The sequence below is a fragment of the Xyrauchen texanus genome, chromosome 35 (assembly GCF_025860055.1).
Source record: "Xyrauchen texanus isolate HMW12.3.18 chromosome 35, RBS_HiC_50CHRs, whole genome shotgun sequence".
In the NCBI taxonomy this organism is placed as follows: domain Eukaryota; kingdom Metazoa; phylum Chordata; class Actinopteri; order Cypriniformes; family Catostomidae; genus Xyrauchen; species Xyrauchen texanus.
This window is the reverse complement of record NC_068310.1, coordinates 17,148,768-17,292,946: the sequence shown is the minus strand read 5'-3', so window position 1 is coordinate 17,292,946 and position 144,179 is coordinate 17,148,768. Positions and strand designations below refer to the sequence as shown.

At 43.5% G+C, this 144,179-nt stretch overlaps 2 protein-coding genes and 1 long non-coding RNA gene across 3 annotated transcripts; 1 reads left to right on the top strand and 2 right to left on the bottom strand.

Annotated features, from left to right (window-relative positions):
* Positions 1 to 35,288: 35,288 nt before the first annotated feature.
* On the bottom strand, positions 35,289 to 38,261 carry LOC127628548 (uncharacterized). The gene is made up of 5 exons (XM_052105338.1): positions 38,010 to 38,261; positions 37,396 to 37,815; positions 37,128 to 37,282; positions 36,731 to 37,006; positions 35,289 to 35,436 (listed from the first exon to the last, which is right to left on the bottom strand). Exons 1-5 carry the CDS (start codon positions 38,118 to 38,120, stop codon positions 35,289 to 35,291), a joined length of 1,110 nt encoding a protein of 369 aa, XP_051961298.1. The 5' UTR covers positions 38,121 to 38,261.
* Positions 38,262 to 38,284: 23 nt separating this feature from the next.
* Positions 38,285 to 39,394, bottom strand: LOC127628372 (uncharacterized). The gene is made up of 4 exons (XR_007968652.1): positions 39,277 to 39,394; positions 38,885 to 38,958; positions 38,451 to 38,734; positions 38,285 to 38,344 (listed from the first exon to the last, which is right to left on the bottom strand). It is a non-coding gene; the product is annotated as an uncharacterized LOC127628372 (long non-coding RNA).
* Positions 39,395 to 40,914: 1,520 nt separating this feature from the next.
* Positions 40,915 to 126,234, top strand: LOC127629046 (chemokine-like protein TAFA-1). Its single transcript, XM_052106061.1, has 6 exons — positions 40,915 to 41,182; positions 41,986 to 42,115; positions 81,937 to 82,074; positions 115,416 to 115,540; positions 115,783 to 115,844; positions 125,347 to 126,234. Exons 1-5 carry the CDS (start codon positions 41,174 to 41,176, stop codon positions 115,807 to 115,809), a joined length of 429 nt encoding a protein of 142 aa, XP_051962021.1. The 5' UTR covers positions 40,915 to 41,173; the 3' UTR covers positions 115,810 to 115,844; positions 125,347 to 126,234.
* The last annotated feature ends 17,945 nt before the right edge of the window (positions 126,235 to 144,179 follow it).

Below are 144,179 nucleotides of genomic sequence, written 5' to 3'. Positions count from 1 at the left end.
ATAGCTGACTGGCTTTGGTAAAACTGCTCAGGCTCATATCAGAAACTCCTACACTAAAATTGGCCATTTAAATTCACTTGCCATCCACTCACTTCCCTAATGAATTTAAAGATGCTTTTCCATTCAGCAAATTCAGATGACTGACGCTGACATGTACAACAAAATACAAATGCACACAAAATTGCATTTTCCTGGCATACCATTAGAAAATATACACAGTAATTGAGTGCACAGCAAGGACATTTAGAGGGAAAAGAAAAGATGTTTTTTTCTCTTTGCTGTCATTAGTAATCTCTTCAGGGCAGGTAGGGAAAGTCAGTGACGGGTGGCTGGAGGTACAGGCTGAGAGACAGACTGTATTAAAAGTGAGATAGTTTCTGTATCTGGCAGGTACGCTGTGAAATGTAACTGTCAGACATTAGAAAGTATCAGAGGAGAGAGATATGTGCTCATTATCTCATAAGCACAATCTAATTTAATTCCACACTAAAATTCTATACAACTGACATTCAGTTCTCCCAAAAGCAGAAATCAGTGGCACAAGTATCGACGTCCGCATTTACTTTGATTATTTTTTGTATTAAAATCCACATAAATCTTTCATATAAAAGCTGTAGATATTTAAGTTTCACTACACTCACTATGAAAATCCTGCCATATCAGCACAACATAGCAGTCTAGGAATTTGTACTAAAGATTACAATGATATATTTTCAACTTGCCTCCTGAAAAGCTGAAGGGATATTCATACACACACACATGTATATACATGAAAATCTCTCTATAGAGGCTATACTCTATATGCTCTTATAGACAAGGTCTAGAATTCGGTCTGCTAGTTTTGCTGAAATGTTTCTATTCCAGTTGTACCCAAACAGTGGCGGTTCTACATTGAATTGCACCCTGGGCGAGACCACCTTGATTTTCAAAAAACACACACACACACACACACAAAATTATCCACAAACAGTCGTATTTTATTATAACAACATTTCTCTTAAAGAGAAATTTATATTTCTCAATTGCACAAATCCTTCCTAACATCCGACATTGTGCAGAATTGTGTTCATTGTCTTTTGGCAAACTATGAGTTATCAGAACTTAAATATACACTATATACATAAATGTGCCAAACATATATACAATCAGATATATAAAAAATGTAACAAGTGCAGAGAGCAACAATAATATAACACATTAAGAATAATATACAAATAAAATATAGAATAGAATATATATATATTATATATTACACACAAATGTGAAAACACACTAAAGAGAATCTTATTATTACACTATTGCACTAAGAACAGAAAACACAAACTAAAACTAAAACCTGACTTTTCTGGCTTTCCTTGATGCAAAATCATCAATGATGTCATCGTATGAAATCTGCTCCCCTATTGAGTGATTGATACTGATGACGGCAAGGCCAGTGAGCCGTTCCTGGGACATGGTTGATCTGTGACTTGATCAACTTTAGTTTTGAAAAGCTCCTCTCTGCTTGAGCCACAGTGACTGGCAGAGTAAGTGCAATCCTGATAGCAGTCCAAAAATTGGGGTAGATCTCCGATAGATCCTTATCATGCATAAAAGTGATAAGCTCAAGGAGGCTCATGGTCTTTAATGGCAGTTCAGGGAAGTTCTTAATTTCCTGCACAAGCTCTCTACTGTCCACATCAGAGTGCCCCTTAAAGTGCAGTGTGCTGTCTAGTGCCTCGCATTGCTCTGCCAGCTCCTCACCTGCAATACTTGGGAAATTTGTCAAAACCCCGAATTTCTTTCCCACATTTTCCAATGTGGAAAATCTCTCCATGATGGCTGACGTGGCTGCATCAACGACAACGCTGACACTTAATGTGACACTTAATGACAGTTGTCATAAACATGCATAAAAACCTCCTTCATATTCATGGCATGTGTCATGTAGCAAATAAGTAGTAAATAAATAGCAAATTTCGTCTCTTTGAAACTACCTATAGATTTAAAAAAATAATTATAATTTTTTTAAAGCTGCATTATGGAACTTTGTGCTCTCTAGCTCTCTATCTGTAGTTGTAATTTAAAATTGCAAGTAAGTTGCAGGAGAACACTTGTGTGTAGGTGTCTTTGAGCGGAGGAATCGCATGATTTGAGCTTATCTGGGGATGCGTCTCAATCAGCTCCCTAGTTCAGTAGTCAGGGCACTAATCAGGGAGCCAGTCATTTCTAGGGCTGTCTCATTCGCAAAATTGTTTTGTGCACTGAAATATTCGTGTACCTCTGAACTTGAATTTGCATGCCCCACCCCCGGACATATGGATATAAAGGAAGTGGGTGAGCGATTGCCAGACCTCTGCAAGAGAGCTTTCTGTTGGATCTGACGGCACATTCCAGCGGCTTTCTCCTCTCTGCACGCTGTGCAGACTCTGCCCCTGGGTGCTTCGACAGCACTTCTCTCCTAAAAGAATTTAACTTCTCTGAAAGAGTTTTATTTTCCTCTAAAAGAGTTTGTTTCTGGTAAAAGAGCAACGTTCAACGCTGAACGTCCTTTTCAAGACGCGTCTTTGTAAAGATGTCCTTCTGCCGCTGTGTAGTTCCTGGATGTGGCCGGTATCTCTCCAGATCTTAGATGCTGCCTCGTGTGCCTGGGTAGCGATCACACCGAGGCAGCATTTGTGGATGGTTCATGTTCTTACTGTGAGGACATGACCATGGCAACGTTGCGGTCGCGGCTTTCATTTCTCAAAACAAACGCCACTCCAGCTGCCCCCCGAGTTGCTCCTTCTTCCCACGGGATTGAGGATGACCCGGCTGGTGATGAAGGCGATTTGGGGATGGCAGCGGGCTCGGTTTCACCGGGCACAGCCCCATGAACCACGCTTGGGGCTTCCAGCTGGGTCTTCTTCAATCCTGTGGGAAGAAGAGACTGCTGGAGTGGCGTTCATTTTGAGAAATGAAAGCCGCGACCGCAACGTTGCCAATGTCATGTCCTTGCTGTAAGAACATGAACCATCAAAGCCCGGTTTCTCAACACCCCATCTCCCAGTTCGGTCCCTTTGGCGACACCGTTGATGACTTCGGCCAGCAGTTTTCGGCGGTGAGGAAACAGATGGAGGCCATCTCACACATCATGCCATGCCGTTGCAGCACAGGCCGCCCCTTGTCTGCTCGCTGCGGGCGTCCCCCTGTGAAGAAACCACCAGCAGCTCCGCCTCAACCTGGGCCCAGCTCTCAGGCCCCAGCGTCATGCGCCCCGCAGGTGGCATACGCCCCCCCGTCTCCAGGACCTCTTCTAGGGCCCATAAAGCCCCTAAACGCTCCTGAGATGGTGCACCCAGGATGCCAGACATTTGCTCCGGAGATGGTAGCAAGACCACTCCATCCCCCAGTGGAGGGCCGGGAGGAGAATCCTCAGTTTTCCCTTTTTCATTTGCCGCAACCACTTTGGGCTGCGGTACCCAAATTTTCAATAAAAGAACATTTTCCACACTTCCTGGGTCATCAGACCGGCGCGCACTGTTCTCACGGCACCCCAGCATCAAAACCTTGCAGTCCCGGCTCCCCGGACGCCACTAGGCCAGCACTAACGAGTCTCGAGGACATCCCTACAGGACCCCCTCCTCTGTTTACAACTCGCCCCCTGCCGGGTGCACGGGGCAAGGTAAGTGATTTGAGTTTTTTCTCAGCACCCAAGCCTCGGGACGCGTGTTTGCCTCCCAACGCACTATTTCCTGCTCCCCCCTGCCGCAAGGCCCCACCCAGTATGTCCAAAACGAACCCGTTAGTGCCCCGGAGCTTAAACGCATGGCTTGCGCTTCCCAGCCCGTCGCGTTGGCTGGCCAGGACCATCCGACTCGGCTACGGGATTCAATTCGCCATGCTCCCGCCTCGTTTCAGTGGTAAACGCCAGCACCTTACGAGCCGCACTAAATCAGTTTTTTTTTTAACTGCTCCACAGACTCGTTTATGCTCTATGGGTGACAGGGCATTCTCTTCTTATACTCCAAAACTATGTATCTCTCTACCCTCAGCACTTCTAGAAGTTCTGTCCTTTAGTGAATTTAAATCATATCTTAAAACTTTTTATTGATAGGCTACTATTGTATTCAATTAATACAATATAACTTTATTTTCTGTGTTTTATCATTAGTTGTTTTGAGATGCATTTTTTATCCATTTGAATTAAGCTCTATATTTTTTTATTTTATTTTTATTTTTCCTTTCTATGTAAAGCGCCTTGAGAGGCCTCTTTAAATGCGCTATATAGAATAAAGTTTATTATTATTACTTTACAATAATAGAATCCTTAAACTTTTGATCTTGAACATCAGGACACTCTCTTATTTTGACAAGGTAAAAAAATATCACAAACAGGTCAAAATAATAATAATAATAATAACAACAACAACAACAACAAAAATGCAACCTGTACAGTAGTCAGATGATTACAAATAAAATACATTATTTTGTTATTGTTATTTTATGACTTATGAAATTGTAAATTATTTGCAATGATTATTGCCCTGGCTAACACTTCAGATCCAAATTTGTATTCATTCAATATTTTGTTGCATTTGTGATTTATTTTAATTCTAAACAATACCTACAGTTTATTTATTGGCATTTTGTGGAATACTGCCTATATTCTGTCACAGTTTCATAGTCAATTTCCTGCATGCATACTGTCAATATCAATTTCTAGCACACCAAAAGCCATGCACTTTGTAAACCCAATTAACAGAACTATTTCCATGTCCACTCAGACTTTGGTGATTACAGAATGAAGAAAGGCCGGCCATACTTGGGCCAGCATGTCATGGCAACATATATACGCCACTACTGTTGTGTTTTCTGAACTAATCAGAATGTGGTGATTCACAATATCGGAATGAAAAGCTCTCAAAGCTAGAAAGACAGCCAGTAGCTCTAGGCGGTTGACATGTCACGGCCGTTTCGCACCTGTTTCCAGGTGTCGAAAGTCAGGCGTCCAATACAGACCATGCTCCAACCTGTGTTGGATGCATTTGCGGTCAGCATTTTCTTTCTGAAAACTTGACCCAGTATAACACCTTGCTGGTAGAAGGCTAGCGCTGTCCATGGTGCTAGAGCAGCCAGACAGTGGCGAGTTACCATGATGCAATAGAAAATGAAATGAATTCAGTGGTAATGTTTTTTCAATTTGAACCGAAACAGGCACTGAAGAATGGTCTGTATGCTCTCGTTCATGAGGTGTGCATGCATGAACTCCTAAAAAGGAGATTTACTGGCTGGGAGAAAGCTGCTTTTTTCCAATTAACATTAGACCAGATTATCCATATGGCAAAGCAGCAGTGTGGAGTGGAGTGGTGATGGTGGCGTAGTGGGCTAAATCACTGAACTGTTAAGCAGAAGGTTGTCAGTTCGATTCCCACGACCACCACCATTGTGTCCTTGAGCAAGTCACTTAACTCCAGGTTGAGGCGGGGGATCATCCCTGTAATAAGGGCTCTGTAAGTCACTTTGGATAAAAGCGTCTGCCAAATGCATAAATGAAATGAAAATGTATTAGAACTACAGGAAATAACACATTTTAGTCAATCTATCACACTAGTGATGCACTGACATGTAACATTTAAAATTGAGTGACAGTTGAATGTAACATGAGGAAGGTGCAATTTAAAAGTTTATATGATGCTCGCAGATTCTTAATTTAACTGATTTGGATTTTAGAAAAGTTCTGAAAAATGCACATCTTTAGTGTTTTTACTTTAGTAAATTGACTGTTATTACACACACACACACACACAAACACACACACAAACACACACAAACACACATATATATAAATCAAAACATATGCTCCTCCGTGGTGGGCAAATTACACATGTATGTTCGGGTCGTTTTTGAGCCACGAACATCATAAGTGTGACTCACAAATGGACAGTGCACAAGGGTTAGCCTCCTTGCTTGCGGGTCCACCTCCATCACTCAGAGCGGGCTAAGTAGGACTGGTGACACTGGTACTGTGACCCAGATGGGAGTGAGGTTTAGGGGGTAGGTGCAATGTTGGGCAAGCTACTCAAAAAATGTAGTAAGCTACCAGCTACTCAACAAAAAATGTGTTAAGCCAAGCTAAAAGCTACACTTTAGAGAAAGTAGCAAGTTACACTACATGACAAAATGAAATGACAAAAGTAGCTTGCTACATTTAAGCTACTTCATATTTTCCCCCCAAAGAGATACACAGAGCATACTGTCATAAACAAAACATCTAAAATACTTATTCACATAATGTTTATTAAAGCTATGGTACAGCATAGTACAGTATAGTGCAATACAGTACAGTATCATGTATACAGTATGGTGCAAATAATGTGCATGTAAAAAACATATAAATTCTTACTTATGTATGCCACCTCTACAAATCCATGTGTTCAATATGAAAAATCACTATTTTTACATTTTATTTTTAATATTTATACTACTACCTCTACAAACCCATACCCATTTAAACATAATTTCCTTTGCACATTCCTGTAGAAAAACCCTGTATACATATTGTATACTATTCATCTTCTCCTGTAATTCTGTGTCTAACTGTTATATTTCTGAAGCTTCTGATTAGAGGCCAAATTTCTTGTGTGTATAAGCACATCCGGGCAATAACAATGTGTTTTCTGATGGTATCAGATGATAATACCATGGTACTTTGAGATACAATTAACATATATATGTAGCCTACTATTCTGTGCTTCAAAGAATACCATGTTACTACCATGGTAATTGTATATATGGTTACCACATTAATATACAATTAAATGTACATTTTGCTTCTAGGTAAATCAAAGAATACCATGGTCCTACTATGGTACTTCAATAAATTACTACCTTATTTGTATACCACTGTATTAACATGGTGCTCCCAGGTAATGTACATGTCCAAAACACAAGGTAATGCCATGGTACTTTATTATGTGCTTTCGTGCAGGCTACAAAGTGTTTTGATACTCTTGGTGGTAAAAACTTTCCCTGCAGTGCTTTTCAAGCTGTACACACGTTGAATTTAATAAAGACTTTCTTCGTCACTGGCAAACGATAGGACACATTTTCAGGTTTGGTTTCCATTGATTGTACTGTAGATCCACTTTTAAAATATTCTGCAAGCATCTTGGCAAGTGAGAACGCGCTTAAATTATTCAGCAACACGCACGTGGGCTTTCTGAGTCATTCAGATAGAATTGCGAACCGATTCAGACAGCTTTGCTATAAAGTGTGACCAATTCATTGAGTGATTAATTTGTGAGTTGGACATCTTTAGTTCTGATCCAAAACTGGCTGTGGTAAACACCGGTGTGATGTATGATGTAGCGGTGTAGCTTGTGTCAAAGCTTAGCGCTATCTAATCATAAATATTGATTTGCTACTGAAAAGCTAATTGATTTAAAAACTAGCGAAGCTACCTGTAAGATAATCTATGTAGTGGAACTACATAATAATGGGTTACATGGTTTAGGCCCGGAGTACTGTGGTCTGCCCAGGAGTGGGCGCTGGGTGGTGTTCAATAAAGGCGAGGCTTGTGGAAGAGACGCACGAGTGAGTGTGTGTGTTTACTCACGCAATAAACAAGAGAATACGACATGGTGTCAGAGTAGGATACTCTAATAAGCTTGCGGAAGACGTTTTGTTTCTGGAGGCAAGTAAAGTTTATTAGTTTGAAGTCGCAAAGTCATGGAACAAGCGGCAGGAGAACAACGCGCTCTAGGTGATGCAGCTGCCCGGGGGAGAGAGCCGCCCGCGCCGAGCCCGTGTGCTACGTTCAGCATCCAGCCACCTGAGCCATTTAACTTCTCCAAACCTACCGAATGGGAAAGATGGATCCGGCGATTCGAACGTTTCCGTCAGGCCAGTAATCTCCATACTTCCACGCAAGCCAATCAAATAAATACACTCATGTTCTGCATGGGCGATGAAGCGGACGACATTTTGAAGGGGCTGAATCTGACGAACGAAAACAGTGAGCGATACGACGCAGTGAAGGAGGGTTTTCACGCATTTTTTGTTGTGAAGAAAAACTTAATATATGAAAGAGCACGTTTCAACATGAGAAAACAAGGAGAAAACGAACCAATCGACTGCTTTGTGACTGCACTGTACTCCTTGGCCGAGCACTGCAAATATGGGCCACTACACGAAGAATTAATCAGAGACAGGTTAGTCGTTGGTTTAAATGATTTACGTCTGTCAGAGCGAATGTAGTTAGATAAAGATCTAATGCTGGAAAAGCCCATTGACATGGCGAGACAGACTGAGGCAGTGAAGCAGCAGCAGAGTAACTTGCGTGGTGAATGCATTAATGCCAAAACGTCTGACTCTGTAGATAGAGTCATAAGTAAAAGCAAGACATTTCAAAGCAGGCCGAGAGTCAAAAGTGCTCATGGAGCAAAAGACAAATTTAAACAGTCACAATCAAGATGCCACAAGTGTGGAAAAAGCCCATCTTATCCAAAAGCACAATGCCCTGCAAATACTGTTCTCTGTCATGCCTGTGGGAAGAGGGGACATTACCAAAAGGTGTGTGCTTCATCGAGAAAGGTGAATGAGATTCAAGAACAGGACCCTGGCATATTTTTAGGCACTGTGGTTGACCCCTGGCTGATAGATATTAAAATAAAGGACTGTGAAGTACAGTTCAAAATCGACACAGGCGCTGATGTCACTGTTATGCCAGACCATGTCTTCCATAAGATATTTAAAGAGGGCAACAAACCAGCACTCCAGAGAGTGACCAAGCCTTTACTTGGACCTGGATGCTCACCACTTAGCCTGATTGGAGTTTCAAACATGCTGCTCCTGAAAGGAGACAAGCACATATTGGAGGATGTGTATGTTGTCAAGAGTCTTCATTCGCCACTGCTAGGTAGACCCGCCATCACCAAATTGGGTCTTGTCACACGTGTTGATGGTGTAAGCATTAACACACTACAGGAACGCTATCCAAAGCTGTGCAGTGGGCTAGGACTGTTACAGAGGCCTTACACCATTGAACTGAGCCCAGGAGCGGTTCCATTTTCCCTCAAAACGCATGGAGCAGATGGGGTCATAAGCAGGGTGGAAGAACCCACATAGTGGTGTGCAGGCATTGTCGTGGTGCCCAAAAAGTCGGGTGATCCACGCATTTGTGTTGACTTAACAAAGCTCAACGAATCAGTGCGAAGGGAGAAATTTATACTTCCTTCAGTTGATCAGACTCTTGGGTTGTTAGCGGGAGCTTGTGTTTTTAGCAAGCTAGATGCAAACATGGGATTTTGGCAAATACCTCTAGCTGAACAGTCCGCCAAGCTGACGACTTTTATCACACCATTTGGGCGATATTTCTTCAATCGTTTGCCCTTCGGTATTGCATTGGCACCTGAGCACTTCCAAAATCGTATGGTAACTGAAGTCATGGAGGGCCTGGACGGTGTGGTCTGTCACATGGACGACGTGCTGGTGTGGGGGCGTTCTCAAGAGGAGCATGATGTACGCCTTCACGCAGTGCTCCAAAAGATGGAAAATGCTGGCGTTACCCTTAACTTAGACAAATGTGCCTTGTCGCAGCATGTAGTCAAGTTTCTCGGCCACATTATCTCAGACAAAGGAGTGCAACCAGACCCAGCCAAGACCGCAGCAGTCCAGGAGATGCCAGAGCCAACAAATGTCAGTGAGCTAAGGAGTTTTCTTGGTATGGTCAACCAGCTGGGGAAATTCATTCCTCATCTGGCAGAAAAAGATAAACCCCTCAGAGATCTCCTGTCCAAGAAAAAGTGTTGGTTCTGGGGGGAAGAGCAAGTCAAAGCTTTTAAGAACTTGAAAGGAGACTTGTCTTCTGCTCCAGTGCTGGCCCTGTACGATGCAAACAAGCAACTCAAAGTATCTGCAGATGCATCATCGTATGGCTTGGGAGCAGTCCTGCTGCAAAAAGAGGGTGTTGATTGGAGACCTGTAGCCTACGCATCACAGTCTCTTACTCCTATTGAGCAAAGATATGCACAAGTTGAAAAGGAGGCCCTTGGGCTGACCTGGGCATGTGAGAGATTTCGTGACTTTTTGATCGGACAACAATTTGAGATGGAAACCGATCACAAACCACTGTTGAGTCTCCTTGGTGGCCAGGATTTGGATGCCCTACCTCCCCGCATCCAGCGGTTCCGTATGCGACTGATGCGCTATTCAAACAAGATTTCTCATATTCCTGGAAAGAGCTTATGGACTGCTGACACTCTGTCACGTGCTCCGCTACCTGCTCATAGAGAAAACATGGATGTGGAGTTCATGGAAAGCACTAACATTTACGTCGACAGCATTGTGGAGCATCTCCCAGCAAGTCAATCATACCTGGACAACCTGAGAGAGCACCTCAAGTCGGATAGTGTTTGCTCAAATGTCATGAAAATGTGCAAGGACGGATGGCCTGAGTCAGGTTGTTGTACAGGGACCGAGAAGCTCTTCTGGTCTGAGCGAGCTTACCTATCTGTCCACAATGGCCTCCTTCTGAAAGGTACAAGACTCGTCATTCCCTCGGCTTTGCGAAATTATGTCCTTGACAGGCTACACAAAGGGCATCAAGGGGTAGTTAAATGCAGAGCACGTGCACGGCAAAGTGTGTGGTGGCCGGGACTTAGCCCGCAGTTGAACGAGCTGGTTCTGAAATGCCATACTTGCATTAAAGAGCGCACTAATCACACTGAACCGTTGATCCCATCGGATCTTCCTGAGAGGCCCTGGCAAAAGCTAGGAACAGATCTGTTTGTCCTGAAAGGGAAAACCTATCTTTTAGTTGTGGATTATTATTCACGGTATGTTGAGGTGGTAAATCTTTCACTCACCAGCTCTGGAGATATTACTACACACCTAAAGTCTATCTTTGCACGCCACGGCATCCCAGAGATATTAGTGAGTGATAATGGGCCACAGTTCTCGTCCAGCACTTTCTCACATTTCGCAGGTTCTTATGGATTCAGACATGTCACCAGTAGCCCAAAGCATCCACGCAGCAATGGAGAAAGCGAGTGGGCTGTACAGACAGTAAAAAACCTTCTCAAAAAAGAGCAAGATCCTTATCTTGCCTTACTGTCATATAGGTCGACTCCACTTCAAAACGGGTACAGCCCAGCCCAGTTGCTCATGGGGCGCCGCCTTCGTACTACGGTGCCAACCCTCCCAAGACTATTGGACCCCTTTTTACCTGATGGCACCGCCATAAGTGTTTGAGAGAGAGAGAAAAGGAGTGCAGATATGAGATATTTCAACAAACGGCATAGGGTGCATGACCTGAACAAGCTCTTACCTGGCGATCAGGTGTGGGTCACAGATCAAAAGGTGACTGGGACTGTGGTAAAGAAACATCCAACACCCCGTTCTTAACAGGTGGACGTGCCTCATGGAACTGTTCGTAGGAACCGGCATTTCCTCTTTCCTATGGATGTACACGATGGTGATTGTGACACCCATGCTGGTTCCCAGTTGTCTGAGAACAGTACACAGACACAAAATGCACTGACACCCCAAACATATTCAGTCAGTCCAACGGGAGCAGTAACCAGAACTAGATCTGGGAGGCCAGTCGTAAAACCTAAAAGACTGGATTTATAGTCACCTTGCTGTAGCTTTAGGGGACCGTTTTACAGTAGTCAAGCAGTTGGTTAAGTTAACCTCCTCCTGAACTGTCTGAAACCTGAAACCTGAAATTAAGACAGAGAAGACTAGAGGTGAGACATGATCATTAATGAATATTAAAATTAATAAATGACAGATTTAGTGGTATTTTCATAAACTATTTATTTACCACATCAACAAACAGCATGGCAGCACAAAATATTTTTTTTTAACATGGCAGCCTTTAAAAAGTGAAAGGAGACAGAGAAAGAAAGGTGAGAAAGAATAACACTTAATTGACTTTTTGATGGCATTTTACACAGTACTGGTACAGTATTTAGAAAATGTTGGAAAATACTGACATCATATACAGTACTTCTTAAGAAATTATGATGGGACCCTGAAAAACAGGACACAAGTAAAAAGGACAGAGAAGGGTGAGAAAGAATGGCATTTGTTGGACTTGCTCATATGATCACACTACTTGTATCTTTATTCCACAAAAATAGCTGAATCATATACAGTAGTACTTACGTAGGAACTTAAAAGTTGCATGGTCTAGAGAACCTCTTAAAGTATGATTAGACCCTGAAAAACAGGACAGAGAGGAACAACGATTAGATAAATAATAAAATCTATTAAGGACAGATTGTGATTGAATTGTATCACCAAAGACTATTTACTCACTGCATCAATAAAAAGTCACCCACAACACTTCCACAGCAGCAACACTGAACATATCTTAACATATGGAATATGGAAACCTTTAAGAAGTGAAAGGACAGACAGCGAAGGGTGAGAAAGACTTGCACTTAATGGATTTTTTCAGACGATGACACTACTGGTATGTTTACTCTAGAGAAATGGTTGAATCATATTCTATATAGTACTTACTTAAAATGAACCCACTTCAGGCTTCCAAAATTGACTGACAGTCTGAAACGAAACAATGACAGATTAAGGCTGTAAGAAAACTCTCATATTTATATTATCTAATATTTATTCTATCTACTGTCTTATGCATTAAAACCTATTAAAATGGACACATTCTAAGCATTTTCTGAGCATGTGACTTGTTTGAAGTGAAGATAGATACAAAACCTATTCATTTGACTGTACTTTTAGGCAATAACAATAAAGTTGAATTTAATCTTAACTGAAACATAATTAGGAATGTTTTGATAATTTTATTTCACCCCACCAGGTTACAAAAGCAGCTTTCTCAGCAGGTCACTCTTCTCAGCTACCCTGTCAATGACCATGTCAGAGTCCAATGACATAAGAATGTCCTTTTCAGTGGCCATCAGCATAAACATCTCAAGCCTGTTTCCAGACAGGCTGCTTCGGAGTCTGCTTTTAATGAATTTGAGTGTAGAGAATGTTCTTTCACAGGCAACCTGAGTGAGAGAGAGGGTCAGCAGGTACTTGTATGCCAGCCCAAGGAGACAGTAGGCATCAGACAGCATGTTGAACCGCCTGAGAATTTGATAGCAGCACAGTGGGCAATTTTTGCAAGAATCACAGCTTTTGGTCACAATTTCACTTTCTTCGTCCCATTCTTCAGATCTATCCTTTGCTGTTCTGGTACTGTAGTCATCTACATGTGATGTCTTAAGCCTTTCCCACTGTCCAGCAAAACTTTTCAGTTCTGACTGAAGGTTATTTACTGTAGCCCTGCTGTCAAATTTCAGGAGACATGTGCTGAGGTTTTGAAGTGCATTACTAGGAAGAGAAACTGTTCTGACCTGGCTAAACTTCCTGGGGTCCAACCATGCCAAATCCGCAACAAGAGGGCCATTTGTGACAAATCGTCTGTGGATTGCTTCAATAACTGTGTCCAGGATGGTGTTGTGCACTTTCACCTCATATGTTTTCTCAGCACTGATTTGCAACTCATCTTCAGTCATCTCTCCGGCCATGCGTTTCTCTTCTTGGCTCTCTTTTCAGGTAGTGCAGCCTCCACTTCCATGTCTGTGTTGTCCTCCCTCTCCTCGAGTTTCTGATTTGTCTGTTTCACAAATGTGTCTGCAGCTGCCTTCACAGTTGGGAAGTCCCTGGCGATACTTTTGAGGCTATCTTGTGTGGCAGTCACCATATGATGGGCAGAGAGAATGTCCATCCCCGTTGACTGGAGGTACTTCGACAGAGGAGTTGTTTGCTCAAACACTCTAAGAAATATCTGTGCTGTTAAGACAGTTTTATGCTTCAAGAGACACTCTTTAAAGCCTTGTGCTTTGGCACGAACAGCTGGCTTTTCTTTTTCCCTCTTTTCAATGGCTTCCAGCGTGAACACTACATCAATGAAGAGGCCATCATCTGGTTTTCCAAAATGTCCAAAGATTTTTGGAGGACATCATGCTTGGCCCACCACCGTGTCTCACCTATTGGACTGAGGCGTCTGTGTCTTGTCTCTTCTTGGGTTTGTTTCTCCCACAGATTAACCCTGTGATAGGACTCCTTGATGAACACAGCTATGTCATTAAGTAAATTAAAGAGTGATCCACTTTCAATGACACTTTGTGTTGTGTCAGCAAGCACAAGATTAAGTATGTGTGCATAGCACCACACATGCACATGAGTTGGAGACTGGGCAGTCATAAGTGCTGAAAAGCCTTTGTACTGGCCCTGCATATTTGAAGCACCATCTGTTGCATTCCCAATGCACATGGCCTTGTCCAGATTCAGATGCTCTAAAACTCCAGAAAGCAAGTTTACAAAGTACTGCCCCGTGGATGCTTCAGCACCTCACTATGGAGACAAGCCTCTCCTGCACAGCCTCAGTAACATACCTGATAATTACTGAACACTGATCATAACCTGTGATGTCTTGGGTTGTGTCCAGCTGAACAGAGAACATCCCAGCTATCTGGACATCACTGGTGATGCTCTCTTGAATGAAATGGCCAATTGCATCAATCACTGAGTTGACAGTTGTTTTGGAGAGTAGGGTGACGAGAGACCCTCTACCTCTTGATCCACTGGACTGATGCAACTTCTTGCTTTTCTCAATGCAGTCATTCAAATGTTCTCTAAGGCACATATCATACTTGCCTAATAACACAATCAATTCCAGAAAGTTACCATGATCGATAGTGTTATCACCCAAAGTGTATGCAGCCTCATTCTCCACATGCCTATAGCTGAGTCCCTCTTCCCTAGTACTTTGACCACGTCCACTATACGCTCCAAAACTTGCCGTCTCTTTTTCACTTGTGCTCTGTGAGCTGACAACTGACTGCCAGCAAACAAGCTGCTGATGTTGCCTTTTGAGCACCTTAAGAAAAAAGCTTCAGCACAGGTCTGGTGTGTAGTGTTCTTTTCATGCTCCTCTGTGCGCAGATGTACATGTCGCCAGTCACTCATGCCTGTTATAAATGCGCTGGTGTCAGTCCGCCTTGTAAATGCCAGACACACAAAGCAGAACAATAAATGGCGTTCTTTGCAATAAGTAAGCCACTTCCTGCTGGTGCCATCTTTATGGATGAACACCCTCATCACAACTGCATTGCTGGTGTTCTGCTGTGGGTGGTAATCTAAGAATGCCTGTAATATGGCGGGTTCAGGGCGAGCAAAGTAATCTATGCCCTGACTCTCACTCTCCTGGTCTTCCAACTCTCTCTCTTGCTCAATCTCTTTCTCTTGCTCCATCTCTCTCTCCTGCTCTTGCATTTCTCTCTCCTGCTCTTGCATTTCTCTCTCCTGCTCTTGCATTTCTCTCTCCTGCTCTTGCATCTCTCTCTCCTGCACCATCTCTCTCTCCTGCTCTTGCATTTCTCTCTCCTGCTCTTGCATTTCTCTCTCCTGCTCCATCTCTCTCTCCTCCTCTTGCATCTCTCTCTCCTGCTCCATCTCTCTCTCCTGCCCTGCTTGTGATGATGGATCAACCTGGTGTAACATGTAAGGATTGGCACAATTTGTTGAGATTTTGGGGAGTTCCTCAATAACAAGGTGACCAAAGACTACAATAATCAGTGATAAAATTGCCTAATTACTGTTTAATAATATCAAACATAAATGAAATATAATTATTATTATCAATTTAACAATAATGTACCAAATGCAATATGTTTATTTTTAACCTTTAATTATTAAAGGTTACAAGTAGGGTGGCCCCATACCATACCATAGTTATAACATCAAGGTCCAAAAATATTTAAAATTGTTTGGAAAAACGCAGACACTAAATAATAACATGGCGGCACACAACAGTGCAGTAGTGGTCAGTTAACTATTTTTGTGAGCTCATCTAAAGTGAGGACCAGGGTGGGAAATTAACTTTTTGCCCACCAGCCACAGTGGCTGGTGGATGCCCAATTTACCAGCCACTTATATTTTTTACTAGCCACTTTTTTTTTATGCATGGTTATTTTACAGTTTATTTTTTAATATTAGTTAAGTCTGTATGACCATAAATGATGGAGTATTTAAGTGTATTTTGCTGCTATTTGAAAAAATCCAGCAAAAGCGTGCCAGCAGCGTTGCCGACGAGGGTTAACTCTATAATAAAGCTCGATAATAAAGCAAATACAGATAGGGTTGGAGATGAAAAGTTTAACTGACACGCTAATCGAGCTCCGAGCACCCACGGTAGGCTATCGGCTCCTATCCTCGTGGCTGCTAAAACTATCGCTAAACTAAAAAACGATAGCTATCTAGCCATCACAAAACACACAACTTCAAGTTAGTAATTTAACGTTACTTACTTGCACATCCAAACGTAGTCCGAAAAGGTCTGCCCTTTTGCCGATCGCATGGACGTTTCTGAATAGAATTCTCATTCGGTCCAACTGCGCGGATTGCATAGAGCAGATAGCCTTTATTGCCACACTTTGGTCCTGGGGTCCCGTCTTCGCCAGCTGTATGGCAGTGCACTTGATATGAGACTTGGATGACTCGTGCTCTTTTATTGACTCTATTTTAAGGTTAGTTGTTCCTCTAACGAACGAATTGTTTGCATTTTCGGACGACGCATAGGTTCGACAGTAAGTACAGTGCATGGACTGTTCGACGGGAAGGTAGGCTAACCATTCCCTCGTTTACCCTTCGTCATCAATGCGCCACTTGTTTGAAAAGTACCTTCTCTTTTTATTTACTTCGCCCTCAACAGTTTGTACAGCTACTGCTGACTCCGCGGCAGGCATCTTAACACCGGGTATATGTCGCCACATTTTTTTAATTTTCCTTTCGTCTGTACTGTATGTAGGCCTACCTCAGCTCAGCTATATGTGTCACGGTCCGTTCAGCGCCGTGTCCGTGCGCTATGTCCGTGACGCACAGCGCTGAAAACCAATCAAATTAGTTACTCGACAAAAGTGCATTATTGTTACTTAGCAACAGCATTCTTTGACAAAAGCTGTCCAATCAGTTACAAGGAATGTTTTAAGTAGTAACCAATAAAAATATGTTTTACAATCTACCCGCCACTGTGGCTGGTATACAAGGCAAAGTCACGCGCCACTTTGAAAAAGTACCTGCCATTGGCTGGTGGCGGTGCTAATTTTCCACCCTGGTGAGGACTATTTATGCCTTGTAAAGCATTTACAAAGGAGATTTAAATGCTGTTAATAATTTCTCTGTTCTGTATCACTGTGTTGTGTTTGTTTCATTTTTCTGTTTAGAAGATAACTGAGTCTTTAAATCTCCTTTATAAATGCTTTACAAGGCATGAGTAGTCCTCACTTTAGATGAGCTCACAAAAATAGTTAACTGACCACTACTAAATGCTTTATAACTACCTGAATTTACTCCATTTACTTACACTTTCTAAGTGATCTTATGAACCACTGACAACTCTTAAATAGGCCTAACTGGTTTGTAAATAATGCTATACTTCATTTAGAAATGATTAATTAATCATTAACAAAGTATGAAAATACAATTATTAAACACATTATAGATATGCTTATAAATCAAGAAAAAAGCATTTATAGCTGTATTTACAAACTGCTTATTAATGTCTATAAATGCTTTTATAAATGATGAATTAACTGTTTGCTTACTTAATGATTAATAGCGTGCAGTTATTATAAAGTGTTACCAAAATATCTACCACTAGACCATTTAAGAAGTCAGACAAAACTTTCGGATCATCGATGGATGCATTTATTTACGGGTTGAGAGAGGCTGCACAGTTTGACCAGAGGGCAGCGGGCGCACACCAGGCTGCCGGATGGTGTTGCTAAGACTTGCAATGTATAACTATTATCAGACCTGGCCTCGAGTCACGGCCCCGACTCTCCCGATTGCCACTCCGCCCTTGCTTAGTTATAATCATTTTCGTTCCGCCTCGTCCCTCGTCTCGTCATGTTTTAGTCACCTTAGAGCCAGCCAGCCATTTTTAGCTAGTCATCGTCACGTTATCGTCATTAAAAAAAGTGTGTCAACTTACCTCAAGTTCAGTTCTGCCACTTGGACCGGCGGCCGCCTCGGGTCTCTCCTCCTCCTGCCTCCCCTTTGGTTGTGGGGAAAAAAAGAAAAAAAGAACAGAAAAGGTGAAGATGTTGCTAATAATGTTATATATATATATATATATATATATATATATATATATATATATATATATATATATATATATACATGTGTATCTGTTGATAATGTGTTTTTCATAACAACAACAGATATTGGTTTGCTCAGTGTTGAGTTGTTCTTTACAATGTCTAGTAAAGAAAATATGTTATTGTTTTTGTTGTTGCTTTTGTTAAAAGGGGAGATTTAAGATAATCTATGTAGTGGAACTACATAATAATGGGTTACATGGTTTAGGCCCGGAGGCCTACTGGGCTGCCCAGGAGTGGGTGCTGGGTGGTGTTCAATACAGGCGAGGCTTGTGGAAGGGACGTACGAGTGAGTGTGTGTGTTTACTCACGCAATAAACAAGAGAATACGACACTACCGTCTCACTAATCAAAAATGTAGTTAAGATAATAGCGTCGCTATTTGTAGCTCATCAATGGGTGGGTGTAATAGCCAGCTGATACGTGAGAGCTGTGCAGAGTGTAAACCTAATGTAAGTTTAGGCAGGTGCACACTGTACGATTTTGGCCACGATTCTGCCATCTGAGACAAACTTTGGGAATCCCAAAGGATTTCTCTCGTTGCAGGGCAAAATCTGCAATCTTACAACGTTCAGTGTGACATGTTAACAGACGGCCGATTAATGGCCTTTTGCGATGATCTTCAGCCTTCGACGAAGTTCTGGCAGTGTCAGAAATGTAGCACCGTAGCCGTATAGTGTGAATCCCATTATGAAGGGATGAGATATTCCGCTCCTCTCTCACACCCCAATTCACTTGGAAAGAAACCTGCTCCGTGTTTGCCCCACAGTCGCAACATTTTTGCCCAGCTATCTCTCTACTCAAGGACTTTCAATGTTTTTTCTTCTTTTCATTTTATATAAAATGTTTTAATAAATAAATAAGCAGAAATTCTTGGAGAAAAGTGTAACACGTCAGCAATATGAAAGCATTATTCTCTGAATTAAATAAATAGCTTAGAAAACGAAAATAAGTAGATGATTGTATTTTCTCGTTATTTTTCTTTACATTTATCAAGCATTTTCTTTACAACGTTATTATAATTACTATTTTACTTTTAATAAATTGACTTCTGTATCATCTGTATATGTCTGTAAACGTCTGTATTTGTATTTAGTTAAGATTCACATAACTCCAGTTTTATTTATAAATGAATAAAATAAAATAAAATCTATACTGGTAAGTATTTATGGGACGTTTTAATCCAAATCAGCAAATGCAGTTGGATACAATTATAGAAATATCATGTTTGCGTGGCCATAGGTTACTAATCTAAATGAGGAGAAAGACGTAGACTGGGTACAGTTGAGACACAGGTACAGTTGAGACACCTTAAATAACTTGCGTGCGCAGCAAGCACAAATTGTGATTTTTGCTGTGCACATGCGTATTAGTGTCCTCTTTGATCGTGGGAAATTTGAACAATGGACGCATCTCCGATCCGAAGATATCGGCAAAAGTTTTTTTTTCTAAGGTAAGACGTTCACTTAACCATGCACACTCCACAATGAATAGCTTATTATCCTTATGTGACTGTTAAACGTAACTGGTATAATCACAAACGTTATTCTGTGCCCTAAAAACGGGCATATTTCATGGTATTGTGTCATGCATGGTCATTGCAAAATCTAGAGAAATGCGCGAGGTGGCCATCAAGGTACAGTTGAGACACACTCTCTCAACTGTACCCGCGATAGAGTTCTATTACGTCACACGCTGTTTAGTTGTTCAGTGTTATGATAACAGGTTAAATGTCATAATTAGCCAGCATAGGACACAAATGAAAATAAAATTGTATATTTGTGATATTTAAACTGTGTATTATTAATGAAAATATTTTCTAACATGAATGTTATAAGGATAACCTAGCATGTTGTCAAATAGGCAAGGTGGTAAAACGGGTACAGTTGATACACCATTTTTAAGATGTGTGCAGCCGTCACATAGTTAATTTAAAGAGAGAGAGTGTGTGTGTGTGGGGTTGTGTGTGCGTGTTTTTGTGATTTACGAGGACAATTTTGTAAATTACAAACTGGTAATTACAAGGTTATTATGCTATAAATGTGATTTATGAGGACATTTCTAGTGTCCCCATAATTCAAATCGCTTAAAAATCATACTAAACAATGTTTTATTGAAAATGTATAAATGCAGAAAGTTTTCTGTGATGATTAGGTTTAGGGGTTGTGTTAGGTTTAGAGGATAGAATCTATAGTTTATACAGTATAAAAGTCATTATGTCTATGGAAAGTCCTCATAATGATAGGTAGACCAACATGTGTGTGTGTGTGTGTGTGCTATGCTGTTTATGTTGTGTATACATAGCCTGTATGAGGACTTTTTGTTTATGTTTATGTTACACCTGTTGCAGGATGCCCCACAACAGAGCTAGGACAATGAATAGGGGAGTGCCAGGATACCTATTAGAGAGGGCCTCAAAAGAGGTAGAGGAGGGCAGATCAATTAGAAAGGTAGCTGAGAATTTACAGATTCCTATTGCTTCACTGGCCCGATATGTGAAGAAAAGGCGAGAGCTTGCTGATGAGGGCCCAGGCCTGCTGCCCTCAGTAGGGTACAAGAGCTGCAATGCAGTTCTAACTTATGACCAGGAGCTCAGCCTGGTGTCTTATATCAGGACAGCGGCAGCCTTATATTATGGGCTACCCCCTAAAGAGGTAGGAATGCACCAAAAACCAACAATAGGGAGAGACAGGCACAATGACAAATAAGCCAGTATTACAAATCCATAACAATTGTTTTGCTGCGCATACATTTTCTGTAGGCTGAATGTGTTTAACAGCCTTTAACTTTAAATAATTAAATGATACATGGGATATCTTATAAAAGTACAACTGCATTATCAGCTAATTTTGTTTTTCTTTATTATTAGATTCGCAAATTGGCTTTTGAATTGGCCGATTTTTACAGATTGCCTTTTCCACAGCAGTGGACTAAAAATGGCAAGGCAAGTGCAAGTTGGTTTACCAACTTTATGCGGAGGCACCCCATTCTCTCCATCAGAAGGCCTCAGGCTACAAGTTTGTACAGGTCAACAAACTTTAATGAAGTGAATGTGGGGTCTTTCTTCAAATGTTCATTATGTTCACCAGGTCCAGCATGTTCCAAAGTTTAGTCCTGAACTAATCAGGCCTCATCCAAAAGCTGGCCCCAGAAAGGCCAATGGTCAACGTCGGAGGAAAAGGACCACTGAAATTCTCACTGATACCCCTGTAAAGGAGACCCTTGAAGAGGAGAAAAGAAGATCCTCCATGAAGGTTAAGAGGAAGATCATTACAGAGAAAAAGGAAGGAGGAAAAAGAAGAAAGAAAAGCACAGAAGACACAAAATGCCTGGTGTGTGACGAATGGTTCTCAAGTTCACGGTCGGGAGAGAAATGGGTGTCCTGCTCTTGTAACCCGGACACACACACACACAAGATGAGACAGTCACAATGTAAGTCAAAAACTGCTTTTATTGTTAAATGATGAGGTTGGCTCATTCAGTCCACATTGAAAAATGTCTTTCAGAGCCACCTCATCAAAATTCACCTGGTACGCCAGGGCACAAAAATCCATAACAAAAACCTCCAAGGGTTGACTCCCCTGACGCAACCCCAAGAGTCGGGCCGCTGGCTCCTTAATGTCAAGGGCGGGGTTATGAGTTACACAAACCGCTGCCTCGCATAAAAACCCCTTGGTCAGCGTCCGAAGAGCCAAAAAACCTCTCCGGGGGTGGAGAGTTCACGGCGCTCAAATATGCATGGGAAGCATAAACGGGCTCAGGGGCAGACACAGGTGAAGCAGGGTGACAAAAATCAAAAATCGCACGTACCTGCTGGCCCTGGGCTGTGAGCGCGCGATCATGACTCCCACTGGTAGATCCTGTGGCAGAGTGCGCTGAAAACATCCGCTCTAGTGAGCTGCGCGAATTCTTCGCGTGACGCATTGTGACTGTCTTCGGTGAGGTTGGTTATTCTGTAACCCGGACACACACACACAAGATGAGACAGTCACAATGTAAGTCAAAAACTGCTTTTATTGTTAACAATAAAAGCAGGCAAAAGTACAAATGGGCAAATCCAGTGAAGAGTTGTCGAGGGAAGCGTAGGGTCAAAAGCCGGGGAATACAAAGAGAGTAAAGGGGGCAAATCCGGGAGAGTAGTCGAGGGGAGCGAGGGTCAAAGCCGGGGTAAACAGGATCGAGAGGCGGGTAAACTAACAAAGGGAGTAGACAGGGGTACTAGGGGAACGAGGAGCTGGCAAGCTAAGGGGGTAATCAAGAGGAGTTCAAGAGGAGATCAAAACTAGACGAGACTAGCGGGGGCAAAGACACAGGAAACTAAATACAATAACCAACACCCGTGAAATGGATGTGCTGTGGTATTTATAGGGGAAGGTGCAGGTGTAAACAATGAAAGGTGATGAGACGAGTGCAGGTGAAACGAATAAAGGGGTGATTGAGACGAGTGCAGGTGGTCATAATGTTCTGGCCATAGGAGCGTGCATGTGAGCCCGAGGGGGGAGATAACGTACGAGCAGGAAGCTCGAGGGGGCGGAGCGAGGGAGCGGGGTTCGTGACAGCTCTAGGTGTAGCATGTGGTCACACGTAGAGTGTACCCTTGGTGACAGCTACACATGCCATCATTGTGAAAGTGACACCTGAATCAATTTTTTTCCTTTGTTGGTTGTTTACTGTTACTTTTGACATTGTTATTGTTAGTGTTGTTATTGGAATGTTTCCATTTGTACTGTTGCAATATCTGTTCATGAAATATCTTGTTCCTGTTTTATACATTTTAACCAGTGCTAATTTAAATAAAATGAATTAATTTAAATGGATGAATAAACAAACATGTTGCCCAAATGTTATTTTCTTTATTTATTTTATTTGCAATGAACGGTTAGTTACCTTTACTTCATTAAAAATGGGTGTCTCAACTGTACCATGGTACTGTCTCAACTGTACCACATATGGGTACCGTTGAGACAAAGTTTAGACAAAAAGCACCTTATTTTTATGAGCTAATTGTGGAAAATATAAACTACTTATGGGTAATATTGATTGATAATATCTTAGTCTACAAGCTAATGAAATGTCATGTGGCATGTCATGTGGAAATTCACTTCTTTTCAGTATCTATTTTTGTGTGAAAAATCAAAACGCAAAAAGTGTCTCAACTGTACCCAGTCTACCCTACTATATCCCACCTTTTTTGTTTTCTCCAATGTGAACGGAGAAGTTTGCAATTTTCCGTGCCACAATATTATATTTGACAAAATCCATCTTTCATATAAATGTTAGCTTATGCTCACGGAGTGGTATTGGAGCAATGGAAATGCTGATGTCCAGACTTTCATATCGTGCAGTCTGACAAACAACAATCGTAAAGGACTGTTATAAATCGTAGAGTGTGCACCCGCCTTAAGTCCTCTGTGTGTGTCTGTCTTATTTGAACAAGTAGGGTGACAAGATTACAAGCACACACATCTGAAGCTGAACTAACACAGGTACTCCACTGTAACCAGGACACACACTCATAAGACGAGACAGTCACAATGGAAGTCAAAATACTGCTTTTTATTAGTTAAAAAGCAGGCGAAGGTACAGTAGGGAAAATCCAGAGGGAGAATGGTCGAGGAATGCGTAGGGTCAAAGCCGGGGAATCAAAGAGAGTAAAGGGGGGCAAATCCGGGAGAGTAGTCGAGGGGAGCGAGGGTCAAAGCCGGGGTAAACAGGATGTATACAAGAGGGGACTAGAGGGAGCAAAAGACAGGGGAACAAGAGGAAAAGGGGGCTGGCAAGCTAAGAGGGAATCAAAGAGGAGTACAAAACTAGGCGAGACTAGCGAGGGGCAAACCACGGAATCTAAATACAATAACCAACCCCCAACAAACGAAAGGATAGTGAGTTATATAGGGGCGAGTGCAGGTGTGAACAATGACAGGTGATGAGACGAGTGCAGGTGAAACTAATGTGTGGAGATAGGAAGCCGCGGAGTGCAAGTGGTCATAATGTTCAGGCTGATGAGCGGAAGCGAGCACGCCATGGAGTGCATGTGTGTCAGAGGGGAGATAGTTTACGAGCAGAGCTCGTAATAGAAAAACCGGGTGGAAGCCTGAGGGAGGAAAAAGAGCGTCACGAGCTCAAGGGGCGGAGCGAGGAGCTGGAAGCGAGCACGCCGCAGGAGTGTATGTGTGCGTGCTCGAGGAAGCGGAGATGGGGCAGAGGAAAGGGGTTCGTGACAGTACTCCCCTCTGAATAGGACGGCTCCTGACGGCCGCTCGGCCGCGAGGAGCACGAGGGAACAGAACGAGCGTGTGAGCTTGGGGGGACAGAACGAGCGTGTGAGCTCGCGGGGGGCAGAATGAGCGTGTGAGCTCGCGGGGGGCAGAATGAGCGTGTGAGCTCGCGGGGGGCAGAACGAGCGTGTAAGCTCGTGGGGGGCAGAACGAGCGTGTAAGCTCACGGGGGGCAGAAGGCACAAAAGGGAAATGAAACAGTCCATGGGGGTCAATGGGCAGTTAAAGGCAAGGTCAAGGGGAACATAGCGGACAGGCGGGTGGTCGGGAGATCTAGGGGGCAGCCTTAGGGCAGAGACTGGGTCAGGGGGTCTGGAAGGCGCCTGGAGAACAGGGACTGGGTCCGGGGGTCTGGAAGGTGACCACCGGACAGGAATAGGGTCCGGAGGCCAGGGAAGAGGCCACAGGACAGGGAGAGGGTCAGGAAGTCCGGGCTGAGCCGTGAAAGGCGGAGCCGTCAGAGGCGGCACCGTAGGCGGCTCTGGAGGTGGGGTTCTGGAAGGCTCCGGAGGTGGAGCCGAAGGAGGCTTTAGGGGCCAAGGCCTGGAAGGCTCTGGAGGTGGAGCCGAAGGAGGCTTTAGGGGCGAAGGCTTGGAAGGCTCTGGAGGTGGAGCCGAAGGAGGCTTTAGGGGCGAAGGCTTGGAAGGCTCTGGAGGTGGAGCCGAAGGAAGCTTTAGGGGCGAAGGCTTGGAAGGCTCTGGAGGTGGAGCCGAAGGAGGCTTTAGGGACGAAGGCTTGGAAGGCGCTGGAGGTGGAGCCGAAGGAGGCTTTAGGGGCGAAGGCCTGGAAGGCTCTGGAGGTGGAGCCGAAGGAGGCTTTAGGGGGGGAAGGCCTGGAAGGCTCTGGAGGCAGAGCCAGGGGAGGTGGCGCCGTAGGAGGCTTGGGAGGCGGAGCCACAGGAGGCTCGGGTGGCGAATCTCTAGAAGGCTCTGGAGTCTTAGGGAGCAGAGCCGTAGGAGGCTCAGGTGGTGGAGCCGTGGAAGGCTCGAGAGGCGGAGCCCTAGGAGGCTCTGGAGTCTTTGGGAGCAGAGCCATGAGAGGCTCGGGAGGTGGAGCCGTAGGAGGCTCGGGAGGTGGAGCCGTGGAAGGCTCAAGAGGCGGAGCCCTAGGAAGCTCTGGAGTCTTTGGGAGCAGAGCCATGAGAGGCTCGGGAGGTGGAGCCGTAGGAGGCTCTGGAGGGGGAGCCGTAGGAGGCTCGGGAGGTGGAGCCGTGGAAGGCTCTGGAGGGGGAGCCGTAGGAGGCTCGGGAGGCAGAGCCATAGGAGCCTCTAGTGGCCGAGCCCTGGAAGGCTCGAGAGGCTTGAGGGGGAGCCATGAAAGACTCGAGAGACGAAGCCCTGAGAGGCTTGAGAGGAGGAGGAGCCCTGAAAGACTCGAGAGGGGGAGCCCTGAGAGGCTTGAGAGGGGAGGAGCCCTGAGAGACTTGAGAGGCGAAGCCGTGAGAGGCTTGAGGGGTGGAGCCATGAAAGACTCGAGGGGCGGAGCCCTGAGAGGCGGAGGAGCCCTGAGAGACTCGAGAGGCGAAGCCGTGAGAGGCTGGAGGGGTGGAGCCATGAAAGACTCGAGAGGGGAAGCCCTGAGAGGCGGAGGAGCCCTGAGAGACTCGAGAGGCGAAGCCGCGAGAGACTTGAGGGGTGGATCCATGAAAGACTCGAGGGATGGAGCCCTGAAAGACTCGAGAGGCGAAGCCGTGGGAGGCTTGAGGGGTGGAGCCATGAAAGACTTGAGGGATGGAGCCCTGAGAGACTCGAGGGGCGAAGCCGTGAGAGGCTTGGAAGGAGGGGGGCCCTGAGGGACTTGAAGGGTAGAGCTCTGGGAGGCTCGTGAGGAGGAGCCCTGGGAGGCTCATGAGGAGGGGCCCTTGGAGGCTCGAGAGGAGGAGCCCTGGGAGGCTCGTGAGGCAGAGCCCGGGAGGGCTCTGAGGGGCGAGCAGAGGCTGACAGAGCCGTGGTGGACTCTGAGGGCGGAGTAGAGGTCTGTAGAGCCGTGGAAGACTCTGAGGGCGGAGCAGAGGTCTGCAGAGCCGTGGAAGACTCTGAGGGCGGAGCAGAGGTCTGCAGAGCCGTGGAAGACTCTGAGGGCGGAGCAGAACCCGGCAGAGCCGTGGAAGACTCTGGGGGTGGAGCAGAACCCGGCAGAGCCGTGGAAGACTCTGGGGGCGGAGCAGAACCTGGCAGAGCCGTGGAAGACTCTGGGGGCGGAGCAGAACCCGGCAGAGCCGTGGAAGACTCTGGGGGAACCTCTGCGGTCTTGAGCACAAGACGAGACTGGGGAGAAGGGGCCCTCTTCCTTCTCTGACGTCTTCGGCCAACAGGGGATGTGGCCGTGGGGACGGTCGAGGCTACAGTCACTGGCTCTGGGGCGGTCGAGGCTACAGGCGCTGGCTCGCTGACCGTGGCAGACATGGGCGCTGGCTCGTTGGCCGTGGCAGGCATGGGTGCTGGCTCGTTGGCTGTGGCGGGCATGGGCGCTGGCTCGTTGGCCGTGGCGGGCATGGGCGCTGGCTCGTTGGCCATGGCGGGCATGGGCGCTGGCTCGTTGGCCGTGGCGGGCATGGGCGCTGGCTCGTTGGCCGTGGCGGGCATGGGCGCTGGCTCGTTGGCCGTGGCGGGCATCGGCGCTGGCTCGTTGGCCGTGGCGGGCATGGGCGCTGGCTCTCTGGCCGTGGCAGGCATGGGCGTTGACTCGCTGGCCGTGCCAGGCTTCGAGACTGGGGCCGTTACAGGCTTCGGGGCTAGGGCCGTGTAAGGCTTAAAAACGGGGGCCGTGTAAGGCTTCAAGACGGGGGCCGTGTAAGGCTTCAAGACGGGGGCCGTGGTAGGCTTCAAGACGGGGGCCGTGGTATGGAACGCTGGTTCAGAGACGGGGGCTGTGGTATGGAACGCTGGTTCAGTTTCTGCCTCCCCCACGGTAAACGAGGAACCAGCGTACAATAGGGCGAGGTCAATAAACTGAGCCAGGTTGAGGACCACCTGGCATGAATGATGAGGTCGGCTCATTCAGTCCACATCGAAAAATGTCTTTCAGAGCCACCTCATCAAAATTCACCTGGTTAGCCAGGGCACAAAAGTCAGTCACAAAAACCTCCAAGGGTTGACTCCCTGGCGCTTAACACCAATAGTCGGGCCGCTGGCTCCACAATGTCAAGGGCGGGGTTATGCGCCACACATCCGCTGCCCTGCATAGAAAACCCTTGGTCAGCGTCCGAAGAGCCATAAAACCTCTCCGGGGATGAAGAGCATACGGCGCTCGCAGATGCATGGAGAGCATCGACGGGCTCAGGGGCAGACACAGGTGAGACAGGGTGAAATAAACCAGACATAGTACATACCTGCTGCCCCTGGGCATGCGAGCTTGGTCGAAGTTTCCAAATAGTAGCTCCTCGCGCTGAATGTGATGTGTATCTCCGCTCTAGTGAGCTGTGCGAATCCTTAGCGTGGGGCATTGTGACTGTCAACGGTATGAGGTTGGTTATTCTGTAACCAGGACACACACACATAAGACGAGACAGTCAAAATGGAAGTCAAAATACTGCTTTTTATTAGTTAAAAAGCAGGCGAAGGTACAGTAGGGAAAATCCAGAGGGAGAATGGTCGAGGAATGCGTAGGGTCAAAGCCGGGGAATCAAAGAGAGTAAAGGGGGGCAAATCCGGGAGAGTAGTCGAGGGGAGCGAGGGTCAAAGCCGGGGTAAACAGGATGTATACAAGAGGGGACTAGAGGGAGCAAAAGACAGGGGAACAAGAGGAAAAGGGGGCTGGCAAGCTAAGAGGGAAGCTTGCCCGAGGAAGCGGAGATGGGGCAGAGGAAAGGGGTTCATGACATCCACAAAAGAAACTATAATTTTGATCAAAATGTTACATTTGTGTTTAGATTAAATCTCATCCTATTTCTCGCTAAGCATCACGGGACATAGGATAAAGGTGGATATGATGCAGAGATGGGACAAAAGTGCCTCAGTTTGTTCCTTGGTGGTATTCAGCCTTACAAGCTCCTTATGGTTAGGATTAGGGTGGGGGTAGGGTTAAGGCATCTGCTGCCTCAGAGGAACAAACGGAAGCTTCTTTGTACAATGGGCATATGATGCTGTGTAAATGTAGCTGATTCTCTCTTAAGTTAACTGATATTTACAATGGAAACGTTCATTCCTTTACTTGGATTTTAGAAAAAAAAAAAAAGAAAAAGAAAAAAGAAATCAAATTAATTGTGCAAATGCAATACTGTGAATTATAAATGTCAATGGTTTGTTAACTGTCTCTAAAAAAAAAAAAATAACATTGTTTTTCTACAAATTTGTCTCATGCCAATTATTGCACAAACAATCCTGGGTGACCTTTTGTATGTGTCACGTACCCCCATGTCACGTCACACATAATATGTCCATGCTTTTTTTTTTATCAGTATACATTTTTATGTTAAAATTTATATGAATTTGTAATGAAAACATTTATATCTTAGGACCTGTAACTGGTCACTATTTCTTTTATTTATTTTTTTTTACTTTTCTTTCTCCTTTTTACTGTCTCTAGTTCATTTGAAATGGTCCTTCGGTGTGACAAATACATTTTTGAAATAAAAATTCATGAAAGGTCATGAGGTCATGAAAGCTGCATGCATAATAATTATTAAAGAACTAATAAAATAAAATAGTAATTGTTCAGATTTTGTTTTTATATCAACAACCCAGATACCTGTTTTCACCACCTCATGTGAGCAGAACTGTAGTGACTGATCTTTAGTGGGAGGGATGTCAGGTTTGCAGCTGGCCTCGAAGGGAATCAGCAGGCAGTCTGAGTAGGAGCGGTTCATTGTAGTGCAGTGATTCCGGTGATGTGCTAAGGTCTCGGTGAGTCCACCAGTTTGTTCTGTTGTATTGATGTTCTCTCCCTTGTGTGTCACACGGAATCAGCATTTCCATGGGAACCCTGATTGTTTCCATGGGAACGCTGATCATGCCAACTTTCATCTGACGACACCTGTCCCTTGATTGTTTCCTGGCTAATTTAACCCAACTCTGTTTCGTGATCATTGCTAGACTGTTGTCAATCCTGTTACATGTATTCTGTGTTGGATGCCAGTCTTCGACGCAGTGCCCGGATTACAGTTACTATCCTGGTTGCTTCTTTACTCGCTTTGACACTTCACCTGAGTATTCATCATTGGTTTTCCCTCTGCACTGCCATGACGCACTCACGCCTATGAACACACTTTTCCCCAGAGGATTCCTCGCGGATCTAATCTCCACATTTGCCATGATGCACACATGCCTACAAATACACTCTCAATCTCCACACTGCAGTTGGTATAATAACATAATAAATTATGTTAACTTTGCCTCCACTTGGATCTCTGTTCTTCTTTGACAATAACACCTAATAAGACAAAAAATACTGAGCAGCAGAGTCTACATGCAGGGTGAGGAACCTTTTTCCTATTAAGGGTCATTCAAATATTTACAAAACTACTGGCGGGCCATAACATTTCTTGCGATTGTTTGTGGGTTGAAATTAATGAATGTATTCCATTCTGTGCTCATGCACCAAGAAAAAGTCTTTCTATAATACAATATTTTCATCGTTATTTATTACAATTATTTTATTTATTGATTACAGCGAAGTATTGACTTGTTTTAGTGACATCACTTTTTCTTCGCAGCTGTCATTTTTGCGACCATCAGCGGGAGAAAACAATGAATGGAAAAACACCCGTGAAACGATATCAAGGAAAAACATCAAAAATTGCTTTTGATCCATGCCAAGTCCCAGGAAATGTTAATACAGGTCTGAAGGCAGCACAAATTGTAAATCATGCACCAAGGTGTTTTTGTGGACCAACAGAAGGGTGCTTGCTTGCTATTGCAGCTTCAAGTCATGTTACAATTAGTTTTCCTCATGCTAGTTTTTCCATTGAAAACAATAATCAATTCTTGTTATTAGATTGCAGTTACTGACATAATTTCAACTACATAACTTGGTTAACACCAACACTTTTGTGGAGCATTAAAGTATGAAGGGTGCGCGCCCCTTCGCACGGTTTTGATCCCATGTTGTTTTTTTGTGAGCTGTCGCACACTTGCATTGTAGACATGGTATTAAACTGCACTATAGCACAAGGGTGTAGGTTTGGTTTGAAAGATGGTAGGGACATATTACAAGGAGGACATTATTAAAAATGTTGATATCAAGAATGCAAGAAAGTATAGTCCCTATAGGTTTGCCACCACAGTTACCTTGTGCATGACCACGCACTTCTGATGTTGCTTCCATGCAGATGGAAAAAACATCCACGTAGATGGTGGACACAAGTGTGTGGAAAAACCTAGAGATTGAATCAGAGCTAAACGCATGCAGTGTTTCAACTGGAGTCCATATGACTGTTTTTTTTTCCCAGTGTGGAGCTGAAACTTTGAGTCAAACCTTGTGTGTAAACCAGGTGGAAATACACATTTCCACCTTGTTTCACGTGAACCAACATATATCACTCATTTATCACGGGGCACAAGTACAATTAGTGAATACGGAAATGCGGCTGCACTCCCGAACTGTTAAAGGGACAGTTAACCCAAAACTGAAAATTCTGTCATCAATCCACAAAGTCCTCACTGCCGTGAAAAGCTGAAATGAGCTGCTGCGTTATACAGAACGGGCCACAAAATGGTGCCACGATATGCTGAAGGGAACAGCGCTAATCAGAATAGGACAGCTAACCCCCCACCACCAACAACTTTTCAGCCAGTTGCTATGTAAATTTCTCTTCCCAGTCCTCCCCTGCTCGCTGTGGTCTGTAGCGCGATTATGTAGAGGATTTCATCTCCTACGTCATGAACATCCATTACGTAGTGGATTAAATATTTTGATGGGTTTAAAATGTTAGGAGCCATCATATACTGGCTGTTTTTAATGCAAACATTTTATTCCGCATGTATTGTATGTAGCGTTATGTGTAAATAAAAGGGTAGAGAGAGCAATAACGATTGCATTTCCTTAAACTTTATATATATATAGAAGCCTATAGTATAGTGTACTAATAACTTTTGAGCATCTGGAATTTTAGTCTTCTAAAGAGCATGAGAGGTATTACTGCTGAGTATTTGGAATTAATTTGTTTGGTATGGATGATTACTATTATACAATATGTATGTATATGTATGTTCCAGTACTGCACTGTCCTATATTTGAGGTATGTTTTGCGAGGCAATTTGTGTAACTTGCTTTTGCATATTTGACTTGAGACATGGATAATTGTTTTGTGTGATGTTGTGGTGGTTGTTTTTGTTTTTTCTTTATACCATAAGCAAAGCATCGGAGTTCGTTAGTGGGCTTGGAACATCTGTTTGGTCCCCCCGTCGTAATATTTACCCTTCAAAATTTGTGGTAAGATTCCTTTTTATACTTTGCAATAATGGAAGATGAATTGCAGGAATTGTTGATCAATTAAGGGCAGATAATGCAAAATTGTGATGAACAGGCTTTGATTGGTACACCTTGTCCTAGTAGTGACATTCTAGTATACCTGGTCCATCGTTTGTCACATCTCAACCGGTTGATGTTGTGGGAGCAGGAGGGCATGCCTGGAGGGTTGAGAACTCACAGTCATTCTGTTCCGTTTGTGCATGGCTTTCAATATGGCATACAGGGCTATGCATGTTCCGGGTAGGTAACTCTTCTCAGCAATCTGAGTTAGGTGAGTTGAGGGAGATGTTAAAATAGCAGTTCAATCAGCTCACTCAAAATGTAGCTCGATTACAGGATCTGCACCTTCATACTCGGCTACTTTGCAGTGGCTCTGTCATTTGTAGGAGGTGTCAAAAACCCAGCCATTTTGCTAGGGAGTGCAAAGGGGAGGGTGTTCCCTCTTGCTATCCCTTGCCGCACCGAGCAGACGCTAGGGCAATGGAAAGTAGGCAGCCTCGTTTAGGTCAGCCATCGGAAAACTCGGTTGGGGAGAATACCGGGAATGTGTGGCAGTTTTGGCTCTACGTCAAAATATATGTCATCTTGATCACATCTTGTTGTTATAAATATTTGCGGTGTATTTGTGCCCTATTTGATAGACACTGGTTCGATGGTATCTACTATTACTGAGAGTTGTTTTCATAAGTATTTTGAGCCATGGGGCTGGACCATCTTTGGACCTGTCAGTGTTTATAGTTTAGGGCTGCTAATGGACTGTCTATTCCTTATATGGGATATACTGGATTAGACATCATGCTTTGTGGAAAATTGGTTCTGAAATGTGGTGTGTTGGTGGTCAGAGACCCTCCTGGTGGTATGTGTTCTCAAGCCCCTGGTGTTTTGGTAATGAATGCATTGAGCTTGTGCTACCAGGAGCTCTTTGGAAAACAAGGTCTCTCTCTTTTTGATTCTCCATTGGTGTTGTGGGCTCCTAGGTTCGTTTTTCAAGCTTTGCAATATTGTGATCAGGAAAGTGCTCAGTCTCCTGCCGAGAGTATAGGTAAGGTTAAGGTGCGCGATCCTCAGATATGCCATATACCTGGTGGCATGATTAAATTTGTAGCAGCAACCTGCTCAGAATATTATTCTAGTGGGCTGTTGATCTCCCAAGCCCTAGTTCGAGTGATTAAGGGTACTGTTTATGTGCCAGTCTTCACTGATGTCCTGCTGTTCCCTCGCAGAGTAATAGGTACTTGGACAGGTGTATATGTTGTCAGTTTGCCCCCAGGGGACACTGAAGTCAGGTCTGTGTCAGGTACTGCTTGTTCAATTGTTTCTCAAGTAGGTGTTTCAACTGTCTGAGAACAAATTGAAGCAGTGGATTTGTCCCATCTGTCAGGGGAAGAGCAGAAGAAAGTGTCAGTCCATTTTTTCCACAAACAGACAAACAGAATTTCCCATGATATTCCTCTCCTCAATGACACTCACATTTGACAACGGTACCGTGCATACCTCCATCAGAATGCAAAATGTTGAGAGCACAAATTAATCAGTTGTTGGATGCACAGGTAATACGGTAGAGTTGTAGCCGTATGCCTCTCCGATTGTACTGGTTTAGAAGAATGTCGGTATTCTACGCATGTGCATGGACTATCATCAATTATATTTCAAAACTAGGAAGGATGCATTTCTATTGTCTCGAATCGAGGAGACGCTGGATGCACTGATGGGTGCCCATTGATTTCCACTATGGATTTTGCCAGTGGATATAACCAAGTTCCCATCTCTGAGGGGGATAAGCCGAAGACTGCTTTTTGCACCCCATTCGGTTTATTTGAGTGGACTCGAATGCTGTTTGGGCTTTGTAATGACCCTAGTACCTTCCAGTGACTAATGGAACAATTATTCAGTGACCAGCAGTGCCAATCACTACTTTTGTATTTGGTTGATATTATTGTGTTCTCTTCCTCGGGTGAGCATCATATGGAACGGTTGGAGGTTGTTCTGCGTCCAAGGCTAAGTTAGAAAAATGTGCATTCTTATAGCAAGAGATGAGGTAACTGGGCTGTGTGGTCTCATCTAAGGGTTTTGCAACAAACCCCAGTAAAAACAAGGCACTGGCCCAATGGTGCTGTCCTTCAGTGCTACTGAGCTGCGCTCCTTGGGAGCAGTCCTCTCTCAGAAGAAAGAAGGTAACGTGTGACCAATTGCATATGCAAGTTGCAGTCTGAGGCCCACTGATCATAACATGTCTAATTACAGCTCCATGAAGTTGGCGTTTTTGGTGCTCAAGTGGGCCATGTCTGAGAAGTTTAGAGAGTACCCGCTGGGCAACAAGTGTGTGGTTTTTACTGATAATAATTCTCTGAGCCGTCTGACTTCTGCCAAACTTGGCACCACAGAGCAGCATTGGCTGCTCAGCTTGCTGCATTTGATTTTGAGATCCATTACTGATTTGGGAAAAGCGATAAGAATGCTGATGCCCTCTCCCGGCAGAATCCGCCTGAACAGGGAGTGGTGAGTGGACTAGTTCCATGGACTACAGTGCCTACATCACTGCATCAGGCAGTGGAAGCAGAGTTAAGAGTTGAGGTAAGACAATGTGTGGTTGCCACCCCGCCCAGTTATTCACCCTCTGATGTTGGTCTACTGCAGGGAGTAGATCCTGTGATTTCAGAGGTTTTGCCATTTTGGAGGCGGAAGACACAGGGTCTTTTGTCCAAATGGTGGAGCAGAAGTCTTGCAATTTACTTTTGCCTGCTGCCCTGAAGTCTGAAGTTCAGTTTCAACTAGACCTTGCATTACTTACTGCGCACTCTGCCAGTTTCTAGGAAGAAGGACTGCGTGTCATGTCTTCCCCAGGTCCTCTTTTGTCATACAACATGCATATCCATTCCTTTGCCTAGGGAGAAGCCTACAATAGGTGAGTCTGCCCCACAACGAATGGGGAGCGCTACTGTTGGTCGCCATTAAAATCTTCACCATCTTCCTCGGGCAGTAGGGGCTGCAGCTCCCTTTAATCCTGCGTCTAGTTCTGTAACTGCTATTTTTAGGCCCTGGAGTTGAGCCCTGTGGTTGCCATTGGGCAGTTTACATTTACATTTATGGATTTGGAAGACACTTTTATCCAAAGCAACTTACAGTGCACTTATTACAGGGACAATCCCCCGGAGCAACCTGGAGTTAAGTGCCTTGCTCAAGGACACAATGGTGGTGGCTGTGGGGATCGAACCAACGAACTTCTGATTACCAGATTACCAGTAATGTGCTTTAGACCACTACACCATCACCACTCCAGGTGAAGTTTATCGTCAGGACAGCAATACAAAAGAGAGAGTGTAGATTGTGGTGGATTGGAGTTGTTGGGTTACATCAATGGGTCTGTTTGAATACCACACCCCTTATAATTCAGGTGCGCTTGGTGGAAGTCTCGGATCAGGGATGGATCCAGTATGTCCTTAGCAGCTACTCATGATCTCTCCTCTGGTCCATAACCTTCCCAGTCCACCAGGTACTGCATCTGGCCCCCTCGACGATGTGAGTCTATGATCTCTCTGACCATGTAAGCAGGTAATCCGTCGATGTCCAAGGTTCCATTACTCTGCGATCTCCTGGTCCTGTATCCATGGTTCCAGGACCAGAGGTTGGGTGAACAGGTTTCAATAATGACACATGAAAAGAAGGAGAGATGGGGTAGTTAGCAGGCAGCTCCAATCGGTAAGTCCTGTAGTGTAGCAGCAACTTGAGGTCACGTGTAGATAGCCAGACTCTCTGGCCAGGTTGATAGTCAGGGTGGGGAACCCTCTGTCAATCAGCTTGGATCTGTTGGGCCCGAACGGCCCGCTGCAAACTGATGTGCACTCTGTCCCACACCTGCTAGATCCGCCTGATCCAGTCATCCACCACTGGCACTGTAAAGGGTTCACATGACCAAGGGAACATAGGAGGTTGGTGTCCCAGCACACATTGGAAAGGAGTTAGTCCCGTAGATGAATGCGTGAGGGAATTCTGGGTATATTCTGCCCATGGGAGAAATCACTCCATTTCTGCTGCTTAAGAAGGCAAAGTAGTTGATACACAAGAAAGCAGTCCAACAAGTCAAACAGAGCAAAACAGTAATCTAGGAATCGGTAATTCAAAAAGACAGGCACAATAGTCATTACAAGAAGGCAATGAGTAAACAATGGCATAAACGCTTGGTAAGGCAGTGAATCTGGCAATAGTTTGCAATGTGACATTGGATCAGCATGGCTTTATATATGGTACAAACAGGAAGTCACCACAAAAGATATGGTTAGTGTCAATATTCGGGAGAGGGGTCACTCTGGTCGTCGACTGAAGGGATAGCAGCCTCATTCATTACACACACACACACACACACATATATATGTGACCGATCACGGAAAGTAGGGACACAAGTCGGTTTTGGGGCATTTTGAGTTATTCACAGATTCTGAAAGTGTAGTCTCCAAGCTTTCCAACGATTTGTAACACATGGAAATCTGACAATATTTGGAGAAGTTGTGGCCATTTGAAGGTAGGCACTCAAAAAAGCTAAAAGGGGAGAAAACGGCCTCAAAAGATTGTGCAGTTCTCACCTCTCTCTGCTGCTGGGAGTGACAATAGGGCTCATTTACATCTCATTTAGATAAGCCATACCCCTGTAAAGCTCCCCTGTAAAGCTGTAAAGCACAGGGGAGCAAAAGTCAGGAAAATGTGCCATCAAAGAAAAAAAAAGTTTGCAAACAGGTAATAAATAAATGTCTCTTAGCATCTACCGATAAAACTGTATAGGCAACTCTTATGTACACTGAGTGCTTTTCATACAAGAATGTAAAACTAAATTCAGGTGGTTGGTTGATAAAGTGACATTGCAGGTGTTGTAAACAAGAAAAAAGGTCTTTGTGACACAGTCCAATGAAATTACATTCAGCATCCTCTTCTGTGGACTCTTCTGTGTTGTGACCCTTGGCTGGGCATGTGATGTCTCTTGCCTCGTCAGCACAGAATGGCCTGATTTTTTCATATAGATAGGTCTGCCTGTCAATTTTCAGTCCAGGTGGGGCCAGGACAGGAAGACCGTCGACAGGGGGCAGATCTGCTCCGTCGGCGCAGTAGCTGATATTCGACAGGTTGTGCATCACGGTGACTTTTGCAAGCACCACACCTGGTCTCTTGGCTTCAAAGCTGTGACAGAAAAAGCACATAAGACATTTTAAACATGGCAAAGTATTTTCTTATAAAAACTGTCATGTGTATGTTGTTGCTATGTTATATTGTATGTACACAATGTGAAAGTTTCAATTACCTGAAGTGCTGATAACTCTTGATCTGTGGGAGTCTACGGAAGTGGCGAGTCAGATGCTGCTGCCAGTCGAAGGTCTGGACTAAAACTTTGCCCTCTGCCGTTCCAACAAGCTGTGGGATATTGAGGTGACTCACAGGAGAGCTGTTTTCCACAACCTGATGACAAAAAAGAGAAGAGAGGAAGAAAAAAAGATCTTCAGTTAAATGTTTCATTGAAGCAGAACAGAAAACAGCACTGAAGTCATTAAAGCAAAGTAAAGTTAAAGTACCTCAGCGATGTCTGCCAAAGTGTTGACTCTTGTCTTCATGTAGGCTTGCTTGATGAGTCCAAAGCCACAGTCAGGGGAAAACTTGGTGTGGCCAGCAATAAGGAAGTGGATTTCAATTTTATCGTGAAGCTTGTGTCCAACCCGCCAGGCAAGGTACCAGAGCATGAAGTTGTTCTTGTTCTGCCCACTGCTGTTGTCACAATGAAGATCCACCTCTGTTTCTCCAACTCCAAAGTTGCCGAAGAAATGATGCATGTAGCTGATGACTTCATTGCTTCCCTTAGTAGATGACATGCCTTCATCAATCAGGTAATTCACCTGTTTCTGCAGCCCTTCACATGAAACACCAAATAGGCCACATTTCCGTGGGGTCAGGAAGTACATTGGTCCTGGCTGGAGAGGGTTTGAGGGAAAGTGTAACTGTAGGAGACAGAGGGAGAGAGGGAACTTGGATTAGATTAAATTAAATTTGCATCTATTCATAATTGTCTAATAAAGATAAAACTTACTATATTGATGCTATTCTGCATTTGCACTATTTATTCTCATGCACCAAATCGCCCTTTAAGGGACATTAATAAAGTAAAGTGAAGTAAATGTGTGTGAAATATTACCTGCTGAGCAAAATCAAAACTGTAATGCATCCTAATCTTCTTGCTTGCTGGTAGGGATGGTCCAAAAGACAGGTTGGAGCCAGAGCAAATCTTTCTGCAGGCAGCAGTCATGTCGTTGTACACAGCCCTCTCTTTCTGCACAAGGGAAAGATGATCTTGTTGCTTCTTTACTGCTTCAGACTTTCTATCATCTGGGAGGTTTGCACTTCGTATCAGCTGCTCGTTATTGCTTTGGCACTGCCAGCAGAGATCTGTGCGTGGCCGGCAACTTTTAATGTGTGGGAGAAGTCGGTTCCACAGTGCTTTGAAGCTGGTTTTACAAACTGCACGCTCACCTGAAAAACAGATATTGCTTATGGTTAATTGTATTGTAATTGCTAATAGTGCTCCGCATTATTTCACTTTATAAGCACTCAATTTTAAATCAATGTTTACACATACCAAGCTCCTTAGCAGACTTCACGTAGAGACGCCACACTGAGGCCTTGGACACATGAGTTGGCAGCAACTTCACATGCCAATCCTTATGCCCAGGCTGTCGGCCAGGCAGCATGATGGCATTGTCTTCTGCATAGTGTTTTATGAAGTCCACAACTCTGTTGATATCCTCAGGGCTGATGAACCTGGCTGGTGGACGTGGCAATGAGTGCTTCTTCCTCAAACGTGGTCTTGCCCCATTCTCCTCATAGTGTTTGACTATATCAGCCAGGGTGTCTCTGCCAATGCTGAAAAAAGGGGAAATAAGAAAAGCGTTTAACATCATGGTCTTGCTAACAGGCATCTTGTCACCTATATCAAAATGTATTGTACAAATTATAGGTACTTTTACTTTACTGAAGTAAATTTTATGATGAATACTTTTTACTTTTACTTACTTTAGAGCTTGTATCTGTACTTCCTGGTTTAGTCTTGTTTTAGTCCTGGTTTAGACCTCAGTTAGTGGTTAGACCTGGTTCGAGTCAAAGGATTAAAAAATCCTAAATTAAGTCATTAACACCAGTCAATTCAAGCAATTGAAGCATTATTCAAATTAATAGCAGAAGCTCACATTACCATCTTAAAGCTCATTATAGTAATGGGGGTTTTGGCAAGTGATATGATGCTAACGATTAGCAGCTAACGTTACAATTAAAACGACAGTCCTGAGCTAGCTAAAAACAATAGGTAGGTATTGGAAGGTCTAAACATGGACTAAACATGAGATAGCGTGTACGTGTTCTTAGAATGAACAAAAAAGCGACAAACTTTGATGTTTATGGAAACTCACCCCATAAGAAACAGAAAAGTATTCTTGCAGATCTCGTTGCCTCCAATGAAATAAGTCGTTCGGGCACACTTTCTCTTTGTCGGGGTCTTCTTTGTGGATGTAACCATCTCCGAAGTTTGCACTGTGCGTCTGTTTGCCTCTAAATGTCCAATAATTCGCATGTCCTGCCACTCTTTTCCGCAGCTAAAGAATCCAGCCGTATGTTGTACATAATGTCTGGAGAAAGCTTCTGGCTACAAGACTGTCTCCCATGCAGAGAGTTCTCTTTTCTCCTCGTGTAACATTTACAGTCAAAGTTACGGATTTTCCCCATTTCTCTATCTATATCCCCATCAAATGTTACTATCGATATAGCCTCTGATATCTTACGGTCCAACTCGTCTGGCGCCAGTCCGATACATTCTTCCTCGTCTTCATCTTCGGCTCAGTTGTAGATTAGGGATATTATTCAGTCTTATCATGCCACTTTCATCGTCGCTCAGATCGTCTTCAGAATCAGTGAACGCTTGTTCATAAGCATCCGGCTTGTCGAAGAAGTACTTCAAAACATTTTCGTTGTAACGACCACGGTTCAGCTCGTCTGCGACATTCTTTGCGGCGTCCATCTTCATTGAATTTTGATATCAGATACAGCCGGCTAGAGCGCTGCATAATAAGTAGCCACGCTGTTGGGGGTGGGGCAAAAGCGCCGGCGGCTATTCAGTACGGAAATACACACAGACAATGACACGCCCTACTGCATGCTAGAATCTCCGAAAAACAAGCCGATTTCAACCTCAAAATGTACGCTTTTAAATATACCAATACTGTTATCTCAAACATGGAGAGGCTTCTTCATGATCTCAACTAACAGATTCTGCAAAAAAGCGGAAATCACCAATTTTGGAAAAAAACACTTGTTTCTCATTTTGCTCACAAGTTGTGCTGCCGACTTGTGTCACTGGTTTCCGTGACGGGTCACATATATACACAGTACAGTAGCCTATAAATATATATATCTTTCTTTTTTATCACACAATTAGTCTATTTTCTGTGGTCTTATTCAAATTAAAGGAAAAAAAGAGTGGTTGCTGTCTTAAAACCTATGTGACTACAGGTCTATCAAGGTCTGGGGCTCAGTTACATACTGAGCAGTGATAGAGGAATATAAAAATTGCAGTTACTGAGATCACAACTACAATCTATAATCATTGCACACTAAGCAAAAACAATGAATCCTAGGTTGCTCTAGGGGGAGATTCGTGTTGCTCTGGATTAAAAAAAAAAGTTTTTTATAAATGTCAGCTTGCCATCATCCATCTAAATGTTGCATTAAGATACAAATGCCCAGCATAATTTCCAGTTTCCAGTGACTGCTAGATCAAGGCATGTTTTAATGATTTCACATATAGCTGAAAGCTAAGAGCTCTCTTGTATTGCAAGAATTCTTACATGCGAATGAGAGAGAAAGATGGAATGAGGGACTAAGAGAGATAGACAGAGACAGGTGGAGAGAGATGAATTGGGAGAATGAAGAGAAATAGGGAGGAAGAAAGAGGGAGGGGGAGGGAGAGAGAGAGCGAGAGAGAGAGGACCGCCCTTCAGTTGTGTTTAAATGTGAAGCGGAAAATCATCTCCGTGGCTCAGGGGAGTGAAGAAGAGGCGATTCTAGTGTTAGATGAGAGGGTTTAAATCATAGTCAGAGCTCTCTTTCTCTATCTTTCGGTCTTTGTTTGTCCTGTAGTGTCCCTGACTTCAGCTTCAGGCTTCAAACTGAGAGCACAGAAGAAAGAAGCTGAGAGCACAGAAGCTTTGAGAGTTTCTTCAAGAAAACAATACCAGGGCACAGGGTTATCTGGAAACCTCACAATGGATGGATTGAAGACAAAGTGTTGAGTTCTCCCACAGTTGTCTCTGAATGATACAGGTACAGTAAAAAAAACTTTGTTTCAATAATATATTTAATTGGTCCTCTTTGTCAATTATCACATTATCAAGTATGAATGTAGTCAATGTAATAGTAACTGGAAATACAGTAAAAGGTTGAAGACCATGCATAAAATGTATTCACCTGGTTGGATATCACGGCATAAAGAAAAAGACCAGCATGAAATCTGGTTGTGCATTCAATGATTATTATACTTTAAGAAGCATACGTCATGAAACAAATTTTCTCAAAAGTTCATTTGAGCACACGCTGTGTGGATATTTGAAGAAAATGTGACTGCATAGTCAAACTCTAATTTATGAATATGAAAATGCAGTTTGGAGACACAAGGTTTGAGGCAGGCTGTCAGTGAGCCAAGAAAAATAACTGATTTGCTTTTTCATCTTTAAATGGGACCGAATAGACAGACTAAGAGGTTGAAAGCAAGTCAATCTATATAAATAATTAGAGCTGTGAGATAATTCCTGCGAGGAAGCTCTGTCAGAATCTTTCTCACTCACTTTCTCTCACATAAACTGTAGTATTTTGCTTATTTTCAGATTTAATTAGAAATTTCAGGTCTGAATACATCTCACACCCTACACAGTACAGCACTCAAACATCACAGAACTTATACAGAAGTGGTAAGTGGGTGCATAAAGAAGTAATAGGAATTACATACTGTTTAGATATGTTTTAGCTTACTGAGGGTGAGCTAGAAGAGACGAAAGTGAAAAAAGAGTGAAATAAGTGAACAAAACAGTTACTGACTGCTATCTCTTTCTCTGTCTCTCTATCTCTAGATGAGTGTTGGAATGTCGTGGCTGGTGTGGGTATGGGCCAGTGTGACAGTCCTGCTGATGTGCGAGGCCACGTTCTATGAGACCATACAGCAGCACCTGGCCCCGCCCGGAACCAACATACAGATCCTTGGTGAGTACCGTTCCGTTTGGCCATCTTCAACTTTGTCTTCCATTCTGACACCAGCTTGCTTTCTCAGAGCTCTTTGGAGTGTTTGGTTTACGTTCACCAGAAGGTATAATGAGGATACATTTTTATAAAATCAAGGTTTATCCACTAATTCAGTTGCATAACACTTTAAGCTTTATTTAAAATTAACCAGGATTATATTATGAAAGAGTTACTTTTATGCCATTATTTTATTCTAGGTTTAAGTTAATCCTTTAGTTTATTTTCACATTAAATCTGATGACATGTAAATATAGTTGCTCCATTTCTATGAACTCTTTAAGTACATTTTGCTAAAGGTTTTAATTAGGGATCAAATTTAAATTTCCAAAATGGAAACATATATTAGGACTGAGGAAAACAAAACATTACTGGTCACTGACAATTAAGTTTGGACAAGGTGATAAAAACATCTTTAAAATGTCTAGTTTAAAAAAGATGTGGCAAATTTGCAGAAATTTAGTCTTTGTGTACATGCTGGTTTTTACATTTGACAAAAAAATCAAAAATTACATTTATGCATTTGGCAGACACTTTTATCCAAAGCAACTTACAGTGCATTTTTTACAGGGACAATCCCCCTGGAGCAACGTGTCTTGCTCAAGGACAGAATGGTGGTGGCTGTGGGGATCAAACCAGGGACCTTCTGATTACCAGTTTAGTGCTTTAGCGCTTTAGCGCACTACACCACCACCACTTCTAAAATTACTTTAAAAATGCTGTGTTTAGTAACCATCAAGTAAAAGGTAATACATGTGAGTTTACCCAAGTTAATCATTTTTTTCAAATCTATTTTTCAATGTAAATGTTTTTTGAGTGACATATAAAAAAAAAAATGGGTCTATGGGTCATTTGACCTGAACAAAATTTTCATAAAAATATCTGAGTTTAAAAACTTCACACTAAGTAAAAAAGGGTCTAAAGTGGCCCTGTCTGTTTTATGTAAGACAACAGAATGGCTACCTGCTTGTTGGTTACACCACCACACATTAATTTGGCAGAGAGTTTTTTTTTTGGTCCAATGGTAATAATATGTTAAAACTAAAATGTTCACTTTTGTTTAAGAAAAAAATGATACAAAAGATTTTTTCGAACTTTTTTATTATTATTAGCTTTTAATTAAATAAGCTTTTAATTAGCTTTTACAATTTTCTTTTTTATTTCTTTCTGTCTCTGGACACTTCTTTTTCTGACTTATATTAATGATATGTTAATATTTAAACATTTAAATGATACATTTATTTTATATTACTATATACATTTTAATAGCTTATGAAAGTTTGAGCTGAATACACACATTTTCTCTACTTGAATGGTTGGCCTATTACTGTATGTTCATGATCTTGAACGTAACTAACAATAGTAGTACAGCATTTAAATGTTCAAATTCCTCCTTTACCTGCACAAGCTGCTTTTGGTTAATCCAGCACACAGACAATGAATATTAATTCTTGGTGAAGCTTTTAATCACTTATTTGTTAAGCATTGTATTTAAATGATACAACACAACAAAATTACACAACAAATGTTATTCTTAATAATGTAACATATAGTTTTAGGGGCTTGTTTGTAGATAGCCTGCTATAGACACACTCAGGTTGAATTGCTCAAAGGTTTAGCTGTATGGTCTGAACTCTCTCTTGTCGAGTGTAGAAACGTGGAGGTTTGTGAGGAGTTTACAGTGTTAGTTGTTACCGAATAGTTGCAAAAATAAAGTACATGCACTGTATCCCAAATAATATATTATTCATTTTACCAACCAGTTAACCAATACAAAATCTAGAGCAATAAGTAGGCTACAAATTAAGTTTGTACTTAACAAATATGTTTTGCCAGTCCACATACAGAGAAATGTAGGTATGTGAGAATGTGGGAGAAGTTGTGCTGCAGGATTTAGACTCTGCCCATCAAATTCCCAGACTGACTCTTGCAATTGAAAAATGTAGGAATTACTAAATTAAAAGGGTCCACCTCCCTTAAGCAGATCAGATAAAGAAGAGGTCAGAAACTTAATCTGGAAATAAATCTGTTATGAGAGATGCCGTCCTGTTTATCTTATTTGTGCAAAGTCTGTGATAGTTTTAAGGATCGCCTAATCTGAAGCAGAGCACAAATGCTTGTAACCTCACACCTTCAAATGAGAGAGCTAAAAGCAATTGGAGACCGTACCTACCACTAACCTTGCTAGAGGCACTTTACTGGGATTGGATCCTGAATTGGAATTGATTTTATTGTACAGACTATAGAACAATCATAGAAATACATGCAATTCCTGATACAAAGCTGTCTTTAATTTCTTCAAGGTCTGTGGAATTTTTGACAACTGTTATTTACAATAGCTCTATCTGATTCCACTTCAAAGTCACCTAAATGTATGAGCAATGTTTATAATGCTACTCATGATTAAACAATTGAGCTCTTGAACTAATTTCTTAACAATCACATGTTCTTCATAAATGAAATTCAATGAGTACTCAGTCCGGTAGATCGTAATACTTTAGCCGCCCTAAAGTATTACGATCATTGAATTACACTACTTCTAAATCTAAATATTAGAGCAGATACAATACAAACTGAACAGACTGAGCTTTAATGTGCTTTGTGATGTAGAAAATTTCCCATTTGGGTGCTGGATAAAACAAATGGACTGAGATTATGTTTGTGTCCATATGTTCTCTTAAACGATGAAATGTGATGTAAATGTTTTAACTGATTATGAAAAGCATTATTGAAGTATTTACAGGAATCACGTATAAAAAAACAACATTGCTGGTCACCAGCATATATGTTTTGTTTTAGAAAATTATCTAGTGTTCTCGTCTGGATTTTTAACTAGTTTAATGATTAAGTTTAATGTTCTCTGTAATACTTGTTTTACAGAGGAGCAAACATAATAAATACAATACCGTTAAAAATTTTGGGATCACTTGCCTGAAATGTTTCTCATGATCTAAAAACCTTTTGATCTGAAGGCGTATGCTTAACGGTTTGGAATTAGTTTAGTAGACAAAAATATAATTGTGCCAACATATTAATTTATTTAATTATAAAACTAAAATCGTATAAAAAATTTTTTTAAAAAGGTTTTTGAAATGGATGACTTGGACCGAATAATTTAGAAAAGCAGCCAATAAGTGCCCAGTATAGATGAAAACTCCTTCAATACTGTTTAAAAGCATCCCAGGGCGATCCCTTCAAGAAGTTGATTGGGAAAATGTCACGAGTACATGTCTGCAAATTCTAGGCAAAGTGTGACTACTTTGAAGATGCTGAAATATAACACAGTTTTGATTTATTTTGGATTTTGTTTATTCACAACATGATTCCCATATTTCCATTTCTATTATTCCATAGCTATGATGACTTTACTATTATTTTAAAATGTGAAGAAAAAATGAATAAAGAAAGAAAAAGTAAGTGACACTAAACTTTTGAATGGTAGTGTATCTTTTTTTATAGTCCAAAATGATATCTTCACAAGCGTTATCTTTTTAACACTTGTCTTCACATTCTCCTGTATGAAAAGATACAAACAGCCAGCATCAACAGCAATAGAATTCTCCTTCAGGGTGTATATGCATGTTGTGGAAACCTTGAGCTCAGCAAAACATTTTTTTGCAAACTGTCAATCATGTAAGAAATAACCCTCAAGTTTAAAGATCAGCCACACTGACAACATCTGCTCTACTGTCTAACTGTTTGTAATTATGTGGACATTTTTCAATGTTATGACAAGAACGTGCTGTCTCCTTAATGCTTTTAAAACCCTAAGTCAGGGTGATATTGCAGCTTTAGAGAGTGTGTATGTGTGTGTGTTGTGTTACAATGAGATGTTGTTTAAATATCGAGTGCTTAGAGGCTGGTGAATTGTCCCGAATATGAGGTTAGACAGGTCATGAATTGTAGGGGCACCAGTGCTTTCATGAAATCATCAATGTGACTATTGACCAAGATCACTTTAGGAAACAGAGATTACGAAAAGTAGAAAACAGTTTTTTCTAAAAGTACTGAAAGGAATTGCATCAATTAAAGAAACATGTCCAGTTTTTCCTCCCTCTTAGGAGTTACAGTTGATAATTTTGATCTTGGTTTAGAGATTTTGGAAAAACATTAAAACATGCTGTAGAATAACAGTATGTCAAGCCAACATAACAATTAGGCAATACAAATAATTATAGAATAACTTATTTTATATATATATATAGTTTTAGATGGAGTAAAGTATGTCCCTACATCGAACTGGTCAACTTATGGAAATGTCAACTACCCATATGTTTTTTTGTTGTTGTGTTGAATAGATATGAGTGTACATCTATCTTAAAAAGTATACAGATTTTTACATAATATACTTTAAAACACACACACACACACACACACACACACAAACTTAGAAATCTGTATTTTTAATGATGTAGCTACATGCATGGAAACATGGAAACATGACTCACAAATTCCCCCTCTCCCTGTAACAGCAAGAAATGCATATTTCTCTATAACGCGTTGCATCTTTTTTGGTTGTGTGTACACTGGCAGCACTGTGGGCTTAGAGTCCTGGTTAGCTAGCTGCTGAGACCTGAATCAATGATTTTACATATGTATGTATCTTATTTTAAAAGTAGAAGTGGGTGAAATGTGAGAAAGAGCAAAAGCGAAACACAGAAACAGACAGACAGACAGACAGTGAGACAGTCTGACAGGAATATGAAGCTCTTCTCTCACAGATGTGCTGCCGGCTGTTCTTGCTCTGTGGTTCAGACAGACAGATGAGGGTGGGTGATTCATGAGACCAGGTCTTTATTCAGTGCTGTCAGCTACAACAGCACGGAGCAAATTTTGTTTGTCATGCATGCATGGCTGCCATGTTGAACAGTTATGTGACTGAACTGACTAGATGTAGAAAATACCCCATGTTTACCAAACCATGACCTGGACAAACCCTTTACAAACTCATTCTTAAGGTGTCTTTACACAACCGCGTTAAAGGGATAGTACATCCGAAATGGAAGATTATCTCATTTACTTACCCTCATTCAAAACCTGTGTGGCTTTCTTTAAAAGGAGATGACAGAATCATCCAACATTCACTCTCATTGCATCTTATTCCCATACAATGAAAGTAATCTAACATTACATTTTGTGTTCCATGGAAGAAAGAAAGTCAAATGGGTTTCAAACACATGAGGGTGAGTAAATACAAATGATGTCATTATTTAGTCACTCTAATGTCATTTCAAACCTTAACTTGAAACAAAAGAGGTGATTTTTTATGAATTCTTCACAGGGTTTATTTGCCATAATGCAAGCGAAAGGGACTGTCAAGAACAAAAAAGGACAAAAGCGCCATAAAACCACAGTAAATGTAATCGATAGGACTCTTGCACTATATTCCAAATCTTCTGAAGCTACATAATGTGCAACGAAAAGAAAGAAAATTAAGAAGTCACTTTTAATTCTAATCAGTAATAAAATGCTTAAATCAGATATGCCGGATACTTTGATGACATTAAACCTCATCAGTTCACATCGCATCTTGACCAAAAGTTTTTTTTTTTTTTGTTGTCCTTTTTCATGCGACTAGATGGCAAATAAACCCTGCGAAGACATTTAAAAAATTCACCTTTTGTGTTCCAAGGAAGACCGAAAGTCTTATGGGTTTGGATCAATGTGAGCATATAATTGACAGTATTTACTTTTTTGGGTGAACTATCCTTTTAAGGCTCCAAAATGCACCTTTTGTGGTATTTAATCTACACAAACCGTACAAACAAACAAGCACACAGTCTCTCGGGCCCCTTATGAGACCTTCACTTAGTCCAAGGACAAGAAGGCTATTATGAAACTAACCACACAGGAATCGACCTGGGTTGGATCAAAGATTTAAAGTACAAGCATTTAAAGAGGTAATAGTAGCAGACTGGCAGCTAACTGTATTATGTTGAAAATAACTTTGGGCTAATCCAAGAACTGCAATTCTGCTGCCTCTACTCTAGCAGCATCCCTGACCATGACTTATGAGTCTCTCGCTGTGGTTTTAGAGGGCAGATATCAAATCAATCAGTTTGGGTTTCTGGGAAATACAGATGGTCTGTCAGGTTCACTTTTACTTGTTAGCTTCTTGATCAATGTGGCTCTTCCTGGACACGGAGCTGTGAAAATGTATGACATACAGCTGTATGTATCAAGATACACCCAGACATGGTCATATAAGGTGTTAGTCATACCTCACAACACACCTCCATTCATCAGTGTAAGCGGAGGCTTGAAGCAGCTGTGATGTAATATGTATTTTGTCATTTCAACAGGGTCCTTTATCAGGTCGGTGTCCTTGAAAGGTTTCCACTTATTTTTCACTAGCCTTACTTTCACACAGGGATAGTTGAATGACTGTTCTCATACAAGTCTTGCAGTCCATGTAGTTCATCCAGTCTTTGAATGTAACCTCTTGCATTCTTGAGAATGTATGTACTTTTTTCCACAGACTCTATTGTTAAAATCATATCCTATCAGTACATATGGCTTAGTTAAATAGCAATTAAAACCTCATTTAATTAATATTATATTGTTTTAATGCAACTAGATTGTGTTGGTTGAATGAGCAAATTATGAACACCTTTATTGACTATTGAGGCAGCAACTTTACAAAGGAATCCATGTAATCATTTTCCAAAAGCATTGGAAGCCTAATGGGCCTTTTCCACTGCACGGTACAATTCGACTCGACTCTGCTCGCTTTTTGGGGGTGTTACACTGTGGATAGTACCTGATACCTGGTACTTTTTTAGCACCACCTCGGTCGAGGTTCCAAGTGAGCCGAACCGATACTAAATGTGACATCAACACCCTGCAGATCACTGATTGGTCAGAGAGAATCATCACAACCAGCGTCACTGCATTTGCGACACGGGACATTAACCCACAAATTTTGAAGTTAGCCACAGCGATAGCAGTATCATTTGTTCACGCAACTCTCGAATTGTAAAAAGAAATGGCTGTGCGCAAAACCACAGCGTGGTGAATAAACAAGGTGCAGACGTTCCTCTCATTAGCGATGAACCAAACGACGTGAAACAAAAAAGTATTTCAGGAAGTGTCTCAGCTGTTGGCCGCACATGGCTACCACCGGACCTACCAACAGTGTAGGGAAAAATAAAAAAATAAAAAAAGGTAAAGTGACTACAGAACCATCAAGGAAAAGTGGAAGTGGTTCGACCAAATGGACGGTATCTAGACTGGCAAGCAATGGGAGGGAGAGTGCCCTGAACTCAGCCACAGCAGGAGTCCACGATAGAGGATGGTACGTTTTGTTACTTTAACTCTATACTCTGCTTGAAAGCTTCACTTTATATAGTTGACCAGCTTCTGGAAAGCTTGCTTTTAAAACAACCAGGCCAATTTAACTGTTACACTTGTGTAAAATCACCATGCAACAACTGCTTTATGCAGCACAATGAGCTAGTAGCTAACAGCTAGCGGTCGTGTTATTGTTTTATGGTCAGTAATGTTTGTGTCGCGTTTAAGATGATGTCACGGCATAAGTAGAGGCGGCGCAACTATGACAATCAGCCTATAATCCCACCCACATTGAGGCATCACTAAACAGCAGTGGAAAAGCAAGCTCAGAAAGTAAAGCGCGTACAGTCGAGTCGAACCGAACCATAACGTGCAGTGGAAAAGTGCCATAAGTAGATTGTAGAAGCAATCGTATGAATAATCTTAATATTACAGGCTGTTTCCCAAAAGCATCTTAATTTAAGTACTACTTGAAAATCGTCTCAGATCTATGAGTGCTCTAAAGCACTGAAAGGACATAAACTTATACAGACACTTGCAGGACAAACGCAAAATTACACTTCATAAAATTTAATACAGTTAATGTTGAGATTCTTAGACTTTGTATTTATTATTTAGAATAGATCTACTTCTTATATAAATTAGCCTATATTAGCCTATTTTAACTATTGTATAATAATATATAATTATGTAATTTTAAATAAATATATAACAGAGATCAATTAAATAAAATAAAAAATTATGTATTATCAAATAATTAGGCATAAATTGTAAATTACAGATTTGTTTGCATCAGATTTTTTTACAAAGTGGCTGCATGATTGTATTACATATTAAATTCAGAGGGAATAGAGATGCTATATTTAAAGGAATATTAATTACAGGTACAATACAAATATGACAGGGCGGAGGGTGGGGCTGGGTTGTGACAATACACACCTGGTCCCTTATCAGGCTAATTAAGCCTCCAAGAGGGAAAAAGGCCGATTGCGGACAGTGGTGCGAGGAGGCGAGAACCGGCCTGGCGATATAAACAATATTTGAATGATTTAACTTAAACAAAAGACAAACACACACACATGACGGACATGTCCGTAAACAATCTCTCTGTCCTCACACCACCATCCGCAATTGGCCTGATAAGGGACCGGGTGTGTATAATCATGACCTGGCCCCGCCCTCCGCACTGTCACAACAAGTTAAGGTCAATCGACAGCATTTGCGGTATAATGTTGATTACCACAAAATACATTTTGACCTGCCCCCTCTTTTCTTTAAAAAAGCAAAAATCAAGATTACACTGAGCTACTTATGGATATCAACATGGTTTTAGCGTGATAAAATCACATACTAACCCTTTCTTTATAAAGTTATAGCCAATTTTACAACTTTGTTGACATTAAACATTAAAACCCTAAAATAACTGTAAAAATTACAATTTAAACAACCTTTCCAGCCCCGCCTCTTCAGACTTGGGAGGGTGACAGGGGGAGGGAAAAACTACAACAACAACAACAACAAAAACGAGAGCGAAAGGCCAACACGGAGCGACAGAGGGAGAGACAGGGGAAAGAGAGACAAAAAACTATCCGATTCTCCTATACGCTATAGCCTGGTCCTCGGCCACTCCTCCACTCTCTAGTGGACGACTGCTGCACCTCCTTGATCGGATCGGAGACCCTATCACATTTTCAGTGGACGGTAGGAGTCTCCCCAACCCCTGGCAGTGATTCTCCCACTTCAGGCGGTCAGCCAGGAGCCCCTCTCCGCTCGTGGTCGGCAGTCCTCTCTTGACCCCGTTGTGTTTTGGCAGCCGGTAGGGGTCTCCTCTGCTCCTGGCAGTGACCCTGACCACTCCAGGCGGTCGGCTAGGAGGCCCTCCTTCCCTCATGGTCGGCAGCTGTTGAAAATGACTTTGTTCCAGTTTTCGGTTTGTTCGTTTTCAGTTTACACGTTTGTTCCTTGAACCATGTTTTGTCCCTAGAGATTCACTTGTGTATCCTGTGAAAATCAAAAGCCTTCATTTGTCAAAAGAAAGAAAAAGTGAGAAGGAAGGAAATTAAAATAGCTTATCTTTGCTCACATTGAAACATCTGGACATAGAGTATTTCAACTTAATTGTAAATTGAATACTGCAAATCAGTGCAACTAAGGTTTGTTTCAGTACAATGCATATATGTCAGAAATGAAGACTCATCAGCACATATTAAAAAAACGCTTATGGTTGCAGCTGTTTTGTTAACATCTTATTTCACTCATTGTGGGAGCCTGAGTTTAATTTCCTTGTGAGATTTGGCAACACTTGCCAATATTTCCCAGCGTCTGCAGGCTCTTGCAAGGACATGCTTGGATCTCTTTGAATTAAAGTGTCTTCTTGTTTTTGCGCTCCCATTAGAGGTCCTCTAGAGAAAACCACCAGGAAGGCTCAATAAAGCTCAATATCAGGGACGACACTGGATGCTGGTTCTCCATCTGCAGCTCCAGGCTGCTGAACAGCCCGAAGACTTCCGTGCAAAGTACCTTTGACAGAATCAGGGCTCGACTTCTGCATTGCATCCTGCTCGTCCTTCTTTGTAATAAATATATCTCGGCAGTGGCATAAGAGAGAAGAGAGTTGTCTAAGTATGTTTCTACATCTACACAAACATGGAATGGATTTTTCATCTGCTGCAAAACAAATGTTATCATCCCTCATGTATGCCAACACATGCTGACAGTTTAATAGCCTTATATAATGCAGCTCCTGAAGGCACATTATTTTAGCAGAGACGTTCCGTCCATCTCTCCCGCTCCTATCCAATCTTCCTGACAGTGCCAGCTCGCCTGTAGGTACAATGGGAGAGTCGTACAGACTTTACCCCTGGGCTGTTCTCCATCTGCTCTCTGTCACACTTTCTTTCAATCGCTCTCTCTCTCTCTCTCTCTCTCTCTCTCTCTGCTTCAGACAGTGTCTCTATGAATGCCAATCTGACCTCACAATACCTGAAGCCACTAGACACATACACAACCAACCAACCAACCAACCAACCAACCAACCAACCAACCAACCAGATAAAGCTCTGTATTCTCCCCTTAACGTTTTATCAACGTTATTTTATCAGTCTTATGAGATCTTCTGAGCTACCTGAAGCAAGCAATAGATCTCAGCTCCTTTTCTTTAATTTCTTTAAACACATAAACTGCATCATGCATTGTTGTCTCTCTTCATCCAAAATCAATCTCTAAAACTCATTTGAGACAACTTAAATGGTAAATTTATATAGCACTTTTTTCTAACCTCAGAGGTTACCAAAGCACTTTACACTGTGTTCCAATCACCCATTCATACACACATTCATACACCAATGGCAGCAGAGCTGCCATGCAAGGTGCTAGCCTACCATTGGGAGCAACTTGGGGTTCAGTGTCTTGCCCAAGGACACTTCAGCATGTGGAGTCATGTGGGCCAGGATTCAAACCACCAACACTGCGATTAGCAGCCAACATGCTCTACCACCTGAGCCACAGCCAACTTAAAGTAAGCCATTACCTGTAGCATTATTGCTGACTTCGCAACATTGTCTTAACCAATAACATGAGGTAGACTGTTAGGCTGCTCAATTGTGAATGAGGGGAGTATTTGGGAAACCTGTGTGCAAACAGCCATTATTTTGGTAAAGCACGATTTTAAGGTACAACTTTTAATATCCAGAATTTCAAATCGATAAAATACAGGGATAAAAGTTTTCCTAGCATCTAATCCAACACTTTATTTCAAGAAAGGAAACATCTGTGAACACGTTTGGCAACTCATTCACGTTTGCACAATGCGTGATAAGAATGATTTGGAAGTTCCATTGTTCCTCTAAGATTACATTTTTACTCTACTGATGTTTAGGTTTGTGGTTGGGGTTTGGGCTTGGTGGTAAAATGCATATTTAATCAATTATGTATTCATCTTCACTGTATTACATTCTTTACAGCTAAAAACAAGTTGCTCCATTTTAATGCCCCTCTGCAGGCATTTCACCAGAGAACTGTAGCTCAGATGTTCCCTTAGGTTTAAAAACACTTTCCGCTTCAGACACTGTGGCTAGTATCTTGAACTTAAGTTTGGTAAGCACAGACCGAGTTTTGCTCAAGAAAAAACATTTTGCCATCTCAAACTATTATTATGGCTTGTCGTGTATCCAGATTGGATGACACTAGTTGCACAGAAAGTGCACATTTCGCTTAAAAAAAGAAAGAAGATTAAAATGACACTTCATACAGTTCCCCCAGATCAACGTTTCATTAAATCTGTCCTGAAGCAACCAGAGAACCAACATAATTCAGGTAAAGTGTAAGCATTTCTACTTTACATGTGTATGTTTTCTCTTACCAGGCTTTATCAAGCATTATACCATGTATCTCTTTCATCCCGTTCTGGCTGACTGTGTGTAATGCTCTCCAGCTTTCGCATGTTGCAATAAGCGTGGAACTTAAGTTGACTTTGCCGAAGTTGCCGTGGCTACGGTATACTGATGATATGATGCTGCATTCTGTGTGTGATGATTTGTGTTTTTGTGGGGGATTTGTTGTGGTAATCAAAGCCCCCAGAGCCACAATAAAACACTGATCTCACCTGTCCATTAATCTCCTCTAATTGATTTCATTTCTCGAAAACGGCAGAAATTTAATAGGCTTGTTTGAGCCATCAGTTTGAAACAAACAATTTTCAGTGTGCAAGAGAGAAATCTATATTGCAAATGAGTTCAGGCCGATGCTTGGAAATTCAGCAGGGAGGAAAAGAAAATGAGCTTGTGATGCATAGCCAAACATTGCCTTTATTGTTTTTTATTGTAGTTTTCAATGTATTCTTTTTGTGATACAAATGGTGACAGTTCCAGGATTAGAACAAATGTAGACAGAGCAGCAGGCCGAGTGTGGAGAACAGTGTGTTACTGTCTCACAACTCTCTCTTGCAATGGAAATACATGGCATAATTTGTCTATAAGGAAAAACCTGTGAATCATATTTTAGGAATAGCTAATGAGAATCAATAAATGAGACCATCATGGTGAAAATATGTGGAGAGAATATTGGTGTTGCTGTTTATGTAAACTAGACGGATTTGTAAAATGCTGCGGCATGAATTAGAAACCTATACAAACAAAAAAGAAGGAAATGATAAAAAGGTAACATGTTACAATTAGGTGTATATGTTAACATTAGTTGATGCATTGACTATCGTGAACTAAGAATGAACAATATTTTACAGCATTGATTAATCTTGGCTAATGTAAATGTATAAGTATAGTGTTGTTCATGCTAATTGATATATATATATATATATATATATATATATATATATATATATATATATATATATATATATATATTTGTAGTATATGCTAATGTTAACTTTTAATGTTAAAAAATGTATATGTTTATGTAGAACTTAACATTAACATAAGATTAATTAATGCTGTAAAAAAAATTCTGTTTACAAAAATTTTGAAATGTGAAAAAAAAAAATGGCCAAAATAGGTAAGTATATCCATATCTTGTTAAGACTTTGGGTTTGTTGCTTTGAGTCAACATTTTTGGAGTTGATGAATAATTCAGAGGATGTATCATGAATGTGTTTGTGTGTAATTATTTAAACAGCAGGAGTAATTGAAAGTTTACAGGCGGTGGTTGAGAAAAATGTTTTTGGTCGCCTACAGCTTAATTAATTACACCACACTATGTCCTCTCATGTCGCTCACAGTCACAAAGACCCAACAAGTGATTCCCCATGCAGTGATAAACATGCCATCTCTCTGGGCCTCTCACTCTTTCACTTACTCTCTCTCAGTCCCTGTTCCTCTATCTACCTGAAGCAGTAGAAGTGGGAAGGCCAGTTAATTGTTATGCATGTGAAAGTTGCAGCCATCAGCCATGTAGAGAAGTAATCAATCAAAAGAATGTCATGCAGCCAGGAAAATGAATACCACATTCAGAGGAAGAAAAATCTCTCACAATGTATTTTAAGCTGTTATAACATATTTTGTAGCTCAACTTTCCATTAGTTTGGTTGGATCAGCAGGCTGGTAGCTAATGGGGTGAAAGCTGGGAATGATTGTATGGGCCCAGTGGTGCAGGGGGCCATTCAACAATTCCAGTACGATTGATATCCTGTAGGATGGTAAATGGTCTGCACTTATATAGCACCTTTTCAACCTTAGCGGTATTCAAAGCGTTTTACAGTACACTAATCTCATGAGTCTCATTCACCCATTCACACACCATGCAAGGTGTTAGCCTGCAATTGTGAGCAACTTGGGGTTCAGTGTCTTGCCTAAGGACACTTTGGCATGTGGAGTCATGTGGGCCAGGAATCTAACCACCAACCCTGCGATTAGTGGCCAACCTGCTCTATCACCTGAGCCACAGCCACCCCCAATCCAGTTTAATCAATTAAATGTGCTTTACGTCACAATCATGATCTATGTGATGCAAGTAGTTCCAAAAATGGTCTGATCCTTCACTCTGCTACACAACTTTACACACAAGAGAAGGTTATGTAGTGAGTGAGTTGTGCATGTTATCAGGAAAGAAATTTAAATCTGCACACTTTGTAAGAAAAGAATGACAGGAGGAGGCCAGAAGCAGAATCGGGCACAATGTATAGCCAAATTCAGTCATAATATCAGCAACACAGTTAGTTACTGCACAGGAAGAAGACAGATGGGTTTAAACTCCTCCACTTATTAATTTCTCACATTGTCACTGTGAAAATTACATAGAAGTATACCTGTTTATGATTGCCATTCCTTAAAAAGGCTGTTTTGCTTTAACGGACAAATACACTGTTAAAAATAAATGTATTTCACTATGGTGCTTAAAATTCGTCAAACTCATTATGTTAAAATGCATAGCCTGGCAAAATTAGCAAATAAAACAAGAACGATCCTTCCATTGAATTTTTCCACAATCATATGATCACAGTTGTCTAATGATAAAAGTAATCAACTGAAAACAAGTTAATCTAAGAACTCATACAAAAAATAAGAGATACTGTAAATGAATAGATATGAGAGAATTTTTTTTTTACATTTTGTTGTATTGAATTTTAACTCTGGTTGCCCACACAAAGCATCACCATGCATCATGTTGGAAATGGTAAACTGTTCACCAGTCCATGTTCCTGTCCAAAATATATTTTCTAAAAAAAGTGCAAGGGGCCCTTATTGTGGTTGTGGAATCTTTGAAAATGTTTAGTTTCCTAACGTGAGTAGTTGTTGGAACTTTCCTTGTTAGGTCGAAATATTTGTGTGTTAAGGTGTTGCATGAGTATGATTTGGAGGTTGTGGATGAATGGGAAAACGTTTAGGTTATGGAAGTAACCTCCATTCCCTTATGGAGGGAACGAGAAGTTGTGTCGGAGAAACGACACTAGGGGTCTCTCTTGAGTGCCGAATATGCCTCTGATCTTTGAAAAAAGGCCAATGAGAAGTTGGCAGACAGTATTTGCATACCACCCCCCCCGGACATACGGGTATAAAGGCGAGGAAATACTACGAGTTCATTCAGGATTTTTCTGAGGAGCCGGAAATGGTCCGGCCAATAAAGTGGCTTAGCTCAGCGACGTGGCTGGGAGGACACAACGTCTCGTTCCCTCCATCAGGGAATGGAGGTTACATCCGTAACCTAGATGTTCCCCATCTGTCGCTCTCTCGACGTTGTGTCGGAGAAGCGACACTAGGGGTCCAATTTAAATCACACCATGCGCTGAGCCATGTAGGTGTTCTGCTGACAAAGGAAGGGGCAGGTATTTTACGTGCACAGGAAAACAGCTGTTTCAGACTGCACGTACCCTTCCCCAATGCCCCAAAAAAAGTCGTCGGAATCCTTCTGTTTACCGTAGATAGGGAAACAAGGCGACGCTTGCCAGCCGAGGGAAAGGGCGCTGGGAGCAAGCAATCCACCCGGCTAGTTCGTCAGCGTGCCACCGAGTTCTACCGGCTCGGATCTGAGAAGACACGGGACGAAACTGACTCAACCCGGAGATTGTAAAATCTTGCAAAGGTATTAGGTGTTGCCCAATCTGCAGCTCTGCATATGTCAGCATAAAAAACAGCATAGCTAGTCACCAGCACATTGTGTTTTGATTGCTGGTCGACAACACAGGATGCTGATGTGCTTGTGTTCCAACAAGGCTTTTTGACAAGCTTTGAATTGGTCCACCAGCTAGACAAGCTCCAAATCAGCATAAATGACCTAGACTGGCATGGAAATTGAGATTGCTTTTCAGCAGGATCCTCTCCTTTTCAGCAGGATTTTCTCTTCATATTCTTCAAGTTGTGTGAGAGAAAAAAGTTGCAGAAGTGTTTAAAGCTGCAGACTGTTCCACTGTCCTTCTTCAGAGCTGTAGCATTGAGGACATCACTCTTAAGCACTCATCTGAACACAGTGAGGGCACTTCAGATGAGCAGAGAGTACCTGAGAGAGTGCTTTAGTACTTGCAGGTTTGGGGGCAATTCTACTGATGCTGAATCATTCAGAACTCATTTACACGCGCAATGACTCACTTCAGCAAGGACAGGACTTTTCGGCTGTGTGGACGCCACTCTCCAGAATTCAATGTGATGTAATTAATTTTTAAAAATACAGTGGGAGTGGGCAGAGCAGTGGAATGACAAAACAGTATAATTTGCAGTGGGTGCAGTTTATAAGGAACACCACCTGCAACTTAACCCATCCAAGACGAAGCTCCTTGTCTTTCCAGCCAACCCTGCTGTTGACCACAACATCACTATGCAGCTGGGTTCACCTACAGTATGCCTTCCAAAACAGTCATAAATGTAGGTGTAACCATCGATAACCAACTAAATTTCACAGACCACATCTCAAAGACAGCACAATCATGTAGATTTACACTACAAAATCTGGAAAATAAGACCCTTACTCTCTCAACATGCCACACAACTTCTTGTTCAGGCACTTGTCATACACTCACCTAAAGGATTATTAGGAACACCTGTTCAATTTCTCATTAATGCAATTATCTTATCAACCAATCACATGGCAGTTGCTTCAATGCATTTAGGGGTGTGGTCCTGGTCAAGACAATCTCCTGAACTCCAAACTGAATGTCAGAATGGGAAAGAAAGGTGATTTAAGCAATTTTGAGCGTGGCATGGTTGTTGGTGCCAGACGGGCCGGTCTGAGTATTTCACAATCTGCTCAGTTACTGGGATTTTCACGCACAACCATTTCTAGGGTTTACAAAGAATGGTGTGAAAAGGGAAAAACATCCAGTATGCGGCAGTCCTGTGGGCGAAAATGCCTTGTTGATGCTAGAGGTCAGAGGAGAATGGGCCGACTGATTCAAGCTGATAGAAGAGCAACTTTGCCTGAAATAACCACTCGTTACAACCGAGGTATGCAGCAAAGCATTTGTGAAGCCACAACACGGACAACCTTGAGGCAGATGGGCTACAACAGCAGAAGACCCCACCGGGTACCACTCATCTCCACTACAAATAGGAAAAAGAGGCCACAATTAGCAAGAGCTCACCAAAATTGGACAGTTGAAGACTGGAAAAATGTTGCCTGGTCTGATGAGTCTCGATTTCTGTTGAGACATTCAGATGGTAGAGTCAGAATTTGGTGTAAACAGAATGAAAACATGGATCCATCATGCCTTGTTACCACTGTGCAGGCTGGTGGTGGTGGTGTAATGGTGTGGGGGATGTTTTGCCAATTGGGCATCGTTTAAATGCCACGGCCTATCTGAGCATTGTTTCTGACCATGTCCATCCCTTTATGGCCACCATGTACCCATCCTCTGATGGCTACTTCCAGCAGGATAATGCACCATGTCACAAAGCTTGAATCATTTCAAATTGGTTTCTTGAACATGACAATGAGTTCACTGTACTAAAATGGCCCCCACAGTCACCAGATCTCAACCCAATAGAGCATCTTTGGGATGTGGTGGAACGGGAGCTTTGTGCCCTGGATGTGCATCCCTCAAATCTCCATCAACTGCAAGATGCTATCCTGTCAATATGGGCCAACATTTCTAAAGAATGCTTTCAGCACCTTGTTGAATCAATTCCACATAGAATTAAGGCAGTTCTGAATGCAAAATGGGGTCAAACACAGTATTAGTATGGTGTTCCTAATAATCCTTTAGGTGAGTGTATATACACTGGACTACTGTAATGCTCTAATTGCAGGCCTTCCTGTTTTCACAATTAGACCCCTGCAATTTATCCAGAATGCAGCAGTACATCTGGTCTTTAATGGACCTAAGATAATGCATGTTACACCACACCTCGTCTTTCTTCACTGGCTTTCTTCAAAGACGTTTGATGCACGTATCAAATTCAAGGCTCTGATGCTGACATACAGAACAGTCACTGGGTATGTGCCAGCATACTTAAAATAATTTCTGCAGAGCTTCGTTCCTACCAGAAGCCTGCTGTCACCTAAGGAACAGCACCTTGTTGTACCTACACAAAGAGGCACCAAAACACTTACCCAGACCTTTGGTTTCATTGTACTCCATCCGTGAAGCTGACTCAATTTCTGTCTTCAAAACTGCTAAAAACACATCTTTTCCATGAGCACTTAACCAGTCACTAAAAAAAAAACACAAAAATACTTGTTGGACTTTAATCTGTTCTGGATACTACTATACTGATGCTAGTGAAACTTTGTAATGCAGCACTTTTCGTACCACTGTCTCCTTAAGATGAATTGCTCATAATGAATTCCTCTTTTGTAAGTCACTTTGGATAAAAGTGTCTGCCAAATTAATAAATGTAAATGTTATATTTTAAGAGGTGAATTCACTAGAGTTGCACCAGTTTTGCTTGCAGTATTTAATGCAAAACATGCATCATCTATTCGCAATCCAGTTCAAGCGCTAACTGTTCTTAAATAACGCTATGTATTTCATTAGGTCTTTGTTATTTCTTTCAGCACAAACACAAACTTTCTATGCAAATTAGGCTCGTTATAGATTACGTTTTGTTCACAAATCTCAGTGCTACTTGGCTAGCTTTGTTAACATCATGTTATTATCGCCCATGTAAAGCAGGCAGTAAATGGAATTTTATTTTCAAACAGATGTGTACAATTTCTAGTGATCATGGCAGCAGCAATTCATCATATGATGCATAAGAGCCTTATAACTGGACAAATATCTACAATATCTATAGCACACTCTCAGCTAAAACATGTCCCAACAAAGTATGCAAGACCTTGTTATGTTTTGATGATCGGAATTTTGTCAAGCAAATTAGATTCAGCACTAATATTTTTAAGCATGTTTGCCTCGTTACCCTAGTTGTGTGATTCCTTAAGTGAATCGGGTGCTAAAACAATGCAGACAGTGCATGCAAATACTGTAAATGCAGCTATCAGAAAGGTTAATTTGTTATTAGTGAACTGCCTCCTTCAATAAAAAAGGTATTGCCACTGTGAGTGAGGAAGAAATGAGCAGAAAATGCAGGTCAGTTCCCCACAAAATGTGCATTATACCAAGAGAAAGACATAATAGGAATTAAGCAGTGTCATGAAATTCCTGCATTTGAATTAAAATGTCAATTTAGTCTTATTCCCCGCAGGCCATGTGAATACTTGTAATGAGAGTTTAAAAGGCCCATTGTAATTCAGCTCAATTTTGCATGCCCTGCAAGAGAAATTCACTTACTATTTTCTTAGTGTTTCTCTGATGCAAGATTATTAGCTTGTTAATAATACATGTCGATGGATTATGGTCAAAATGCATGCTATCTTTAATGGAACCATTAAACTCGACATTCTCACAAATATAATCTCTTAACCGCAGGCACATTGAAATTGTTGTATATGAAAATACTTTTCATGAGTTTTCCCCCCTTTTTCATACCCATTGTGGTAGGAGGACTCATTAAAGCTAAATGTCATGGGATTTTAAGACTAAATGTGTCATAAACTACACATAAATAGTAATTTCAGTTGAGATACCTTTTGTATTTTTTTGGATCTTTTTCTGTGGTCAGTTATTTTCCAAACCTAGTCTATTGGGAAACTCCAGATAAAATCCAAAACATAACAAAACCAAACAAAATAAACTATTCTGAAAAGTCTGCACTCTTTCAGGAGTGTCATGGTAAATCATTGTGAAATGATTTACCATTGTTTTATATATGATTAATTATCCTATTATTTACAAAAATGCAACTTGAGCTTGAAATTAAACCCAAAAGAGAGGACAACTTCATAAATTAGCAAAATAATGAAGAGCCCAATCTGGAGTTTTGTACATGATTAGCGGTGTAGTTATTTATGGAGTACCTTGTATGTATGTTAGAACCCACACGCCCTCACAAAAAACTCAGCTCACCTTCTTTGAGTTCTGAGGCTGTCGTTGCATCCTGAGATCATTTTTCTCATTATGATAGGTTGAAGGGATTAGACAGAGGTTGTTTTTGGAGTGAATGGCATAACGAGGAAATGGAGAGACAGTGTGTTAGATGTCGGTAACTTTGGACAATTCAAACCTGTCACATTTAAACGGCATGAGTGGGATGCTTTGATCAGTGTGGCAATACAGAAAACAGATTGCTGTGTCCATAAAGACAGGTATTCAACAGAGTTCAGTGGCTGTGTATTTTTAGAAGAAGAGTTGATAATACTTATGTGCTTGAATGCGCCCAGTACAACATAACCGAGAGAGACTTAATTTGGTTCTACCGGTTCAGCTCTCATCTCCTGGTTATTCATGCATGTGGGCAGACAATCTCGTTTTGTAATTGTGTTTATCTGAAACACTTCTTCACAACATTAACAGGAAAATTACCCAGGCCACAGAGCTCTATATCTAGGTCTATCATGTTGATGCTCAGGTTTTGGTGATTACAGCTGAGCTAAAGGTCCTATATGAACACGAGACAGGGCTGAATTCTCCAGCATATGCAGTAAATACACACCAGCCTCCTCTGGAGATAAAATTATCTCTGTTCAGCCTCTGCATGGAGACTGGAGGACTGTATAAAGGGACAGATTTGGGAGAGGAGAGGGAATCTCTCACTCACACACACATTTCTGAATGCTATACTCTACATGGCCAAAGGTATGTGGACTCGCCTTCAAATACAAGTTTAGCTATTTCAACTACTAGGTGCATAAAATCAAGCAAACAGCCATGTAAACATAATGGTCATGTCACTCATCTGTTAGAGCATGGCGATACGAACACAAAGGTTACAGGTTTGATTACCTGGGAACACATGCTGATAAAAAATTAACCTTGAATGCATTGTAAGCTACTTTAGATAAGTGTCTGCTAAATGCATATATGTAGACATTTACAGTAGAATCCAGTGTACCACAGAACTCTTGTGACTTTCAACATAGTAATTCAAAGAGAGGTCCATAAAGAAATGGTTTACTGTGTCTGGTCAGCCCAGACGTAAACCTCAATGAATATCTTGGTGTCAGGCTCAATCATGCAATATCAGTCACCAACTTCACTAATACTCTTGTGTCTGAATGAGAGAAAATCCCTGCATCCAAGTTCAAACATCTAGTGGAAAGCCTTCCTAGAATAGAGGAAGCTGTTGTAGGCAAAGGGAGAACACGTTCTTAAACCACAATCTCCACTCAGTCAGCGTCTAGCAGTGTTATAGGCACCCTGGACTTTTCCTCTGCTCTGACAAAGTGATTTGCTGCATCTCTGCATGATTTGTCACCAACGCTCTATTCAGAACTCAAGATAAGTGACTTTATGTTTACCAATTGTAACAGGTCTGCCTATGGAGGGGATCGAATCCGTGTCTGCAGTGCTCAGAGTGTATGGTGTTCTGCCACTGAGCTAATTCCTTTGCAGAAAAGCAAAGAGTCAGGATACTGGTGTTTGTTCCAAAAATATTTTCTTTTACTTGTAGAGAATTGCAAAGTACAAATAAACTGGGAAAGCCGAGCTTCCACAAAACTGATAAACAAAAGAGACACGAGGGTCAAAAAGGTACAAATAATTTGGGTAAGCCGAGATTCCACAAAACTGAGAAACTAAGAGAAACATAGATCAATAAAGCAACTAGAGACGAACTTAGCTGAGGGCTGGTCACAGGAGGAACAGTGGACAAAGGCTCAAGACTGAACACCTTGGTGAAAAACAAACAGGCTTATATAGGGCTAAGCACAGGTGAAGGGAATGAGGGTTAATGAGTGGATGGTTGAACTGGGTTAGGGGTGTTAGTGCCATCTGCAGGAGGGGAGAGGAACATGGCATGGAAGGTACAGGACGAGCGCCCTCTGCTGGTCTGGAGGAGAATAGCATCCCAAAAGGGAGATCCTTACAGGAGTCCCTCCACTAGGAACGGCTCCTGACGTTCTTTAATCAGTTCCCTTGGAACCGGTGAAACTCTGTGATGAGAGATGGATTGAGGATATCCCGAGCGGGGACCCAGGTCCGCTCCTCCGGGCCATAACCCTCCCAGTCCACCAGATATTGGGTCTTCCCCCAGACCTGGCGAGAATCCAGCAGTCTACGGATGGTGTACACTGGTTGGCCCTCAATGATACGAGGTGCAGGGGCAGGTTTCCTAATTGGAGACAGAGTGGAGCAAACAACAGGTTTTAACCTTGAAACGTGAAAAGTAGAGTGGGTGCAGCAGGCCTTGAGGGTGGGTCTTGGGTTCCTTGTTCTGGGCACAGGTGGGACAAGCAGCGACGAAGGCCTGGACATCGCCCTGCAGTTTGGGCCACCAGAACTTCCTCTGGATGAGCTTGCAAGTCCTGCTAGTTCCCGGGTGTCCAGAGGAGGGGGGAGAGAGTTAGGGACAAAGAGGTGCCCTGGAGGGCCATTACCTGGACCTGGTTGTTGCAACTGGGCCTTCTTGACAGCGGTCTCGATATCCCACTGGATGGGGGCCACCACCCTGGAGGTGGGGAGGATGGGTTCAGGACAGGACTCCCCCTCTGGTGACTCAAACTGTCTTGAGAGAGCATCAGGTTTAAGGTTCTTGGAACCTGGGCGATAGGAAAGGGTGAAGTTGAACCGGTTAAAGAAGAGGGACCAGCGGGCTTGTCGGGAGTTCAACCTCTTTGCATCTTGGATGTAGGTGAGGTTCCTATGGTCCATCCAAATGAGGAAAGGGTGTTTGGTCCCCCTCCAGCCAATGCCTCCACTCCTCCAGTGCCATCTTGATGGCCAATAGCTCCCTGTTCCCAATATTGTAGTTCCTCTGAGTTGGAGTTAGCCGATGAGAGAAGAACGCACATGGATGGAGCTTATTATCCCCCTTACCCCTCTGGGACAGGACGGCTCCCACTCCCACGTCTGAGGCATCCACCTCTAAAACAAAGGGCATCTCAGGATCAGGAAGGGCAAGTATGGGGTCAGAAGTGAAGAGTTGCTTAAGTTTGTTGAAAGCCTGGTCGGCTCTGCTGGTCCATGAAAACCGTCCTGTTGATTTCTTGGTAAGAGCGGAGAGAGGCTCTGCAACTGAACTGAAGTTCCTGATGAACCGTCTATAAAGTTGGAGAAGCCAAGAAATCGCTGTACCTACTTGACAGAGGTTGGACAGGGCCAATCCAAGACTGCCTGAATCTTGCCAGGATCCATCTGGAGGCAGCCTTTGGACAAGCAGAAGCCGAGGAAGACAGCTGGGGCATTCACCAGTCCGAACGGCATCACCTGATATTCATAGTGGCCTGTCGGGGTGTTGAAAGCTGTCTTCCACTCACCTCCCTCACGGATTCTAACCAGGTGGTATGCATTCCAGAGGTCCAGTTTGGTGAAGATGGTAGCACCCTGCAGGATCTCGAAAGCCGTGGACATGAGGGGAAGAGGGTACTGGTTCTTGATGGTAATATGGTTAAGGCCTCGGTAGTCAATGCAGGGCCGGAGACTGCCATCCTTCTTCTCAACAAAGAAAAACCCGGCCCCAGCAGGTGAGGTGGAAGGGCGGATGAACCCACTGTCCAGAGATTCCTTGAGGTACTTCTCCATGGCCAATCTCTCAGGACCAGAGAGGGAATAGAGTCTTCCAAGGGGCGGGCAGGTACTGGGATGCAGCAAGGATGGCGCAATAATAAGGTCTATGAGGGGGCAGTGAGGCAGCTCTGTCTTTACTAAAAACTTAATGGAGGTCTGCATACTCCAGGGGTACTTGGGCTAACTCGGGAAGGGAGGTTACAGACCTGGGTCTATCCGGCTCCATCTTGAGAGGAGCCAAGACTTCCGTGGACGGGGACTCGGGAGCAAAGGTACAATTCTGCCTGGAGAAATCTGGCGAGGGTCTAGGGAATGCTCCTAGTGGATCTGGGACACAGCAGAAGGCGGAGTCAGAGACGCGGCAGTTGGTTCCCCATATCCTAACAACCCCTATAGACCAGTCTATGTGAGGGTTGTGAGCAGTCAGCCATGGGAAGCCGAGAATCAGGGGAAGCTTCGGAGAATGTATCAAAAGGAACTGAATCTGTTCCTGGTGTTGCCCCACCTTTAGCTGGAGAAGCGGGGTGCATAGAGTAACCTGTCCAGAACCCAGAGGGCTGCTATCCACTGCCGTAATATTAAAAGTTGTAGGTAGGGTAACAGACTGAATAGAGAGGCTCCTGGACAACTCAAAATCCATAAAGCTCCCGGCAGCTCCAGAGTCTACAAAGGCACAAACCTGATGGTGCTGAGTGCCGTGGGTAAGGGTGGCGTGGAAGGACAGACCAGAGATCGCTGAGCAGGGGAAGGTTCCTACTCTCGTCCTGGCTCCCCTCCTCCTGGATGAGAGTTGGCTTTTCCTGACAACTCAGGGCATGTAGAACGAAAATGGCCTAACCTGCCACAATAGAGACAGCGTTTCTCCCTCATCCGTCGGTTGCGCTCACTTTGAGATATCCTGGTTCCACCCAGCTGCATTGGTTCCTCGGGATCACAAGGGGACAAAGGCAGTTTAACTGGGCTTGCAGACTCCAGCAATCTGAACTCCTGCCGGCGTTCTCTTATGCGATGGTCTACCCGGATGGCTAAGTCAATGAGGGATTCAAGATCAGGTGCAGGTTCTCGGAAAGCCAGCTCGTCCTTGAGCTCTGGAGACAAGGCATGGTGAAAGGTGGCTCTCAGGGCTCGTTGATCCCATCCACTCTCCGTGGCTAGGCTGCGAAACTCAATGGCAAACTCTGCTACACTCCGGATACCCTGAGAGAGGTGAAGCAGGCGATGGTCCACATCTCCCTTACTGGCAGGATGAAGGAAAACTCTCCTCATCTCAGAGATGAAGTCTTGACAATTAGTTGTAAGTGGAGATCTTTGGTCCCATAAGGCTGAGGCCCAGTCCAAGGCCTTGCTGGTGAGAAGGGTTATAATGTAGGCCACTCTACTACTCTCTGTGGGAAAGCTGCTGGGTTGAAGCTGGAAGGCCAGGGTACACTGAGTGATGAACCCTCTACAACTCTCAGGGGTGCCATCGAATCGCTCAGGGGCTGGTAGTCTGGGCTCAGATGGTAAGGTAGGCATAGGTCTTGGTGAAACATCAGGAGGAGGGTCTCGGGAAGAAGAGGCTTGTGACTGGCAACTCAGAAGGTGGAGGATCTCTGACAGAGCCTAGTCATGCCTCTGAATGGCCGTGGCCTGGCTTGAGAGGGCTGACAGAATCAAGTTAGATGAAGGCTCTTCCGCTGGGCTTGCTTCCATGGTTCAGTCTTGCTGTAACGTGTCTGCCTATGGAGGGGATAAAACCCGTGTCTGCAGTGCTCAGAGTGTATGGTGTTCTGCCACTGAGCTATGGGATGCCATCTTGCTAGTATTTACCCCACTCAGGTTTTGATGAACTGCTCTGTTCTTTTGAGACTTGTGATTTACATGAAGACTGAGTGACCCCAACTAATAGACACTGAATGACTCCTTGCCTGAGTTTTATTCTGTGTTTGCTTCACCCCACTGTACTGGTGCTGGATATGTGAGTTTTTTTTACACTGCATTAACCAAAAACCCTGTTATGAAATCCTGCTCCTCTGTTGTATGAAGATACTCAGCTTTATGCCAGCTTGATGTTGAAGTTCCCTGTTTCGGCAACTGCCGAGTGGTATGTTACCCTTTATGGATTTGTGTCCTTGTAAAGAAGTTCAATGGAAAGGAGGAGGTGAAAACTGGCTTATCTATATAAATAATATTTTTATAATAAACTGACACAAAAGACACAAACACACACATGATGGACATGTCTCTCTCCCGCACAATCCTCCGCAGTCAGCCTTTATCCGCCTCAGAGGCTTGATTAGCCTGATAAGGGGCTGCCCTGTCACATTCCTCCCTCGTTCTCTCAGGCAGGGGAGCCCCCGGCATGACGTACACCCCCCCCTTTCCCTTCGGAGGGGTGTGCCTTTTGTCCCGTCTGCCGGCAGGTCATCCACTTCTACCTGGACGAGGGAGGGGACAAGGGGAGGGAAACAGATATAATTAAATAGCGGGGGTACTTCCCGTAACAGTGTAGTACCCCCCAAAAAAACACTGTAAAATTTAAATGAGAGGGAAAAGGCGAACACGGAGCAGCAGTGAGAGAGAGAGAGGAGAGAGAGATTAATAAAAACATTTACTCGACAGTTTTCTGATACGCCGTAGCTTGTTCCTCGGCCATTCCTCCACCCTTTTTACGGACGACAGCCGCGCCTCTCCGGGCGGATCGGAGCAGACCTCCAGCCCCTGGCGAACGGAATGCCCCGCCACGTTCTTGGGGAACAGAAGGGGTCTCCCCGCCCCTGGCAGCCGTTCTCCCGCTCCAGGCGGTCGGCTGCGAGCCCCTCCCCGCTCGCGGTCGGCGGTCTCAGACCCCGCTGCGTTTCGGTGGCTGGTTGGGGACTCCTCCGCCCCTGGCAGCGGCCCTGACCGCTCCAGGCGGTCGGTTAGGAGCAACTTCTCCCCACGCGATCGGCAGCCGTCAACCGCTTCCAGGCGGCCGGGCTCGTCGCCCCCTGGCAGATGGCCTCGGCTGCTCCGTTGGGGTGGACGGTAGTGGCGAGAACTCTACTACGGCGTATCCCTCCTCCTTCCCAGATTTCGGCACAAGTGTAAAGAGAGTTCAATGGGAAGGAGGAGACGAGAAACGGCTTGTCAGTATAAATCATATTTTAATAATAAACTGAAACAAAAGACACAAACACACATGACATGACGGACATGTCCGTAAACTATCTCTCTCTCCAGCACAATCCTCCGCAGTCTGCCTTTATCCCTCTCGGAGGCTTGATTAGCTTGATAAGGGCCCTCCGCCCTGTCACAGTCCTCTACCATTGTCCTGTGTTTATCCGAAGATAATTGTCTAAGACTTTATGCATAACCTGTGACATTCTGAATATTCTACTTACCTGTTTCACCTGAGTTCACTTGAAATAAACTCCCGCATCTGGGTTAATCATAGCTCCCATGTTGGTGTCATTACAATTATAAGTATAGAAACAATATCTTAGAAGTTAATTACCAAATATTCAGATACAGTATTTGCAAATATATAAGACCAGTTTGATTGCATCATAGAAGTGGGCTGTCACTGCTGAGCTTGTTTGCTGCGCTTAGTTTGCTGCAATTCTCTGATTGTTTCTCTTCTGTATTAATGGTAGTGTAGAACTTCACCAGGAAGTTCTGCTATGAAACACTATTTTAATTTTAATTAAGTTGAAATAACACTAATGGCTTCAACAGAAGCACATAAAATTGAACAATCTCTGAGCTCATGGTATAGGTCTGTCTTTAAGCGTTTTTATAAGATATAGTTAATAATCAATTCCCCTAAAAAACTTAACGGGAATTTTACTGTGTGAATGGGAGTTTTAGCTCATAGGTGTGCACTGTCCAAATTCTTTTTACAAAGTTGCGTACTTTAGTGTGCACAAGTTTAACTTTCTAACTCTTAGTCTCTGGTAGTTAAAATCTCTCCCAAATACAGTATATCTCACACTGGTTTGGTGTGAAAACATTGCCGTTGGTGGAGGGGGGTTGCATGTGCTGGTATGCTGTTGTGTCTAGTGCACAAACGGAGCACCCACATTATATTTTGGTAGACAGCTCCTTTTAAGGTCTTTTAGTGCAGTCAGAATATGATTTCATGCCCCATATCAGTTCCACTGTATGAAGCTTCATTCGCTGACGGCCTTTGAGAAAATACATACCGATGTTGATAGATTGTCTCTCTCTCTCTACCTCCCTTTCCCCCTTCTATCATTTCTCCCCTGTTCTTCTCCTTGCTCACTCTCCTTCAATTCCATCTCTCTTTACTCCCCTTTCATGCCATTCTTATTAATCTAAAAACAACACCAGAGCTCCCCTATTGTAGCTGCTCGGCATTTAAATAAAACATCAGCGGTTTTATACAGGCATCCCTTGGCAGGCTGTTTTTCACTCTGTGCTTGGATAGTGGTGCTTGGAGGCATGTGTAGTTTTATAAACCACCAGCTTTCATTTGTCTTCAGCAACTCGTGCTCTCAGTCTAGCTATTGATATATGCATCACCCATGTGTAAAATACACGTGTTGTAAAAAGGACAATCCGCTATTTAAAAGGGCATCGTTTCGGAAAAATTTATCTATGACAGAGATAATAAATGAAATGTTGCCATATCAGTGACCATTCAAATGCTTGTGCATAATTTTTCTGGTGATATACAATATAACCATATCTGGTGGCTACTGGGATGAGTAAAATTAATTAATTTTTTAATCAAAAATACATTTACATAAGTTGCTGACAGAGATGTTACTGTATGCAGCGCAGGTGAAAGAATGCATAGCTGCTATTCAGTCAAGTTAAGCGCTCAAATGTTTTACACCGGGGTTTTTACCAGGGGTCAGAGAATGGCCTTGGTCTGCACTATATTCAGGAAAGAGGTGAAGGGAGGACAGCAGATGCTTGAGAAGAATACATTTTACATTTGTTTTCTGAAGAACAAAAATTAGATCAAAGGACACCCTTCAGTATGTTCGTTCTTTCTTATTTGTATTTTGTTTGAGACAGTAAAAACACAGGTGCCTCAAACTGCATCAATTCTTATTCTTATTAAGTATTTTTTTTTATCTTGTTTCAAGGATGTTTAGATATTATTTGGCAAACAAGACAAGTCAAGATTCTTTTTTCACTTTCACTTTCACAAGTGTGAAAATATAAGCAAAAACACTTATTCAGTTATTAATGTATTCAAGATACATTCTCCAAAATCAAGCATTACGGTCTTGCACACTTTTGCTAATCAGGTGAATGTGTCTTGTTTCAAGGAGGTTGAGATATATTTACTGGTAGACAAGGCAAAGATATTTGTCAAGAATATTTGTAGTGCATTTAAGGCTACCGGGCCTTGCTCTTAAAGGGGTGTGCACCTGGGTGTCTCTCTGTTTGCCCTTCATGTGAAATCTCTCATTGTGAATCAGGCTCATCTCAAAGCTCTGAACAGCATGACTCCATCAGATTGACATCATGCCAGCAGCAGCAACAGAAAGACAGAGCCTGAAAGAGAGAGAAATGGAACATTTTAAAAGTTTTTCCAAAGGAATTCTTATCTACCGCTAGTATATTCTAAGTGAAGTGTATGTTTTGCTAAAATGAGAGCCAGTAAAAAGTTTTCACTCCCCTTAGATTTTCACATTTACAGCTTTCATTGCATATTAAGAATAGCCTAAGAATTTGTGTGCCAACACAAAGTACTCTAAAATGTTCAACTGGAAAAAGGAGTTTATACGAATGTATTTTTTTTTTTATTATAATTTGATTTAGTAATTTTAAATCAAACAAAAAATAATAAAAATAAATAAATGATAATTGATTATTTAATAAATTATTGATAAATAAATTACTGTATATTCATTTAATAAATTATTGAATATACAATACACCCCTTTGCTTGTCAAATTAGTAATAGCTATTTACTCTGTTCTAAGTTGCAAAATTACTAATTTTCTAACTAACAATCTGTTAGCATTATACATATATATTATATAGTCGCTTATTATTTTTACTGGGGGTCCATGGGTGTTTGAAGTTTAAAACCCCCAGTCAGTGGCTAATCGGGGGGGATTGGCAGAATTCCTAGTGGGATTGGCAGAATTCCTGGTGGGCCGGTCAATAATTGGGCTGGCAGGTCTGCATGTTTATTAATAAACTTTCATCATGTATTGCATGATTAAAGTGGTTGGGGGGCTGACAAAGACATGAATTCCTTGGCGGAATATGAATCCTACTCTGGCCCTGCCCCCCAGTACTAAAATAGTGTATGTCTAAGAAAACACTACAACCTGACGTTCAAGGGCAAGAAACAGAAGCCATTAAGAGGCCTATGTCAACACTAACGGAGTTACAGTCCCCTGTGACCGAAATGAAGGCAATTGTATGTGAGACAACAATAGCAAGCACAGTTTATAAATCTGGCTGGTACGGATGGGTGGTAACCAAAAAGCATCACATCACATCTAGGCAGGAGTGTCCCCAAAGGCATATGAGAGAGATTCACAAATTGGGAGAGGATTCTGTAGTCAGACCAGATTCTAACATTCAGCCCTTAATATAAAGTGCTATAGGACAAACCTAACACAGCACATCACAAGAACAGCATCCCTACTATGAAGCAGCATCATGCTTTAGGCATGATTCTCTCTGGCCTGGACTGTAAAACTCACATAAAGAGGACATAAAGAAAGATGGAGAGCAATAAGTACAACAAAGAAAAGTAGAAAATCAGGAATGAGCTCTGGGACTTGGAAGATGATTTATCTTCCACCAAGAAGACACAAAACATAAAACAAAAGCCACACAGGAGTAAGTTTAATGTCTTGGGTGGGCCAGGCAAATCAACCAGACCTCAATTAAACTGAGCATCTGTTGAGTGAGGAGCACAACCTCTCCCTCAATGTCAGTAAGACCAAGGAGCTTGTAGTGGACTTCAGGAAGAAAGACAGAGAACACAGCCCCATCACCATTAATGGAGCACCGGTGGAGAGAGTCAGCAGCTTCAAGTTCCTCGGTGTCCACATTACTGAGGAACTCACATGGTCCGTCCACACTGAGGCCGTTGTGAAGAAGGCTCACCAGCGCCTCTTCTTCCTGAAACGGCTGAGGAAATTTGGAATGAACCACCACATCCTCACACGGTTCTACACCAGCACTGTAGAGAGCATCCTGACTGGCTGCATCACCGCCTGGTACGGCAATAGCACTGCCCACAACCGCAAAGACCTGCAAAAGGTGGCACATCATCGGAGGTGAGCTTCCCTCCCTCCAGGACATCTATAACAGGCGGTGTGTGAAAAAAGCTCGGAGGATCATCAGAGACTCCAGCCACCCGAGTCATGGGCTGCTCTCACTGCTACCATCAGGCAGGCGGTATCGCAGCATCAGGACCCGCACCAGCCGATTACATGACAGCTTCTTCCCCCAAGCAATCAGACTTTTGAACACTTGATCTCTCACGATCAATAATCGGCACTGCACTTTATTAATCTTATTATCTCACACTGGACTGTCAAACATATTCTCCACAATATAACTACTGTATATATATTTCTTTTATACTCTTTTTTTTTTATTGTATGTGTAATCTATATTGTGTGTATTGTTTACTGTACTTTGTATATTATTACTGTGTTGTGAAAGTATGTGTACATTTGATATTGTAACACAGTTAAAGGATGGGCAAGGAGGAGGCGAGAACCGGCTTGTCAACATAAATAATATTTAAAGAAAACTTAAAACATAAACATAAACACATGACGGACATGCCCGTAATTCTCTCTCTCCCGAACCATCGTCACCGGCCGCCTTTATCCCTCGCGCGCCTCATCAGGCCGATTGGGGACCGGGCGTGCGATATTCTGACCCGGCCCCGCCCCCCTCCACTTCACAGATATGTAAATTATATTATGTAAATATGTTGTTTATTGTAATTGGTATATGTCTCGTCACTGTCATGACTGCTATGTTGCTCGGAACTGCACACAAGATTTTCACCTACTGGTGCACTTGTGTACATGGTAGTGTGACAAAGTGATTTGATTTAATTTGATTTGATAGAGAACAACAATTCCAACTTTGACCACTGGGGGCAATGCTTCGAAATTCAGTAAGCACAGTTTAGTTCAAGAAAATCAACCTACTGTTTGTACTGAGAGGTAAATCCTATTTCAATATCCTATTTCTTAAAAAAATAAAATAAAAGTAAAAAACTATGGAAGTAAAAAAACAAAAATTTAATTTATTCTCACCACACAAGAACAAGTGTTCCCTCTCGAGAGGTCTCTCCTATTGCGTAAGTAGCTTATGCTATGGGAAAACTCAGTTTCTCGAGAAATATTGAAGTCTTTATGTAAAACGCATTGCAGCTGCACAGCAGACAGCAATGAGCGAGGCACCTCAGTCATTGGCTGTGCTGCGGCAACTTGCTCGAACCAATGCTCAGAGCCCGCCAAGATTAGCGTGGCTAAGGCTATATATTAGGCGCCCCGTCATGAGAGTTCTTTAGATTTAATCTCCTTCAGCAAAGACCTTCTCTTCGCTGGATCCTCTGGATTATTGGAGTCTTTTCGCCCGCCGTCGACAAGCCTACAGCAGGACTGCTACGAGGACGCCGGCGCCTTCAGCCGCCTTCAAAGCCTTCTGCTACGCCATCCGGCGCGCATCACCTTATATCCTTTACTAAGCAATAACTTTTCAATTGTTCGCCTTCGCATTTTTGTCCTTAGTAAAGAGCAAATTCGAGGCGTTGTTTAAAATGCCTTCGACCTGCGCCTCGTGCAGAGGCCCTCTTCCTGACGGGGACTGTCACATTATCTGCGCTCGCTGCCTGGGACCTGACCACGCAGAAGCCGCTCTCACTCGAGGCGGATGCCCCTAATGTGACTCCCTGGGCCTCACCGAGCTGCGCGCTCGCTTTGCCGCCTTCGCCTGCTACCACCGTGCTGCCATCCCCTCTGTTCGAGCCGCGCAAGAAAAAGCGCCGCTCACGGAGGCCGCCAGAGCATTCACGACCACCCGAGGACTCCCTGCCGCCAGTTCTATTCACGCAGGCAGACCAGCACCCCTCCGGAACGCTGGGTCTCGTCTCGTTCGGCGCGTCAGGGGACGATGGTGAAAAGGATGACAGCCTTTCCATTGATGCTGCATCCGACGACTGGCCGGGCTCGGCCTTCGACCCCGCGCCGTCGACACTAACGGACACGAGCAGGGGCACCAGCATGGACTCAGAAATCATCCGCATACTGTCCAAAGCCGTGGAAGACCTTGGGCTCGACTGGTCTTCTCCGGAAGAACCCGCCCGCAGCTGGCTGGACGAGTGGTTCCTGCAAGGGCGCCAGCAGGCCCCTCGACAGAGACCCTCCCCTTTCTTCCCCGAAATTCACGACGAACTCACAAAGTCATGGAAAGCCCCGCACTCTGCTCGCCTGAAGCCTTCTTTCTCTTCCTCGCTCTCCTCGGTGGACGGCGCGAGAGAAAGAGGCTACGAGGGAACCCCTCCCCTCGAGGAGGCTATGGCCAACCATCTGTGCCCACCCTCCACCGCTGGATGGAAAGCCAAAGCTTCTCATCCCTCGAAGCCCTGCAGATCTACCTCAGCTCTCGCCGGTCGCGCATATGCCGCCGCCGGCCAAGCTGCGTCAGCGCTTCATTCCATGGCTGTTCTGCAGGTCTATCAGGCCAAACTTCTCTGCACCATGGACAAATCTGGACCTGAACCTGAGGCTTTCAAGGACCTGTGCAGCGCCACTGATGTAGCCCTGCGAGCCACAAAGGCCACCGCCCAATCCATCGGCCGGGCCATGGTTAACCTGACTGTCCTTGAGCGCCATCTGTGGCTGATGCTAACAGAAATGAAGGACGCGGATAAGGCGCCATTCCTATATGCACTCTATGGCCAGGGAGCTCATCTTATGGTCACAGCACAACCTGCGCTCGCTGAGAGCAGCGCATGTGCCAGGCATCCTGAACCAGGGAGCGGACATGCTGTCCAGAGACAAGGTTCTCCCAGGAGAATGGTCTCTCCACCCCCTGACGGTCCAGTGGTTATGGCAAACCTTGGGCGAAGCAGAGGTCGACCTCTTCGCCTCCAGGGAAAATGCGCACTGCCCTCTTTTCTTCTCAAAGAGCACGGACGTGCTCGCCCAAGTCTGGCCGAGCCGCCCCTTGTATGCTTTTCCCCCGATCGCGATGCTACCTCAGGTCATCAGTCGGATCAGGGAGGTGAAATGTGCAGTGCTCCTGGTAGCCCCACTCTGGATCCAGACGTGTTTTCCAGAACTGATGCAGATGATGCAATCTGCCCCATGGCCGATTCCGTTGACGCTGGACCTCCTCAGGCAGGCCAACGGGATGATTCTTCATCCCCGCCCCGATCTGTGGGCCCTTCATGCATGGCCCCTCAACGGGTTCCAGAGAACCTCCCCAGCGGAGTGTTGAGAACCATCACTGAGGCGCGGCGCCCTCTACGAGCGCTTATATGCCCAAAAGTGGAAAGTGTTCAGTGACTGGTGTGATACCAAGAGCTTGAACCCCAAATCGTCGCGAGATACCAAGTGTACTCGCCTTTTGCAAGAGCTGCTGGAGGCGGGCCGCACACCCTCCACGCTCAAAGTCTATGTGGCTGCCATAGCGGCGTCACACAATCCTGATAAAGGACGCTCATTAGGGAAAAGCGACCTAATCATTCGTTTCCTAAGAGGCCTAGGAGGATGAACCCTCCTCGCCACCCCTCGGTACCGATCTGGGACCTGGCCACGGTCCTGGACGCACTCAAGAGTGCCCCGTTCGAACCTCTCCGAACCGTGCACCTTAAACAGCTCTCGCTCAAAACTGCGCTCTTGCTGGCACTCGCCTCAGTCAAGAGAGTGGGCGACCTGCACGCGCTGTCATCAAGCGCTGCTTGCCTGGAATTTGGACCTAACGACTGCAGAGTTGTCCTTAGGCCAAAGCACGGGTGTATTCCTAAAGTGCTCTCCACACCCTTCAGAGTTCAGGTGATATCTCTGGCAGCGCTATCGTCTTCAGCAGACGAAAGCGACGCTAATTTACTCTGCCTGGTCAGGGCGCTCAGAGTATACTTGGAACGTTCTGCCCCGTTCAGACAGACAGAACAATTATTCGTATGCTTTGGCGGCTGCATTAAAGGTCTCGCAGTTTCAAAGCAAAGAATATCGCGCTGGATAGTAGATGCTATAACGCTGGCTTATGAAGCCAAGGGCCTTCAATGCCCCTTAGGCGTTAGAGCTCACTCTATGAGGAGCATGACCTCCTCGTGGGCATGGTCGAGTGGGATACCCATTGAGGATATTTGTGCGGCGGCAGGCTGGGCCTCGCCTTCGACATTTATCAGGTTTTATAACCTACAGGTCCCCTCATTGCATTCCAACATTCTATCAGCCTGACTGTAGTATGGACTGGAGTACATATATGCTGAGCATTATCTCCTCCCTTATAAGGTCCATCTCTGACTGACTTAGGGAGTTTTTTATGCATATCAGTAAAAAGAAAAATCAGTACATAAGATATGTGCGTGTGTTTTTACAATGAGCCCCACCATGGGCCACCTTGGGGCAAAGAGCTCTGTATTATCCCATTATATAGCTCGCCGTTGGCCGGCTCGTTGAATAATCACTTTGCTTTAAGGCTCAGGCATCTGCCTCTGGCTTTATAGAGCGAAGTCAGCACGCACGGCGTTTTGCATGGTGTTCCCATAGCGTAAGCTACTTACACAATAGGAGAGACCTCTCGAGAGGGAACGACTCGGTTACTTACGTAACCTCGGTTCCCTGAGAAGAGGGAACGAGTATTGCGTAAGCTGCCGTGCTTGTGCTTGGTCAGTCGCTTCAGTCGATTGAACCTAAAGAACTCTCATGACGGGGCGCCTAATATATAGCCTTAGCCACGCTAATCTTGGCGGGCTCTGAGCGCTCGGGTGTGAAGCGCTCATTGGTCGCTGCGTTCAGAGTCGCCCGTCATTGGTTCGAGCAAGTTGCCGCAGCACAGCCAATGACCGAGCTGCCTCGCTCATTGCTGTCTGCTGTGCAGCTGCAATGCGTTTTACATAAAGACTTCAATATTTCTCGAGAAACGGAGTTTTCCCATAGCGTAAGCTACTTACGCAATACTCGTTCCCTCCTCTCAGGGAACCGAGGTTACGTTAGTAACCGAGTCGTTTTGTACCATGGTTTTCTATTTATCCTAGTTTTCCTTCACAGGGTAATTATTTTGCTCTGTTAGTAGATGTATTTTCTTTCTTTTTTGTTCCTTTTTTTTTTTTTTTTGCAGCAAACCCCATTTAGCCTTTATTCCACTAAGTAAAAAATACACTGGAACGGAAGTGTTTCATGTGTTTTGGACAAGATAACCTCTGCTTATTGCTACAGAGTTCATTCTTTGTTCTGGTGGAAGCAGTTTTGGTTGTAAGATGCAGTTTTTTTCAGTAGTCGGTATCAAATTGGCTTCAAGGGGTGCAAGGATAAAGCAATTCATCAATGAATGCTACTTACAAATTTCAGCTTTTCCCACAAGAGTGACAGCATTCTGTGAAGTAACACCCCAGAGGAGTAAACACCACTGGCCAGTGTGTAATAGCAGTGCAGTTTGCGATCAGTCTGCACTCTCATCATACTGTTGACAGCACTGTTAGAGTGTATGGCTAGAACTTATATCCTATCAAGGTCACCTTAAAAAACCTTAACTTTATCAGCTTATTCGTTTTGGGCTTTGAAACGTTCTCATTTGCAGGCTTGATTTAGATAGACCTGGTTTAGAGTGATACACTGGTGGCTAATAAAAAAGTAGTAGTGACAGACAATATCTATAAGGAATAGGAAAAGGGAATGGGGTAAAGCCATTTTTAAAAATCCCTCTTAAACCATCAAAGCATACTAACCTTACTAGATGTCCAGACTTACAACGTTAGGCTGCTTTAAGTTGTTTTGTTCAGCAGGATTTTGTCAGCATATTGTTTGGTTGCACTAATGTGCAATATTTCTGTGTCCTCATCTAAACTGGGTCTCCTCTGTCTATCATGCCTTTTCCCCTCTAACTCTTTTTCCAGTGCATGTGACTGAAATTTTCCTTGTCCCTTGTTTTTTCATAGGCAGAGCCGTATTGTGCCTGCTCATTTGTCACTGTTTGTATATCCCCTGAGAGCATGTTTGTTTGCAGTTGAGAGCTTGTGATATGACTTGCCTGTCAGACAAAAAAAAAACTCAAACGCAGATGGCTGTGGATGAATGGAACAATTGAGACTCAATGTACTTTTTGCAACACACTTTCTCCACACACACACACACACACACACACACACACACACACACACACACACACACACACACACACACACGCACACACATACACACACACACACACACACACACACACACACACACACACACACACATGCACACTCCAGCTGGCTAATTAGACAGATAAAGAGTAAAAGTTATAGCCCGTGTGTGTAATATGCTGTCTATTTTCCTCCCTCCACACCCTGGCTGCTACAGGAAAATGAGCCTTTATTGGTCCCTGATGGCCTGGTCTCATATCCATTAAACTGAATAAGTGCCTGAAATAGCCCTTGTAGTAAGCAGTATAATGCAGGATTCCCTACCACAGAAGCTATCAGTGCATCCACTGGATCAGTCAGTGGTGAAGCCCTCACCCCCCAAGGGTGACTGTATGATATATCTTTTGAAAAATGAAATTCAGCACCATTCAATTGTCCTCTATAGGTTTTTCTAGAAATTTAAATCACAAAGATTGCCTTGAAATTTCGTGGAATTATATTCAAGATTTTTCAAGGTTTTTAGCTGTTCCAGCAATGGTTAGATAACATTACAGCAGCAAAGTGGGTTCTAGCTTCTTGGGTTCAGATGAATATTGGATTTCATTTCAGATATACATTTGAAGAAATGAACCACAAAATGGCACAATGGTAAAAAAGGCTCCACTGATATAAAACAAAAACAAAAACAGATTGGCCTTAACTGGTTTCAGGTGGTCTGGCTGGTATCCCAGCCTCACCAACCCTGTATTCAGCAAAGCTGGTGTTTATCTGCTTTAGTTGGTTGGTCAGCAGGTATCCCAGCATAACCAGTGCCCCAAACCCCTCTAACATATCAAAACCTATCAACACGCTAACCTTTGCCCGGCTGGGAGAATAGCTGAAGTTTGGACAGGATTTTCTTTAGCTGCACTAGTTTTAAGTGTGCAGTTTGTTTGTGTCCTCATCCAAAAGTACCACTACAGATGTATCGTTAACTGTTTGAGTACACTGTACAGTCAAAAAGTCTAAGACCACATTGAAAATCTAGGATTCAGATCTAATTTTAACCTGGAAATAAAGAGAAGTTTTAGGTTCTTTTAAAACATAAAAATGTAATGAAATAAAATAAGGAAGAAGTATTTAAGATTCTGCACTTCTCTAAATCACTTATCAAATAAGCAAATTGGCCATTGATCATGACCACCGCCTTTGTAGAAAAGGTCAGTGTCACTGAAGCACACAAGATGCTCTTTGGAACACTTTTAAATCATGGTAGATAACATGGATCATCAGGTTTTGCACAAACTTGAGTGTATGCTGTTGTTAAAGCAAAAGAGGGACATGCCAAATACTAAGGAATTCTAAAGTTGATGTTAAATTTCAATGCAAATTATAATTCATAATGCAAACATTGCATTAATAACATAAGAAAAGAAAATAGAAGCATTGTCACTGTTGATCACAGACTTTTAAACCCTATGGTATATGCATATACTGTATTTAAATGGCATAAAGTCCAGTTAACGAAGTTACTTGACAGTGCATTACCACAGCTTTAAAAGTACTCTGACCCTCTGTTTAATAGGAGGCAGAAGCCTCACAGAGACCTCTGTGAGATAACATTGAGTCCCTGAGGTTCAGCAATCAATTTCTAACGAGGCACACAATGTGACAGAATACAAAAAGCAATCACCTCCCTGCATGGATGCTTGCTGTCCACTGTCACTTTGTCACTCTGAAACGTTCTGATATGCTGTTAAAACAGTCAACAGGCAGCGCTCTGTTCCTATTTCTCATCTCTCCTCTCCTGTTTTGACTAACTTCAATCTATTGGTAATGAGATCCTAAGCAAGCTGGAGATGGAGAAGCTATTTACATTTTTATTGATTTTTGAAAGTGCATTTAAATTTTTTCCCCTCTTTTTTTTCAAATCCCCAAATGAGAGACCCATTGCTCTGTTTACACTTATTGAGGAGTGGAGATATTTTAATCGAGCTCCTGCATTTTTTCGCTCTCTTGATAGATCAAAGCAGAAACTGGGTCTGTAATATGTAATTAAGACTACACATTAAAGAAAAACCACCCCCTGTGCTTTCAGAATGAAGCCCCACTGGGGCAGAGTAGTTTTCATAATTAAAGAAGCACAAACAAGGCCAACTCAACAATCCACACAGTACTCTCTGAAAGATTATTGTTTCCTGATTTTTACAATGCGGTTTGTCTGTTTGAGTCCTCACAACCAAACATTCCTTTAGACAGGGTAACCAGAAAGCATTGCAACTACTGTTTTTTTTTTTTGTTTTTTAGTATGTAGTGAAGAGAATGGTGCTGTCCTTTCCTTTAAGGTGAGCTCAGTAAAATGTGTGTTTATGTTGCGCTGACACCTAGTAGCATAGATGCGTCATCACATAAAAAAAGTTCTAATTTATGGATGTCATTGTAAAATCATGTCATGTGCAATTCATAATCAGCCATGATTAATTTATACCATAAATGAAAGCTTAATAAGATTGGGAGGAGCTTGTTCATCTGGGCCAGCCAATCATATAGGCCTACCAAGTATTTATGGGCCAGATTTTTATGCCAAATCCAAATAAGCCATTTAAAAAAGGACCTAAATATTGATCTGTTTCTCACCCACACTTATCATATCGCTTCTGAAGATTTGGATTTAAAGACTGGAGTCGTATGGATTATTTTAATGCTGCCTTTATGTGCTTTTTTGAGCTTTAAAATTCTGGTCACCATTCACTTGAATTGTATGGACCTACAGAGCTGAGATATTCTTCTATAAATCTTAAATTGTGTTCAGCAGAAGATAGAAAGTCAAACACATTGGGGATGGCATGGGAGTATGAGAAAAACAATAATTTTTTGAGTGAACTATCCCTTTAAGGATGGGTGTTTGGTAACTCACTCTCAGTATACAATAGGAACCTACAGGCTCTCACTTAAAGGACTTCCGTTCACTAGTCTAGACCACTCACAATTAATGTGCTCTTAGACATATTGCAGCAGTCACCCAGACCTCTCACCTTTCCCTTTATCCTATAGAAGCCTTTTCTAATGTCTCATTTCTCTTTCTCTCCTCTCTTTTATCAGCCACTCCTAAAGCACTACCTCATCCTCCCTAATGAGTTTCTGCAGTTTCTACTTTGAAATGTATGATGAATTATGTGGCAATATATGGGGACCATGAAAGATGACATGCATGAGATAATGATTGCAAATGTAGACTCTTGTGGCAAGCCAGGAGTTTTTGTTTTGTTTACTGATGGCTTTATCTTTTGGCAGAAGGCGGGACATGTGAAGTGATCGCGGCACACAGGTGCTGTAACAAGAACAAGATTGAAGAGAGATCTCAAACAGTGAAGTGTTCCTGTTTACCGGGGAAAGTGGCAGGAACCACCAGGAATAAACCCTCCTGTGTTGATGGTAGGTGAAGAAAAATTACACATGTGGTCTAATAACAACCATGGAAAAGATCTTAAATTAGCTATGTCTGTTGTGCCTTAAAGGAAGAACTCAACCAAAAATAAAAATTCATGTCATTCAAAAAATACAAAAGATGACTATGACTGTAAACTCCAAAAGGACAAAAAGCACTATGAAAGTAGTGAAATTGTGCTATATTTAAAGTCTTCTAAAGCCATATGATTGGTTTAAGTTTGGAACAGACTGAAATTAAAGTTGTTATTCACTGATAATCTTCTCCACAAAAAAATCATGTTTGGATAAAATAATATTGTGCCAGAAATAACCTACCTTAACAGAATCTTTTCATTTTTGCATGTGTCTGAATCGAACACAACACACCAGTTTGAAAATGTGAGATGGAGAATGAGATTTGAGAGATACAGCAGAGGGGAAGTTTTTCAGTGAATAAATACTAAATTCATTTTCAGTCTGTTCCTCAAACAAACCCATCATAAGGCTTGTAACTGGACTCATGGAAAAGAGATGTGTAAAAAATCTTTAAAATTTCTCCTTTTGTGTTTTAAAGAGAAAAAAATAACAGTATAGGGGTTTGGAACGACATGAGAGTGATTGAATTGCCATTTTTGGGTGAACATAGCCTCTTTGCTATGTTGCATGGTATGTAAACACGTTTTTGGCAGATGATCAACTGTTTTGAAACAAGCTCAATGCAGCTGTTCAGTGTTTGGACAAGCTTGCATAGTACAGCTGTGTTAGGGAATAATGCACTTAAACATTCTGAGCAGCTTTTTAAGGTGTGTTGAGTTTGAATAAGCAGTGTTCAGGGTCGCTCTTGCAATGTCCCTGTCCTAGAAAAGCTCAGATCCTCAGGGCTTTTCATTATTAATGCTCTGTCCTTTTGACAAATGAGCTGCTGTAAACCAACACTTCTGGGAGAATATCTCACTCACAACGCACCCCAAGATAATCAAAGAACATTAACTTGGATGATACAGTATCTTGCAGAGGAGCATCTAACCTCCACATCTCAGAATCGTTAGCAATCCCGTTGCTAACAGTGACACCTAGTGGCGTGGATGCAGAATAATTCAAAATCAATAGTGTTCAGTTACTGATGCCATTGTAGAAAATCACTATTCACAATCAGCCATGATTAATTTAATTCAAGAGTGAAAGTGTCCAATAACAAGACTAATTGAGATTAAGTGAGTAGTATTCAGCTGGTCATGTCATTCTAAAATGTCAGCCCCCATGAGGGCACCCCTCCACCATGTAAACCATTAGAAGGCTACTGATATGACTAGTGTCCTCATCTAATGTGAGTGGTCATGATTTTATAAATGTTTCAAAATTCATTTATTTTGGAGTAAAAAGTTTTTAATGGGGAATATTGTTGTATGGCAAGAGCATTTTTTTTTGCTCAACACAATGTAATTAGGGAATGAGAGAAAAAAGTATGAATAATTTAATTCAAGCTTCACTTTTTTGCAATTCTGTTTGGTGGCACTGGTGAAAAAATTACACACTTCAGCTTTAAATGTGATCAAGCCGATCAGTGTAAAAAATACTTTGTTTCATTTTCTTTTAGAAGATAATCCATTTTTATCTTTATTTAAACTTGTTTCATTTGTGTTTGTTGTGCATCCCTATAACATCATCATCTTAAACAGAAGAATGCACATTTGCTTGCTCATATAATCCAAAATGTATATTTAAATCATTTATAAATAAACTGCTTTTGTATTTATGATTCCATATAAAATATTTTACAATAAACAGTGTTTGGGGTCCATGACACTACGGACTTTGCAAAGCACACAAAATATTTCAAAACAAAACTAGCCTACAGCAACCGCATTGACAGAAATAAAACGTTCAGATTTGTTATGGTTTATTTGAAAACTACCCTGAAAAAATGTCTTTATTTCCAAATTCACATTCCTTTGCAGATTTATTCAGCTTGACCTCTAGTAAGGATGTATTTCATGTTCAAGGGAAATGCAATTAGCCTTTTCCATCATTCCAGGAGTGTGTTCGCAGGGTTGTGTGCGTTGTGGTAGTGTGAAATGCAGACCCGCGAGGAATCCTCTGAAGGATAGTGTGTTCATAGATTTGTGTGCATCGTAGTAGTGTGAAGAGCAGATCCAGTCTAGAGGGATGACCGATGAGTAATACACAGGTGAAGAGTCAAGGAGAGCGATGCAACCAACAGGAAGGTAACCACAATCCAGCACGACGGCGAAGACTGGTAACCAATGCAGAAAACATGCAACAGGACTGACTAGGGCAGAGAGAGCGGTGAGTAACTAAACACACAAAATAATCTAGCAATGAACACGAAACAGAGTGGGGTAAATATAGGCAGAGATCAAACAACGATCATGTTCCGGTCGCCAGCTGAAAGTTGGCATGATCAGCGTTCCCATGGAAACAATCAGGAATCCCATGGAAATGCTCATTCCACATTCCAGCGGCACCTGAAACACATGAAAAGAATGTAAATACAATGGAGCAAACTGGCGGACTCACCGAGACATGATATAAATGTTGATTTCATCGCAGTGATTTGGGCTAGAATGAAATCACATGGTATAAATCCAATTATATTATAGTGAAAAGAAAACATCTGATTAAATTTCAACCAATGGTATCTTCTTGTGAATTGTAGAAATGTTTCTCATCTAATTAAAATACATAAAAACATAACCAAACATTTTGAAAAATACATGAACAATTGTAATATGTCTAAAATAATTATAAACAAAGAGTTGATAAAATTTGAAATCATTTAAAAATTCATAAGAACTCTTCATTCATACCGTCTGGGAACAGACTCTTTAAATTAAAATAATAATAAAAAAAAACTCTCTATTTTAACAGAGCTGATCAGTGTTGCCTCCTCTTGCTGGGGATTTTATATTTTCAATACCAAAGAACAAAAATGAGGGCATGGTATGGTTATGTTCTTTATGGTGTCTTGCCACGGGATTGGCAAGGTCACTCCTTCAAATTGAACTTCTGTATTCAGTTATATGGTCTTTTAGACAACGATATGTTTCTAAGGGCATTGAATTATGTATATAAAATGTTTTGTATTATAGGGGTATACTGGATGATTAAAAAACTTAACATTTCTTATATACAGGCAATTAATACAGTTACCACATTTAATGTTTCCAAGAGGAACTGGTCCTGTATGGGTATTAGTTACAGGTTCCATTGGGAGATGAGCTCTAATTACTTACCTAATAGTTATCTAATTACCTAATGTTTGTGGCACATTTGTAGGTGATAAGTATGGAGTTAGAATCATGCCAAAACCTCACACACAACTCAGTGTGGTTTGCAAATACAAAACATCACTCACAAACTAATGCATTTTTTTCTGCAAATAAAAAAACGTACCTATCAAACAAATACAGTATGTTTTACATATACATAGAAACGTATTTCTTCAATGACAAAAATATTCTCCAAGTACAAACTAAAATCTTTCAAGTACAAAACAAAATTCTACAAGTACAAAACAAAATCCTTCAAGTACAAAACAAAATTCTACAAGTACGAAAAACTGTCACGTGACTTTTGGCACTAATTTTCCGCCTTGCTGATCCACACACAAATGCCTTAAGATCCACACACATGCTAGTAAATTGTCATGTAATTCGCACTCCACAACATCAGGTGGCGCCGCCACGGACATGGAAAGAGAAGAGAAGAAGAAACGTTAGCGTGGGTAGGGTGTTTTGAACACGATGAGTGGCCAGCAGGTGAGTTTGCAGTAGTTGCTGGTGAAAAATCAAATGTTAACTAACTAAACTCCAGGAATGTCTGTCGTGGGTAGGGTGAGATATATATACATATACATATTTATATGTGTATAGCTTATGGTACCGCAGGAGCTAACCTAGCTTACACTGATTAGGCTAATTTTTCATTTTGTTTCTAACTTAACTAAATTAAACTATACTATGGTCACATATAATGTTACACTTGATAACGTCTTGGTCTTAAGGCGAATTTTGAAGTGAAGACCACCTCAGGCCACACACATTTGTTTAAGCACCATCTGAGGAGTCATGTTAAGTCACTGAAATAACAAAGTCACGGGAGGCTTTAATTGTGAAGAGTTTATAGGAGTTGAAATGTCATTAGCGCAAACTTTTTTAGCTGACTGCTGCTCGCTAATTCACGTGAAAAGATGTGGAGATATTTGGTGCTAATATGTTCATGGAACAGTTATAAATACTACAAGAGGTTAAAGTGTAAGCAGAAACAGCCACAGTCGCTAAGTATGTGCGAAGATTTTAATTGAATTAAAGTATATTCAATCAGTTTTAAGAATAAACTAGAGGGAGGTTCAAGGGGTCTTTTATATATATATATATATATATATATATATATATATATATATATATATATATATATACACACAACTTTTTAATTCTGACTTTTTTATAGAAATTGATTTTTTCCACAAATTTCTTTATAAATTTCACCAAAAATGCATCCCATTGACATTAATTTGAACATACATTGACAGAAAGTAATGTTATTCAGTCTCAGAATAAATATTGTGTATTTCTGGAGTTTGTTTCAAAATGTTATCAAATGTGGTCCGGGTCCTTGATGTAAAAATGTTTGAAAACCACTGCTCTACATAAACACTTTACATGTCTTTTCAGGGATTGTACCTACCACATTTGGACTGGGAGGACAGTGGTCTGCCTGATGAGCCACACCATGGTGTCACTGTTCCTGAGATGGGCGATGTACTGAGTGATGAGCAAATGGCAGCACTAAGGGCAGCCATAAATCCCCTGGGACACTCCCAATCACATGGCTCAGACATCTACCTACTTACTGTGCAGTATGTCCAGCACTTACTAGGCTTACAGTAAAACGTACTCAGCAAAGGACCTGATTCGATGCAATTGTAGCACAAATACACTCTCACATTCTCTACATACATTTGGGTAACAAAAGAACACTTATTTACAGAATAGTGCCCCTGCTAATAACTGGTTTGTAAGAGATGTTACAGTATAGGCCTATCATTTCTTTTCACACTAAAACCAAATAAATATTTCAGAATCAGTGAGGTTGTCTCATGTTTGATTTTTCTCTGTTTAATCAAATCAGACCAGCAGGAAGCATAGCTTTCCTCAAGCAGTGCTAGCAGCGGACTTTCAGCTCTCTTAATATCATAATGAATGTTCAAACCAAAGACATGTAGATTGTATTATTTTTATTGTAGTGTGAATACAATCTTAAAATATCTGGGGGGTTGGAACAACCAAAAAAATACAATAACTTTGTTTAACTGACAGCAAACAACCCAGGAGACAATGTTGAAATAAAAGGATTTGAAGGTGTCAAAAAGACGACAAAAAAAAAAGATTAAAGAGAACCAAACTGGCTGCATTCTGGAGTTTAGTTAGTTAACATTTGATTTTTCACCAGCAACGACTGCAAACTCACCTGTTGGCCACTCATCGTGTTCAAAACACCCTACCCACGCTAACGTTTCTTCTTCTCTTCTCTTTCCATGTCCGTGGCGGCGCCACCTGATATTGTGGAGTCGCGAATTACATGACAATTTACTAGCATGTGTGTGGATCTTAAGGCATTTGTGTGTGGATCAGCAAGGCGGAAAATTAGTGCCAAAAGTCACGTGACAGTTTTTCGTACTTGTAGAATTTTGTTTTGTACTTGAAGGATTTTGTTTTGTACTTGTAGAATTTTGTTTTGTACTTGAAAGATTTTAGTTTGTACTTGGAGAATATTTTTGTCATTGAAGAAATACGTTTCTATGTATATGTAAAACATACTGTATTTGTTTGATAGGTACGTTTTTTATTTGCAGAACAAAATGCATTAGTTTGTGAGTGATGTTTTGTATTTGCAAACCACACTGAGTTTGTTTGTGAATCGTTGGGTGTGAGTAAAACACGTTTTGTGTGTGTGTGAGGTTATGGCATGATTCTAACTCCATAGATAAGAGGTGGATCTTAAAATCTTTTAGATCTGGATCACTTTTTAACACATGCCAATATTTTTTGACTACCTAGCTGAAGTCAGTGGTTCCCCTTCTGTCGCTCTCTCCACGTTGTGTCGGAGAAGCGACACTAGGGGTCTCTCTTGAGCGCCGATATTCACCTCTGATCTATTGAAAAGGGCCAATGGGAGTTGGCAGTCAGTATTTGCATACCCCGCCCCCAGACATACGGGTATTTAAGCGGGGCAAATATGGGAGTTCATTCAGAAAATTTCTTCGGAGCCGATGGTCTGTCTGCAGTTGCTGCGAGTTTCCACACCACTATAAAACGTTCCTGTTTCCTCTGACGATCTGCATGCTGTTGGATCTTGACGGCGCACAACAGCGGCTTTCTCCTTCACTTTGCATGGCGTGCATTGTTGCCCCTGAGCTCGACAGCGCAGACACACATACACACTGTGTATATTAAAAGAGTTATTTTCCTTAAAAGAGTAAATTTCTCTAAAAGAGCAAACACAGCGGCGTTGAGCGTCCTTTTCAGGACGCGTCTTTCTGAAGATGCCTTTCCGCCCCTGTGTAGTTTTTGGAGGCGGTGATTTCTCCCCACCTCTGACAGTCATAAAACCGCCTGGCGTACCTGGGTTCGTGAAACATGCAGGCAGCGTTTTTATGAATGGTCTATGTTTTCAGTACGAAAACATAGCCATGACAGCATTGCGGTCATAGGCTTTCTCTTGTAGTGAGAGAGAGCCGCTTCAGCCGCCCCCCGCGCCTCGCCTCCTTCCCACGGGACACATACACACTGTGTATATTAAAAGAGTTATTTTCCTTAAAAGAGTAAATTTCTCTAAAAGAGCAAACACAGCGGCGTTGAACGTCCTTTTCAGGACGCGTCTTTCTGAAGATGCCTTTCCACCCCTGTGTAGTTTTTGGAGGCGGTGATTTCTCCCCACCTCTGACAGTCATAAAAACCGCCTGGCGTACCTGGGTTGCGAAACATGCAGGCAGCGTTTTTATGAATGGTCTATGTTTTCAGTACGAAAACATAGCCATGACAGCATTGCGGTCATAGGCTTTCTCTTGTAGTGAGAGAGCGCTTCAGCCGCCCAGCGCCTCGCCTCCTTCCCACGGGATTGAGGCAGGCGCCGATGGCGATAAGCGATCTGGGGTCAATGGCGGGCTGCGTTTAGCCGGGTGAACCCCTTGAAACCCCCGCCTCCCGGCACGCTTGCTGTTTTCCGTCGGGCTCGGGATGAGCATGCTCTCCAATGGGTTATGTTTTCAGCCTGAGAACATAGCTGCAGCAGTGTTGCGATCTCTGCTTTCTTGTGAGGAAGAAAGCCACTTCAGCCGCCCTCCGCTCCTCGCCTCCTTCCTCACGGGATTGGCGCGAGGCGCCGCGGCGATGAAGATGATCCGGGATAATGGCGGGCTGCGTTTCGCCGGGTAAATACCGCTCGAAACCCCCCCCCCCTGCACGCTTGCTTGCTCCCCTCATGAGCTTCGGGATAAGCGCGGTCCGCCTAACGGCCATTGGATGACGACATCACCACTGCATCGGAGAGCGTCACAGCGGCATCGGATGCAGATAACTTCGCCTGGGCCGCCACCTACGGGTCTGCTTGCCCAGCCTGAGCCTGGCGCCGCGGAGATCCGCTATGCTTCCCGGGCTTGATGATTCATGGGCTGGTGTGCGCCCACAGCAGCGCCCCATTCCTTCCGGGCGTGCACGGCGAGCTGAGCGAGCCAAGCTTCCTCGCTCCTCGCTCTCACTACCCTCGGCGGTAGAACGGTCCCAGACCGCTCCCCCTGCATGCCATGGCCCCTCCCTGCAAGTCCACGGGCCAAGGCACTTCAAGATTTGCACTTGGGTAGTCCTGTTCTTGACGTGCTGCAGGAACTGCACTCGGACAGGCGATGTCCACCCTCGTGGTCCAGAAACATAACAAATGGACTGGATCTGGTCGTAGTACAGGAGGTAGACAAAGCACGCTTTCTCAAAACTCTCCAGTCTCCCAGCTCTATTCGGTGACACCACCTGACGACTCCACCCAGCAGTCCTCAGTGGTGAAGAAACAGACGGAGGCCAGGTCACACGTCCTGCCCCGCCGCAAACCTGCCGCCAGGTTCCTCCTGCGGCTTTCAAGGAAGAAAGGAAGTGGTGCTCCGCCTCAATGAACGAGAGCGGGCCTAGCTCTCAGCCCCGCATTGAGCTCCCCGCAGAAAGGGGACGCCCCCTCGTCTCACGGACCCCCTCGAGGACCCGGAAGGCTCCCAGAGCTCCTGAGGCGACCGACCCAGAGACCGAGGCGTTAGCTCGGAGGTGGTAAGACCTCTCCGTTCCCGGTGGAGGGCGGGAGGAGAATCCTTTGTTTTACATTTTCCACATTCTCAATAATAGAGCTATTTCCTTTGCCTCTGGGTCACCTGGCCCGCAAATGCCATTCTCACGGCAATCTGCTTTCAGATTACGACAGTCCGGTACACGGGACGTGGCGATCCGCCTTCCGCCTGCCCACGACTGTCCCCGGCCGGCCGGTTCAGGCGAGTCCAGAGGGCGCCAGCATCAGACCTCCTCCTCAGTCACGAACCTGCCCCTGCGGGTCGCGTGAGCAAGGTAAGTGCTTTGAGTCTATTCTCAGCACCTCAGCCTCAGGCCGCAACGAGCGATGCTGCATTACCTGTTCCGCCCGCTCGCGAGGCCCGCCCGGTACGTCCAAAATACTGCGTCCCTTTGGTGCTCCTAAGCGTAGAGCTGGGAAGCGTGGCTTTCACTTCCCAGCGCATCACACTGGCTGCACCGGACCATTCGACTCGGTTACGCTAATTCAGTTTGCCCGGCTCCGCCCCCTTCAGGGGCGTCTCGCGGAAATCACGACCCTCTTAGCCAAGAGCGCGGTAGAGCCCGTCCCTCCAACCGAAATGAGGAAGGGTTTCTACAGCCCTTACTTCATTGTACCCAAGAAAGGCGTGACTTACGACCAATCCTGGACTTGCGAGTTTTCAATCGGGCCTTGTTAAAACTCCCGTTCAAAATGCTCACGCAGAGAAATATTCTGGCTGGCGTTCAGCATCTAGATTGGTTCGCAGCGGTAGACCTGAAGGGCGGCGTACTTCCACGTCTCAATTCTGCCACGACACCTCTTACGGTTGGCGTTCGACGGCCAGGCGTTCCAGTACAAAGTCCTCCCCTTGGCCTGTCTCTGTCCCCTGGCGTCTTTCACGAAAGTCGCAGAAGCGACCCTTGCCCCACTACGAGTAGCTGGCATCCGCATTTCTCAACTACCTCGACGACTGGCTCATCCTAGCACACTCTCGAGAGTTACTATGCACACACAGAGACCAGGTGCTCCAGCACCTCAGCCGTTTGGGGCTTCAGGTCAACTGGGAAAAGAGCAAGCTCACTCCGGTTCAGAGCATCTCTTTTCTCGGGTTGGAGTTAGACTCAGTCTCAATGACAGCACGTCTCACGAGCGAGCGTGCTCAGTCGGTGCTGGACTGCCTCGCTTCCCTCAAGCCAGGCACAGTGGTCCCTCTAAAACTTTTCCAGAGGCTCCTGGGGCATACGGCGTCCTCCGCGGCGGTCGCGCCGCTGGGATTGATGCATGTGAGACCACTCCAGCACTGGCTCCAGACTCGAGTCCTGAGACAAGCATGGCACCACGGCACACATCGGGTAAGGATCACCCTCGCCTGCCTCAAAACACTCCGACCCTGGACAGACCTCTGCTTTCTATGGGCAGGAGTGCTCCTGCAGCAGGTGTCCCGACGCATCCTGGTCACAACCGACGCCTCCCGGTCCAGGTGGGGTGCCGTGTGCAGCGGGCACGCAGCAGCGGGCCGTTGGAAAGGGGTCCCGCTGCGTTGGCACATCAATTGCCTGGAGTTGTTGACCATCCTTCTTTCTCTCAGGAAGTTCCTCCCGTTAGTTCGGAACAAACATGTCCTCGTGAGATCGGACAGCACCACAGTGGGGGCGTACATAAATCGCCAAGGCGTGCTGCGCCCACCACATGTCATAACTTCGCCCGCCGTTTCCTCCTATGGAGCCAGCAGCGACTCACATCCCGGCAAGCTCAGCGTCGTAGCGGACGCGCTATCATGACAACGCCAGCCCGGCGGGAGTGGAGGCTTCACCCCAGTCGGTCCAGCTGATTTGGGAACAGTTCGGCAAGGCCCAGGTAGACCTGTTTGCCTCCCAGGAAACCTCCCACTGCCCGCTCTGGTGCGCCCTAACAGAGGCTCCCCTTGGGACAGGCAGCTGGCACACAGCTGGCCCTCGGGGCTGCGCAAGTCACGCATTTCCCCAGTGAGCCTTCTTGCACGGTGCTGTGCAAGTTCAGGGAGGACAAGGAGCAAGTCACGTTAGTGGCCCCCTACTGGCCCACTAGGACTTGGTTCTCGGAACTCAGGCTTCTCGCGACAGCTCCTCCCTGGCGAATTCCCCTGAGAAAGGACCTCCTCTCTCAGGGACGGGGCACGCTCTGGCACCCGCGCCCAGACCTCTGGAACCTCCACGTCTGGTCCCTGGACAGGACGCGGAAGAGCTAGCGGCTTACCGGCGACCGTTGTGAATACAATCAACCAAGCCAGAGCCCCTTCTACCAGGCACCTTCAAGCCCTAAAGTGGCGCTTGTTCGCACATTGGTGTTCTTCCCGAACTGAAGACCCGCAGAGATGCGCTATCAAGTCAGTGCTCCTGTTCCTACAGGAGAGGCTGGACAGGAGGCTGTCCCCGTCCACCCTCAAGGTTTATTTTGCCGCCATTGCCGCCCACCACGATCCTGTAGATGGCAAGTCTTTGGGCAAGCACGACCTGATCCTCAGGTTCCTGAGAGGCGCCCGGAGGTTGAATCCCTCCCGGCCAGGCCTAGTTCCCTCCTGGGATCTCTCGGTAGTCTTGGGGACTCCAGAGACCTCCCTTCGAGCCGCTTGAATCAATTGGACTCAGGGCCCTCTCTCTTAAGACGGCCCTGCTGATCGCTTCGCCTCCATCAAGAGGGTCGGGGACCTGCAAGCGTTCTCTGTCAGCGACACTTGCCTGGAGTTTGGTCCGGCAGATACGTCTGTGATCCTAAGACGCTGACCGGGCTATGTGCCCAAGGTTCCTACCACACCATTCCGAGATCAGGTAGTGAACCTGCAAGCGCTGCCCGGGAGGAGGCAGACCCAGCCCTTTCGTTGCTGTGTCCAGTCGCGCGCCCTGCGCATTTACCTGGACCGCACACAGAGCACCAGACGCTCTGACCAGCTCTTTGTCTGCTTTGGGGGACGGCAGAAAGGGAATGCCGTCTCCAAACAGAGGCTCGCCCACTGGGTTGTCGATGCCATCACACTGGCTTATCACACCCAGGCCGTGCCCCTACCCTTGTGGGTCCGAGCTCACTCAACAAGGGGTGTTGCGTCCTCGTGGGCACTGGCCAAGGGCACCTCCCTAGCAGACATCTGTAGAACCGCGGGTTGGGCAACACCCAACACCTTCACGAGGTTTTACAACCTCCGCATTGAGTCGGTTGCGTCTCATGTTTTCTCAGGTCCGAGCCCGTAGAACTCGGTAACACGTAGACCGACCGGCCGGGTGGATCGCTTGCGCTCAGCGCCCTTTCCTGGCGTCAAGGTAAAGTAGTGCGCCTTCTTCCCAGGGTGCCCCACTCTGAGTCGGGACCCTGGTTGATTCCTCCCCAGCCCTCCGGGTCCGCGGTTCAGCGGAGGAACTCGCCGACCCAAGCCACTGCGGGTACCCTGGTGGCCACCCTGTACTGTTATAGGGGCTCCACAGGTAAAATAAGAAGGCCTCCTGTTCGGACTCCCCCTGTGTGTAATTCCACGGTTCTGTCCCCTTACGAGCGGACCCCCGTGTCTCCCTTAGGCAGTTACAGCTGCCCGGTCGCCGTGCTGTAGCAACTCCCCCTTCGAGGCTGGATCTACCACCGCGCCATACTTTCCACATGAGCCCTAAGACGGCTGTGTGACGTGTCTACCACTTTTCCTCCCCAAGAAAAAGGGCAGGTGTGGTCTCCGCGAGGGTCTGGGTAAGACCCCTTCCCTATATGCGTGTAAGGGCCCCGGCCGTGATTGCTCTATGCGAGAAATATAGAGAGAAAAGAGGCCCAGCCAGGCTGGCCCATTCCCATGTTGGCAAACATCGCCTTGTTCCCCTCCCAGGGTAACTAGAAGGATCCCGATGTTCTTATGGGGCACTGGGGAAGGGTACGTGCAGCCAGGTATAGACGATGCGCGGCACTGGATGAAATCCCTGCCCGCCTCTGTATCGGCGGTTCACGTACACGGTTCAGCGCATGGCAAGATTGGAATGGGTCCCCTAGTGTCGCTTCTCCGACACAACATGGAGAGAGCGACAGAAGGGGAACGTTTGGTTACGTATGTAACCTCCGTTCCCCGAGGGAGGGAACGACACGTTGTGTCTTTCCTCCGCCATGTCGCTGAACCGAGCCACTGTTGTGGCCGGACCATTTCCGGCTCCTCAGAAAAATCCTGAATGAACTCCTGTATTTGTCCCGCTTAAATACCCGTATGTCCGGGGGCGGGGTATGCAAATACTGACTGCCAACTCCCATTGGCCCTTTTCAATAGATCAGAGGTGATTATCGGCGCTCAAGAGAGACCCCTAGTGTCGCTTCTCCGGCACAACGTGAAAAGTGCACGAAATCATGAAGAGTGGTAACTGGGCCTTTCCAGTGTATAAAAACCTCATAAATGTGTCTTTTGTATGATATGATGTACAGTATGAGAGGAAAGTTTTTTTTTTTAAACATTTTTGTGGTTTGTATAATACAGTTTCTTCCAAAAGGCCCACAAACAGGTATGCACAACTAGGTGCCATTTTTTTTATCCCATTGCAGTTCCTGAAATCTGTAAATATGGGGTATCATTGAAGAAGAAAATGTTCCTTTTTAAAACAAAAGAGGCCAAACTGGTTAAAAAGGCTTTTTGTCATTGTCCTCAAATTATGAAAATGTTTAATGCCTCAAGTCCTTTGCTCTGGACGATGTGTGTGTAAAGAGGTTCTATATTAAGGGTGCACAAGATTGTGCCAGCATCAATTTGTGGTGGATCTCTTAAAAAGCAAAAACTCAGTGCAGTCTTTAATATAAGATTTTAAATTGGGGACAACATTTTTAATATGATTTAACAAAACTCAAGATTTTGTCTGTGGGAATACCCATCCTAGGGATGAAGGGTCTACCTGGGGGATTCTCAAGATTTTTTGTGGATTTTTGTAAATATTTATAAGAAAGCCTTCAAAGGATGTTCACTGAGTAAAAAAAGTTGATTCTTTAGGGGAAATATCACCAATGAGAACACCATCTTCAAGGAAACATAGCTCATCCTGAAATTTTTGGGTTAGATCCCCTGCGAAACTCTTATAGAAACTTGTTAAGTTGTCTGTATAATTCAGATTCATAGTCCATCTTGTCATTACAACAATGGCACCACCCTTGTCAGCAGGTTTAATTACAATAAACTTAAAATAAGTTCAGAAAATGCTATTTGTTGTGCTCTGGAGATATTTCTGTGGACAAACTTCCCATTTTTCAAGTGATTTTTTTAAACATTCTGTCAATTTACATATGTTTCTATTGTGTGATTCATAGTGATAAAAGTGCTCTTGATTTGAAAAGTGCTCTTGGGGGTAGAGGCTGGGTTACAAATAGTGTTCATAAAAAAACATTTCTAAACAATTTTGTAGATTCAAATAAAGCTAAAAATTACTTACAGAAGGAGTGGATATGAAAGATATGCCTAATTCAAGTACAGATATTTGGGTGGAGGTTAATTCACTCTTACTTAGGCTGATCTCTGACCTCTTGGGTGATGTTGTGATCTGGTCCATGGCCGATGGAGTAGGCCTCCTCCTTTTGCCCCGTGTAGACTTTGTCTTGAGGTTTGATTGGATGGAAATTTGTTCATTGGCGGTCCTAAGGGAGGAAACTGGTTTTGATCCAAAAAAGGAAAACTGTTATGTTGATGCGTTTGTGGTTTAAAGTGTGAAGGAAATCTTTTTCTCTGATTTTACTTTGAAGACTCAACTCCTAGTTTTCTGGTTGAGGGTATTCGTAGAGATGTAAAAGAATACTTGGAGTTGGACATGATATTCTCCTTTGACCAAGGGTATAAATATCCCGTCTTATAATCACTTTCATCTCTTAAAAAATTATTTTTCATAAGTTCCCTGATCTCCCTTTCATACTAAGTAATCCTTATATCAATTTCCTCCATTTGTTTGAGAACTGTTGTGTTATCTGTAGTACTGTTGTTACATATACCTTGTCTTGTTTCTCTGTTGCCCTTTGTCTGCCATTTTTGTCACCTTTGCATTCCTTAGTTTTCACTTTTGTCCCTTGTGTAGCTCCTTGTTTAAGAACTACACTTCCCAGCATCCACCTGCCATCATCACTGCCATTTTGTTCATTGTTCTCACCTGTGTCTTATTCAGTCATCACTCACTGTGTATTTAAGCCCTGCTTTTTGTTCACTCCTGGTCGTTCGTTCTGTTACGAATGAGGCAGCGAGGAGAGAGGATCTAAATGCAGGACTTCTTTATTAAATGAACAAACAAATAAACAAAGGAAAAACCCTCAATGGGGAAATAAACATAAACAGAGAACTAGGGCAAGGAACACAAACCAGGCTAACAACAAACAACGAACGACCAGGAGTGAATAAAAAGCAGGGCTTAAATACACAGTGAGTGATGACTGAATAAGACACAGGTGAGAACAATGAACAAAATGGCAGTGATGATGGCAGGTGGATGCTGGGAAGTGTAGTTCTTAAACAATGACAAGTGAACAAGAAAGCTAACAAAGAGACTAAGGAGCTACACAAGGGACAAATGTGAAAACTAAGGAATGCAAAGGTGACAAAAATGGCAGACAAAGGGCAACAGAGAAACAAGACAAGGTATATGTAACAACTGTGCTCAAGTAGCTGCTCATTTTCTTGTATACTTTGTTGAAGTTTGTTTTCTTCTTCATTTACTCTAGATACAGAATGGTTAGTGCTATAATTGCAAATTAACATTTGTTGAGGATACTATACGACTGTGTAATAAATTATGCATTGTCCTTACCAGAGGAGGGCTCCTTGAAGATCCGTAATCCTCTAGGGATAAATTGTTTCCTTATATAATCTGAAAGAGTGATGGCGTGCCATTTGATTCTCATAAAGTGGTCTTCCTGTTCATTCCTGTGTTTCATCATGTTCAAATAAAGTAGTGTCCCTTAATATGTCATTAGGTTTAAAACCACTGAAGACTGAAGCTCCTAAAGATTGAGCAATGTTGGTCAAATCTGATTCTTCCATGGTGAGTGCGTTCCGGATATCGGTCAAGTAATAGAGTTATTCTGGCGCAACTTCACAAAACCAACAAGGTGCTTGGAAAAAAGAAGAGTAAAATTGAAAAGCAAATCCAGCAGCACTTGCAGAGTGGAGAATAATTCAAACTTCATTTTGCCAATGCGTTTTGGCATCTAGGCCTTCATCAGGGCTAAAACAATACATGTGTTAATGTTTCCAAGAGGAACTGATCCTGTAAGTTGTAAAGCAGTTCAATGGAAAGGAGGAGGCGGAAACCGGCTCGGAGGCTTGATTAGCCTAATAATGGACAGGGTGTGTAGAATCATGACAGGGACCCGCCCTCCGCCCTGCAACATAAGGGTATTAGTTACAAGTTCCATTGGGAGATAAGCTCTAACTACTTTGTCCCTAATGTTTCCTGCTCATTTGTATCACGTTTTCAAGGAGTGAACTTACCAATCCCATGGCAAGACACTTTAAAGAACATAACCATCCCATGTCCTCCTTTTTGTTCTTTGGTGTTGAACATATAAAATCCCCAGCAATAGGAGGCAACATTGATCAGCTCCTTAAAAAGAGAGAGGCATTTTTTATTTTTTTTAAAATAAGGTATGAAAGAAGAGTTGGTTTTAAAAGATTTCTTAAGAATTTTTCAATTATTTCAAATTCCTAATTTGATCAACTCTTTGTTTATAAATATTTTATCAATCAAATCAAATCACTTTATTGTCACACTACTGTGTACACAAGTGCAACAGTAGGTGAAAGTTTTGTGTGCAGTTCCGAATAACATAGCAGTACCAATTACAATAAACAACATATTTACACAACACAATTTACATAACAAATGTACACATACTTACAAAACACAGTATACAATGTACAGTAAACAATACACACAATATAGAATACACATACAATAAAAAAAATAAAATAAGGGTATATAAAATATATATACAGTAGTTGATTTGGGGAGAATATATTTGACAGTCCAGTGTGTGATACAAGATGATAATTAATAAAGTGCAGTGCTGATTGTTGATCGTGATAGATCAAGTGTTCAAAAGTCTGATTGCTTGGGGGAAGAAGCTGTCATGTAGTCGGCTGGTGCGTGTCCTGATGCTGCGATACCGCCTGCCTGATGGTAGCAGTGAGAACAGACCATGACTCTGGTGGCTGGAGTCTCTGATGATCCTCCAAGCTTTTTTCACACACTGCCTGTTATAGATGTCCTGGAGGGAGGGAAGCTAACCTCCGATGATGTTTCTGGCAGTTCGCATCACCCTTTGCTGGTCTTTGCGGTTGTGGGCAGTGCTATTGGTGTACCAGGCAGTGATGCAGCCAGTCAGGATGCTCTCTACAGTGCTGGTGTGGAACTGTGTGAGGATCTGGTGGTTCATTCCAAACTTACTCAGCCGTCTCAGGAAGAAGAGGCGCTGGTGAGCCTTCTTCACAACGGCCTCAGTGTGGACGGACCATGTGAGTTCCTCAGTAATGTGGACACCGAGGAACTTGAATCTGCTGACTCTCTCCACCGGTGCTCCATTGATGGTGATGGGGCTGTGTTCTCCGTCTTTCTTCCTGAAGTCCACAACAAGCTCCTTGGTTTTACTGACGTTGAGGGAGAGGTTGTGCTCCTGACACCAGCGTGTCAGAGTGTGCACCTCCTCTCTGTAGGCTGTTTCATCATTGTCAGTGATCAGACCTACCATCGTCATATCATCATCAAACTTAATGATGTCATTGGAGCTATGTGTTGCCACACAGTCATGTGTGTATAGGGAATACAGGAGTGGGCTGAGAACACAGCCCTGCGTGGCTCCAGTGTTGAGGGTCAGTTCAGTATGTTTGGTTATGTTTTTATGTATTTTTATTAGATGAGAAACATTTTTACAAGAAGACAAGAAGATACCATTGGTTGAAATGTAATAACATGTTTTATTTTCACTGTGATATAATTGGAAGATACTAAACCATGTGATTTACATGTTTGTTAATTTGAACTCTGCCTTTGTTTGTATTGAAAAACCTTTTAATCCACATGTATTGTTTTAGCCCTGATGAAGGCCTAGATGCTGAAATGCGTTGGCAAAATAAAGTTTGAATTATTCTCCACTCCACAAGTGCTGCTGGATTTGCTTTTCAATTTTACGCTTCTTTTTTTCCAAGCAAATTTTTGGTTTTGTGAAGTTGCGCCAGATAAAACTCTAAAACATTGCAGTGATTTGATCCAGATCCAGAATCTGTCGATCAACTCGTTCCCGCGGCTTGGCATTGCTTGTGTGTAGATTGCATCACCGTATTACTAATATATAAATAACCAATGATATTTTTTCTAAGGTATGGTTAAGGTTAGGTTTAGGGGTAGGGGTTAATCTTATCTGAGTTACCGTAGACTTTGTCAGTTTTAACCAGTCTGGCCATTCTCTGTTGGCCTCTCTCATCAACAAGGCATTTCCATCCATAGAACTCCGCTCACTGGATGTTTGATTTTTTTTTGGCACCATTCTGAGTAAATTCGACTGTTATGTGTGAAAATCCCAGGAGATCAGCAGTTACAGAAATACTAAAACCAGCCCGTCTGGCACAGACTATCATACATGCGATCATCTAATCAGCCAATCATGTGGCAGCAGTGCATAAAATCATAGGCAGATATGGGTCAGGAGCTTCAATTAATGTTTGCATTAACCATCAGAATGCGGAAAAATTTGATCTCAGTGATTTGGACCGTGGCATGATTGTTGGTGCCAGATGGGCTGGTTTGAGTATTTCTGTAACTGCTGATATCCTTGGATTTTCACGCACAACAGTCTCTAAAATTAATCCAAATGGTGCAAAATAAAAAAAATAAAAATAAACATCCAGTGAGTTACAGTTCTGTGGACGGAAATGCCTTGTTGATGAGAGAGGTCAACAGAGAATGGCCAGACTGTTTAGAACTGACAAAGTCTACGCTAACTCAGATAACTGCCCTGTACAGTTTTGGTGAGAAGAATAACATCTCAGAATTCTATTTTGAGATGCGGGTTGGCACTGTTTTGACAGCACGAGGGAGACATACACAATATTAGGCAGGTGTTTTTAATGTTGTGGTTGATCAGTGTTTATAAACAATGCTTAAGCCAGCTTAAACTGGTAAGCTGGTCTTAGCAGGCTTAAGATGGTCTAGCTGATCTCCCAGACTGGCCAGCTGGCAAGTACCCAAAACCCCACTAGCAGACCAACCTGGGAGACCAGCTAAGACCCGCAGAACCAGCTTAGCTTAGTTTAAGCTGTTTTTTTGTAGGGTAGTTTCCACCAAGAAACAAATTAAATACAATTATAGAAAGATTCTAAAAGCTTTTTGAGACACATTTTAAAGGTTATCCCATATTAATTTATTATTGTTTTGTAGCAGTAAGCAGATTTATAGTAAACAAAGATATTTAAACAGAAACTATGGTTTAAATGGTACATTTTGTGATCTAATTCTGTTGCATTTTATGATCTCTGGAGATTTCACTGGTGCCCATTAAATCTGCTCCATGTTTTCTTTATTTTAGGCTAATACAAAGAGAAATAGCATTGATATTCTAGAATATTAGACTGAACTCTCTCGCTCTCTACATGACATTGAGGGCTAGATGTTATTTATGAGATTCTTTGTGTACTTTTTGGAGGATAAGAGACCTCTGTAAAGTGAATTTTTATCAAAACAAGAAACTCTTGCCTGAGGAAATGCTGCCATGTATTTGTGTATTGCTCTGTTACTTTGGCCATGTTGAACTGGCACAAAATGGAAGAGTAGCGTTAGATTTGCCTGAGCAAGAGCGTTGAAAATTATACATGTGAGCAAAGTCTATAAAACATGAATATTTGTTCACCTTTTGCATGGAGAAATTACAGCATGGAGCACAGCCAAATCAAAGTTTATAGGAAAATAAAGTCATTTTCAGGCAATTCACAAGGAAATAACCATTGGTTGAGTGCTTCTGGGGTTTTCAATATTAATGAATCTGAGCTGTACTTAAGTTTAGTGCCATTATCACGGAAATGTATTAAGTCGCTAACATCTTAAGCGCTCGTCAAACAGAAACAAGCTCATCTTCTTCTCTCAAGTAAATGCTTCCAACCTGTATAACAATATTCATAGCCTATTAGTGTTAGACATGTTTCTCCTTAAACATTTGGTGTCTGACAATAAATAACATTTCAAAGGCTGTACTGCATATGTCATAAATGAGTAGTGATGCATTAATGCATCCATATCATATTCATACATTATCATAGTGATGCAAAGATAAGATGCTCTCAAACTCCTGAACACCTCCTATCTTGCTGTGCCTTCTCTCTCACATTTGCACTTAATGGCTCTCTCTCTATTTAAAAATTATCATACATTTAGCATGATGTACGCGAGGACTACTGAGAGGTCCCAGGAGGGGAACAGACTTGGCCGGGATTTAACCTCCGGGCGTCTCTTAGGAACCTGATGATTAATAGTGCTTACCCAAGGACTTGCCGTCTACTGCGTTGAGGTGGGCCGCAATAGCAGTGACATACACCTTTAGGGTGGAAGGGTCCAGCCTCTCTTGCAGGAATAAGAGCACTGACCTAACTGCGCACCTCTGCGGCCCGGGAAGAACAGCAATTTGCGAACAAGCACCACTTCAGGGCTCTGGCTTGGTTGATAGTGTCTACGACGGTAGGTGGTAGACCGGCTAGATCTTCCGCATCCCGACCAGGGGCCAGACGTGGAGGTTCCAAAGGTCTGGGTGCAGATGCCAGTGTGTGCCCTGCCCCTGAGAAAGAAGGTCCTTCCTCAGGGGAATTTTCCAGGGAGGGGCTGTCAATAAGGAGCCACTAGTGTGACTTGTTCCTCGTCCTCCCTGACCTTGCACAGCACCTGTGCAAGAAGGCTCACTGGGGAACTGCATACCTGCGCAGCCCCACGGGCCAGCTGTGTGCCAGTGCGTCTGCCCCGAGGGGAGCCTCTGTTCGGGTATACCAGAGCGGGCAGTGGGAGGTCGCTCAGGAGGCAAACAGATCTACCTGGGCCTTGCCGAATCGTTCCCAAATTAGATGGACCGACTCGGGGTGAAGACTCCACTCTCCGCTGGGCAAGCGTTGTCATAACAGCATGTCCGCTATCACATTGAGTTTTCCGGGGATGTGAGTGGCACGCAGCGACCTGAGTCTCCAAAGGAGGAGATGACGGGTGAGTCGCGACATGTGGCGGGAGCGTACACCGCCATGGCGATTTATGTAGGCTACCACAGTGGTGCTGTCTGACCTGACTAGGACATGTTTGTCCCGAACTAATGGGAGGAACTTCCGCAGGGCAAAGAAAACAGTCAGCAACTCTAGGCAATTGATGTGCCAGGGCAGTGGGGCCCCTCTCCATTGGCCCACAGCTGCGTGCCCGTTGCACATGGCGCCCCAACCCAGTCTGGAGGCGTCGGTCGTGCCCAGGACGCATCGGGACACCTGCTGCAAGGGTACTCCTGCCCGTAGAAAAGAAGGGGTCTGTCCAGGGTTTGAATGTCTGGCGGCAGGTGGGGGTGATCATCACACAGTGCGTGCCACGGCGCAATGCTCGTCTCGGGACTCAAGTCTGAAGCCAGTGCTGAAGTTGTCTCATATATGCCCCAGGAGCCTCTGGAAGAGTTTTAAAGGGACTGTTGTGCCTGGCCTGAACTTGGTGAGGCATTTCAGTACTGACTGCGCACGATCGTTGGTGAGGTGTGCTGACATTGAGTCTAACTCCATACAGAGGAAAGAGATGCTCTGAATCGGGGCGCACTTGCACTTTTCCTGGTTGACCTGAAGCCCTGAGGTGCCTGAGCACCTGGTCTCTGTGAGTGCATGGTAACTCTCGGGAGTGGGCCAGTATGAGCCAGTCATCGAGGTAATTGAGTATGCGGATGCCGGCTTCTTGGAGCGGGGCAAGAGCTGCCTCTGCGACTTTCGTGAAGATGCGAGTGGACAGACACATGCTGAAGGGGAGGACTTTGTACTGGTATGCCTGGCCGTCGAATGCGAACCGTAGAAAGGGTCTGTGTTGAGGCAGAATTGTGACGTGGAAGTACGCGTCCTTCAGGTCTACCGCTGGGAACCAATCTAGATGCCGGACGCAAGTTAAGATGTGTTTTTGCGTGAACATTTTGAATGGGAGTTTGAGCAAAGCCCGGTTGAAAACCCGCAAGTCCAAGATCGGTCGTAAGCCGCCGCCTTTCTTGGTACAATGAAGTAAGGGCTGTAGAAACCCTTCTTCATTTCAGTTGGAGGGACAAGCTCTATCGCATCTGAGTAAAAGAGTAGCGATTTCCATGCAGAGGGATTTGACATGTTTGCCGTGTACTGCAGTAAAGCGGATGCCCGTGAAGGGGGGCGGGGCCTGGCAAACTGAATTGCGTAACCGAGTAGGATGGTCCGGGCCAGCCAGTGTGACAGGTTGGGAAGTGAAAGCCACACATCCAATCTCCGTGCTAGGGGCACCAAAGGGACGAGTATTTTCGACGTACCCAGCGGAGCTTTGCAGCGGGGCGGAGCAGGTAGTATGGCGTCGGGAGGCAAGGGTGCATCCCAAGGCTCTAGTACTGAGAAAAGACTCAAAGCACTTACCTTGCTCCGCACACCCGGCAGGGGGCGGGTTAGCAACTGAGGAGGAGGTCCGGTGTAGGCGTCCTCTGAACTCGTCGGAACCGGCCGGCCGGGGAACAGTCGTGGGGCTGAAGGTGGGGGGTCCACGTCCAGCATGCCGGGACTGTTGAGATCTGGTGGCGGGCCAGGTGACCCAGAGACAAAGAAAATAGCTCTATTATTGACAATTCTGCCGTGCAAGGAAGGAGAAAGCCGCTGTAATGCGCTGTTAATCCAACAGCATGCAGAGCATCAGAGGAATACAGGAACAGGTGTGACTCGTAGCAAACAGCATGCACAACCATCGGCTCTGAAGAAAATTTCTGAACGAACTCATAGTATTTCCTCGCTTTTATACCGTATGTCTGGGGGCGAGGTATGCAAATACTATCTGCCAACTTCTCATTGGCCTTTTTTCATAGATCAGAGGCATATTCGGTGCTCAAGAGAGAACCCTAGTGTCGCTTCTCCGACACAACGTCGAGAAAGAGACAGACGGGGAACTTTACATTGTAATGGCAGTAAATTTACCTTTATTAAATGTACAGCCATGGCCAAAAGTATTGGCAGTGACATAAACTGTGTTTTGCAAAGTTTGGAAAACATTGAGTATCATTTCATGAGTTTTAAAGCTTTATTGGCAAAAACATTCAATATATGCAAAGAGTCAATATTTACAGTGTTGACCCTTGTTCTTCATAACCTCTTCAGTTCGCTCTGGCATGCTGGATATCAGCTTCTGGGCCAAATCCTGACTGATGGCGATCCATTCTTGACTTATTAGTGCTCGGAGTTGATCACAATTTGTGGGCTTCTGTTTGTCCACTCACCTTTTGAGAATTGACCACAGGTTCTCTATGGGATTAAGATCGGGGGAGTTGCCTGGCCACAGATCTAAAATTTCAATGTAATGATCTCTGAGCCACTTCATTATCACTCTTGCCTTGTGACATGGTGCTCCATCATGCTGGAAAATGCACGGATCATCACCAAATTGCTTTAGGATCGTTGGGAGAAGTTGCTCTTGCAGGAGGTTTTGATACCATTCTTTATTCATGGCAGTGTTTTTGGCAAGAATTGTGAGAGGACCCATTCCCTTGGATGAAAAGAAACCCCACACATGGATGGTCTCAGGATGCTTCACTGTTGGCACGACACAGGACTCATGGTAGCGTTCACCTTTTCTTCTCTGGACTATCTGTTTTCCAGATGTCCAGAACAGTAAGGGGGATTCATCAGAGAATATATATTTGCACCAGTTTTCTGCTGTCCAATTATTGTACTTCCTGCAGAATTTCAGTCTGTCCTTGATGTTTTTCTTAGAGAGAAGTGGCTTCTTTGCTGCTCTTCTTGAGACCAAGCCATTGTCCAAAAGTCTTCGCCTCACTGTGCGTGCAGATTCACTCACACAACCTACTGCAAATATTTAGCAAGCTCTGCACTGGTAGTGACACGATTCCGTAGCTGAGTCCTCAGAAGGAGATGGTCCTGGAGCTTGCTGGACACTCTGCTACATCCTGAAGCCTTCTTCACTGCAGTTGAACCTTTCTCCTTGAAGTTCTTGATGATCCGGTAAATGGTTCTTTCAGGTGCAATATTCTTTGCAGCAATTTCCTTGCATGTGTCGCCATTTTGATACAAAGAGATGATGGCTGCACGTCTTTCTTTAGAGGTAACCATTGCTAACAAGAACACAATGATTGAAAGCAATTCTTCCCTCATTTTATAGCAATCAGTCTGCTCTAATAATCCAATCAGAATGATAGAGTGATTTCACCTGATTAGTACTCATTCACACTTTCCCAGTTGCTGCTGATATGATTAGTGAAATGATGTTAGCTGGTAATTTTGTCCCAGGGCCAAAAAACTGAGTTCATATAAATAAAGTTCATATTTTTGGCCAAATGAAGTTTTTTGCAATTTAAAATGCATCTGATCACTCTGCACAATAATCTAGAAATATTGTGAATCAACACCACAACAACTGAAGAAGAAAACTTTGCGAAACACAATATTTATGTCACTGCCAAAACTTTTGGCCACTGCTGTATAGCTTATAGTTCTAAGAAGACTACAAGGGAAAACAGCATGAAATACAACTGTAGTGAATGAATTGGCATGGGATTTCATTTCAGAATAATTATTTTCATAAAGTGAAACTTCGTGGAATGGTCCTACTGACCGCAGACATCTGTCAGGGATTTGTCAGGAAGAACCCAAATGCAGACTGCCAATGTGTTCAAGCAGATGAACACATGGACACAAAATTAACAGAAAAACAGAACAGTACATAGGTGTTAGGATCTTGCCAGTAAACAAGAAACCAGATAGAAAGCGGGATCCTGACAATACCCCTCGCAAATGGACAACTTCCAGTTGGTTTCCAGTCTCCGTCCTGCGGCCGCCTCTCAGGCCTCCTGACCCAGTCCCCATCCGGTGGCCACCTCCCAGGCCTCCTGACCCAGTCCCCGTCCTGTGGGCACCTTCCAGGCCTCCTGACCCAGTCCCCCCAGTTCACTCCTTGGACGATTTGTTTTTTGTTTTTGTGGGTTTCTTAGCGTCTAGAATCCACTCATTTGAGGGGGGGTTATGTCACGATTCCCTGTTGTCTGCCCTGTGTTTCTCACTTGCCATCTGTTCCGGACTACACTTCCCATAATTCCCTGCCCTCATCACTACCAGCTTCATTGTTCTCATCTGTGTTTAATTTAATCATTATCCTTGTGTATTTAAGCCCTGTTGTTTGTTCATTCATTGTCAGTTGTTAAATGTTTCTCTTGTTTATATTTTGGTTTTCCCATCGTGGATGTTTTATTTTTTCCCTGTGTTGTATTGTTTCACCGAGTTACCCTGTTCATCTTTTGTTTTTCTATTAAAACTGCATCTAGATCCTCACTCCTCATCTGATTTGTTACAATAATCACTGGAGATTTCACTGGTGCCCATTAAAACCGCTCCATGTTCCCTTTACAAAAAGCTTCACTTTGATGCTGCGCTTTTGCTAAGCGCTACGGGGAACAAATCTAGCTGTGAACCGAGCTGAATAATGTGTGAAACACGTCAATGAACATTGACCGGAATTTATAGCCTCGGCTGATGTAATCATTAGATGCACCTGCGGCCAGGCTATAAATGGATACGCCACCAGGTGTCGCCAGAAACTCTTTTTCAGAGCGATTCTGTTTCTGTGTGTTTCACAAACCCTGTCAAAACTTTCTTTCCTCTGTTAGAAGTTAGAATCAGTTAGGCAGTGTGCAGTGAACGTTGTTCTCTTCTGTTTAGAAAAAGAGAGAATGACTGAAAGCCACAAACGGTGCGCGTTCCCCTCTTCTCGCTCTATAGCTGAAGAGGACACACATCAGTTTTTGCTCTGTTTGTGTCACGAATGTAAGGCAATGAAGGCAGATGAAGGTTGAGGATCCAAATGCAGCTTACTTTATTACTAACAAAATACAAAGAAAAGCCCTCAATGGGGAAATAAAAAAGAACAGAGAACTTCGGGCAGGGAACACAGACCAGGCTAACTACATTCACAAACATTCAACAATAGACAAGGACTGAACCAAAAACCGGGGTATAAATACATGAACAAGGGACAAAGGGGCCAGTGAACAAATAGAACTCAAAACAAGATAACAAGATGATAACAGAAGCAAATGGCAAACTAATGAGGACAGGTGAAAACAATGACAGAAAACACGAACGCTAACAAGACTGTGGAGCTACAAAAGGGACAACAGTGAAAACTATGAAATAACAAAAGGGACAAAAATGGAAAACGAAGGGGCAATGGTAAAACAAGAAAAGGTCATACATAACAGTTTGTTTGGGGGTAAGAGCACGCTGCTCTCGCGTTGCAGCAGGGCGGGTGCGAGCACTACGATTTGCTTTAACAGGCGGAGTGCGTCGTGCTCGCCTCGCTTGCTTCCGGGAGTCAGCACTCACGAAAAAAAATAAAAATAAAAAATCGTTCGTGGGGCTCTTGCATGGATTTGGTTGAGGAGCAAGAGACGGGTTGATCTCTTTTTCTCACTCTCTCCCCAAACCCAGCTGGTCCTTCACATGATCTCGACGCTTCTTCGGATCATGAGGTGGATCGCGTTTCTCTTCCCGCCTCCGAGCTTTCCGTCCGCGATAAAACATCTACGGAGGAATTGCTCGATGTTGTTACTCGTGCGGTTGCCAGATTGGACTGGCCACGCGACAAAGAGACCCCCAAATGCTCCAAACGCTCCAAATTAGGGGATATAATTATATAATTAGGGGATATTCAGTGATGCCGCCGGTCGAAGAGACGCTTGCGGGCTATCTCTCGCCGGGCTCGGCATCGTCACTTAAGAAGCCCTCTCTCCCCTCAAAGCCTTGCAGGACAACCTCCACTTCAGTGGGAAGGGCTTATCAAGCAGCAGGTCAGGCTGGTGCTGCTCTGCACACTATGCTCCTCCTCCCAGGGATTGGGGACAGTCTCGCCGCCCTCGCCAGCCCCCGAAGCAAGACCTCAGGACTATAAATTCTAGTAAGAGAAAACCCTGGCGGTCTTGCGCCTAGATTAGGGGGTAGCTCCCCTCTGGACGGGTCGCGTGCTTCACTTCACCCCTCCAGGTACCCCCTCGAAGCCCCTCCATCCCTGCCACCTCTTGGTGTTTCGGGTTGCAGAGGCTTCCATCAAAATTGGGTGTTTTCGCTGTTCCTGCATTTTATTCAGGACTCGAAACACTCGACAACCCCTCAACAGGAAGTGTTAAAATATAATACCCCTCTCAGAGATCCTGGCAGCATGGAAACTTCTGCCGGATATATTCTTTTCTGTGGGTCTTATAAGGGCGTCAGGATTTAATTCACTCGCCGCTTTTCCGTGTTTCAACGGCATGTTCTCACTACCGTGAACCGGATTTTTTTTTATGTAAAAAAAAAAAACTCAATCTCCTGGTTAAAGGGGCCATGGTATGTGTTCCCCTTCCAGGGAGAGAGTTAGGTTATTACACTAAATACTTCCCATTTCCCATGGAGGGTGAGGGGTGGCGTCTGGCTTACATCTTAAAGCTTGAACTACCCGTGGGTGTTCAAGTCCAAGATGATGCCTGTCAAGACGGTCGTGTCTCAGGCCCTACAACTCGTTTGGCTGGTCACCATCGATCTTATGACGCACTTCTATACTTCATTTAGAAGTTCTGCCACAACATGGAAAGTTCCTGAGGTTCACTTCCGGGGGCGAAGTCTTCCAGGGTCAGGTTCTTTCACTCAGCCTAGCCCTTTTTACCCACACATTCACAATGCATGATGTAGCGCTGGCTCCTTGCGACTCCGGGGCATATGCATTCTGAATTATGTAGACGACTGGCTGATCCTAGAGCAGTTCCAGGAACTGGCAGTTCAGCACAGTGATACCGTCTTAGCTCATCTAGTTTCTATGGGGTAGAGGCTCAACGCCATGAAAAGCGTCCTCTCTCCCGCTCAGAACACTGTCCATTGGGTATGATGTTCGATCACTATGCGGGCACAACTGTCTCCCGCTAGAATCGAGTCCATTCAGTATACCCTGAGCAAAGTCAGGCTAGGTCAAGGTTCTACTAGGTCTCAAAGTGACTGCGTCCTCTGTGATCCCTCTGGACCTTCTGCATAAGACCATTTTTGTTGTGGTTCAAAGCCAGGGGGTTTTCCTCCAAGGGCCAAACCCCCTAGGCTAATAAGGGTTACGCGCCTCGGGCTTCGTTCCCTTCCTATGTGGTTCAGACCCCGGTTTTCTACCTTGGGTCCCACTCTAGGTGTGTCTTGTTGTCGCAGGCTGCTAACGACAGATGCCTCCCTGACGGGCTGGGTAGCGGCCTTAAGTGGTCATCCAGCTTAAGGGGATAGGAGGGTCATCAGCTCAGTTGTCACAGTCACTGTCTCGAGTTGATGGCTGTATTTCTGGCTCTGAAATACTTCCTCCTGAGGCTGCCATGTCTTTGTGCGGGTGGGCAATACAGCGGTAGCCTCTCACATAAATCATCAGGGAAATCCACGTTCTTGTCAGCTGTATTTCTGACGCGTCGGATTCTCCTTAGGGCCCAGGGTAAGCACCTGTCACACAGGGCAGTTATATCCCTGGATGCCCGTATGTGGGAGCAGATTTACTGTCTAGATAGAAAATACCAACAGGGGAGTGAAAACTCCACCCTAAGGTAGTAGTTGGCCAGAGTTCGCCAGCAAGGGTTTTTTGCTTCTTACTGATAGCACCGCTGGCCGAACAGGGCTTGGTTCTCGAGCTAATCTCTTCCCTCGACGGCTCGCCTTGGCGATTCTGAACAGGAAGGATCCTCTATCTCAGGCACAGGGCAATATTTCATCCATGCCCCGAATTGTGGAATCTTTCATGTTCGGCCCCTAAGGGTACCAACTGAAGGACACGGGGCTTTCTCCTGAGGTTATCGAGACCATTTTAAATGCCGGGCTTTTTCCACTTGGAACAAGTTTGGGTGAGATCTTAGGGCAGAAGAGGACCTCTTCGCCTCTATGAATAGCGCAATGTCTCCTCTACTTCTCCCTGAGTCACCCAGCCCCCCCGGGTCTGGAAGTTGAGTCACATACATGACCCACAGCACATCTGTATGCGTTTCTTTTCCCGGTTTCTCTGCTCCCAGGAGTCTTGGCCAATGTTCACCAGCAAGGGTCTTGCCTCCTACTTATGGCGCAGCGCTGGCTGAACAGGATATGGTTCTCGGAGTTAATATCTCTCCTCTACGGTTCGCCTTGGTCGATTCCGAACAGGGAGGACCTTCTTTCTCAGGCTCAGGGGACATATTCATCCCCGGCCCGAATTGTGAAACCTTTCATGCTTGGCCCCTGTAGGGTACCAACTGAGGTTCGCAGGGCTTTCTCCTGAGGTTATCGAGACCATTTCAAGTGCTAGGGCTCCCTCCACTTGGAACTGATCTGGGTAGATTTTACAGGGCAGAAGAGGACCTCTTCGCCTCTGTTGATAGCGCAATGTCTCCTCTACTTCTCCCTGAGTCAATAACCCCCCCTGATCATGGTGACGCATACATGGCACTAATGTGCCTGCATGCGTTTCCTTCTAATAAGTTCATATTACAGAACCAGCTAACTGCCAGTTTGCTTCAGTTTTGGAGTCTCTGTAGAAAGAACTGTCAGCGGGCACTTGCCTCACCACTGCCAGGTTCTATGTGGCCTCCACTTCGGTTTGCCACGCTCGGTGGGCGGTGGGCATCCTTGCTAGGACCTCTTCATAGGGTAAGACCCCCCTTTTTAAAACCTCTAGAGTCAGCGTTTGGTAGACTTCTGACTCTCAAGATGGTTTTTCATATGGCAATTACGTCTCTAAGTAGACTTGGGTACCTAAAGGCTCTGTCTCTTTTGCCGGCCTGTTTTGAGATGCCCCAGGTAGGACCAAAAGCATTCTTTGCACCCTCACCCTGACTACCTGCCCAAGGTGCCTTTCGCGACCCTTGGCCAGTCATTCTCTAAGCCTTCTGCTCCCTGCCGTTTGTAATGCCGGAGCAGCTGAAGACTAGACTTTGTCCAGTCTGTGCCCTTCAGAATTATGTCCACCGCATTTGCTAGTGGCGTAAAGTCAGGGCAGCAGTTCTTCACTTTGAAGCCGTGACCGGGCTGTCACTTTGGGTGAGGGACCTTACTGCCCGGGCCTACGAGGTGCATGGTCAAGCTTCGCCAGTAGGTTTTACCAGAGGGCTCTCCTCCTCTAAAGCCTTGGCTAGAGGTCTCCCTCTGCAGCAAGTTTGTGGTGCGTCAGGTCGGTCCTCTCTGTGCACATTCATTCAACTTTTATAGTTTGGATGTTCTTGCCACTCTGGGCTCTTACGCCCTTGATTTGACACCGAACAAGTTTGTGGTGTGGCAGGTTGGTCCTCTCCGCACACATTAATATAATTTTACGGTTTAGATGTTTATGCTACTCCGGGCTCTTACGCCCTTGAGTAGACATCTCAAGCTCATGTCTGAGACCTCTCGTGTTCTTGTGAGCACACCACAACCGTAGGGGTCTGGACTGCCCCAGTGCGGCAGCGTGGGTATTGCGTTCCCCGTAGCGCTTAGCAAAAGCGCAGCATCAAAGTGAAGCTTTTTGTAAAGGGAACGTCTCGGGTTACATGTGTAACCCTTGTTCCCTGAAAAAAGCGGAACGAGATGCTGCGCTTCTTTGCCGCACTGGGACATCCCAGGACTGCTCTTCAAAAAGAAGTATCTGACGACACCTGGTGACGTATCCATTTATAGCCTGGCCGCAGGTGCATCTAATGATTACATCAGCCGAGGCTATAAATTCCGGTCAATGTTCATTGACGTGTTTCACACATTATTCAGCTCGGTTCACAGCTAGAGTTGTTCCCCGTAGCGCTTAGCAAAAGCGCAGCATCTCGTTCCGCTTTTTTCAGGGAACAAGGGTTACACATGTAACCCGAGACGTTTTCTTTATTTTAGGCTAATACAAAGAGAAATAGCATTGACATTCTAGAATATTAGACTGAACTCTTGCTTCATGTTATTTATGAGATTCTTTGTTTACTTTTTGGAGGATAAGAGACCTCTGTAAAATGAATTTTTATCAAAACAAGAAACTCTTGCCTGTGGAAATGCTGCCATGTATTTGTGTATTGCTCTGTTACCTTGGCCATGTTGAACTGGCAAAAAATGGAAGAGTAGCATTAGATTTGTCTGAGCAAGAGCTTTGAAAATTATACATGTGTGAACAGTCTATAAAACATGAATATTTGTTCACCTTTTGCATGGAGAAAATACAGCATGGAGCACAGCCAAATCAAAGGGAAGATAAAGTAATTTTTCCAATGAATCACAAGGAAACAACCATTGGTTGAGTGATTTTGGGGTTTTCAATATTAATGAATCTGATCAGCACTTAAGTTTAGATTCACTAAGTCACTAACATCTTAAGCGCTCGTCAAACAGAAACAAGTAAATAGCTGGAACAAGTTCATCTTCTTCTCTCAAGTAAATGCTTCCAACTTGTATCACAATATTCATAGGCTATAAGTGCTAGACATGTTGTAACACTCTTTCTCTCCTTAAAAATTTGATGTCCGACAGTAAATAACATTTCAAAGGCTGTACTGGATATGTCATAGATGAGTAGTGATGCATTAATAAATCCATATCATATTCATTCATTATCATAGTGATGCAAAGATAAGATGCTCTCAAACTCCTGAACACCTCCTATCTGGAGTGGTGGTGGCGTAGTGGACTAAAGCACATAACTGGTAATCAGAAGGGCGCTGGTTCGATCCCCACAGCCACCACCATTGTGTCCTTGAGCAAGACACTTAATCCAGGTTGCTCCGGGGGGATTGTCCCTGTAATATGTGCACTGTAATTCGCTTTGGAAAAAGTGTCTGCCAAATGCATAAATGTAAATGTAATCTTGCTGTGCCTTCTCTCTCTCATTTGCACTTAATGGCCTCTCTCTCTCTATTTGGAAATTATCATAAATTTAGCAAATTGGGAAAGATTGATATCTTTTAAAAGGCTCACAATGACTGTATTTTCTCCCAAGAAGCTGAAATGAAGCCAGCGCATAAAACTTTCCATTGTAATGGCAGTAAATTGACCTTCATTAAATGTACAGCTTATAGTTCTAAGAAGACTACAAGGGGAAGCAGCATGAAATACACTGTAGTGAATGAATTGGCATGGGATTTCATTTCAGAATAATTATTTTCATAAAGTGCCACTTTGTGGAATGGTCCTACTGACCCCTGACAGATGTCTGCGGTCAGTAGGACATCTGTAGGAAAGTGTTCAAAATGTTTTCATTTAGACAAAAACACAAAAGCAGGATGCAAAAAAAATAATACATAAAATCCTGGACAGAGGCAAGATGGGCTTTAAACATAAAATCCCATGTGAGGGGAAACAATAGAACTAGAACCAAAAACCTAAACATACTTCAGAAACAAACAAAAGAGAGAAAACAAGAAATAACCAGACCAACAGGGAAACATGACCAAACAGGAAGGACAACATGAAGAAGAATCCAGCACAGGACAGAGATAACATGGGAAATATAAAGAGGGAGAAATCAGGCAGGCAAACAAGAGGGGCAGGTGGAGCAAATTAAAAGATCAGAGAAACAAGGGGCGGGGCCAGCAAACAAGACAGAGAATGAAACAGGAAGGAAGAGAAAGACATGGACACATAATAACAGTTGCGGCAGAGGAGCATGCACACAAAATAACAGAAAAAAAGAACAGTACATGCGAGTCAGGATCCTGCCAGTAAACAAGAAACCAGACAGAAGGCAGGATCCTTACATCATCAGCTATTCATCCAGAGTAGAAATGTACTAGTGGTACTAACAAAGACCCCAACATAGCTGGTCACTAGCTTATGTTGTGTTTTGAATGCTGGTCGACAACGCTGAAATTTATGATGAGAATCGATCCAAAATTTCAAACAGTTTCAGAGACATTTTTACATCAATTCACCCAAGTTCACCTTTCCCTGTGGAACTACTGATAGGGTGTTCAGAGATCTTATAATACTGAGATAACAACCTTTGCAGTTCTAATATTGGAGAAAGCATAATGGCTGTAACAGTCAACTAGCATTTTACGATAGATTGCTGATGCTATACAAATGAATAGAGAGATCCATAAACTGACGCGGTAGTTCAATCATCCATGACTTCTCTTAAAAAACAGCAATTTTATCATAGTTCACTCCAAAAGGATTGTTTAGTGTAAAACATGTTGAAGATTAGCTGACAGGCATTTCATTCATTAAACAACTAACTGTTTTCTCACAAAAGCAGTTTATTTTTTGTTGTGAAGCATCTCCTCCATAGACATCCATTCAAAAAGAACATCCTCTTGTCTCCTTGGCAGTGTGCCTCCATAGAATTTCTATGGAACGGCTGTGTCACGCAAATCTATGGTAACCTTATACGCTTCCGTATCAGAAGGGCTTTGGAGAACCTGTCTCTCTAAGGATGCATTCAGAGGTTACATTATCACTCATTTTTACTCCATTAAAATGTTTACTCCATTGACAGTTAGGTTTAGTGTTGAGGTTTGGGGGTAGTGCTAATAAAATATGCATTCCTGTTGACACTTTAACATCATTCACAACTAAAATTAAACTCGATTTTGGTGCCTCTCTGTGGGCTTTTCACACAGAATTTGGTCAATGACAATTCCCTTTTTGACCACTGGGGGCAGTGGTTGGATTTTGATAAGAACAGACCATTTTCAGCAGAAAAGGTTTTTGACCGAATCCACAGTGAGATCAGTCAGAACAAGATTCTCTCACGCACACATAAACGTGCAACGGATGTCCAAATTTTAAATTTCGGTGACCCTCTTTTAAAATCAGATGCAGTAATGACCAGTAAGAGCCAACCCCAATTATCCTCTTCTCGCAGCCTCCATAGTGATTGGGAAGTGGTGGTGTGAGATGGAGCCCTGTCTGGAGGGAGAGGAATGCAAGACCCTGCCAGACAACTCTGGCTGGATGTGCTACTCCGGGAACAAGATCAAAACCACCAGGGTGAGATGAAGAGCACATGAAAGCATTACTTGCATTACTCTTATTTTACATGCCTTACACATGTTATTCAACAAAACCTGACGTTTGCTGGTGCAGTGTGCGATTGCATCAGTGTGCACAATTTTGTGTTTCCGCTGTGTTTATTTATTAAACGGAAGTGCCCATTGAATGTTCTTCACAGAAATATTTATTATAGGGAACCAAAAAAGACATGAATATGATTTTATTTTTATTTTTTTCAGAATACCCACCCATACACATCCTTGTAGCATTTGTAGGCCCTCCGCTGATGAACTTTGTAAAGGTTTGCTATTTTATTCCTTCATTTTGACTGTTTTGACAAGGTGATTATGTGAAGGAATAATGTGAATGTATAAATTTAATATGCAGGTTCCAGTGGGTCAGAAGTTTACATACATTTTTCCACTGCACGGTACAACTCGACTTGACTCGACTCTGCTTGCTTTTTGGGGATATTCCACTGTGGATAGTACCTGGTACCTGGTACTTTTTTAGTACCACCTCGATGAGGTTCCAAGCAATCCGAGCCGATACTAAATGTGATGTCAAAACAGTTCACTGATTGGTCAGAGAGAATCATCACTACCAGCGTCACTGTATTTGCGACACGGGACATCAACCCGCTAGTTTTGAAGTTAACTACAGCGATAGCAGTATCGTCATGGTTACTGTCATAACCTCCGTTCCCTGATGGAGGGAACAATACGTTGTGTCGATGTAGTGATACTAGGGGTCACTTTAGGAGCCCCAAAACACCTCAGATCTTTGAGAAAAGGCCAATGATAATTGGCGAGTGGAATTTGCATGCCACTCCACCTGGACATATGGGTATAAAAGGAGCTGGAATGCCCACTCCATTCAGAATTTGTGCTGAGGAGCCGAGACAAGGTCCGGCCATTCCAGTGGCTAGTACAGTGTTGTGGCAAGAGGGACACAATGTCTCATTCCTTCCATCAGGGAACAGAGGTTACGACAGTAACCTTCTGTCACACACTTGACGTTGTGTCAATGTAGTGACACTAGGGGTCCCTATAGAAAATGCCACAACAGCTGAACCGTGTTATGCAAACTGCTGATACAGGTGCAAGCAAGCTGCTGCGTGCGTAATAGCAGGAGCATCACTCTGCATGTAACCTCCCCCAACACCCCAAAACTCGTCATGTAGTTCCCCACATCCCTGAGGGGAGGAAGCGACGTATCTATGTTTTTCTCTCCACAGAGTATTAAATCAGCTGGGGCCATCTAATGCAATCATACACATCTTTCTTTCAGGGGGAAAAGACCCCACGGAGACCACATCCTGCCCAAAAGAGGAGGTCAACATGTGGCAATAAAACATATGGGCTCAGCAGCCGCACGTGGAAGAGTCCTGGTGGTAGGCCTGCCACGAAAGGGGGGGAACTCTACAAACACAGCGACCGGGGGCAGAGAGTGCTCTGTCCAAGGGAGATGCGGGTCCGCTGTCAGGGAGACCGTATGACTGAATATACATCACAGGGGTTACCGGAGTAATCTGCACCTGTGGTGCACCTATCCCATTACAGGGCATATTAGACCCCGTATTGGGGCTGGCTGAAAACTCCTCCACAGAGTTTGTGAACCATAGGGCAAGGAAAGAAAGACATCCAGGGTCAATGACTTTGTGAATTCGACTGGCGGTAAAAGGGCACGTTTTTGCCTCAGGGGAGAGAAAAGGCACTATACGCAAGCGATACACCTGGCCAGCTGTTCCGTATTACCAAAATCTACCTGTTCATACCTGAAACAGCACCCCAAACCCAGGAACCAATCATCAAGCCGCGAGCGCTCAGGGGAGGGTTCCAGTCCAACACGATTCTCGTGGCAGCCCAGGCAAGCATGGCGGTCAGCTCTGCATCAGCCTCAGACTGGATGGGCAGACCCATAGGTGGCAGCCCAGTCGAGTCATCGGCACTAAACAGCATTGGAAAAGCAAGCTCAGAAAAAAAAAGCAAGTCGAGTAAAGTCGAACCGTAATGTGCAGTGGAAAAGTGCCATAAGTTAACTGTGCCTTTAAACAGCTTGTAAAATTCTAGAAAATGATGCCAAACCTTTAGGGAGTTAGCCAATTAGCTTCTGATAGTTTAATTGGCTAATTCGAGTCAATTGGAGGTATACATATGGATGGATTTTAAGGGATACCTTCAAACTTGGTGCCTCTTTGCTTAACATCATGGGGAAATCAAAAGAAATCAGCCAAGACCTCCATATTTTGTTTTCTGGACCTCCACAAGTTTGGTTCATCCTCTACAAGTCTGGAGCAATTTCCAAAAGCCTGAATATCCCACATTCAACTGTACTAGTGGTGCCTGCAGCTGCACAGCCATACCCACTGCGCATACCAGCACTCAACTGACCTAAAGTAAATATTTACTCAGAACATTTCACCAATCATGAAATTTCTAATGGCTGTTTAAAAGAACTAGCAATGCCCAAATTGTGAATGAATCATTAATTTGAGTTGTTTCTTTCAGTGAATTGCAAATAGGCATGCAAAATGGTCTGAATCGATTCGTAATTCTCACTGAATCACTTGGAGCGGTTTCTCACACAATAAAAATGTTATGGGATATTTACAAACACAGAACAAACAGAGCTGGATACAGTGGAGACTTACCTAGAATCAGTTGAAACTTTGAGAAACTTCAGCTAGTGCTGAGGCATGTGAACAAGGGGCTGTTCAAACTGAACTTGTTTTTGCGTCCGCTCGTGCTGTTTTTCACAAATTTTCCATGTAAACATTAGCTACATGGATGACTTTTGACAACTGCAACACGTTTCACTGTGTTTTTAGCATCTCTCACAGGAGTGTTGCATTTTTAGATGCTGTGTGAAGTTAAAAAGAACTTCAACTGATAAAAACACATCTCACGAGGGATGTGTCGGGTTCTGGTCAGTTTTGCAAGTAGGACTTTGGGTTTGGGTTTGTATTAATAAAAATAAACAGGCCTACCAAACTTTTTTCACACTCTCACTTACACACACGCACGAATGGATGAGTTAGGGGCCAGCATCTGTTCTGTTTTCCCATTGTTTGACATTTGCACCATGTCTCGCTTTTTCTTCAGTGTCTCAAGAAGGACTGGCACAAGTTAAAAAGAAAGACACCTGCACTCTGTTTCATTCTTTGCGCTGCATCTAGATTGTTTTTAGCGCAGTTATCACAAAGTTTCAACATCCTAAACAAGTTAAGGCTACATAGAGTTCATTTTAAGGCCCTTGTAGACCTCTACGGCAGATTTCTATGTGTAGCGTGTACAGGATCTCCATATCAGCTGACAGTTAAGCATTCCCAGCAATCTGTGGAATGGTGAAATAAACACAGGACAACAATGTGCATGTGATCAGCGCTGGTCTTGCTGGGTTATCACTTTTAGCAAAAAGTTCACATTAGAACAAACACAAATGTCAAAAAGATAAATTGTCAAAACAAATTGTTTTTCTTTACGCAAATCTCCACTGTTTCAGTATCTTTCTTGCAAATACACAGTGTTTTCATGAAGATCTGTCAATGAATCATCAGCCAATCGCTGTGTTACTCATTTGCATATTCAAAATGCTGTTCAGTATTACATGACTTTCAGAGATTTCACTCAGTTCAAATAAAATAAATGATATCAAACACGTTTTCAAACATGAAGTTTCTGTGTGTTTTACCCATTCTAGACCACTCGCATGCCTTTTTAAAGGGAACTAAACATTATATGAACAAATGTAAAGACATGTTTAAACATTCACCTTCAAATCAACACTGTAATTGGACATACATATCATCCAATCGCGATTTCATTTCATGATTAACCATGCAAAATGTTATCAAAACGAATCAATTTCTAACACTTAATATGCACTAACAGGTATTCTTTCAACATCCATGGAGATTGACATATAAAACAACCGATTAACCTGTGGAATGGTGAAATAAACACAGGACAACAATGTGCGTGTGATTAGCTCTGGTCTTGCCAGGTTATCATGAACAACGCTGCAGACCCATCGCAACACACTGCACTTCCGCTACTGGTCTGACAGAACCACCATTCCCTCAATGTATTTTTACATACAGAGACAATAATAATTTCACCATTTGTGATGAACCAATAATTGGGGCATCACATATGCATACCCTCAGACTAAATCCTGCAGGCACCCATGGAACAAACAATAGTACGCAAGTATAAACACCATGGGACCATGCAGCCATCATACCACTAAGGAAGGAGAAACATTCTGTCTCCTAGAGATGAACATAGTTTGCTGCGAAAAGTACAAATCAATCCCAGAACAACAGCAAAGGACCTTGTGAAGATGCTGGAGAAAACAGGTAGACAAGTATCTGGATTTACAGTTAAACGAGACCTATATCGACCTGAAAACTGCTCAGCAAGGAAGAAGCCACTTCTCCAAAACTGCCAAAAAAAAAAGCCAGACTGTAGTTTACAAGTGTACAGGGGGAAAAAGATCTTGTTTTCAAAAGAAATGGGTCTTCTAAATGGACAATGACCCCAGGCATACCTCCAAAGTTGTGGCAAGTTAAGGACAACAAAGTCAAGGTTTTGGAGTGGCCATCGCAAAGCCCTGACCTCAATCCAAAAGAAAATTTGTGGGCAGAACTGAAGAAGCGTTTGCAAGCAAGGAGGTCTACAAACCTGACTAAGTTACACCAATTCTGTCTGGAAGAATGGGCCAAACTTCCAGCAACTTATTGTGAGAAGCTTCTGGAAGGCTACCCAAAATACTTGACACAAGTTAAACAATTTAAAGGAAATGCTACCAAATAATAACAAAGTGTATATAAGCTTCTGACCCACTGGTAATGTGATGAAAGAAAGTAATCTGAAATTAATAATTCTGTCTTCTATTATTCTGACATTTTTATTCTTATAATAAAGTAGTAAATTAGGGAATGTTTTCTAAGATTAAATGTGAGGAATTGTGAAAAACTGAGTTTAAATGTATTTAGTATGTAAACATCTGACTTCAGCTGTAGACTGGGGGCCAAACGTTTTTATTAAATTACTATTACAATTTGAAAAATATTTCAAATTAAAACTTCTTAAATTACTTCAAACAGTTCTCATTAAAAAATCCTCCATGTGCAGCAATGACAGCTTTGTAGATCTTTTCCATTCTACCTGAGTACACAAATTACTCAGTTGACATTTCACCCCACGCTTCCTGTAGCACTTGCCATAGATGTTGCTGTCTTGCCTGACACTTCTCATGCACCTTTCTCATTGCTGATCCCACAAAAGCTCAATGGGGTTAAGATTCATAACACTCTTTTCCAATTATCTGTTGTCCAATGTCTGTGTTTCTTTGCCCACAAACATTTTCTTATTATTTTTCTGTTTCAAAAGTGGCTTTATCTTTGCAATTCTTCCCATAAGGCCTGCACCCCTGAGTGTTCTCTTAACTGTTGTACTTGAAATGTCTCGGTTACTTTGTAACTTCTGTTCCCTGATGGAGGAGTGTCGAATAGTGAAACTCTTGGGAGTCCAATCCACCTTCAGATCTTTGAGAAAAGGCCAATGTGGCAAGTTTAATTTGCATGCCACTCCCCCCGACATACGGGTATAAAAGGGAGATCGTAATGCTAGCACTATGGCATTCACTATCCAGTGGGCAAACCTCTGTTTGGAGACAACATTCCCTTTCTGCTGTCCGCCAAAGCAGACAAAGAGCTGCTCAGAGTGTCTAAAGCTCTGCGTGCGGTCCAAGTAGATGCGCATGCACCTGACACAGCAACGATAAGGCTTGGTCTGCCTCCTCCGAGGGCAATGCTTGCAGGTTCACCACCAGATCCCTTAAAGGGTTGGGGTCTCAGGATCACGTGAGAGTTACCCAAACCGAACTCAAGGCACTCTTCGCTGACAGAGAATGTTTGCAGGTCCCTGACCCTCATGATGGAAGTGAGCGGGGTGAGGAGGGTGGTCTTCAAAGAGACAGCCTTCAGCTTGACTGACTCAAGGGGCTCAAAGGGAGCTCTCAGTAGACCAGAGAGGACCATGGAGAGGTCCCAGGAGGGAAAGAGGCGTGGTCTAGGGTGGTTCACCCTCCTGGCGTCTCTCAGGAACCTGATAATCAGGTTGTGCTTACCGTGGGACTTAACTTGGATGTCATCGTGATACGCTGCTATGGCAGCAAAATAAACCTTAAGAGTGGAGGGGGACTGCGCAACTCTGGGAGTCTTCGCCACGTGAAGAACAACACCTAGCGAAGATACACCACTTCAGGGAGTAGAGGTCCCTTGTAGAAGGAGCTCTAGCCTGAGTGATCATGTTGACCACAGCGGGCAACCCGTTAGGTCCACCAATCCCATCCAGGGACCAGACATGGAGACTCCAGAGGTCTGGGCGTGGGTCCCAGAGGGTGCCTCGACCCTGAGAAAGAAGGTCCATACTCAATTCACAAGGGAGGAGCTGTCACGAGGAGTGTGAGGTCCGAGAACCAGGTCTGAGTGGGCCAGTACGGAGCCACAAGGGTGACCTGCTCCTTGTCCTCCCTGACTTTGCAAAGAAATTGTGCAAGTAGGCTCACTGGGGGGAACGCATACTTGTGTAGTCCACTGGGCCAGCTGTGTGCCAGCGCGTCTGTACCGAAGGGAGCTCCCGTCAGGGCATACCAGAGCGGACAGTGGGAGGATTCCAGGGAGGCAAATAGGTCTACCTGTGCCTAGCCGAATCAACTCCAAATCAGCTCGACTGCCTGAGGGTGGAGTCTCCACTCTCCCCTGAGGTTTTGGAGGCGTCCATCGTAACAACGACATGCCTGGACACTTGCTGTATGGGGACTCCTGCCCGCAGGAAAGCAAGCTTGGTACAAGGGCTGAAAGGGCGGCGAGCAGTGGGCTTTAGAGCCACGCGATGTGTGCCTCAGGTCCGGAGCCAGTGCTGTTGCGGTCTCATATGCATCAACCCAAATGGCGTGACTACCGCTGAGGATGCCATATGACCCAGGAGCCTCTGAAAATTTTTCCGTGGGACCTTCATTTTACGCCTGGTTAAGTTCAGGCAGTTCAGCACCAACTGCGCACACTCATTCATGATGCGCGCTATCATTGACACCGAGTCTAACGCCATGCCATCTTGAACGGGAGTCTGTGCAAGGCCGGAAAGCATGGCGGTCAGCTCCGCGTCGGCCTCAGACTGGGCTGCCACACCCGAAGGCGGCAGCCCTGTCGAGTCCTTGGCGTCTGACATCACCAAGGCACTCCCTGATCCAGCGATTGACTTCTCATCCAGCTCGCGAGCGCCAGAAGAGCAAGGCTGGCGGTGAGGCAAGCCTGCGGCCATCATGACCGTCAGAGGCGGAGTGGTAACGAACGCATCCAGGAACGGCACAGAGATGGAAAGGCATCTTTAAAAAGACGTGTCTTTAAAAAGACGTTCAACGTCACTGTGCCTTGCTCTAATAGAGGAAACAGGCTCCCAAGAGCGACCCCTAGTGTCTTTATTCGACACAACGCCGAAGTGAGTGACAGAAAGGGAGCTGGTGTTTAGCGGGTAGAATTCAATGAAGCTGTCAGCTGAGGACATGTGAGGGTCTATTTATCAGCTAGAGACTGAAGTACTATCTTCTTGTTTAGTTGTGCATCTGGGCCGTCCACATCTCTTTCTGTCCTTGTTAGAGCCAGTTGTCCTTTTGAAGACTGAGTTTCTATTTTGCCATTTTTTACCTAATATTTACCTTAAGACATGCCGGTGTGTTGCATACTGTAGCAACCCAGAAACAAACACAAGACAATGTTAAATTTCATTTAACAAACCAAATAGCTTTCAGCTGTGTTTTGATATAATGACAAGTGATTTTCTAGTACCGAATTTGCGATTTAGCATAATTACTCAAGGATAAGGCTGCTGAAAATGGGGCCTGTCTAGATTTGATAAACAATTACTTTCTTCAAATAGTGATGGTGCTGTTTTTTTACATCAGTAATGTCCTGAGTATACATTGTGATCAGTTGAATGACACAGGTGAATTAAAGTACAAATTACGAACGAAACGAAACCAGAAGCGGCATCAGCCGATTTTGCCGGGGCTTCAGCCCTGAATGTTTTGAGTGTAGCCCCGAATGTATTTTGAAATGTTGACTGACAAATATGAAACCGGACAATAGCCTATGCAAACCCCCAAAATAATAAGTTGCCTTATTTCATTGTGCTTTGGCTTTGCACATACTGCATACAGCCTGTAAAAATAGACATACTGTAGGTCTTAAAAATAATCTAGTCTAAAGAATAAGTTTCTTTGATTTCGGTAGCCTATGGGCTACTCCATTTCTTCCTCTCTGTTGAATATGCAGCAGGTAGGGGAGGAGCTAGCACAGTCGTTGACATCAACTAATGTTACTTAGTGGCGAGTTAACAGCAGTTAGCAGGAAAGACAGCAAAAATGAAGCAAATGAGGCTATGGGGATTTTTCCGAAAGAAGTCAGTGGGTAGCCAGGAACACTAGTCTTATCACACTGCACTTGTAACGAGAGCCAGCAGGTAGATAGTTGTGCAGTGTGTAAACCTCACTCTCCTGACCTCAAGAGGTGCACTAGCGACTGACGCCCTTGTTAGCGCATACGCCTCTCATGCTGGAGACGTCGGTTCGAGTCCCGTTCGGAGTGTACATTTCTTGTTTATCAGGTGTTGTTTTCTCTAAGGATAACCAATAAGCATTAACATAAAATGTATGTGTGACTTGTTTTGTGATATTAGTTTGTAGTAAATATACATTTTGATTTGATTAAATGGTTTTGTAGAGTGTAGCAAAGATGAGCTACAGACTGAGGAGCCAGCAGCAGCAGCTGTGCCAAAATCAGGCATAGAAACCGGTAACAATTAATCAGTCACTTTACTTTAGAGAAAGTTAAAAGTGAAACATTGTTTATCCCAATGATCCTAATGAAAGGATTTTGACAGATGAACATTGAGAATTATATAGAGTTCGATGCCATGGTCTGTCAATGAACTTAGAATAAAGTCATTCATGTATTGCTTTAACTTAGGATCTTATACATCATTTTGACTATTCATGGAAAAAATATAAATTATTTATATTAAATATTTTTTTTTATCTCACTTTACTCACTATAATATAACTCTTTTGTGATGACTTTATGGTAATGTACATGAAAATACAAGAATCATAATAGATCTTAGGGCAAGTCCACTGATCTGCTCTTCCCAATACATTTTATTCAGTGGTATTGGTCTACAATTTGACATATGTAGCACTTGATGAATTAGTTGTTTAAAGCTCATTTGCAATAAGTTATGTGCTGTATCTGTTCTTTTGCATCACAGATGATTCAGGGAGGAGAGAGGATGAGTTAGTCGAGGATAGTACTAGAGTGGAAGATTTAGGAACTGTAGAAACAGGCCCAGCCAGAGCAAACCTCAAAGAATACCCTCTCACCAGCTTTGGACTACAGAGAAGTGGTTGCTAGTGTGAAAATAAAATGGTCTGGGCTAAGCCCCGGATGTCCTTCGATGCTGGAAACGCCTCTGAACGAAACAGCAAAATCTGTGCATTATTCAAAACTTTTGGCCCCCAGTGTAAATATATATATATGTGTGTGTGTGTGTGTGTGTGTGTGTGTGTGTGTGTGTGTGTGTGTGTGTGTGTGTGTGTTTATCCTTATAAATAAATCATTGACTGGAAAAGTCATGCAAATTCTCTAATCTAAAATAAATGGTGTGGGGATCCTGTGAAAATCATTCTTCGATTGTTTTCTAGTTACCAATCCATCCTTTTTTTACTTTACTATTTTTCAGGGAAACGTCCAAGAAGAGAAACTAAATCATGTTTATTCCAACTCTAAAACAACAGCCATTTCTCTTATGACTTGATATACATAAAGGAGTCCTCTGCTGATAAGTCTATCTGCCTGTGATGCTGAGAATCAAGGACACCAAACTCTCCAAGAACATCTTTGTGGGCAAAGAACGCTTTTCTTTTGTTTGTTTTTGTTTGACAACAGTCAAATATCTGTTTTTGCCCTGTGAGTCTTGGATAATTAAACACGTATCTCTTTCTGTGGAGTGCACTCAAACCAGCTTTACTTTGCCTGAAATATTCTTCAGCTGTATTATTATTGGATGTTCTTCTTTCTCCAGAAGTGGCTGAACAAGTTAATTTTCCTGCTGTATGTAGTGAAACTGGCTTCCTATTTTATAAACAAGCAACATTGTCATGAGGAAGATTGACTTTTATCAAGCAATGTAAAAGAAGACACTTTGTACTGGCCAGAATGCTGAGGAGAACATGTAATGTGCATGGAATGATTGATCCTCTCCAGTCCTTCCACAGACGGCTCTCTTTGGAGGTGGTTTCCCAGAAAACTATCTCAGAGTTAAAGACTTTTGAACTTTTTTTTTTTTGTAATACTAAAACCAAACGTCCTTGGCATTATTACAGAGAATGGAAAACTTTCAAAATAGGTGGAAGAAATGTTTCACATGAATAAAAAGAATACAGAACAGGTGAGCATTACTGTATGTTACAGTTGTATTTAATTTTATGTGCTTGCAAACAATAATTGTGAAAAGCAATGGGTGAGAAAGTGCAGTACAGCAGAGGAACAGTCCTGTTTATGTATTCTTGTTCACTGTTCCTAATTCGATTTGTTGATTGGTTACATTGGTTTAATTTTGTTTTTTATTATTTGTAGGGCTTCAGTGATATTTTAACACAATGATTAATCAAAGCCTAACTGAAGTTTTATATATATATAAAAAAACAACATGTTTAATGAAACGTTAATGAAGTTTGATTGAAATATGCTGGTGTGTGCATATATAAAATGCCATGACATTTAAATACGCTAAATCACATTTATTTCCCCTTGTTCAAATATAACTACATTAAACAGTACAAGACCTATTAAGACCATTGTGTATTTTAGAGGTTATGGTCTTCTGAATGGACTGGTTAAAACTAAAAACACCAGTGGTCTGACTGAGGATTTTTAAGGATGGAGAGAGAGCACTGAAGGACACTCTGGGAAAAGTTTACCTGTCGTTTACATTCAGAAATAGAAATAGGAATAGTCCTCTCCACTCTGAGCAGCTGAGGGCCAGAGCACACACTCACTCTGAATATGTATTTGCAGCATTTTAAGTCAAGTCAAGTAAATTTTATTTGTATAGTGCCTTTCACAACACACATCGTTTCAAAGCAGCTTTACAGAAGATCAGGCATTAACAGACGATAAAACTGTAATGTCTATAATATCGATAAATCATCATTGTGTAATTAGATAAAATACGATTGTTAATCGTGTTTAAAAATAAGTAATTAAATAATAATTGTATTAATAATCCCAGTGAGCAAGCTGTAGGCGACTGTGGCAAGGAACACGAAACTCCATAAGATGTTGATTAATGGAGAAAAATTACCTTGGGAGAAACCAGAATCACTGTGGGGGCCAGTTCCCCTCTGGCCAACATCATGAATATAATGTAAATATTACTTATGTATAGTTAATAAGTTATGTCAAGTTAATAATATAGTTATAAGTCATGGTTTAAAATGATTAAACTAAGTAATTGTTAAGAGTCAGTGTTTAAACATCGATTTTGTTTGAACTGTAAGATTAATGACTGTCTTTGAAGTCCATCCTGAATTAACTGCAGAAGTTCACATAAATGCAATTGTCCTTGTTAATTGGCTGATGAAAGTTTTTGTTGGCAATTGTTAGTCTATGTATTCCATTTCAAGATCGTAGTTCATCAATTGACCGAGGTGATGCAGGCAGAGATCAGGGATGTGAAACGCAGTTCAACCTGGCCGGTAATTTCGGTGAGGTTTGGTGTGGTCCATCCTAAATCCAAGGTTCAGACAATGGCATATGAAGTATCCCATGTCTTACGGTTGGAGTTGGCATCAGTTCATCCTCTGAAGTCCATCATAATAGACTGAAGTGATGTTTGGCTGGCACCAGCTGCATTTAGTCATCATCATTCAGTGACACTTAGCAGTGGAGTCCAACATGAAGCAGGAATGGTGCTGGATCCAGCCGGTTCTGGTGACCTCAGGATAGGAGTCCCGAGGTTGTGACAGGGAAACAAATAAACTAATATAAGCATAGATGCCATTCAATTTATTGCATAGTTATAAATCATGATCAATGTTTCTGGTTTCTGGTTCCGGCAGACTAAACTAAAACAGCCTAATTGTGGAGGTTGGAGGTGTATGCCTGACTAAATAGATGAGTCTTTAATCTAGACTTAAACTGAGAGAGTGTGTCTGCATCTCGAACAGTGTTAGGGAGACTATTCCATAGTTTAGGAGCCAAATATGAAAAGGATCTACCTCCTTATGTGGATTTTGATATTCTAGGAACTATTAACAGGCCAGAATTTTGCAATCATAATGAACGTGATGGAATATAGCGTGGTAGAAGATCACTTAAGTACTGCGGAGCTAGACCATTCAAATATTTGTACGTAGTTAACAGAATTTTAAAATCAATACGGAATTTAACAGGTAGCCAATGTAACGATGATAAAATGGGGCTAATATGATCATATTTCTTGGTTCTTGTTAGCACTCTGGCTGCTGCATTTTGAACCAATTGAAGTTTATCTATTGATCTTGCTGGACATCCTCCCAATAATGCATTACAATAATCTAGTCTTGAGGTCATGAATGCATTAATTAGTTTTTCGGCTTTAAGCAGGGAGCCTGTAACATAAGAGCTCAGTTTTGCTGTCAGCATGCATAGAGGAGGCTCTAACTACAGGCTGAGTGAATACAGATCACTACATATTCAGTCCTCAACATGGGACAGTGGGGGGTGAACTTTAGCCCTCACCTTCAGCTGAGCTTTAGTGGAATTTCAAATAGTTGACAGACGAGTATCAGAATTTAAAAATGTATGAATGGTAATCTAAAGCAAATATCAGCATTTTCTCCTTCAGATGGAGAGGACTTTGTTCCATAGTCTACATTTGGCAAATGGAAACAGTTCTTTTAGAGAATCTAAAAATTAATACAAAAGTAGTCTAAAAAAACGGGTATAAAGGCCAGCCTAAAGGAAAATTTGTTTTTTATTTCTGGTCATGTGTCTCAAGATGAAAGAAATACAGTACAATATTTTTTATTGAATATTGATGGAACAACATAACTTGTGTTAAAACAATTAACAACATATGATATTGTGTAGATACCGGGCAATAGTTGTAGGGCACAATTTGTCAACCTAATAAAATATTTTTGAGACGCAAGATCACATTTGACATTTCATTCCATCTTAAGTATTCTATAAACAAATTAAATCTCCATTGTGAATGGATCAGTCAATGTGTGCCCACTTTGAAACATTTTCATATAAAATCTATTCCCCCACCTAAGAAAAACAGTGTGTTTAATAGGGGCCTTTAGCCCCTGCAACAGGGAGTCTTTTTACCCCAAATACTATCCTTTCACTTATTGGACAGTTGATTACATTTTTTTATATAATCACATTGAACAAAATTGAAAATGACAAATTAGTATTTTGTTTCAAAATAAATGTGATAATTTCCAGGATATTCATTAGCTACATAAATATTAGATTAAATTGCCTCAAAATCAACCATTAGACATTACACGCAATGATCTCATGGGAGAGGACAAATTTGCATTTCATAGTGTCAAACAGGTGTTTAGGAAAGTACTTTGGTAGTTTTTGATGCTATTTAGTGTTTTGGGAGAACAGAAAATTAAAGGGGCCTTTTACCCAGTGGAGTCTTTAGCCCCATTGTACCCTTATCACAGTCCTACTTCCTACATAAATGTAGGAAATGAGCAGGCAAAACTTTACAGCCATATTAAAAGACATCTGAAAAAAAAAAAAAAGATTTCTATACATTTGGAATCAACATTTTGTCACACATTTAATTTCAGTCATGACAAATACATTTATTGTCTTATAATGGATATGACAAGTTGGTTTGGTCTAAATGTGTTGAGCATGTATGACATGCTGCTGCTGCACAATGAGACATTTATACAATCCCCTTGAAGTAGATCTAGACAAGTGATACTGGTGAGAAGGAGGGTTTCAGAGAGAAAACTCTTGTAGCATGCTGCAGTGAAATCGGCTTACCTGCAAACAATAATTCAACAAACATAAAGATTTTAGGCTATAATTAACGTAAATGTGGGGAAAGTAAATGGTCCTGCGGTGACAAATGCAGTTTTAGAAGTAAAAACTTTTTTCCTCAATTAATTAATATGAGATCAGAAACTACAATAATTAATATAATTATAATTATATTATAATTATAAAATAATTTGCATAATGCCATTGAAGTAGCATTAGATTAGAGTGTTGTCTGTCAACTACCCAGATGCATGTTACAGTGTTGTTCCTCCTGTACTTTACTAACATATTTTCCCAGAATGTTTGAAAAGACACTTTTCTGCCATACCCTCACCAATTCCAACCTGCAGTACTATTTAGAAGGGCAAATACAAATTTATATGCAGTACGAGTTCTCTATAGCAAATGTGTTGAGAAAAACAATTATCACACATTCTGATGGTAGCTTTTGAGCTCTTTGAGGTCCAGCAAATGAGGCTATTAAGGATTCAAAGCAGTTTCTGATACAATGAATCCACTGGAGTTTTAAAGGATAAAAGCTGTTATGTCCTACTTGCTACCACAGAGTTCACTGCATTGACATTTGCTCTGAGAGATGATTCTAGGTCTGGAAAGTCTGAAATGCAGAGGCGGACCTACGGGACAGGCAAGCCAGGTAATTGCCTGGGGCCCCAAGTTGGGGCAATAACAATTTGCATTTAGCAACAAATGCATGTAAGAGCAGAATTTACAAATTAGTGACAGACAAAAAAAATGTATATCATGAGATCAGGCTGCATGTTTTGAATGTTCAAAATTCTGTGACACCACACTAGGGGGGCCCCCATCCCTTTAGCTACTAATTCAAGTATTAGCAGGATGCAGGAATCATGAGGAGGATGCCCACATGTACCAATCTGGGAGTCAAAAGAGGAAAAAGTAAGAGGAGGAGGAGAAGCATTACAGTGCTGACTGGTACACAATCTGTAATGTTTACTGAATTATCCCTTCTCATGAAAAGATTGCCAACAGCTGCTCGATTCGCAATCAGTATTGTTTACATTCACTTTGTGAGATTATACATGCAGAAGAATTGAAACGATATGACTTGAATCTAGAGTTTGCAATCCTGGAATTCTTCACCATCATAAATCAAACGGCCCAGGCATTCTCATTGGTCAGAATGGCCCCTCTGCAGTCTGCTGATCTTCCACACAGAGTTAATCAGAGTTCTCTTTGTAATGTTACAAGGACCATCAGATTTGCACAACTCATTTTCACAAGACATTTCATCTTAATCTAGCCTGGCTAGATAATGCTGAAAATCGCTTTGAACTGTGGTAATGTTTGTACCTGACAAATTAATGATTATAGACTGATAGAACTCTTTAAAATGTGTGTAGTGATGTGCAATCACCTATAATTGATAAATATAAACATTTAATTTTGTATGATTCATCTCATTCTACTTAGATTGGTAATTATAAGGCTTAACTTGATAAAATGCAATGATGTGTAAAACCAATATGATTTTGTAACCAGAGATTTTCACGTTTTGTTACCTACACATATAACAGCCATGAAAATATGTCATGTTTAGTATGTAAGCGTTCGCTGGGGTCTGAAGAGAAAGCTGAGCTATCATGTCTCTTGTACCATTCTCAAGATATAAAAGCTCATGATTAAATATGCACTATTTTTGAGAGGGAAATTTTGAAGAGTCTGAAAAAAAGGACCATAACACAACTGTCGGAAAAGACAGCCCAGTTGGTCATGTGACTCTGAAAAGTCACTTCTGATTGGCACAGGACACCTTTGGGGATGTGGCCAATTTCAGTTAAAATATTTCCAAACAGGAAGAATATGCTCTCTTGCCTCTTCTCTCTTCGGCTCTCTGCTCTTCTGCCTGCACGTGCTTCGTCTGGTCACTCCGCTGACGGCCAGGTCCTCACCATCTGAGGTCCAAGGAAGCTCGGGACTCGACGTCCTGAGAAAACTCATCACTCTCTATGGCCTCTCTTCAAAGTTAACCCCATAATTTATACAGACAAATCATACAGAGATCCAAAACATTGATGAAACGAACTTTCGATCAAGAACCAAGTAACGCAAAGAACACAAGGAAACACCAAAGACACGCAAGTACATCTCCAATATTGTGCTCAAAGTGCTGGTGTATTAATTAAATAATTTGGGTAATCTGATAGCAAATCGATGTAGATTCAAAGAAGTATAAATGGTTCTTAAGGTATTGTCAACAGACTCCATAAAGTTCATTTTCACTGTACTGATAATTTATTTCACATTCTGGCACTTTTCACCAACCTGTCTTATGTATATATGTGTTAGATTAGATTTATGTTTAGAATAGTAATAAAGTTTGTCTGTGTTCAAAGACGACGTGACTGTGGTATATTCTGATAAATAATCTCATCCCTGTTTCTAATAGATTTAGCTTCAAAGCTGTACTTAAATACATACAGCCATGAGAATAATGTCACTCCAATAAGTGAATTAATCATAATTCACTTATTAAAGCTAATTCCTAACAGTAGAAATTGTGAGCGGATACAACTAGATATTGTATTACGATTTCAATGGTGGAGAATCTATTAAGACAAATAATCTAGTTATTTGTAATTTATCTCATTTATAATGGTTGTCGAACGCGAATTCCATTATACATTTCATTACCTAATAAGGTACAATAAGACAGTTTAATTAATTCATAGCTCAAATATTTCGAGACCCTAAATTCCCTTCTAAATTTAGCATACCAAATATCCTTACATATAATGGTGTGAGAATGAAATCAATTTGAAGCTCACTTCTAAATGTCACATTTCCTTTATTCCCTACAACTTCAAGTTCCCTATCTGTCACTCACTTGATGTTGTGTCGATGAGTTGACACTAGGGGTCGCTCCTGCGGAGCCCAGACATTTCTGATCTTGAGAAAAGACCAATGGAAACTGGCGTGTGCAATTTGCATGCCACTTCCCCGGACTTACGGGTATAAAAGAAGTGAAGCTGCAAACACACATCAGATATTTTCTTCGGAGCCGAGTGAGCAAGTCACAGAGCTGAATTCCTCTGCCGCATCCATTCATCTCTACACGCTGTTGGATCTAAGGCGCTTTCCAGAGGTTCTCCCCCTCGCACACTACGTTGTGCTGAGCACACACCCCTGGGCACTTCAGCAACAGAAAAATTTCGCGGAGTGAACAACTTCGTTTATATATATATTTATATATACCTACCTATATACATATATATATATATATATATAAAACACACCAAAAGAGTCATATTTCTGTAAAAGAGTGGCTCAAACGGAAAGCATATTTTTCAAGATGTCTTTCCGTTTGTGTTAATTCCTGGTTCTCCCCGTCTGATGGCCACGATCGCTGCCTTTCATGTCTGGGTGCCACCCACGCGGAGTCAGCGTTCGTGTAAGGTTCATGTCCTCACATGTCCAGGACATGTGAGGACATGTGAGGATATGTGAGGACATGAACCATACACGAACATGTCCAGGACATGACCATGGCTATGTTGTGGTTGCGGCTCGCTCTCATAAGAGCGCAAGTCTCGGTCCTTCTACCTATGGATATGAGGCAGGGTCGGTTAGCACTGGGGGCGATATGGGGACCTCAGCGGGAGCCTCTCCACTGGGTATTCCCCCACAGACCTCCCACTCCCCGTCACGCTCGTATGCTCCAACCGAGTGCTGGGGCGAGGTTGCCGGTTTGTTTCACGGCAGACCAGCAATCTCGTTCGGAGTGCCTGACGACGATGAGCTTTCGATCGCGGCATCGGAGAGCGGGTTCGTCATGTCTAACGCTGAGGACTCGGCTGGACTCCCACCCTCGGGTGCGGCGTCTCAGTCACGGGCTGATGAGAAGCTGATGGCCATGCTTGCCCGGGAAGCTGCGAGTATCGGGCTGGAGTGGAATTCTCTGCCCCCCCAGAACCCTCGTGGCTCGATGATTGGTCGCTCCGCCCCCGTTCCTTTCTTCCCGGAGGTGCATGATGAGCTCATGCACTCGTGGCAGGCACCTTTCACTGCCCGCACACGATCCGTGAGCTCCTCCGCTCTTACTACCCTCGATGGCGGGGTGGGAAGGGGCTACTCGGCGATTCCCCAGGTGGATCAAGCAGTCGCGGTGCACTTATGCCCCCGTCCAGGGCCTGTAGGCTGATGTCGACCCTGACGGCTAAGGCCTACAGCGCCGCTGGACAAGCCGCCTCCACCTTGCATGCCATGGCACTCCAGCAGGTGCACCAAGCCAAGGCACTCCGAGAACTACACGAGGGTAGTCCTGATCCGGGTCTAATGCAGGAGCTTTGCTCGGCGACCGGCTTCGCCCTCCGGGCAACGAAGGTCATGGCATGGGCTCTCGGGCAGGCGATGTCCACCCTGCTGTTCCTCTGGCTCAACCTGGTCAAGTCGCGAGAGGCTGACAAGGTGCGTTTCCTTGACGCCCCATCTCCCAGTTTGGGTTGTTTGGCGACACCGTTGGAGACTTCGCCCGGCAGTTCTCAACTGCAAGGAAGCAGACGGAGGCCATACAGCACATCTTGCCCATGCGGAGCCACAGACCTTGCACTCCCTCTGCTCGTCGCCCAGGGCATCCCCCTGCGGTGCCAACACCAACACCAGCCCCGCCACAGCCTGCCCCTCAGGGCCAGTCCCGGCGCGGAGCTACCCACAGGACTGTGACGCCACCCGCCTCATGGCCAGCTGCCAAGAACCCCAAGAAGGCTTCAAAGCACCCCTGAGATGGGCAGTCCGGGACTCAGGAAACTGCACTACAGGAGCTGGTAAGCAGACCACTCCCTCCCAAGCCGGAGGGTCGGGTGGAGAATCCTTATTTCTTTACAAATTCTATTTTATTTAGTACCCACATTTTCAAAAAAAGAGCAGTTTCCTTAGCCCCTGGGCTCTATTTCCGGTTTCCCCGGCCATCGTTATCACGTCCGCCGGCCACCGGTTCTCTTTGGCAGGTGCAGCACCCTGGAACCAGACCTCCCACTTCCACATGCCCAGCCGTGGCACAAGCCCGCCCCCGAGCCGATGGTCTCCATGGGCCATGAGGATTAAAATCTTCCTCCCCCGTCCCAGGCTGTTCCAGGAGTGGTCACAAGGAGCCAGGTAAGTGCTTCGATGTCTCTAGACTAAACACCCTGAGCTCTGCCCCATCGTGAGGCCCCGCCCACTGGTACGTCCCCTTGGTCCCTCTCACACGGAGCTTGGGAGCATGGGTCACGCTCCCCAACCCATCGCGTTGGTTGATCAGGACCATCCGACTCGGCTATGCGATTCAGTTCACCAAACACCTGCCCAGGTTCAATGGCATCCGATCCAACGGGTCTGTTTCCTTGGACCGGCCCACGACTGCGTTGGCACATCAACTGCCTCGAGTTGCTGGCGGTACTACTTGCCCTGAGGAGGCTATTGCTGCTGATCCGGGGCAAGCACGTGTTGCCCCGGACGGACAACACAACTACGATAGCGTATATGATCCGCCAAGGTGGTAGCGTACATGAACCGCCATGAACCACTCTCGCCGTATTTCTCAACTCGCCCGCCGTCTCCTCCTTTGGAGTCAGCACTGGCTCAAGTCGCTGCGTGCCACTCATATCCCGGGCCACATCAACAGCACAGTGGACGCGCTGTCACGGCAGGTTACAATCAGGGGAGAGTGGAGGCTCCACCCTCAGGCGGTCCAGCTGATCTGGAGTCGATTCAGCCAAGCACAGGTAGACCTGTTAGCTTCCCCAGAATCCTCCCATTTCCCACTTGGCACATATGCCTTGGCACACAGCTGGCCCCTGGGGCTGTGCAAGTATGCATTTCCCCAAGTGAGCCTACTTGCACAGATGTTGTGCAAAGTCAGGGTGAACGGGAAGCAGGTCCTCTTAGTGGCCCCTTATTGGCCCTCCCAGATTTGGTTGTCGGATCTCATGCTCCTCGTGACAGCCCTGAGGAAGGACCTTCTTTCTCAGGTACGGGGCACCATCTGGCACCCGCGACCGGACCTCTGGAATCTCCATGTTTGGCCCTTGGACGGGACGCGGAAGACTTAGGTGGTCTACCATGGTGGTCTACCCATGGTGGTAGACACAATCACTCTGGCGAGGGCCCCCTCAACGAGGCACCTTTACGGCCTGAAGTGGCGTCTGTTTGCTCAGTGGTGTTCTTCCTGAGGTGAAGACCCCCAGAGATGTGCAGTTGGATCAGTGCTTTCCTTTCTGCAGGAAAAGTTGGAGAGACGGCTGTCCCCCTCCACCTTGAAAGTGTATGAAGCCACCATATCGGCACATCACGATGCAGTGGACGGTAAGTATTTAGGGAAGCATGATTTGATCATCAGGTTCCTGAGAGGCATTCCCACCTCTCTGTGGTCCTTCAGTGCCTTCGGGGAGCTCCCTTCGAGCCCCTTGAGTCAGCAGAGCTAAAGGCGCTCTCTCTGAAGACCACCCTCCTGACGGCTCTCACCTCCATCAAGAGGATAGGGGATCTGCAGGCATTCTCTGTCAGCGAACTGTGCCTAGAGCTCGGTCCGGCTTACTCTCACGTCATCCTGAGACCCCGATCAGGCTACGTGCCCAAGGTTCCCACGAACCCTTTCAGGGATCAGGTGGTGAACCTGCAAGCACTGCCCCAGGAGGAGGCAGACCCAACCTTGGCATTGCTGTGTCCGGTGCAAGCTCTTCACATCTACTTGGATTGCACGCAGAGCTTTAGAAGCTCCGAGCAGCTCTTTGTCTGCTTCGGTGGACAACAGAAGTGAAGCGCTGTCTCCAAACAGAGGATCTCCCACTGGGTCATTGATGCCATCACTATGGCATACCACGCCCTGCATGTGCTGCCCCCTGCTGGCCTACGAGCCCATTCTATTAGGGGTGTTGCGGCTTCTTGGGCGTTGTCCCATGGCGCCTCTCTAGCAGACATATGTAGAGCCACGGGCTGGTCAACACCTAACACATTTGTAAGGTTCTATTACCTCAGGGTTGAGTCAGTTTCCTCCCATGTGTTATCAGGTGACAAAAACAGGTAAGTTTGGGTCAGCTGGCCGGGTGTATCGCTTGTGCATAGCACCTTTCCCCTCCCTTGAGGCGAAGACGTGCGCTCTTTCCCCAGTTGTGTTTGCAAGAAGTGTGAACCCTGGATGTTCTTCCTCCCTAGCCTAGCGACCGTCGAGTCTTTAGAGAGGATCGCTGCAGCCCCAGTACGGGTGTCACCCAGTCCTCCATACTGAGGTGAGTGCTCCACATGCACTGGTTGTCCCCTAGGCAACCCCGTGTGGTGTATATTCCGCAAAATGGTTTCCCTGCCGATAAACTGCGTCTTACTTGGGCAGAGGGCCCTCTGTCCTTGGTCGCTGTGTTTGTAGTAACTCCTCCCCCCTTGGGTAGGACCTACCATGACCCACCGCTCCGCACGATGTGCTTCCACTCCTAACCTGTAAGACCGTGTTTTGTATTCCACCTGAAATCCCCCCCCCCTCGGGTCCGGTTGTGGTCTCCGCGGTGTCCTCCTCTTTGGAGGGACACCCCCCAGCTTGGACCATATATTTGGCCCCCAGCAGAATGATTTTGTTCCTTTTTGGGGAGAACAATAGAGAGAAGGCCACGGCTGGGCCAGCCAGTCCTTATACTTCTGAGCAGTTAGCCATTCCCCTAGGTGCAGGGGACCGCTTCATACCTGCCAGTGTGTTGGTGGTAGTTATGCGACGGCTTGTTGCGCTGGCTACAAGGCACACAGAGGTCTGCTCGTCTCGCACCACCAGTCTGCGTAACTCGGTTCCGCTCTTGTGGCGTTTTCCATTGGGACCCCTAGTGTCGACAAAACGTCAAGTGAGTGACAGATAGGGAACGTCTCGGTTACTGATGTAACCTCCGTTCCCTGATGGAGGGAACGAGACGTTGTGTCCCTCCTGCCACAACACTGAACCAACCGCTGAAATGGCCGGGTCTTTGGCTCGGCTCCTCAGAGCGATACCTGATGTGTGTTTGCAGCGTCACTCCTTTTATACCCGTATGTCCGGGGCAGTGGCATGCAAATTCCACACGCCAATTTCCATAGGCCTTTTCTCAAGATCAGAGATGTCTGGGCTACGCAGGAGCGACCACAAGTGTCAACTCATCGACACAACATCTCGTTCCCTCCATCAGGTAACGGAGGTTACATCAGTAACTGAAACGTTATTCTTTGTGTTATTCAAGTTATTATTTTATCATAGTAAACATACAGTAGTTCATTCCAAAAGGATTGTGTAGTGTAAAACATATTGAAGTTTAGCGGAGAGGTGGTAAATTCATTTAATGATGAGCTGTTTCCTCACAAAAGCGGTTTATCTTTTGTTGTGAAGCATCTCCTTCATAGACATCCATTCTAAAAGAACAGCCTCTTGTCTCCTCGGAAGTACACCGCCACAGAATATCTGTGGAATGCCTGCGTTATGCAAATCTATGCTAACCTTGTAGGCTTCCCTATCAGAAGGGCTTTGATCATGTCCAGCATTGTACACACACACACACACACACACATTAAATGCAATTGAATGTTTTCATCTGCAGGGAAATGAAACATGAGAACACTAGAGCAATTATCTGTACTGTTTTTCTTTATTATTAAAATTTCAAAGGATGAGCTTACACATGAGTGAAACACAATATTCTTCTGAAAAATTTGAGGATTGATTCATTTGTATTGAATTCATATAAACTATAATATTACACTACGTTATTTATTATTAAACAACATTAATGAAACAATGCAATTTAATTGTAATTTATTGACAAATGAATGTTTCATTGTTAATAGTCACTTTTTTTGCTGTTGTGCAAATAAAAGTTATAAAGGGAGAATAAAATGTTCACTAGTATCCATCACAAGGGCTCTCTTCAGTTCGGCAGAACCCTGCCACAAACATGACAAATCTCTCTGAAAAGGGACGTGATTTTTATTAACATAAAATACAGATATACTGTACTGAAAGCAAAAATTTTATTTTATATATATATATATATATATATATATATATATATATATATATATATATATATACTGCATAAATACAATGAATTAAATTAAATCTCATTGATACTGATTTCCAGTTTTGCTGACTGGGGGTGCTTCAGGACCCTCAGCACCCCATGTAAAGCGAGGCTTCAGTAAACAATGTCCATTAGACATTGCAGTCCAAATATGTGTGCATTTAGAGACATTTTATATATTCTCATATGTTTACTTCACATTTCTTTAGAAAAGATCGGATTGTCATTCAGTTTTCCTCTAAATTATGAGACTCTCATAGTGTGTTACATGTACAGAAAGAGAGGTGCACATATACACTACCGGTCAAAATTCTCATTCTTTATTTTTTAGAATAATAGTAAAGTCATCTTCAAAATATGGAATAACATAAATGGAACTATGGGAATTATGTTGTGACTAAACCAAATACAAAATAAAAGTTATATTTTAGCATCTTCAAAGTAGTCACCCTTTGCCTAGAATTTGCTGACATATACTCTTTACATTTTCTCAACCAACTTCTTGAGGAATCACCCTGGGATGCTTTTTAAACTGTATTGAAGGAGTTCCCATCTATGCTGGGCACTTATTGGTTGCATTTCTTAATTTTTTGGTCCAAGTCATCAATTTCAATTTCATTTTTTTTATTCAATTTTAGTTTTATAATTAAATAAATTAATATGGTGGCACAATTATATTTTTGTCTACAAAACTAATTTCAAACATTTAAGCATATGCCTTCAGATCAAAAGATTTTTAAGATCATGAGAAACATTTCAGTCAAGTGTTTCAAAACTTTTGACCAGTAGTGTAGAAGAGAGCTATTATATCACAGCTACTTTATGTTTTCTGTCAAGTTTAGATAAGCAACTTCTACTATGGATTGAATCATTTATTTTTCATGAAAATAGTGGTTGTGAGCTGGCATTGCCAGCTTTTCAACCTATACTGTATGTTACAAAAATGAATGCTTGTAAGTGAAAGATAATAGCTTAAATGCTCCATGCTTTCTTTTCTACATTTACATTTATGCATTTGGCAAACGCTTTTATCCAAAGCGACTTACAGTGCAATTATTACAGGGACAATCCCCCCAGAGCAACCTGGAGTTAAGTGCCTTGCTCAAGGGCACAATGGTGGTGGCAGTGGGGTTTGAACCAGGGACCCTCTGATTAACAGCCCTGTGCTTTAGCCACTACGCCACCACCACTCACTTTTCCACCATCGCCACCATCACTTTTCTCTCTCTTAGAGCATTACTGAAGTCTTCACAACACCCTAGACAAGCACAAATTGAATGTGAATTCAATGTAACACAATGTGTTATTATTTTGTCTTACAATGAGAATATTCATGCTGAATAAGAATCTTCAAGCTAAATGTATCTGATATCTGAATGTATATAATTATTTACTGATATCTGAATTTATATATTTATTTACTTTAATTATTTAGTAGTTCCGCACTTCCATGGTTGGCATTCAGAAGGGCCCACTTTTCTTTCTTTTTTTTTCTTTTTGTTTTTGCTTAGGGCCCCCAGAATCCCTATGATCGTTTCTGCAGAAATGCTCCAATGAGACTCTCTGTCTGCTTTGCAAGTCTCAATGTCATTTTGAAAAAAGGCATTGATATAACAATTTAAAAGGAAGGCAAATGATATCGCAAATTGGATCTGTTCAAACAATTTATTGGTGCATTTTCCTGACTGATTCAAATTAAATATTAAAGGCGGCCGGTGACGATTGTTCGAGAGAGAGAGAATTACGGGCTTGTCCGCATGTGTGTTTGTTTATGTTGTGTTTTAAGTTTCTTATTAAATTATTATTTATGTTGACAAGCCGGTTCTCGCCTCCTCCTTGCCCATCCTTTAACTGTTTTACATTGGTGCCGAAACCCGGGAAGGAGGAGGGATGCCCGTCGCAGAGTCCTCGACACTGCCGTCCACCCAGGGGAGCGTCGCTGCCATCTGCCGGGTGACGGAGTAGCCCGACCACCCGGATGCGGGGTACGGCTGTCGTCTGCGGGGCAAGTGGGGACTGGATACCCCGACCGCCTGGAGCGAGGGAACCGCTGCCGGGGGCGGAGGAGTGTCCCCATTTGCTGCCAGAAAAGCAGAGGCGCGTTCTACCCGCTGGGGGTCGACGGTTTCACTCCGGTTCGCCCGGGGTTGGAGCGGCTGTCGTCCGCCTGAGTGTGGAGGAGTGTTCGAGGACCATGCGACGGTACATCAGAGAACCGGTGAGTGAGCTTTTTCTCTCTCTCCCCTCTCTCTCCCTTTCGCACTGTGTTGGCCTTTTCCCTCGCCTATTTTGTTGTTGTTTGTCCCCTTCAATTATGAGTCTCTGAAGCCAATATTACTACAGTGTATACCTTATGAATGAAAATGCGCATGGTGATTTTAAGTTCAGATAAGATGGCTGCATTCTCGACTCGGTTTGCATTCTCCGTTAATTGTGCGCTACTCAAAATATGTAGCTATAACTATGCTAACAACTACTCAACAGAAAAAATTGTTAAGCTAAGCTAAAAGCTACACATCAGAGAAAGTAGCAAGTTACACTACAAGCTATATGACAAACATAGCTTACTACATTTAAGCTACTTCATATTTTTTTCCCCCAAAGAGATGCACAGAGCATACTGTCATAGACAAAGCACCTAAAAGACTAATTCACATGACATTTATCAAAGCCATGGTACAGAATAGTACAGTATAGTGCAATACAGTATACACATATACAGTGGGTGCAATATTATGTGCATGAAATAAAAACAATGTAAATTCATAGTTAGACATACTACCAATACAAACCCATGTGTTCGACATGTAAAATCAGTATTTTTACATTTTATTTTTAATATTTATACTTTTACAGCTACAAAAGTGTGTGTGTGTGAGAGAGAGAGAGAGAGAGAGAGAGAGAGAGAGAGAGAGAGAGAGGGAGGGAGGGAGAGAGAGAGAGAGAGAGAGAGAGAGAGAGAGAGAGAGAATGACAAAGCAATTATGAGTCTCTGCAGCCAATATCTGTATATGGGTTTGTATATGCTTAATCCGAGGGGACTCTTTAGGTCGATTCACATACTGCTCAGCTCTTGGGGCTAGTGTAGTCGACTATGCCATTACAGACATGGACCCCTCCTACATACGTGCATTCACTGTCAGAACACAGTCTACCTTATCAGACCACTGTCAAATTAATGTGTTCCTAAAGTCAATCCAACACCATAGAACAGACCAAGGGCCCAGCAACCTGTTCCAACTACTGTAAATCCAACATACAAATGGTCCCCAAAATATGAGTCTGAATTCCTTAGTGCAATTAGCTCCAAAGAAATGTCCAACCTAATCAATAGATTTCAAACAACACAGTTTATGGCTAATAAGATCAACATAAATTCCGCAGTACAACAAATAAATTACATTTATCAAAGGTGCTCAATCAAAGCAAATTTACTCTGTACAAACAAGAAAACTAAACTTAAAACTGGGGATGAAATTTGGTTCGATAAAGAATGTAAAATTAAAAGAAAACTACACAGACAGATCTCTAAACAAAAACATAGAAAGCCACACAAATCTGAAACCAGACAAAACTATTGTGAAGCACTCACCGATTATAAAAATACAATACGCCACAAAAAGCAACAACACCTAAACCACACTCTTAATGAAATTGAAGACTCAATTAATAATAATCAGTTCTGGGAAAAATGGAACAGTCTGAATAAACAACACAGCCAGGACATAGCCATACAAATCAGAGAATTATGGAAAGACTATTTTAAAAACTTATTCAAAGAAATTTCTCCAGAAAAACTCACACCTTACCAGAAAAGCATGCAATTGGAATCTACAATAAAAAATAACCAAAACCCTTTAGACTATCAGATTAGTAGAGAAGAATTGGCAGATGCACTTAAGAAACTAAAACCTCCTGCTAAGGCATGTGGTTTAGACAACATTAGAACAGAAATGCTGAAGCACAGTCCAGCAGTAATGCAGTAGCCTTGTAAAAACTCTTCAATCTGGTTCTGCAATCTGGCTATTTTCCTGACACCTGGAGTATGGGCTTAATACACCCATTATACAGTATAAGAGTGTAGACAAATTCGACCCCAATAACTACCGAGGCATTTGTGTGAGCAGCAATCTGGGGAAGACTTTCTGCTGTATCCTGAACGCCCGGATGCAGGCCTTCCTTACCAAGCACTGTTATGAAGGTAAGTGAGGACCCAAACGCGATGTAAGAGTCTTTAATGAAGCTCAGTAAAAAGTCAACACAGGGTCTTCTCCTTGAGAGGAAAACAAATAAAAACAGTCCGCAGAGAGGACGATAACAAAAACAGAAAACAAACGCTCCCTTCGAGCGGTGGTGGTCCACAGGTAGCAGACAGGGTGAGTGGAGAAGCGATAACAGCCAGCGGGTCTCTCTCAAGGCAGCGGGTAGCTGTAGAGTGCCACTAGCTCGTGGCGTCAGGTAACTGGGCACAGAGATCGGAGAAGGTCCTTAGTGGAGAACAGTATAACAATGGTATACGCCAGCAGGACAGGACTCTGGACAGAGACAGACAGGGCAGTAGTTGCTTCTAAGGGGTAGTATAACTGAGTGGAGAATCCGACAGAGAATGTGGCAAGAGCGAGGAGAGAAATAGAGAGTTTAATCAGAGGAAAGAGGGAACAGGTGGGCAGAGGATTAACGAGGACCTCAGGGAAAATAAGAAACAGCTGGGAGCGGAGTAAAGGAGAGGGAAGTAACATAGAACGACCAACAGAGGGAGACAGAGTAGAGGGAAAGAACAGAAGTGAGACATAACATGACAAGACAGGACAAGACATGACAGTACCCCCCCTCAACGAAGCCTCCTGGCGCTTCAAGGAGGAGACCTGGCGGCGACGAAGGAAATCATCGATGAGCTGAACGGTCCAATACGTCCCAGAAGGAACCCAACTTCTCTCCTCGGGTCCGTAACCCTCCCAATCAACCAGAAACTGATGACCATGACCCCGAGCCGCATGTCAAGAATCTTGCGGACCCTATAGATGGGCGCCCTCAACACGTACAGGAAGAGAGGGGGGACGAGTGGGAGCGCGAATAGCGGGCTTAACACAGGAGACATGAAAAACTGGGTGGACGCGGCGCAGATAGCGGGGGAGAAGAAGTCGCACCGCGGCGGGGCTAATAACCTGCGAGATGCGGAACGGACCGATGAAGTGCGGAGTTAACTTAAGCGAGACAGACTTAAGGGGAAGGTTAAGGGTGGAAAGCCATACCCTCTGGCTGCGAAAATACCTGGGGCTCTTAGTTCTACGCTTGTTAGCCGCCCTCACAGTCTGTTCCCTATAACGGCAGAGAGCTGACCTAACACCCCTCCAGGTGCGCTCGCAACGTTGGACAAAGGCTTGAACGGACGGAACGCTGGAGTCGGCGATCTGCGATGAGAACAGCGGAGGTTGGTACCCGAGGCTGCTCTGAAAAGGAGACAGGCCGGTAGCAG

Excerpts from the sequence above, each read along its gene's own strand:
- LOC127628548 (XM_052105338.1), bottom strand. The coding sequence starts at position 38,120 with ATGACTGCTGCCTGCAGAAAGATTTGCTCTGGCTCCAACCTGTCTTTT. Across the intron at positions 37,816-38,009 it reads GTTTTGATTTTGCTCAGCAG|TTACACTTTCCCTCAAACCC; the intron begins GTAATATTTCAC and ends TGTCTCCTACAG. Across the intron at positions 37,007-37,127 it reads AAGAGTTATCAGCACTTCAG|CTTTGAAGCCAAGAGACCAG; the intron begins GTAATTGAAACT and ends TTTCTGTCACAG.
- LOC127629046 (XM_052106061.1), top strand. Across the intron at positions 82,075-115,415 it reads TAAACCCTCCTGTGTTGATG|CCTCCATAGTGATTGGGAAG; the intron begins GTAGGTGAAGAA and ends CTCTTCTCGCAG. Across the intron at positions 115,541-115,782 it reads ACAAGATCAAAACCACCAGG|AATACCCACCCATACACATC; the intron begins GTGAGATGAAGA and ends TATTTTTTTCAG.